Here is a 144179-nt window from a genome sequence, read left to right as displayed (position 1 = left end):
GGGGTGGATATGACTCGCAGCAGTGCCCAGATATGACAGGGGTGGGTGCAGAGGACTCCCAGCAGTGCCCATACATAGGAGGGGGGTGTGGATATGACTCCCAGCAGTGCCCAGACATAGGAGGGGGTGTGGATATGACTCCCAGGAGTGCCCAGACATAGGAGGGGGATGTGAATATGACTCCCAGCAGGGCCCAGACATAGGAGGGGGGGTGAATATGACTCCCAGCAGTGCCCAGACATGACAGGGGTGGGTGGATATGACTCCCAGCAGGGTCCAGACATAGGAGGGGGTGTGAATATGACTCCCAGCAGTGTCCAGACATGACAGGGGTGGGTGCAGAGGACTCCCAGCAGTGCCCAGACATAGGAGGGGGGTGTGGATATGACTCTCAGCAGTGCCCAGACATAGGAGGGGGGTGTGGATATGACTCCCAGCAGTGCCCAGACATAGGAGGGGGTGTGAATATGACTCCCAGCAGTGCCCAGACATGACAGGAGTGGGTGGATCTGACTCCCGGCATGCCCAGACATGACAGGGGTGGGTGAATATGACTCCCAGCAGTGCCCGGACATGACAGGGGTGGGTGCAGAGGACTCCCAGCAGTGCCCAGACATAGTAGGGGGGTGTGGATATAACTCCCAGCAGTGCCCAGACATGACAGGGGTGGGTGGATATGACTCCCAGCAGTGCCAAGACAGGACAGGGGTGGGTGGATCTGACTCCCAGCAGTGCCCAGACATGACAGGGGTGGGTGAATATGACTCCCAGCAGTGCCCGGACATGACAGGTGTGGGTGCAGAGGACTCCCAGCAGTGCCCAGACATAGGAGGTGGGTGTGGATATGACTCCCAGCAGTGCCCAGACATAGGAGGGGGTGCGGATATGACTCCCAGCAGTGCCCAGACATAGGAGGGGGTATGAATATGACTCCCAGCTGTGCCCAGACATGACAGGGGTGGGTGGATATGACTCCCAGCAGTGCCCAGACATAGGAGGGAGGTGTGAATATGACTCCCAGCAGTGCCCAGACATGACAGGGGTGGGTGGATATGACTCCCAGCAGTGCCCAGACATAGGAGGGGGGTGGACATGACTCGCAGCAGTGCCCAGACATAGGAGGGGGTGATTATGACTCCCAGCAGTGCCCAGACATGACAGGGGTGGGTGGATATGACTCCCAGCAGTGCCCAGACATAGGAGGGGGTGTGAATATGACTCCCAGCAGTGCCCAGACATGACAGGGGTGGGTGGATATGACTCCCAGCAGTGCCCAGACATAGGAGGGGGTGGATATGACTCGCAGCAGTGCCCAGACATGACAGGGGTTGGTGCAGAGGACTCCCAGCAGTGCCCAGACATAGGAGGGGGGTGTGTATATGACTCCCAGCAGTGCCCAGACATAGGAGGGGGGTGTGGATATGACTCCCAGGAGTACCTAGACATAGGAGGGGGTGTGAATATGACTCCCAGCAGTGCCCAGACATAGGAGGGGGGTGTGAATATGACTCCCAGCAGTGCCCAGACATGACAGGGGTGGGTGGATATGACTCCCAGCAGGGTCCAGACATAGGAGGGGGTGTGAATATGACTCCCAGCAGTGTCCAGACATGACCGGGGTGGGTGCAGAGGACTCCCAGCAGTGTCCAGAAATAGTAGGGGGGTGTGGATATGACTCTCAGCAGTGACCAGACATAGGAGGGGGTGTGGATATGACTCCCAGCAGTGCCCAGACATAGGAGGGGGTGTGAATATGACTCCCAGCAGTGCCCAGACATGACAGGAGTGGGTGGATCTGACTCCCAGCAGTGCCCAGACATGACAGGGGTGGGTGAATATGACTCCCAGCAGTGCCCAGACATGACAGGGGTGGGTGCAGAGGACTCCCAGCAGTGCCCAGACATAGTAGGGGGGTGTGGATATAACTCCCAGCAGTGCCCAGACATGACAGGGGTGGGTGGATATGACTCCCAGCAGTGCCAAGATATGACAGGGGTGGGTGGATATGACTCCCATCAGTGCCCAGACATAGTAGGGGGTGTGGAGATTTCTCCCAGCAGTGCCCAGACACAGGAGGGGGGTGTGAATATGACTCCCAGCAGTGCCCAGACATGACAGGGGTGGGTGGATATGACTCCCAGCAGTGCCCAGATATAGGAGGGGGGTGGACATGACTCGCAGCAGTGCCCAGACATAGGAGGGGGTGGATATGACTCCCTGCAGTGCCCAGACATGGGAGGGGGGTGTGAATATACTCCCAGCAGTGCCCAGACATGACAGGGGTGGGTGGATATGACTCCCAGCAGTTCCCAGATATAGGAGGGGGGTGTGACTATGACTCCCAGCAGTGCCCAGACATGACAGGGGTGGGTGGATATGACTCCCAGCGGTGCCCAGACATAGGAGGGGGGTGGATATGACTCGCAGCAGTGCCCAGATATGACAGGGGTGGGTGCAGAGGACTCCCAGCAGTGCCCAGACATAGGAGGGGGTGTGGATATGACTCCCAGCAGTGCCCAGACATAGGAGGGGGTGTGGATATGACTCCCAGGAGTGCCCAGACATAGGAGGGGGATGTGAATATGACTCCCAGCAGGGCCCAGACATAGGAGGGGGGTGAATATGACTCCCAGCAGTGCCCAGACACGACAGGGGTGTGTGAATATGACTCCCAGCAGTGCCCAGACATGACAGGGGTGGGTGGATATGACTCCCAGCAGGGTCCAGACATAGGAGGGGGTGTGAATATGACTCCCAGCAGTGTCCAGACATGACAGGGGTGGGTGCAGAGGACTCCCAGCAGTGCCAAGACATAGGAGGGGGGTGTGGATATGACTCTCAGCAGTGCCCAGACATAGGAGGGGGTGTGGATATGACTCCCAGCAGTGCCCAGACATAGGAGGGGGTGTGAATATGACTCCCAGAAGTGCCCAGACATGACAGGAGTGGGTGGATCTGACTCCCGGCATGCCCAGACATGACAGGGGTGGGTGAATATGACTCCCAGCAGTGCCCGGACATGACAGGGGTGGGTGCAGAGGACTCCCAGCAGTGCCCAGACATAGTAGGGGGGTGTGGATATAACTCCCAGCAGTGCCCAGACATGACAGGGGTGGGTGGATATGACTCCCAGCAGTGCCAAGACAGGACAGGGGTGGGTGGATCTGACTCCCAGCAGTGCCCAGACATGACAGGGGTGGGTGAATATGACTCCCAGCAGTGCCCGGACATGACAGGTGTGGGTGCAGAGGACTCCCAGCAGTGCCCAGACATAGGAGGTGGGTGTGGATATGACTCCCAGCAGTGCCCAGACATAGGAGGGGGGTGCGGATATGACTCCCAGCAGTGCCCAGACATAGGAGGGGGTATGAATATGACTCCCAGCTGTGCCCAGACATGACAGGGGTGGGTGGATATGACTCCCAGCAGTGCCCAGACATAGGAGGGAGGTGTGAATATGACTCCCAGCAGTGCCCAGACATGACAGGGGTGGGTGGATATGACTCCCAGCAGTGCCCAGACATAGGAGGGGGGTGGACATGACTCGCAGCAGTGCCCAGACATAGGAGGGGGTGATTATGACTCCCAGCAGTGCCCAGATATGACAGGGGTGGGTGCAGAGGACTCCCAGCAGTGCCCATACATAGGAGGGGGGTGTGGATATGACTCCCAGCAGTGCCCAGACATTGGAGGGGGTGTGGATATGACTCCCAGGAGTGCCCAGACATAGGAGGGGGATGTGAATATGACTCCCAGCAGGGCCCAGACATAGGAGGGGGGGGGTGAATATGACTCCCAGCAGTGCCCAGACATGACAGGGGTGTGTGAATATGACTCCCAGCAGTGCCCAGACATGACAGGGGTGGGTGGATATGACTCCCAGCAGGGTCCAGACATAGGAGGGGGTGTGAATATGACTCCCAGCAGTGTCCAAACATGACAGGGGTGGGTGCAGAGGACTCCCAGCAGTGCCCAGACATAGGAGGGGTGTGTGGATATGACTCTCAGCAGTGCCCAGACATAGGAGGGGGGTGTGGATATGACTCCCAGCAGTGCCCAGACATAGGAGGGTGTGTGAATATGACTCCCAGCAGTGCCCAGACATGACAGGAGTGGGTGGATCTGACTCCCGGCATGCCCAGACATGACAGGGGTGGGTGAATATGACTCCCAGCAGTGCCCGGACATGACAGGGGTGGGTGCAGAGGACTCCCAGCAGTGCCCAGACAGGACAGGGGTGGGTTGATCTGACTCCCAGCAGTGCCCAGACATGACAGGGGTGGGTGAATATGACTCCCAGCAGTGCCCGGACATGACAGGTGTGGGTGCAGAGGACTCCCAGCAGTGCCCAGACATAGGAGATGGGTGTGGATATGACTCCCAGCAGTGTCCAGACATAGGAGGGGGGTGCGGATATGACTCCCAGCAGTGCCCAGACATAGGAGGGGGTATGAATATGACTCCCAGCTGTGCCCAGACATGACAGGGGTGGGTGGATATGACTCCCAGCAGTGCCCAGACATAGGATGGAGGTGTGAATATGACTTCCAGCAGTGCCCAGACATGACAGGGGTGGGTGGATATGACTCCCAGCAGTGCCCAGACATAGGAGGGGGGTGGACATGACTCGCAGCAGTGCCCAGACATAGGAGGGGGGTGGATATGACCCCCAGCAGGGCCCAGACATGACAGGGGTGGGTGGATATGACTCCCAGCAGTGCCAAGACATGACAGGGGTGGGTGGATCTGACTCCCAGCAGTGCCCAGACATGACAGGGGTGGGTGCAGAGGACTCCCAGCAGTGCCCAGACATAGGAGGTGGGTGTGGATATGACTCCCCGCAGTGCCCAGTAATAGGAGGGGGGTGTGGATATGACTGCCAGCAGTGCCAAGACATGACAGGGGTGGGTGGATATGACTCCCAGCAGTGCCCAGACATAGGAGGGGGTGTGAATATGACTCCCAGCAGTTCCCAGACATGACAGGGGTGGGTGGATATGACTCCCAGCAGTGCCCAGACATAGGAGGGGGGTGGACATGACTCGCAGCAGTGCCCAGACATAGGAGGGGGTGGATATGACTCCCTGCAGTGCCCAGACATGGGAGGGGGGTGTGAATACACTCCCAGCAGTGCCCAGACATGACAGGGGTGGGTGGATATGACTCCCAGCAGTGCCCAGACATAGGAGGGGGTGGACATGACTCGCAGCAGTGCCCAGACATAGGAGGGGGTGGATATGACTCCCTGCAGTGCCCAGACATGGGAGGGGGTGTGAATATACTCCCAGCAGTGCCCAGACATGACATGGGTGGGTGGATATGACTCCCAGCAGTTCCCAGATATAGGAGGGGGGTGTGACTATGACTCCCAGCAGTGCCCAGACATGACAGGGGTGGGTGGATATGACTCCCAGCAGTGCCCAGACATAGGAGGGGGGTGGATATGACTCGCAGCAGTGCCCAGATATGACAGGGGTGGGTGCAGAGGACTCCCAGCAGTGCCCAGACATAGGAGGGGGGTGTGGATCTGACTCACAGGAGTGCCCAGACATATGAGGGGGGTGTGAATATGACTCCCAGCAGTGCCCAGACATGACAGGGGTGGGTGGATATGACTCCAAGCAGTGCCCAGACATAGGAGGGGGGTGGATATGACTCGCAGCAGTGCCCAGATATGACAGGGGTGGGTGCAGAGGACTCCCAGCAGTGCCCATACATAGGAGGGGGGTGTGGATATGACTCCCAGCAGTGCCCAGACATAGGAGGGGGTGTGGATATGACTCCCAGGAGTGCCCAGACATAGGAGGGGGATGTGAATATGACTCCCAGCAGGGCCCAGACATAGGAGGGGGGGTGAATATGACTCCCAGCAGTGCCCAGACATGACAGGGGTGGGTGGATATGACTCCCAGCAGGGTCCAGACATAGGAGGGGGTGTGAATATGACTCCCAGCAGTGTCCAGACATGACAGGGGTGGGTGCAGAGGACTCCCAGCAGTGCCCAGACATAGGAGGGGGGTGTGGATATGACTCTCAGCAGTGCCCAGACATAGGAGGGGGGTGTGGATATGACTCCCAGCAGTGCCCAGACATAGGAGGGGGTGTGAATATGACTCCCAGCAGTGCCCAGACATGACAGGAGTGGGTGGATCTGACTCCCGGCATGCCCTGACATGACAGGGGTGGGTGAATATGACTCCCAGCAGTGCCCGGACATGACAGGGGTGGGTGCAGAGGACTCCCAGCAGTGCCCAGACATAGTAGGGGGGTGTGGATATAACTCCCAGCAGTGCCCAGACATGACAGGGGTGGGTGGATATGACTCCCAGCAGTGCCCAGACAGGACAGGGGTGGGTGGATCTGACTCCCAGCAGTGCCCAGACATGACAGGGGTGGGTGAATATGACTCCCAGCAGTGCCCGGACATGACAGGTGTGGGTGCAGAGGACTCCCAGCAGTGCCCAGACATAGGAGGTGGGTGTGGATATGACTCCCAGCAGTGTCCAGACATAGGAGGGGGGTGCGGATATGACTCCCAGCAGTGCCCAGACATAGGAGGGGGTATGAATATGACTCCCAGCTGTGCCCAGACATGACAGGGGTGGGTGGATATGACTCCCAGCAGTGCCCAGACATAGGATGGAGGTGTGAATATGACTCCCAGCAGTGCCCAGACATGACAGGGGTGGGTGGATATGACTCCCAGCAGTGCCCAGACATAGGAGGGGGGTGGACATGACTCGCAGCAGTGCCCAGACATAGGAGGGGGGTGGATATGACCCCCAGCAGGGCCCAGACATGACAGGGGTGGGTGGATATGACTCCCAGCAGTGCCAAGACATGACAGGGGTGGGTGGATCTGACTCCCAGCAGTGCCCAGACATGACAGGGGTGGGTGCAGAGGACTCCCAGCAGTGCCCAGACATAGGAGGTGGGTGTGGATATGACTCCCAGCAGTGCCCAGTAATAGGAGGGGGGTGTGGATATGACTGCCAGCAGTGCCAAGACATGACAGGGGTGGGTGGATATGACTCCCAGCAGTGCCCAGACATAGGAGGGGGTGTGAATATGACTCCCAGCAGTTCCCAGACATGACAGGGGTGGGTGGATATGACTCCCAGCAGTGCCCAGACATAGGAGGGGGGTGGACATGACTCGCAGCAGTGCCCAGACATAGGAGGGGGTGGATATGACTCCCTGCAGTGCCCAGACATGGGAGGGGGGTGTGAATACACTCCCAGCAGTGCCCAGACATGACAGGGGTGGGTGGATATGACTCCCAGCAGTGCCCAGACATAGGAGGGGGTGGACATGACTCGCAGCAGTGCCCAGACATAGGAGGGGGTGGATATGACTCCCTGCAGTGCCCAGACATGGGAGGGGGTGTGAATATACTCCCAGCAGTGCCCAGACATGACAGGGGTGGGTGGATATGACTCCCGGCAGTTCCCAGATATAGGAGGGGGGTGTGACTATGACTCCCAGCAGTGCCCAGACATGACAGGGGTGGGTGGATATGACTCCCAGCAGTGCCCAGACATAGGAGGGGGGTGGATATGACTCGCAGCAGTGCCCAGATATGACAGGGGTGGGTGCAGAGGACTCCCAGCAGTGCCCAGACATAGGAGGGGGGTGTGGATCTGACTCACAGGAGTGCCCAGACATATGAGGGGGGTGTGAATATGACTCCCAGCAGTGCCCAGACATGACAGGGGTGGGTGGATATGACTCCAAGCAGTGCCCAGACATAGGAGGGGGGTGGATATGACTCGCAGCAGTGCCCAGATATGACAGGGGTGGGTGCAGAGGACTCCCAGCAGTGCCCATACATAGGAGGGGGGTGTGGATATGACTCCCAGCAGTGCCCAGACATAGGAGGGGGTGTGGATATGACTCCCAGGAGTGCCCAGACATAGGAGGGGGATGTGAATATGACTCCCAGCAGGGCCCAGACATAGGAGGGGGGGTGAATATGACTCCCAGCAGTGCCCAGACATGACAGGGGTGGGTGGATATGACTCCCAGCAGGGTCCAGACATAGGAGGGGGTGTGAATATGACTCCCAGCAGTGTCCAGACATGACAGGGGTGGGTGCAGAGGACTCCCAGCAGTGCCCAGACATAGGAGGGGGGTGTGGATATGACTCTCAGCAGTGCCCAGACATAGGAGGGGGGTGTGGATATGACTCCCAGCAGTGCCCAGACATAGGAGGGGGTGTGAATATGACTCCCAGCAGTGCCCAGACATGACAGGAGTGGGTGGATCTGACTCCCGGCATGCCCAGACATGACAGGGGTGGGTGAATATGACTCCCAGCAGTGCCCGGACATGACAGGGGTGGGTGCAGAGGACTCCCAGCAGTGCCCAGACATAGTAGGGGGGTGTGGATATAACTCCCAGCAGTGCCCAGACATGACAGGGGTGGGTGGATATGACTCCCAGCAGTGCCAAGACAGGACAGGGGTGGGTGGATCTGACTCCCAGCAGTGCCCAGACATGACAGGGGTGGGTGAATATGACTCCCAGCAGTGCCCGGACATGACAGGTGTGGGTGCAGAGGACTCCCAGCAGTGCCCAGACATAGGAGGTGGGTGTGGATATGACTCCCAGCAGTGCCCAGACATAGGAGGGGGTGCGGATATGACTCCCAGCAGTGCCCAGACATAGGAGGGGGTATGAATATGACTCCCAGCTGTGCCCAGACATGACAGGGGTGGGTGGATATGACTCCCAGCAGTGCCCAGACATAGGAGGGAGGTGTGAATATGACTCCCAGCAGTGCCCAGACATGACAGGGGTGGGTGGATATGACTCCCAGCAGTGCCCAGACATAGGAGGGGGGTGGACATGACTCGCAGCAGTGCCCAGACATAGGAGGGGGTGATTATGACTCCCAGCAGTGCCCAGACATGACAGGGGTGGGTGGATATGACTCCCAGCAGTGCCCAGACATAGGAGGGGGTGTGAATATGACTCCCAGCAGTGCCCAGACATGACAGGGGTGGGTGGATATGACTCCCAGCAGTGCCCAGACATAGGAGGGGGTGGATATGACTCGCAGCAGTGCCCAGACATGACAGGGGTTGGTGCAGAGGACTCCCAGCAGTGCCCAGACATAGGAGGGGGGTGTGTATATGACTCCCAGCAGTGCCCAGACATAGGAGGGGGGTGTGGATATGACTCCCAGGAGTACCTAGACATAGGAGGGGGTGTGAATATGACTCCCAGAAGTGCCCAGACATAGGAGGGGGGTGTGAATATGACTCCCAGCAGTGCCCAGACATGACAGGGGTGGGTGGATATGACTCCCAGCAGGGTCCAGACATAGGAGGGGGTGTGAATATGACTCCCAGCAGTGTCCAGACATGACCGGGGTGGGTGCAGAGGACTCCCAGCAGTGTCCAGAAATAGTAGGGGGGTGTGGATATGACTCTCAGCAGTGACCAGACATAGGAGGGGGTGTGGATATGACTCCCAGCAGTGCCCAGACATAGGAGGGGGTGTGAATATGACTCCCAGCAGTGCCCAGACATGACAGGAGTGGGTGGATCTGACTCCCAGCAGTGCCCAGACATGACAGGGGTGGGTGAATATGACTCCCAGCAGTGCCCAGACATGACAGGGGTGGGTGCAGAGGACTCCCAGCAGTGCCCAGACATAGTAGGGGGGTGTGGATATAACTCCCAGCAGTGCCCAGACATGACAGGGGTGGGTGGATATGACTCCCAGCAGTGCCAAGATATGACAGGGGTGGGTGGATATGACTCCCATCAGTGCCCAGACATAGTAGGGGGTGTGGAGATTTCTCCCAGCAGTGCCCAGACACAGGAGGGGGGTGTGAATATGACTCCCAGCAGTGCCCAGACATGACAGGGGTGGGTGGATATGACTCCCAGCAATGCCCAGACATAGGAGGGGGGTGTGAATATGACTCCCAGCAGTGCCCAGACATGACAGGGGTGTGTGGATATGACTCCCAGCAGTGCCCAGACATAGGAGGGGGTGTGAATGTGACTCCCAGCAGTTCCCAGACATGACAGGGGTGGGTGGATATGACTCCCAGCAGTGCCCAGACATGACAGGGGTGGGTGCACAGGAACCCCAGCATTGCTCAGTGAAAGGGGGGTGCATTATCATTATCATACAACAACTGCTTGTGTGTATGTTTACAGCCTAAACTGTGACAGTCCTGATAGTGCCATAGCAACACATCACTTACAGCAGTGTCCCTCTCCATGGAGGTCTAATACCTGTCACACACTGCGTGACACACCACATGTGGGTGTGATGTCAGATCACACATGCTGATCCACCCATGGAGGTTGCAGGCAACTTACACACCCTACCATCATGACTCAATAGTGTATAGTCATATAACAGCCCACCAAAAAAATATAGTAAAAAGTATAAACACACCGTCATGTATATCCCGGCCCTGATATGAATGTACAGGTGGTGAAACATGTAACGTTTCATGGAAGTAACAGGGTTGAAACACCTTAGCTACAAATCAATAAATTGGGATTTGTGTGCACAAATTCCCTGCATCATAAATCCAAACATAAGGGTACGTCTGTGATCACATATATCTGCATAGTGTGAACAAGGCAGATGATGTCCATGATGGCATTTATACATACTACTAACACAACTACAGTGAGTAGCATGGATGGCACAGACCAATGAGCACAACTCATCTGTGAGCAGGCATGGCCATTGCCAAAGGGAATGTAAAAAAAAAGGAACTCTGCACAAAAGTAACCACAACAATTGTGCAAATGTCTGTAGTGAAGATCTCATGTGTCACCGAGGAAGGGACATTCTTTCGGACAATGTCTGTATGCAAACTGCACACACACTAATCAATATAATTTCCTGCAACATTGGGATGGCACATAGATACCATGGTCGACCTCATTTCCATGAGAAAAGAGACATCTTTCACAATTCCAAAACATTTACATGACACCAACTCCTAGGCACGCAGCACGTAAAGCAAGTACCTGAAATGCAATAGTTCAGAATGAAAAATAAAATGCTTTATTCAGCTCAAAAATTAAAATGAGTAAATAAATGAGTCCAGGCTCAAAGAAGGCCAATGGCCAGTCCAAAATACTGTGGTGACGTTGTGGAGATTTTCACCCCCAAAGTTGCCTGCAAATCGAGGATTTAGAGGTCTGTGGACCCATGGGGGGCATCATCTGGGTCAGTGACCGGCACCGCAGGGACAGGAAAGAGAAGGGTAGGTGTAGTGGGTGCAGGTGGGGAGGATTCATCCACAGTGTCTGGTGCAGCGCAAAAGGTTGAAAGATACTCTGCGCTGCACACTGCTGCCAGTTCGGACAGGCTGCCACCTGACCCCAGGGACACAATGGGAGTGGAGGTAGCGTGGTGTGAGTCAGGTGTAGTGTGTCTGTGGCTGCGTGACTGCCTTCTGGCCCCAGTCTCTGTGGGTGTGCCTACATCCCCATGAGATTGTGTGCCTGGAGAACTGTGCCTATACTTCCGTGGTGGTGTGCTGGGTGTCCCTGTTGATGTGCGTGCCCTTGTGTGTCTGCATGTTCTTTGGACAGGTATGGGAGAGGGGACGATAGACTCCGACGTTGGTCAGACATGTTAACTGACATGCCCTCCATGAATGACAACAACTGTGTCAGTATTGTAGTGTGGCCATGGAGGACAGTTAGCTTTGATGTCTGACCAACAAGAATCTGCCAGAGTAGGTCCACAGACTCGGCATTGAGGGCATCAGGGGAGTTAGGGGCAGGGGCTGCCATGCCGGGGACGAAGGAGACATGTGGGGCAGCACGGACAGAAGGAGCACTAGCAACTGGGAGGTTGGAGATGGGTCTGGAGGAGGTGGGGACAGACACAGAGATGGAAGAAGGTGTCGCCGCGTATTCCCCCTCCACCAGGGAGTCACATGACGATCCGTCCGCATTATATGAAGTGTCGCCTTCAAAAGGTACTGACGGTTGACTCCCCTCACCCTCCATGCCACTAGCTTCCTCCAACTCCTCAGCGCTGGTGGCACTGCAGCTGGGTCCCTCCTCCTGGTCCGTGCTCATGTCTCCTCCTTCTGGCTCGGTTGATGATGCTGTGGGCAAGGAGAAGAAACAAAAATTCATCAGTCACCTGTACACATATGACACATGAGCACAAAATCAGTTGGTCACACAGCAAATCATGGCATGCATCATGAATAACAGCCAGATAGCTCTGCACATATTTGAGACTAGTACTGACCAGTTGGTATTGACACAATGCTAGTTGGACACAGGGATACCATGAACACACCAGGCCCCAACTTAAATGAGAGTTACACATAGAAGATTATGTTGGTTTTCATGATAGCAGACCCATACAATGAAGTTATGGCACTTAAAGTTCACTAATAAAAAACATTTCTGGTGGCCGTCAGGGTCAACTAACCCACCTCACTCCCCAAGGTGACACCACACTCAGAGCCCTGTAAGTACATTTGGGAGAACAAAAATGTAAGAAATAGTGTACATCTTGTGACTCACAATACTTCACACATTCAACATGTATTGAATATGTACATTCTCAAACTTGTGAAGAGATCACGTATATGCCTGCATGAAAGGACACTCATAAGGAAATGCACCCAATAAACATAGACACATTCACTGAAACAGCTGGCACCTGGTCTGATGAAACACTGGAAGGAATAAATGGCGTTGCAGATTTGCCATATACATGGCCCAAAGGAGGTCTTGATGGCTTGACACACATTAGTCTGTACAATTGAGAACAAAGGAGTTGCAAGACCCCATAAGCACTGTGTGGACATGTATATTGAGATCAACGCACAACCTTAATCACTAACACTGGGCTCATTCAAAAGCTGCCAGCTTGAAACACAAAATGTGCTAATATTGTTTTGTGTGCACTACCTTGTGAGACAACTATCATGCAGGCACATAAGTGTAACTTACACAAATCGTCATATGTACATATTAAAAATATAAAGAAATAAGGAGTAGATTTTGGGAGTGCCAGGGTAAAATCATTAATGTGAGTCTACTTGAAATATGTCAGTCCTCACAGGGGCATCTGGTACCTGATCATGCAGTTGCTTGCACATAAGACCTACTGACTGTCATGTGAAGTTGCCCACAAGTCCTAAATATGGACAATGCTCAAGCTAATGGGCCTGCAAATGTGAAACAACAAAATCATACCTGCATCGTGGACACACCCTCATCCCCAGGCTAAATTACAACACTAGTGTGCACACGAACACAAAACAGCGTTCCACCACAACTACATACATGTGGGAAAAAAGAATGAGGCACAATCACGTTTAGAAAAAAATTACATAGGCTGTCAAGCATAAAATGGAAACACTGCCCACCATCACAGGGGAAGTGCATGGTGAAACATCAGCCATCCAATGCCCACACACAGGTCACACCTGGCAAGGCAAAATCAGGCAGGCACATTAGACATCCCCTGCACAACACCCCCATCCCTTAGTCAATGTGATTGATACAGATCAAGAAGTGAAAAATCGGAACTAGGGTACACAAAACTGTGCATCAACTAGTCTAAAAGTAACACAAGCTCCCCTTGTGGGTATGGCAATACATATTAGTCACAAACAAACAACCACAGATTGTTGTAAATAGGCACACAGGCACTGGCCAGTGTAACCATTCACAAGCCAAATCTTGTATCCATGTTCAGTGGGCACATGTAGCAGACACTGGATTCATACAAACTATGATACTAACTTCGATACGCCGGGTCCAGCACCGGAAGTCCTGCCACCTTTTCCTTAAGTTAGGAATCCGCCGGCGAGGGCCCCCCACAGACCTGACAGCCCTGGCAACGTCCAACCACATCTCCCCCTTCTCGTAGGCAGTTACCTGTCAGGAAGACAAACTGAAACAAAATCACTACACCTGCCCCATGACCCAGAGACACACATGCACTACATTGATGATGAGAACAGGCCATAGGATGCTGACAGGACTTGCATAATTGCACATGTGAATTTGGCCTGTGGGCAAACCCCAATGCACTACATACCTATGAAAGACAACAGATGGCATTAGGGGGGCAACACACTCACTGATCATGGCACACACTGTACAACACATGCAACTACAGGGTGTGGGGTAGTACGTGGCAAGCATTCACATTTCCTAATCCACCTAACAACCCTCAGCATACCAGACAGATTCACCCTGGCACAGATTATTTGCCTGTCAATGACCACAGTCACTTTGCACATGTGCCACTTCACATAGAGGTGTCACAGCTGTCATGCTAACTTTGCTAGTCAGGCACACAGCACTGCTCACTTGTCACATAAGATGGGCAGAGCTGATGAATAAGCCATGCAGTTGCGGAGGAACACATCACATACACACTCACCCAGATGACAAGGAACATTCACATACTTCAATGTCCATGAGGTCAGAAACATCATTTCTTGAATATCACCACAGGTCCCCACAAGTCATAAACTTCTGTGAGTACATTCAGCTCTCAGCCTTGGGCAAACACTGTTTACATCTCAGGACATTTGTGAATAAAGCCACCAAGGTATTGCACGCCTAAATGTGTCTTTCACAATGCATTGAATGTCACAGTAAGCACAATGCAAGTGAGGACTGAACACACATGAACTACATCATGTTCTGCGTGAGAGACACCACAATGTACACCCCCTGTGACTCTCTCTAAACCACATAGCATGTCTGTCCCAACAATACACAATGCCTGTTGTGACACACACACAACAGGTGCACAGTCAAAGCTACTGCATTCAGCACTCACCTGCTCCCCTGGTCTCCCATACAGCATGCTGTACTGTGGTAGTAAGGCATCCAGCAGGGCCTGGTTCTTCTCATCAGAGAATGTAGGGGCCCTCTCCACCGTACGAGACATAATGGTCCAGGGAATGCAGAGACAGCAGCAGTGTGGTCCACTCCAATGTTGTGCAGGCAAGTGCTTGCTCACAGCCACATGCAGCCTTAAATCTGTGCTGCTGAGGGGCTTTCAGTCTCAGGAGTACAGTGTGATAGGCCAGTTCACTTTGCATCCTACCTCTCATCCAATCCCTTTAAACTTAAGGCCCTGACACACATTTGCATGGTTTAAAATGTGAGCACCAGCTCCTCAATCAATTTGCAACATTGTAGTTTTTGACCAACTGACTTTTGCAGGACACCTGTAGCACACATCCAAATCTCAGTATCCATGACAACCAGGCTGCATTCAGGGCCTACTACTTGTCATCTAGGTGTACCTAAAGTATTTTTTGTGATCCCCTCATGTGTACAGTGTGTTTCACGTCGCGTATGGCACCATTACAATGGTGAAACGTCCCACACACAGACACGTACTGTCGGGGTACGGTCCGCTCACGTATGGCACCATTACAATGGTGAAACGTCCCGCAGACACACACGGACTGTCGGGGTACGGTCCGCTCGCGTATGGCACCATTACAACGGTGAAACGTCCCGCACACACGCACGTGTGACCACCAGGGCTTGCCCCGAAGCGGTCGCTCACCCACGCTCCCTTCCTTGCTGCCTTGATCGTGTGCCTCATTGCTGCCTGCTTCCCTGCTGCCTGGACCCGTCCTGGTATCGTAGCCTGCACAGTGCGATTCGGGACCATTTGCACAGCTTTGCCGAATTAAACGCAACGTAGCCAGCGCATTTAAAAATAGAAATTTTATCTGCTCATTTGCATAGTGCACGTTAGCGCTGCTTTGTTGGGAAATAAAATTGCTGCAGACTGTTAATTAATTCATTGCCGGTCCTCGGCTGTGCCCCGCTTCGCTTTCAGTATTAATCAGCCATTTTGTTGTTGTTGTTGTGTCCACTCCTGACCCGTGTCCGCCTCCCAGCTGACCCTCCCTCGCCCCCGCCCCCTCCACCATCCACATATGACAGATGCATTTCCGTGCAGCGTTCACGCGCAGCGGTTGCGCCCAATGCACGCCGAAGGCGCGCCAAAGGTAAGCCCGTCTATGCCCGTCCGCGCCTGGACCGCGCCCAGCGCCAGACCCCCTGTCCCCCGCAACCCGCCCTCCTCCCGCATTACGTATGACGCTGCCACCCTCTTAGCCCTTAACCCGGACGCACACCACAATGCTACGAAGCTGTCCCAGGACGTGCCCACGGTCCATTCGCCTGTCACTCCTGCAAGTTCGCCTGCAGCAAGACCCACACCAAATCCACGACCTCCAAACACAGCTCCGACGCTAACGACCTGAAATGCATCCTACTAAACACCCGCTCGATCCACAAACACGCCACAGAACTCTGGGACCTACTCGACACTGCGTCACCGGACATCGCCTTCCTTACCGAAACCTGGATGAACGCATCATCAGCACCCGACATCGCCATAGCCATCCCGGACGCGTACAAGATCATCCGAAAAGACCGCACCAACCAAACAGGAGGAGGCATCGCCATCGTCCATAAGAACACCATCAGAATCACGACCAGCCTTGATGATAACCTTGCAACCGCCGAACACCTCCACTTTCAGATCCACACCGACCCCAGGACCACACTTAGAGGCACCCTCATCTACAGACCACCAGGAACCCGTAAACAATTCAGCGAAGACATCACTGACTTCATCAGCCCACATGCCCTCCCCTCCGAGAACTACATTCTACTGGGAGACTTCAACTTCCACCTGGAAAAGAAAAACGACTACAACACCACCACCCTTCTGGACAACCTGGCCAATCTCGGACTCAAACAACTTGTTGACACCCCCACCCACTTAGCCGGACACACGCTCGACCCTATCTTCACCTCCAGCAAACACATCTCCTTCAATCATACCACAGCTCTCCATTGGACGGACCACAGCTGTGTTCACTTCAGCTACAAAACTACCACGACTCACAACCCCCCACAGCCCATTCCTCGAAGAAACTGGAACAAAATCACCACCGACCAACTCATCACATCGCTCAACCAAAAGCCTCCGGCACTCTCATCAGACCCAAATGAAGCTGTCACCAAACTCAAACTATGGATCACTCACGGCGCTGATGAATTAGCACCCCTAAAAAACCACCAGATCAAACAAGGTAGCAAAAAGGCCCCCTGGTTCAACGATGACCTTAAGAATTCCAAGAAACTATGCCGTACTCTCGAAAAAACATGGAGACAAAACCAAACCACTGACAACCTGACCACTTTCAAGGCAGCCACCCGCAAACACCACCAATTGATCCGAGCCACCAAGAAATCAGCATTCAAGGATCGACTAAACAACAATGCACACAAGGAACTATTCAACATTGTCAAAGAATTTACCAACCCCACCGCAGCCTCAAACGACATTACTCCCTCCCAAGACCTCTGCGTCTCGTTATCCTCTTTCTTCTACAACAAAATCGCCGACATACATAACAGCTTTAAGAACATTCCGAAAGATCAGCCCACCCCACCCACTTCCAAAATCAAACCGCTCTCTAACAACCTTAACGCCTGGAACCCAATCACCACTGAAGACACCATCCGCCTAATGAACTCCATCCATTCAGGTTCGCCAACCGACCGCTGTCCCCACCACATCTTCAACAAAGCAGACTCCATCATCGCACCACATCTCCGTGATGTAATCAACTGCTCCTTCAACTCCGCTACCTTCCCAGAAAGCTGAAAACACGCCGAACTCACTGCCCTCCTGAAGAAGCCCACAGCTGACCCCTCTGAACTTAAGAACTACCGCCCCATTTCCCTCCTCCCTTTCCCTGCCAAAGTCATTGAGAAAGCCGTCAATAGCCAGCTCGCCACCTTCCTTGAATCCAACAACTCCCTCGACCCCTTACAGTCCGGCTTTCGAGCCAAACACAGCACCGAAACCGCCCTCATTGCAGCGACAGATGACATCCGAACACTATTGGACAACGGAGAAACAGCTGCCCTCATCCTACTCGACTGCTCCGCCACCTTCGACACAGTCTGTCATAGCACCCTCATACAACGCCTCAGCAACGTCGGAATACAAGGAAAAGCCTTGGACTGGATCATCTCGTTCCTCGCCGGGAGAACACAGAGAGTCCGACTCCCCCCTTTCAAATCAGAGGCCACCGAAGTCATCTGCGGAATCCCACAAGGATCATCACTCAGTCCCACCCTCTTCAACGTTTACATGAGCCCCCTCGCATCCATCGCGCGACAACACAACCTCAACATCATCTCCTACGCTGACGACACCCAGCTGATCCTTTCCCTCACCAAAGACCCTAACACCGCCAAAACCAATCTTCATGAAGGCATGAAAGAAGTAGCCGAATGGATGAAAAACAGCCGCCTAAAACTTAACTCAGACAAAACGGAAGTTCTCATCCTAGTATCTTCACCCTCTGCCTGGGACGACTCTTGGTGGCCATCGGCCCTGGGCACAGCTTTATACCCACAGACCACGCACGCAACCTGGGCTACATCCTAGACTCCTCCCTCTCGATGACCAGACAAGTTAACGCCGTCTCATCCTCTTGCTTCAACGTACTCCGTATGCTCAAAAAAATCTTCCGTTGGATCCCCACCGAAACAAGAAAGACGGTCACCCACGCACTGGTCACTAGCCGACTGGACTATGGAAACACCCTCTACGCCGGAACCACAGCCAAATTACAGAAAAAACTCCAACGCATCCAAAATACATCAGCCAGACTCATATTGGACATCCCTCGCCAAGCCCACATTACCGGCCACCTGAAAGACCTCCACTGGCTTCCCATCAACATGAGAATAACGTTCCGTCTCCTCACCCACGCTCACAAGGCCCTCTACAAACTAGGACTCGAATGCCTCAACACACGACTGTCCTTCTACACACCCACCCGCCAACTAAGATCCTCCAACCAAGCGTTCGCCGCAGTTCCGCGCATTCACAGATCCACCATGGGAGGAAGATCCTTCTCCTACCTGGCGGCCAAAACCTGGAACTCTCTCCCCACTCACCTCCGCCTCACACAGAACCACATTTCCTTCAGAAAGGAACTTAAAACCTGGCTATTCGATAAATAATGCACCCCCTCCTACAAGCGCCTTGAAACCCTATGGGTGAGTAGTGCGCTATACAAATTTCTGAACTTGAACTTGAACTTGAACGTACTGTAGGGGTATGGTCCGCTCGCGTATGGCACTATTACAATGCTGAAACATCCCACACACACGCACGCAAGCCCGAGGTACGTTCCGCTCGCATATGGCACAATTACAATGGTGAAACGTCCCGCACACATGCACGTACTTTCGAGGAACGGTCCACTCGCGTATGGCACCATTACAATGGTGAAATGTCCCGCACACACAAACGTACTGTCGGGGTACGGTCCGCTTGTGTATGGCACCATTACAATGGTGAAACGTCCCGCACACATGCACGTACTGTCGGGGTACGGTCCGCTCGCGTATGGCACCATTACAATGGTCAAACGTCCTGCACACACGCAGGCAAGCCCGAGGTATGTTCCGCTCGCGTATGGCACCATTACAATGGTCAAATGTCCCGCACACACGCACGTACTGTCGAGGTACGGTCCATTCGCGTATGGCACCATTACAATGGTGAAACGTCCCACACTCATGGCAGTGATGTCGCTGTATGGTTAACACAAGGATGTCTATCTAGTCATTGCATACTTACATGAGCATGCCCTAGGTGTGCCCGGCACTGATATTGCACAGGATATCAGATCACGTGCACAATTGATGTGTGATGACCTGTTGACACATGTGATGTGTGATGGTGCATTATGTGTTACACATCAACTTTCCACTAATCCCATTGGTATCATCATGCACATGTTGTCATGCACATCAACACTGGGATGGCACAGTCAGCCCTACGGGCACCTGTCTCATGATGCCAGGGACCGTGGCACTTTTGCACTGGACTATTTGAGGCTCATCAGGTCCCGTATGTAACAATGTAAAGTGTGTGTCATGGTAAAGATTAAATTTGCTGTTTGTGGTCCGTTAAATGCATCTGCTGTCGGTGCATCTATTATGGGTCTGTGTTGTGACTGAAATGGTTTCACATGTACGCACACTATGCCACATGTGCTTTGCCAATGGCTTTTGTGTCTGATGGCATCATACATCATTGATCACCATGGATACATGACTGCATTGTGACAATTGCTGTGGTGTTGCGTTGTCAAATACAACCGGTTATTAGCAAGTTCTAGGACATGCCCAATAGATATTCCCTGTAACCTGGCTCTGTGCCTTGCATTCGGCTGTCTGTATGGGATGACAACCTTCTAATGCAGGTCTGGCGACGTGTGTCACTCCTCTGACATCTTGCTCCGCTCACTCAGAGCAGCCCAGCAGCTCTTTGGTGTGCATGTAATTTTTTGTTCTAAAACAACAGATGTGTCTGGGATTTGTTTGGAGTGTCCGGAAGCTGGCATATGTGTCCAGGATTTATTGCATACGCCAAACCCCATAGTAACTTGATGTGTAGTAGCAGTGTTGAATGTGCCATGTACATTGGAATAGTTGTTATCTGACAGTTGTAATCCATTCTTCAAAAATATGTCCTGCAGGGCACCCCCTCTACCAAGGCCTTTTCCCGACTTGGAGACCATGAGGGAACGTGATTGCATCAGACGGTACAGATTCACTCGCGTTTTGATTCAGAACTTGACGGACTTGCTGGAACCACATATCCAACCGCGACACAGGTATACAACTGTGCTGACACGAAAGCTAAAGGTGATGGCAGCCCTACATTTTTTGCCACAGGTACGTTTCAATTTACCATTGCAGATGTGGGGGGTATGTCCCAAACCATGTTCAGCCGTGTCCTACGTGATGTGTTAGCTACCATGTTAGAGCACATTGATGAATTCATCACATTTCCTAAACCTGACGAGTTAGATCTAAAGGGTGAATTCTATGCCCTGGGTTGGATGCCACATGTCATTGGGGCCATTGATGGTACACATGTGGCTTTGGTGCCACTACAGGCTCAGGAGCAGGCCTACCGCAATAGTAAGCATTACCACTCAATAAATGCCATGGTGGTATGTCTTGCTAACATGCTGATTTCCCATGTTTGTGCACGTTTTCCAGGATCATGCCATGATGCTTTCATTATGAGGCGTAACAGGGTACCACAGATGATGCTGCAGCTGCACAACGATCAGGCATGCCTTGTAGGAGGGTATTCATTTATTTATTTATTTATTGGGCTTTTAAAGCGCGACAGCTACCCAAGTATACTCTGTCCTGTATGTTTCATTTCTTGTTTGCTCTGACAGAACGGCATTACCCAAATTATAACACGGTGTATATTTGTAGGAGACGCGGGATATCCCTATATGCCGTGGCTCATGACACCGCTCCGCAACCCAAGAACAGCTGCAGACCAGCGGTACAACAATGCACACGGACAGCCCAGGCGAGTGATAGAGCATACGTTTGGACTCCTGAAGAGCCGATACCGGTGCCTTGATAAGATCGGCAGATCCTTCCCCTAGGCCCCGGTCAAGGTGTGTAACATCTTCATCGTGAGCTGCATGCTGCACAACATGGCAGTTGAGAAGGCCGTGCCACTCTACCTGGATACTTACGAGCTGGAACATCCACCTGTTGAGGATGCCGGCCTTGGCCACGATGAAAGTGATGAGGAGGAGGAGGAGGATGATATCCGGAGTCGGCTCATATGCAACTTCTTCTCTTAATGGTGAGTCACTGAGCATTTGTGTGCGAGCTAGTGGCATTGAGTGGCATATGTGTGTCCAGCTGACAGTGTGCAAAGTCACTTTGATGTTTATGGTGTGATGTATCACACAAGTTATGATGTCATGACACATGCATATGTGCAATGAGTGAATTCAGAATGTACATGTGTATTACATTGTGATTTGTTTTACATGACCATGTCTGTATGGAAATATTATTAATGTGTACCCTTGTGTGCCTGTCATTTCCCAGGTTGCTCTGCCTGTTACACCTATCCATTTCCCTCAAGGCAGATGGATGGATTACGACAAGTCCCCTCAAGTGGGACTGAAATTACTGACTGACTATCATGCTTGCTGATTGCTGACAGAGTTACTTCTGATATTGACAGGAGAGGCTGCAGAGGGCCCTCACTTTCCGAAGAAGATGCGGACAAAAAGTAGAACAGGTAATGAATAATTGAGAAGATGGCATGCAGTGGACAGCAATGGCTGTCTGGCTCTGATGAAACCAATTGCTGTTTGTTTTTTGTGCATGAAATGATGATTCATATGTCTTGTCTTAGTTATTATTTAATCTTTCACACAGTAATTGTACCTCATGTCAACAACTCTGTTTTTTTTACCTTGTTTGATTAAAATTGTACTTCAAATTCAGGGGCCACTATATTGCATTTCACAACATATGTAAATTGACCTTGGAGCGGACTCACTTGCCAATATACCATGATGATTGATTAAATAATATATCTTTTTTCTTTACAGTCACTCACTGGGATGGATTGATCATCAGCGTCGATTTACGGAAGAACAATGGCCAATTCTTGAGTGGCAAACAGGTAAACCAGTCTACAACAACTACTACAGCAGGACTACATGTCTGTCTATTCATGGTATGTATTGGTCGGGGGCGAGGCAGTGTACTGTTGTTGTTATGCCAGGCAGAGTCCACTCCAGTTCATGTAAAATTGGGCTATGTGGCTTGCTGCATACAATTAGATATGGTTTGTCTGTCTAACAAAGAGCCTAGGTATGCTACATCAGGTTGCTTCACTCAGTGGTGGCTGCCTTGACCCTCTGCATGGCACTACCTCAAGATTGGGCCAAACATCCGTTATGTTTGCAAAACTTGCTGTTTTTCGGTATTTCGCAAATCTCGCGAAAGTATCAAAAAATCGCAAATTCTTGAGCGGAACTGATTTTTGGGACATGCTTGCGGCAGGGCCATGCAGACGGTCAAGGCAGGCACCACTGAGTGAAGCATCCTCCTGATGTAGCATACCTAGGCTCTTTGACACAGACAGACAAAGCATATCTACGGTTTAGGGTTCAGTCAGTGCGATTTACTAGGGTTTTTGGGATTAAGTTGGTATGGTACACGCTGATTCTAGGGCTCGGGCCCGATGCAGGCTCGTTCATAATGATGTTGGCAATGTTTTAGGGGGTTTTGGTGTTCTTTGGTCCAGAATTGGCAGAGTTATGGCCTCTTTGGGTGTTTTGCGGGCGCGTGTGTTTGGGTGAAAACTAAGTGTAAACTAGTCGTAGACCTTCTTCTTCCTCTTCTTCTTCAAAGAGTGCAGTGGTTCGATTTTGTTCTGCCTTGCTGAGATTCTTGTGAATCGCTGGAACAAGTGACTGTCCAGGTGAGTTTTAAGAGGATCGAAGTAGTGGAAGTGCTGAAAACAGCAATGGTTTGTGAACAGCGCAATTTGCAATGTTTTGAATATACCAGTATTGCATGTTTTTGGGGGGCTGTTTGGGGGGCTTCTAGGTCTCTGTGGGTGGGTTTTGGGGTCTGGGAGCACTGCTGGCACAGTCTTATGTTGATTGCACTTGTTTTTCAGGAAATCCATGGTGGAAAAGGGGAGTTAGGGCCTAGATGCAGAGCGTATTTGGACTGAATTTAAGGTTGGCCAATTTTTGCTTTTTGCCTGTTTGGGGGTGTTCTGCTTTTTGGCGGGTGGCTGCAGGGGTCTGGGGTCATTGCTGGGAAGGTCTAATACCGGATAAAAGTGTTTTGGAGAAAATGGGAGGTGAAAAAGTTTTTGCTTTTTTGCTCACTTGCTTGTCTTTGGGGTGCTGTTTGGGGGGGTTCCTGGTGTTTGGGGTGGGTTTTGGGGTCTTGGAGCAATGCTGGGTATGGATACTTTGATTGCAAGAGGTTTAAAGCAAATCCATGGTGGCAAAGGGGAGTTAGGGTATAGCTGCAGAGCGCGCACGGAGTGATTTTGGAAATATGCCTAAAAATGTCTAAGTCCCCATTTTGTATTTTTTTTTTTGGCTGTTTGGGGGTCTTCTACTTGTTTTCGCCTGAGTTGACGGGTCTGGGGGCATTGCTGGGAAGGTCTAATACCGGATAAAAGTGGTTTGGAGACAATCGGAGGTGAAAAAGTTTTTCAGTTTTTGCTCATGTGCTTGTCTTTGGGGTGCTGTTGGGGGGGTTCCTGGTGTTTGGGGGTGGGTTTGGGGTCTGGGAACACTGATGGCACAGTCTAATTTTGATTGCATTTGTTTTTCAGGAAATCCATGGTGGAAAAGTGGAGTTATGACCTAGCTGCACAGCGCGTTGTTTGGAGAAAATCCATGCTGAATAGCGTTTGGGCACTTTTTTAACTTAAGGCTCGTTAGGGTTAGCAGCAGTATTGCATGTGTTTGGGGGTGTTCTAGATTTTTGCAACTGGGTTCTGGGGTCTTAGAGCACTCGTGGGAATGTGCAATTTTGGTTGCAAGTGGTTTGAAGAAAATCCATGGTGGGAAAGGGGGGATTTGGCCTAGTTAAAGAAAGCGTTTGCCACTATTCTTAACTTAGGGCTCGTTAGGGTTAGCAGTATTGTATTGCATGTGTTTGGGCGGGGGTTCTAGATTTGTACGACTGGGTGGGGTCTTGGAACACTTGTTGGAATGTCTAATTTTGATTGCAAGTGGTTTGAAGAAAATCCATGGTGGGAAAGGGGGGTTTTGGGTATACTTTCTGAGTGCGTTTTGGCACGATTTGAAATTAGGCCTCTGCGAGGTAGCAGCAGTATTCTGCACGTTTTGGGAGGGTAATGTGGGGTGTTCTAGATTTTGGGGATTGTCATCTCTGAAAGTGACAGTATAATTTTTGCACTACACAGCGTGCCTTATATATTTTTTTCTCCGAGGTGTCTTTAACACTTACTGTTGTGTTTTTCCATCATCAATTACAGGCAGGCTTTTACCCTGTGCCATCGATGTACTAATCAGGCTTACAATTAGCGATCTGCAAATCCACATCAGGCAGGCAGTGGACAGTGTGTCTGGTCACCAAGATTGATCGATGGAGCATCTGATGGAATGAAGGAGTACCGCGAATAAGAGGAATGGCTGGATGCATCAACTTCACAAATTCAACGGGACAACTACAAAAAACAGTAACAGTATCCAAAATTCTCCTTATCTTTTAAATGATATTCTTGTGAACTTGAACTTACTTCTAAGAGTGTGACTCTGTGCGTTTGTTTGATCTCTGCTTCAAATTCATCCCTCAAGCTATTTGATACGTCTTTGCTATGTTTAACACTAATTTAATGTTCTAAGTGTTTATTCTCTTTGAGGGCAGAGAGGCAAGTGAAATTGCGTAATGACTGCAGCCCTGTACTGTCAACTTGTTTCTTCGTAGTTACTAGTAAGTTGCAGTAAGTAGTAGTACTACTTTTCAGTAACCTAACCATCCATTTAGTAAACAACTTCTGGCATGCAGTAGTGCACTTCCTTTATGTCCCTTTAAAGATTTATCAATATCTTCTAATCCAAAGATTTGTTTCTCTTCATTTGTTGTTTGACTGTCCATGCTGTGTTTTTATTCCTCTCTACCAAACATTCCCAAAAACCCCCATTCCCATCCAATTTTCAAACACTAACCCTCTTCCCCCGGGCTGTGTGGTATTTCATTGAGGTGTGACTGACAACAACAATAAATTCCACACACTTGCTGGGGAGGATAAGGTCAAAGTAACCAGAAGTTCATGTGCGCCATCGTGGATTGATAAGAACATCCTCCTCCTACATGACGTGAAAATCAAATGCTTAATTCTTACCTTATGTTGGCACTGCTTAGGCTACAATTTAGGGCACTGCTCTGTACCGTACTATCTATTGTACTGTTTCTAATGCTACGCTCAGGCCACTCAATGTTTAATTTCCTCTTTTTTTCATATTGTGATACTGCCAGTGTGTACCACTACTGCTACCAGCACAACAATGATATTGCATACGTCGAGGATTCAAGTCAACAACCAACCTTAATCACCATTTGCAATGCAGCCAGCCCGGGACTACCCCGATTCTCAAACACAAATCACAGGTAAGATAAGCATATTGGAGAGGTAGTAGAATAATGGGCTAGGAGGACCCTGGCGGTGGAGACCCTACGCCAGGGGGTGGATGAAGGGCAGACCATGGCCCTCATCCTACTGGACCTAAGTGCGGCATTCGACACTGTAGCACATACCACCTTGCTACAGTGTCTGAACAATGGAGGAATATCGGGTACTGCACTTAGATGGTTCCAGTCCTTCCTGACAGGGAGAGGCTTCCAGGTCCGCCAGGGTGAATGCTATTCCGGGGAGATCTGTTTGGGACAGGGCGTGCCCCAAGGCTCATCCCTGAGCCCCACCCTATTTAACTTATATGTCTCCCCAGTGGCCTCTATTGTGGAGGGCTATGGCCTGCACATAGTATCCTTCGCCGATGATACGCAGCTGGTCATCTCCCTATCGCGCGCGCCCGGTCTTGCGGTGGACCGATTCAGAACCTGTATGCAGGAGTTGCCAACCTGGATGTCCACCAATTGCCTCAAATTAAATGGCAATAAGACCGAGGTGCTTGTGGTGGGGGGGAGCCCATCTGTGTGGTCGTCGGCGTGGTGGCCCTCTTGCCTAGGCGAGGCTCCAACCCCCTGTCGGGAAGCCAAGAATCTTGGAGTTTGGCTTGATGCTGATTTGTCCTTTGGACCTCAGATAGGCCGTGTGGTGGGTGTCTGCTTCAGTGTCCTAAAAAGACTGCGGAAGGTCTTAGATCTACTTCCCATGTCTGCCCATAGGACGCTGGTACATGCCCTCGTCACATCGGGCCTGGGCTACGGCAACCAACTGTACCTAGGACTAGGAGCAACCAGTAAGGTATTAAATCGTCTCCAGGTACTGCAGAATGCGGCAGCTCACCTCATTCTGAAGCTTCCTAAAAGATCGGTCTCCAAAGTAGCCCTTCAGACTCTTCACTCGCTACCAGTGAAGAGCAGGGTTGAGTTTAAGGCCCTCTGCACCTGCCATCGAATCCTTAATGGGAGGGCACCAGCACCACTCCAGAGTCTGGTCTCCAGATACGAACCTATGCGAGCTCTGCGCTCCTCCCATGGTGGCCTATTAAAGGTCCCTAGGACAAGAAAGGCTCGCATGGGAGGCAGATCCTTTCACTACTTGGTGGGGAAAGGCTGGAACGCCTTACCTCTGGACCTTCACCTAGAATCGTCTGAAGACGGCTTCAGGAAGAAGCTAAAAACACATCTCTACACACGGTAACTCGAGCTGACTCTGCGGCCTGCTTGCATGAGTTTTTTTCTGTCTTAGCGCAGGGACACGCTAGATGAGCGTAACCGGGCGCTTTATAAAACTCCCTTATTATTATTATTATTATTATTATTATTATTATTAAGTTGGGAGGAGAGCAGAGACTGACAGTACTACTAGTAAAGTGCAGTAGTAGGGCTACTAAATTTACTAACTCGGTTACTTGCATTTTGGTACATTTCAGGACTAGATGTTTCATTCATGCTGGTAAGAAAACAAATGTCCAGTAACCACAGCCAACCCCCACACAAAATAATATATGAACGCGTATACTGTGTTTTTGTAAGAAAAATAATTATTAAGAAATATATATTCGTGTTGTTTTCAGCACAACAATAAAATAAATTACCCGAACTCACCCCCCCTCCCTAACCCAACTGTAGTATTCTGTTGAGTTAACTTTCTAGTCTTTTTGGAATCTTTCATACCCTGTGTTCTCTCTCCTTGAACAAAAGATTCCGTTTAGAATTTTGTTTTCAGCACGACCTAAAGTGCCCATCTTGTTGTCAACAACCTTCACAGAACTAACTACTGTCTCATCCTTAGTGATGGACGAAGAAGATCTAACATCTAATTCCTTGACAGAAAGCTTTGAAAATTCAATACTTTTTGCTACTCGCACAGTCTCTTCAAGAGAGGGATTATCAAGTGATAGCAACTTTTGTTGAATATTTTTATCCCAACATTTGCAAATGTACTGGTCTCTTATCATTTGGTCTCTAAAATTATCGAACTCGCACTCTTCACTTAATACCCTAAGTGTAGAAATAAAGTCTTCCACTTTTTCTCCATGTTTCTGTTCAGATTTGAAAAATTTGTGCCTGACAACAACTAGACTAGGTTTGACATCAAAACGTAGTTCAAGAAGTTTTACAGTTTGGTTGTAATCATCTAAATCTTCCTCTTCAGGAGCAGGTACCAAGGGGGGTAAATGTTTAAAAATTGAACGTCCTTCAAACCCCAGACTGTTCAATAAAAGGTATTTCTTCCTTTCTGCTCTGTACCTGGACGCACCAATAGCTCCTAAGTAAGTGGTGAAAGCGTCAAACCACTTTTTCCAGACAATGGGAGGTTCACCTGGAAGATCAAGGAATGGTGGAGGAGGAGAAACAGCCTGTAGACTCATGTTTATATATATTTAAAGATTAGCTCAAAACAAAGGAGGAACAACTGGGCTATTGATGGCAATTGTAAGTATGAGAAAATAAAACAATCTCCTGCTTTGTGAGAGCAAGTGACTTAGAGTGTTAATGTTAATAGGATGAATCAAAATTGCTTCCTCGCTTTGTAATAGTGACAGCTTCCAGACAAAGTGACTCTTTTTTTTTTTAGAGTATAACTGTCTCCTCGCTTCGTATTTGAACTGTCTCCTCGCTTTGTGAACACCAAAAACGGATGGTAGTCACTCACCTCGTGGTGGTTTGTTCGTAAAAAGTTTTGTTTTGTACAGCTGTGAAGGTGCGTCTTTGTTTGTGCGTCGAAAGCTCGTTTGTGGTGTGATAATAAAACCTTCGTGAAAAAAAACGAAAATGATCTATAAAATGGCCTCCAACGTTGCGTTCCAATACCAGAACGTTGCGTTTCAGTGACGTTACAGGGTGCAACTTACGTCAATTGCGCAATGAAATTAGTAATCATTCCGATGACTGGACGTTGCACAATGCGCCAAGAGTACAGATTAGTTGCACCAGTAGCGTAGCTGACGTACACAAGCAGGCCGATGCCCGCGCTGAATGGAGACTGCTGCTGCTTCCCGTGAGAAGACACAAAGACAAGTACAGTACCTTTTTTTTTTTAAGTTCAGCGGGGTTGAGGAGGTTAACGCGGGTATGCTGGTTCTTCCACTTGCTCGACGTATTCTCAAAGGGGGAAACCGGTGCTTCTTAGACCTCCGCGTCTTCTGGTGTCAAAGTGCATGCGACACTTCAGGTTTGCTGAACATCACTCCTTGGGTACACGCGTGGTGAGCAGACACTTGTTCACGGATCGTAGCCAAATAGCAGCTCACTCAGCCAGTAGATCATCAATACAGTTGGCAATTTTCAACAACATTCTAAACGGAATCTTTTGTTCAAGGAGAGAGAACACAGGGTATGAAAGATTCCAAAAAGACTAGAAAGTTAACTCAACAGAATACTACACCAACCAATGTCAAAAAGTCCAAAAGTCCCCTTTCCCAAAAACCCAATTCCCACCCCCCCAACAGTCTTTAAAAAAGGGGCAAGGGACAGTCACTTCATCCAGTGGCGTAGTTTGGTAAGCTGTTGCTGCATGTCCCGCTGCTCTTTGCGGAGGTCCTGGAGCTGGCGCTGATGTTTTTCGGCCAACCGCTCCAGGTAGTCCACTCTTCTACGTAGCCGGCGCACACGAACCATCCAGGATCTGGGTGGGGGGGGGCGCTGATTTTGTTGCTGCTGTGCGGCGGCGGCGGGAGGCTGTCGGGCCACGGCTCCGTTTGGCTGGAGGCTTCTGGCTGGTGGACCCGGGGGCAGTGGAGGAGGATGTAGATGTTGAAGCCTCTTCATGCTCCCGAGCCCACAACCGCCGATACTCGGCACAAATAGTCTCCAGCTTACGGGCCCTGGCCCAGACACCCATCTCCTTACGGGTGAGCTTTTTGGGAGTAGCATCTATGAAGAAAGAAAGAAAAATACTGTAGCCAATAGTCTTTAACATAAAGTCAAAATAATTCAACGGAAGGTTGACACTCAGTAACACCAGCAAGTAGCCAACACAGTATAACATTTTGGCATGTATCTTTCCGCCGTCTTTGTAAGCCTGTGACACTGTGAGTTTCAGCAATTTTACTAGCAGCACTATAGGTGGACTCACTACTACATACATAGTCAGAGAGTACTAAAAAAAGGCCTTTTTTACTTTTTTTCTCTTTTTTTGCAAAAGAAATTACTGGTATGTGAACTTGTGGTAACCGCCATAATGGCAACTCACTCAGCTTTCACCCACGAAATACAGACACAGGCCATGATGATGCAGACTCGCGGTACTTTAAGCAGTACATGCAGGTGGGGATAGGAATGTCTTACTTTTCTATAGGAGTGGCACTGCCAATGGCCATACTTCATCCACTCAGCGTCTGCTCTACTACATCATACACCTCTGCTATCGACGAGGAGGATAAAGAAGATAACATCCAGGCTTCCAAAGTACGTCTATGATTCTTCTTACCAAAATTTCTTTGTCAACAACCAACTAACACCCTTTTCATTATATTTTGGAAACCACCGTCTTCTTATGTTGAATTGCATTCAACAAAACCATTCTTTACAGTCATAAATATTAAGACTCGCTCGTCCTTCGTTTCACCCTTCTTTAAGTTTTCGTTCTTCACATCCCTAAACTACATCTGATGTGACTTGGCTTCACAATAAAAATTTGCCAGCTGAGTTGAAGTGAAATAGAGGGGGCCATTGGTTACCAGAGAAGTACCGCCGCTAATGCTATTAAAAGTCAAGGTTGACTGTCTTCTCCGTGATAGCCCCAAAAAGTAGTTCTAGATTAGTAAATGTTCTTGACAGTACAGTGTACTTATACTAGTGTTTCCTATGTACTACTGTACAGTACATCATACACTCCTTTGCGAGCCTACTGAAAAAAAATTCAATAAGTAAGGAGTATAATAACTTACCACCGTCCGCCGCCGCTGAGTCTTCCCCCCAGCTCCTCCTGTTGGCGCCGCCGCATCCAGAGTGGACCTCTCCGTACTGCTGGCCCGACACCGGTGGTCATCTGTGCCGCATCAGATGTTGTGACGTCTAGGGAAAAATTTCATATTTTCAGATGCCATACACAACCCACTATTTTGTCTCGTAATGGAAGAAAATGTTATATAACACATTTTTTATTACTGGGATTGAAACAAAGTAACGGTTTTGGGGAGGGTGTTAACCTTTTATATGCTTATTCTATTAAATGCTACACTTCTTCTTATGACAACTGATGAATGCTTGCTTAATGTGCACAATTTTTATCATTACCGAAAGAAGATTCCATTGCCCTTCTGCCAGACGATTCACCAACTACTACTAAGTCATCACCAGCAGTACTTTAAGTACTTTAAAGAAGGTGGGGGCTCCCGCACAGTTATTCTAATAATTTCATGTGTCTGTTAACTATTATTAAGTTTGAGTCATACTAATTTCATTCATGGGAATGTTGTTTAAACTTTAACGTCATCTTCATCCATCAGAATACTACGCTATTAAAAATAAAGAAATAATGTTTTCATTTCTTAATTGAAAATAAAACTTTAAAACTAACAAACACTTTGTGGTTTTTATTTACGAGTGAGTGAACGGAAAGGTTTGAGCTACTGCACTTGGCAGTCATGTTTCAGTGACTCAGATAGGCCGGGACTCGGAGGTAGTCTTCTTCTGTTCTTCTGGGTCGTAAAATCATTGGTCAGACATTCTAGATAGTCGGTCAGGGGATTGGGGGTTCAACTTCTGTTCGGACTGAGGTATTTCGAAAGTCGAACTGCACCTATCATCACCAATGTCCTATTTATCTTGTCCATACTTCTTTGTGTGCAGAATAGTCCCTGAAACACTAGAGGTATGGGATGTGCTCCTCTCAGATCTAAAAGGTAACTGCTACCTTTTACTTGGTGTAAATAATGACATTTTGTTGTTGGAAATTGTCAAAGCACTTACATTAAGAAGACTGAAATAGACAGCAAGGGCAACCCAGAGGACTGCACTCAGTGCCTAGAGCTATTGCTGTATCAGAGTTTTGTTTCACACCGTTTGCCGAATGGGCAAGCTTAGCTACCTACACAGACCGACTCATAATTGTAAATAGTAATAGCACAGAGAGTGATGGTAGAGGCAGGATAAGAATGTAGAAAGTAGTCTACATTAGAAGAAGATCAAAGACTATTTTGTAAAACGTAGAATTATTAGGAAGCAGTTTGTAATGAATAGGAGCTGTAAAAGTTAGGGAAGTATAAGTATTAATGTAACAATAGAACAACTTACTGGGGCCAGCAGAAGAGCCTGCAATGGACTGCTCCTGTCCACCTTCTGCCACCGGAGTCTCTGTCGCCGCCGGCGCCTTCCCCTGGGAGGTGCTGGTGATCATGAAATAAAGAAACACATCATGGATGATTGTTTTTTTGGAAATATTTGATTTCTTTGTACTCAATCTAAAATTATATCGGGGAAACAAATTAACATCAATTGCATCTGATCTGGTCAACTAGGAGGATAGTAGTACAGTATTGCAGGATTCGCAGACCGTCTAATAGGAAAGTTATGTAATTCACTGACTACATAAACAACAAAGACGTCGCGTGACAGACACAGTCTGTCATCATGATTGCAGACCACTAACAAATGTCCTATGACAAGTAATAAATATTATACTCAACGTATCAATCCACCACCATCTCTTCAAAGTGGCAGCAGCAGGAGTACAAAGAAGGACTAGACTTGAGTCTACTGTCTCTAGCATTACGCAGTAATGCTCTCAAATGACTAAAAAGTTGCCAACAAGTAAGCAAAGTAGCAACGCCAATAACCAGGCGAGCACCTGCAATGACAGAAGCTATTTAAACATTAATTTACCTGCAATGTAATCGAATCAGCAGCATTTGTACTCTTCAGGAAAAAACTAGATAAGCAATATAACAGAGCAGAAGGAAAAAAAGTAGTTATTAAATAGCTACTTACCAAGGCCAGAGATCTCCAATCCTAGCAGGTTGAGCATATCATGCTCCCAGGCCAGAATGTCACTCCACTGGTGCGTCACTTGCTGGTAGGTACTGATGAAACGTAATTTTCGTTCTCAGGGAATACTTACTAATATAACAAGAACTTGGCACAGAATCTGAAAATATGAAAAGACATCTTTATTAAACTTAACATAGTGAGGCCACGTCACCCAGAAGCCGTAGCAAGTGAATGAGGTAGTCTGAGGAACACAGAGGACAGAGGCCTTTTATATGTTTTTAGCGTTACATGACTCAGTACAAAAAAGAAAGGGGCAGTTCTAGCTTTTGCAAACATGCAAAAACCCAACATTCCTTCTTACATAAGCATATTTACAACAAGGGGTGGTGAGGGACAGAGTCTCTGAATTAAGCAGATTACTCTCACCCTGTCAAGAGATCAGGGCTAGATCCAACACCGTTTTTTAGCTCACTGCACCATCCCAGTTTCAGAACCTGGCTGTATGCAAATTAGTCTGTTCCTGTCCCAGTGCATGATGGGAACAGGGCAAACCAAACTACAAAAGCCAATTCTTACACTGGGAAGGAAACAAGCTTCCGGGGACCGGTTTCTGGCATTACAGCCGTCTTCGGCCCGGCTTGCTTGAATCCTGATGGTGAAATGAGCAAGGGACTCATGTCTGAGTATACCCTTCCACGCTTAGGGTGGACAAAAATATTTACAACAAGAGGTGGTGAGGGACAGAGTCTCTGAATTAAGCAGAATACTCTCACCCTGTCAAGAGATCAGGGCTAGATCCAACACCGTTGTTTAGCTCACTGCACCATCCCAGTTTCAGAACCTGGCTGTATGCAAATTAGTCTGTTCCTGTCCCAGTGCATGATGGGAACAGGGCAAACCAAACTACAAAAGCCAATTCTTACACTGGGAAGGAAACAAGCTTCCGGGGACCGGTTTCTGGCATTACAGCCGTCTTCGGCCCGGCTTGCTTGAATCCTGATGGTGCAATGAGCAAGGGACTCATGTCTGAGTATACCCTTCCACGCTTAGGGTGGACAAAAATATTTACAACAAGGGGTGGTGAGGAACAGAGTCTCTGAATTAAGCAGAATACTCTCACCCTGTCAAGAGATCAGGGCTAGATCCAACACCGTTTTTTAGCTCACTGCACCATCCCAGTTTCAGAACCTGGCTGTATGCAAATTAGTCTGTTCCTGTCCCAGTGCATGATGGGAACAGGGCAAACCAAACTACAAAAGCCAATTCTTACACTGGGAAGGAAACAAGCTTCCGGGGACCGGTTTCTGGCATTACAGGCGTCTTCGGCCCGGCTTGCTTGAATCCTGATGGTGCAATGAGCAAGGGACTCATGTCTGAGTATACCCTTCCACGCTTAGGGTGGACAAAAATATTTACAACAAGGGGTGGTGAGGGACAGAGTCTCTGAATTAAGCAGAATACTCTCACCCTGTCAAGAGATCAGGGCTAGATCCAACACCGTTTTTTAGCTCACTGCACCATCCCAGTTTCAGAACCTGGCTGTATGCAAATTAGTCTATTCCTGTCCCAGTGCATGATGGGAACAGGGCAAACCAAACTACAAAAGTCAATTCTTACAGATTATTTTGTCCACCCTAAGCGTGGAAGGGTATACTCAGATGTGAGTCCCTTGCTCATTGCACCATCAGGATTCAAGCAAGCCGGGCCGAAGACGCCTGAAATGGCAGAAACCGGTCCCCGGAAGCTTGTTTCCTTCCCAGTGTAAGAATTGGCTTTTGTAGTCTGGTCTGCCCTGTTCCCATGATGCACTGGGCCAGGGACAGACTAATTTGCATACAGCCAGGTTCTGAAACTGGGATGGTGCAATGAGCTTAAAAACGGTGTTGGATCTAGCCCTGATCTCTTGACTGGGTGAGAGTACTCTGCTTAATTCAGAGACTCTGTCCATCACCACCCCTTGTTGTAAATTATTTTGTCCACCCTAAGCGTGGAAGGGTATACTCAGATTTGAGTCCCTTGCTCATTGCACCATCAGGATTCAAGCAAGCCGGGCCGAAGACGCATGAAATGGCAGAAACCGGTCCCCGGAAGCTTGTTTCCTTCCCAGTGTAAGAATTGGCTTTTGTAGTCTGGTCTGCCCTGTTCCCATGATGCACTGGGCCAGGGACAGACTAATTTGCATACAGCCAGGTTCTGAAACTGGGATGGTGCAATGAGCTAAAAAACGGTGTTGGATCTAGCCCTGATCTCTTGACTGGGTGAGAGTACTCTGCTTAATTCAGAGACTCTGTCCATCACCACCCCTTGTTGTAAATTATTTTGTCCACCCTAAGCGTGGAAGGGTATACTCAGATGTGAGTCCCTTGCTCATTGCACCATCAGGATTCAAGCAAGCCGGGCCGAAGACGCCTGAAATGGCAGAAACCGGTCCCCGGAAGCTTGTTTCCTTCCCAGTGTAAGAATTGGCTTTTGTAGTCTGGTCTGCCCTGGTCCCATGATGCACTGGGCCAGGGACAGACTAATTTGCATACAGCCAGGTTCTGAAACTGGGATGGTGCAATGAGCTAAAAAACGGTGTTGGATCTAGCCCTGATCTCTTGACTGGGTGAGAGTACTCTGCTTAATTCAGAGACTCTGTCCATCACCACCCCTTGTTGTAAATTATTTTGTCCACCCTAAGCGTGGAAGGGTATACTCAGATGTGAGTCCCTTGCTCATTGCACCATCAGGATTCAAGCAAGCCGGGCCGAAGACGCCTGAAATGGCAGAAACCGGTCCCCGGAAGCTTGTTTCCTTCCCAGTGTAAGAATTGGCTTTTGTAGTCTGGTCTGCCCTGTTCCCATGATGCACTGGGCCAGGGACAGACTAATTTGCATACATCCAGGTTCTGAAACTGGGATGGTGCAATGAGCTAAAAAACGGTGTTGGATCTAGCCCTGATCTCTTGACTGGGTGAGAGTACTCTGCTTAATTCAGAGACTCTGTCCATCACCACCCCTTGTTGTAAATTATTTTGTCCACCCTAAGCGTGGAAGGGTATACTCAGATGTGAGTCCCTTGCTCATTGCACCATCAGGATTCAAGCAAGCCGGGCCGAAGACGCCTGAAATGGCAGAAACCGGTCCCCGGAAGCTTGTTTCCTTCCCAGTGTAAGAATTGGCTTTTGTAGTCTGGTCTGCCCTGTTCCCATGATGCACTGGGCCAGGGACAGACTAATTTGCATACAGCCAGGTTCTGAAACTGGGATGGTGCAATGAGCTAAAAAACGGTGTTGGATCTAGCCCTGATCTCTTGACTGGGTGAGAGTACTCTGCTTAATTCAGAGACTCTGTCCATCACCACCCCTTGTTGTAAATTATTTTGTCCACCCTAAGCGTGGAAGGGTATACTCAGATGTGAGTCCCTTGCTCATTGCACCATCAGGATTCAAGCAAGCCAGGCCGAAGACGCCTGAAATGGCAGAAACCGGTCCCCGGAAGCTTGTTTCCTTCCCAGTGTAAGAATTGGCTTTTGTAGTCTGGTCTGCCCTGTTCCCATGATGCACTGGGCCAGGGACAGACTAATTTGCATACAGCCAGGTTCTGAAACTGGGATGGTGCAATGAGCTAAAAAACGGTGTTGGATCTAGCCCTGATCTCTTGACTGGGTGAGAGTACTCTGCTTAATTCAGAGACTCTGTCCATCACCACCCCTTGTTGTAAATTATTTTGTCCACCCTAAGCGTGGAAGGGTATACTCAGATGTGAGTCCCTTGCTCATTGCACCATCAGGATTCAAGCAAGCCGGGCCGAAGACGCCTGAAATGGCAGAAACCGGTCCCCGGAAGCTTGTTTCCTTCCCAGTGTAAGAATTGGCTTTTGTAGTCTGGTCTGCCCTGTTCCCATGATGCACTGGGCCAGGGACAGACTAATTTGCATACAGCCAGGTTCTGAAACTGGGATGGTGCAATGAGCTAAAAAACGGTGTTGGATCTAGCCCTGATCTCTTGACTGGGTGAGAGTACTCTGCTTAATTCAGAGACTCTGTCCATCACCACCCCTTGTTGTAAATTATTTTGTCCACCCTAAGCGTGGAAGGGTATACTCAGATGTGAGTCCCTTGCTCATGGCACCATCAGGATTCAAGCAAGCCGGGCCGAAGACGCCTGAAATGGCAGAAACCGGTCCCCGGAAGCTTGTTTCCTTCCCAGTGTAAGAATTGGCTTTTGTAGTCTGGTCTGCCCTGTTCCCATGATGCACTGGGCCAGGGACAGACTAATTTGCATACAGCCAGGTTCTGAAACTGGGATGGTGCAATGAGCTAAAAAACGGTGTTGGATCTAGCCCTGATCTCTTGACTGGGTGAGAGTACTCTGCTTAATTCAGAGACTCTGTCCATCACCACCCCTTGTTGTAAATTATTTTGTCCACCCTAAGCGTGGAAGGGTATACTCAGATGTGAGTCCCTTGCTCATTGCACAATCAGGATTCAAGCAAGCCGGGCCGAAGACGCCTGAAATGGCAGAAACCGGTCCCCGGAAGCTTGTTTCCTTCCCAGTGTAAGAATTGGCTTTTGTAGTCTGGTCTGCCCTGTTCCCATGCTGCACTGGGCCAGGGACAGACTAATTTGCATACAGCCAGGTTCTGAAACTGGGATGGTGCAATGAGCTAAAAAACGGTGTTGGATCTAGCCCTGATCTCTTGACTGGGTGAGAGTACTCTGCTTAATTCAGAGACTCTGTCCATCACCACCCCTTGTTGTAAATTATTTTCTTACACAAGCTGCAGAAACTCATAATAAAAACCCGGCACATCCCCATCGTAAACAGGCCATAAAGAAGGTAGCAGAGACAGGTGTGAGTAAGATAAGACATAGTTGTGTGCAAATAAAGGTTTATGTCATGTTGTGCCTTGATACTATCTCGTTCGGCCACTGGGAGAGGAACTGACCGAACAGGTTTGGCCTTGGGCAGTGGAGTCAGCATGCCCAGGTCGCAGAGAAGTCAGCAAAGGTGTACGTGTCCTTCAGAATCGCTTGGCCTAGGTCATCTGCCTATGTGAGGGCAATCACAAAATGGCTGCCGTTCACAAAATGGAACCCGAGGGTTCAGGACTAAAACTCTGATTTCAGGGTGATTCTGTCATTTGAATATGACGAAAATGCTTGTGCATAGTGTACTAGCCATTCTCGGTCTGTTGATACCAAAATCGTCATGATACGACGATGTTTATGACACAGGTCCAACATTTTCAGTACCACAGTACGCCGGACCCCAGACTCCTTATACATGCACCGGCACACCTTCTCCCACAGCTGGCGACGCTCCCGGAGGCCGTAACCGGCAGCAATCTGCCCACCTGCTGCCACGGTCTTAGGGAGGTGGACTTGGACAAAAACCATCAAGGCGGCCACCTCCACCGCAGAGAAGATCTCCCTGGCCTGGACTTCCTCCCCCCTCAAACGCCCGCAAGGGAGCCGGGTACAGGGTGCTGGGCCCTTCCCCTTTCCCTTGTCGCCTCCCTTAGCCATGGTCCTGGGCACAAGAAGGAAAGAAGAATAGGTGTGAAAAAAATAAGAGAGAGAGCGAAAGAAATAAAGTAGGTAATAAAGTAACAAAAAGTTTTAAAAAAAACAAAATATAGATGTAGGAAATTGAAGAGAGATAATAAGCTAAAAAAAAAAAAAGTTCAGAAAAACATAGGATTACAAAGATGTAAGATGGATAGAAAGGTAGCATTCCCAAAACCATAGCAGTGAATGAAAAACAAGATGGCCACGCCAATCGAGGACCGCGTGGGTCAGAGAATAGTTACAAGTATGGCTCAATGCTCCTGTAAAAAACAATAACTGCAATAGGAAGCACTTACAGCTAAGGAAGCAGGTGCCAGACTTGAAGCACCAATTCAGTGACACATTAACCAGCCCCAAATTAATTCATCTCAATTGAGGCTGGGCAGGTGTGCTTTCCCCCCATAATCTACAGTGGTGAACAAGAGGGTGGTAGTGGTGAACCAGAGGGTGACAGTGGTGAACCAGAGGGTGGCAGTGGTGAGTGCTGAACCCGAGGGTGGCAGGGGTGAACCAGAGGGTGTCAGTGGTGAACCAGAGGGTGCTGTGATGAACCAGAGGGTGGCAGTGATGAACCAGAGGGTGGCAGTGGTGAACCAGAGGGTGGCAGTGGTGGACCAGAGGGTGGCAGTGATGAACCAGAGGGTGGCACTGGTGAACCAGAGGGTTATGTGATGAACCAGAGGGTGGCAGTGGTGAGTGCTGAACCCGAGGGTGGCAGGGGTGAACCAGAGGGTGTCAGTGGTGATCCAGAGGGTGCTGTGATGAACCAGAGGGTGGCAGTGATGAACCAGAGGGTGGCAGTGGTGAACCAGAGGGTGGCAGTGGTGAACCAGAGGGTGGCACTGGTGAACCAGAGGGTGGCACTGGTGAACCAGAGGGTGATGTGATGAACCAGAGGGTGGCAGTGATGAACCAGAGGGTAGCAGTGATGATCCTGAGGGTGGCAGTGGTGAACCAGAGGGTGGCAGTAATGAACCAGAGGGTGGCAGTGATGAACCAGAGGTTGGCAGTGGTGAACAAGAGGGTGGTAGTGGTGAACCAGAGGGTGACAGTGGTGCACCACAGGGGGCTGTGATGAACCAGAGGGTGGCAGTGGTGAGTGCTGAACCAGAGGGTGGCAGCAGGGGTGAACCAGAGGGTGCTGTGATGAACCAGACGGTGGCAGTGGTGAGTGGTGAACCTGAGGGTGGCAGGGGTGAACCAGAGGGTGCTGTGATGAACCAGAGGGTGGCAGTGGTGAACCAGAGGGTGGCAGTGGTGAACCAGAGGGTGGCAGTGGTGAACCAGAGGGTGGCAGTGATGAACCAGAGGGTGGCAGTGGTGAATCAGAGGGTGTCAGTGGTGAACCAGAGGGTGGCAGTGGTGAACCAGAGGGTGCTGTGATGAACCAGAGGGTGGCAGTGATGAACCAGAGGGTGACAGTGATGAACCAGAGGGTGCTGTGCCCATACACGACCGCATGGGTAACTTCGCCGTGCAAGCCGCCCGCGAACACGCAAAAAGCCCCGCAAACACGCAAAAAGCCCAGCGAACAAGCAAAAATTCACAATTTCGCACGAATTCCGAATTATGCGGATCGCGAATTCGCTTTCGCACGATTTCGCAGACCGCGATTTCGCAAATTTTGCCCATGCTTACATGCGGTATAATGTGATGCAGTGCCAAGATTTGTTGTATTGTTATGCTTGTTTACCTTTGTTTCAGATCTCCCTCCCTGCTGTTCCCATCCTCTCCTTCCCTCGCCTGATCACCCTATTGAGTATGTTAATCATACTCAGACCAATGGGCTATCTGGAGATGGACCCCTTTCAACATCACACAAATCTGAGGGTCAAAGATACCAACAGTCCCGGACAGTCGTGTGGAGATAGTTTTATTAGCATTACAGGTACCCTCATTGCATGACATTCATTTCCTGCAGAGCTATGCCACTGGCCATGTACATTGGCTACAGCAGCATGACCTCAGAATGAACTGGAACCATTTTGGTTGTAAAAGTATTTCCAAGTGTACATTGTGCCCCATTACTGTTACCGCAGATGTCTTGTCAGTATGCATGCGTCATCTATGGCATACTTTACAATGTTAGTGCATTTGTGGTTATGTGTCCTGTGTCAACATGCATGGTGTTTGTGATAGGTTATGGTCCATTATGTGATTGGTATACATGGTTCTGTATGTATTTTTTTGGGCTTGCTACTCACAACGGTTATGCAACACATGCTGACACTGTTTGGCCTGTGACCCGCTTGGCCTTTTTGTGCATGACCCTGTGCCCGTCATATTTGGTGATTGTTCACCCATTTTCTAGCAGTGACCCATGAGTAACCAGACACTCCTTCCTTTCCATACACATGTCACATGTTGCTTAGCAAATATCCTTGTCTTTGTGTGATACTTTTCCATGGTGTCTCACACCTTCTGCCATCATGTGTTCACACATTCCTGATGCAGATTCCCCAGTGACACTGCAACACCCAGTGCCCGCATTGTGCCACACACACGCCTCCAATATGCACCTCCATCCATCCATCCATTGTTAATGGTGGCCACAGCTTGTCTGTGCCCCAGTTGCAACATCTCCATGGCAAAGGCAGGTCTATCTGCGCCCGGACCACGCACCGCGCAAGAACCCCTGGACCACAAAGTGCCCACTACATCAGACTGCACTACGAATCCAGCACCCTCCACGCACTCAACCCCTGGCGCAATCCCTCCTGCTACTGGGCTACCCCGAAGCACACCCAAGGGCCCTTCACCTGCCGCAACTGCAGCTTATACAGCATCCGGACCGCAAAAACATCGAAGAGGGACCCCACCACCTCCGATGCATCCTCCTCAACACCCGCTCCACTTGCAAACACGCCATCAAACTCTGGGACCTCTACACTCAACCACCCCTGACTTTGCCTTCCTGACAGAGACCTGGCTGAACGTCACATCCGCAACAGACATCACCATTGACATCCAGGAGGGGGACAAAATCTCCCGCAGATACCGCACATAGTGGGAGGGGGAATCGCCATCATCCACAAGAACTCCCTCGGAGTCACGACCAACACCGATGACACCCTCACCACCGCTGAGTATATGCACTTCTAGTGAACACCAACCCCAACACCACCCTCTGAGTAACTGTCATCTACAGACCACCCGGACCCCGAGCACAGTTCAGCGAAACCATCACCCACCTCATCAGCACCCAGGGCCTCACCTCCACAGACTACATCCTCCTCGGGGACATGAACTTCAAACAACGACACCAACTCCACTGCCCTGATTGACAACCTCGCAAAACTCTGACTCAAACAGCTTGTGACGGCACCCACCCACGCTGTTGGACACACACTGGACCCCATGTTCTCCGCAAGTCACCACGTCTCATTCAACAACACCAAACATTACTAGACTGACCACAGATGCGTCCACTTCACAATAAGGAAGCCAAACAAACAACACCGCACAGAACAGTTGCCATGCCTCTGCTGGGTCAAGCTCACCAAGGACCAACAGACCACCAGCCTCGCCCTGGGACCAACCAAGCTCAACGCCGCCGCCATCAAACTCAAACAGTGGATCAACAACTGCACCAACACCCTTGCCCCACTCAAGACCTCCGCAACCAATCAGACCAACAAGAAAGCCACTTGGTTGACCAAAGACCACCAGGCCTCAAAACACACCTTTGGGAAAGTGTATGAGAACTGGCCCCACAACGGAACAGCAGACAGCTGCACAGCCCACAAGCACAACACCCACAAACACCACCAACTCTTCAAGACTAACAAGAGGACCGCCTTGAGGGACCGCTTACTCAACAACACACACAACACAAAAGGGCTATTCTACATCGTGAAAGACCTCTCCAACCCCAGCTCCAACACCAACGACATTCCACCATCACAAGACCTGTGCGATTCACTGGCCAGCTCCTTTGAGCGCAAGATCGCCGACATCCACAACAGCTTCAACACCGACACCCCCTCATCATCCGCTGAGACCACCATCCCTGCGACCACCACCCACACCATTCACCTGACCGCCTGGTCCAACATCAGCAAAGTAAACATCATCAAGACCATGAACTCCATCCACTCCGGATCCCCATCTGACCCATGCCCTCACCATGTTTTCAACAAAGCAAGCACAGCCATCGCACACCATCTCCAATAGACAATAAACTTCTCCTTCAAGACTGCAACCTTTCCGGAGAGCTGGAAGCACACTGAGATCAACGCCCTACTGAAGAACCCCAACGTGGACCCCAATGACCTCAAAAGCGTCCAGCACATCTCCTTGCTCACTTTCCCGGCGAAAGTCACGGAGAAAATTGTCAACAGACAGCTAACCCACTACCTCGAAGGAAAAAACATCCTGGAACCATCCCAGACGGGCGTTTGCAGCAACCACAGCACCGAGATTGCCCTCATGGCCACCAACATTTGGATCCTGAGGGACAAAGGAGCCTTCGACACAGTGTGCCACTGCACCCTAACAGCACGCCACCACGATGCTAGGATCCAAGAGAAGGCCCTGGCCTGGACCACGTCCTTCCTCTCCGGCAGAACACAGAGCGTCCGCCTCCCATCCTTCCGCTCAAATACCACTGAGATCATCTGCGGCGTCCCACAGGGATCATCCCTCAGCCCGACGCTGTTCAATATCTACATGGCACCACTCGCCCACGTCGCTCGACAACACAGCCTCTACATCATCTCCTATGCCAACAACACACAACTGATCATATCCCTCACCAATGCCCCCCACACCACCAAAGCCAACCTCCACAGGGGAATGAAGGCCAGTGCAGAATGGATGAAGGTCAGCAGGCTGAAGCTAAATTAAGAGAAGACGGAGGTACTTATCCTCAGCACCACCCCATCATCCTTGGCCGACTCCTGGTGGCCAACATCACTAGGAACAGCCCCAGCACCCATCAACCACGCACACAACCTGGGTGTCATCTTCAAATCCACCCTCTCCATGACCAAGCAAGTGTACCCTGTCTCCGCGTCATGCTTCAACACCCTCCAAATACTCTGCAGGATCTTCAAATGGATCCCCTCCGACACAGGAATAAGCATCACCCAGGCACTCGTCACCAGCACACTGGACTGCGGGTACACCCTCTATGCGTGAACAACAAAAAAGCTCCTGAGACGACTGCAACGCATCCAGGATGCCTCGGCACTACTGATCACGGACACCCCCCGACGCAGTCATATCACACCCCACCTGAGAGGCCTGCATTGGCTCACCGTCAACAAGAGGATCACCTTCAGACTCCTCATGACCTGTACACCTCCATGAGACTCTTCCGTAACTGTCTGTCAGAGCAGTATGTCAAGCCAGCCCCCCCAACAGATATTGACCATCACGTGTGAGTATTTCCCTCCATGTATGTAGTTGATCATACATTGTGACCTATGTGTATCCACAACTAGACTCAGATCCCACTATATGGATGGCTTAAGTTTGTTCAGCACTCTGGCATACCTTGAGATATCCCTACACGTATGTCGTTGACTCACGTCAAAAATTAATCAACATCAATACGTATTGTGTTAGTTATTTTTAATTCTCTATGTTGTGAGTGAATTGTGAATAGGGGTTAGGTGCTGTACAAACATGTGGGGAATCCAAAGCTCACAGAGGGAGATGTGATGCCTTGCAGTTTTAGTCAACAGAGTCAAGACCACAGTGTTTGGCATCATTGGTGACACTGCGACCAGCAAGTTCACGTGGGAGAGTCAGACAGTCAATAAGGTGATGCTGTTGCACACAATGGCAAGATGCCAGACCAGGTCACCAGGGAGATGTGCATGGCCCTGTGCCTCTCAACGTCTTCTCCGTGGACGGCCCACCTTCCTTGGGGGACCCTCATGTGCAGGCCTTGACGATGCCTGGGACTCTCCGTTGGAAGATTCCAACTCCTCCTTCCTCCCTGTGCCTCTTTGGAATCTTTGCCTCGTTGTGCCTGGCCTGGTGACACAGGGAGGGTGCTGAATGTTGTCAGCAGTCCGACGGAGTGAGTGGCTAATGTCCCTATGCACCGCCAACAGCTCAGCCAGTGGTGCCTCCATCTGTCCAAGTTGTCGTCGTTGACTGGTGTGTTGCTGGGCCTGCTGGTCTTTTAAAGCGATGAGGGCCTCCACTCCCTGGCTGAACTCCCTGGTGTCCCGCCGGTAGTCCTCCATGATGTTTCTGAGTTAGGACATACCGGCCCTGCATCTTGCTGGTCAGGTTCTCGCCTCCGCCTTGAGCCACTCCCACCACCCCTGCCCACACGAGCCAGGCCTGCTGTTGTGAGCACATCAGGGTGCCGGGACCCCTGAGGGTTGACAGTGGTGGTGTTATCTGCCACCTCCTGGGTGCCCGGCGAACCGTGTCCCTCATTGTCAGACTGGCTCAGTTGTGAATTGTAGGCAGGGTTCCGAGCTGTCTGCTGGGATGTGGCAGGAATGGGTATGGTGGCTGGCGCAGAGGCCCCTGATCCAGCTGCTGCACGGGTTTGAGATCCAGAGGTGCCAGGTTGGTCGGGGTCATCAATGGAGTGGTGAGAGGCGTCACTGTTGGTGGGGTCAGGGTCCTGTGGAGCCTGGGACTGTGATCCATCTTCCCCCTGGTCGGGGTTAGATTGCGCATGTTGCCCTGTGGGTGTGAGAGACAGACAATGTTAATGGCATTTAATGGAATATGTACTTTTTATGAACATTGTCCTTATCATTGTAACACCTGCTTATGATTTTGCTCACTGTTCACTTGTGATGTCACATTGATCTGTGTTCATGACTCATTTCAATGTGAGCGTCTATTTACAATGAATGGCACAGCCAGACATGTTACGTTATATCAAACAGGGTTGAACCCAAAGGAGTCTAGGGACCTGGGTAGATATTGGTATGGGCATAGGGGTCCCAGACAGAGAGAAAGAAAAAATTCTTTAACTTTAGAGCCAATTATAAACAACTCATTTTGGACAGAGAACAAATCAAGGTGCCATGTTTTATTCACAGGGTACTCAAAGGCTTATTATTAGTTATACCAATTTATACATCACAAAAATCAAAAAGATCGGTGCCCACATAGATGATGGGGGGATGTGCAGTGAGGGGATGGTGATATTTGAGAAAAACAAATCATCATTTAGTAATAAACCAAATTTGTACAATGTCACAGTGGTTCCCCTCATAGGGGCCACATATTTATGGTAAACAAAAACCAACAATCCTTGATATCCAGACTTCTATGTACAGCTGTATTAGTCTGGCTAGAGTTAGAAGCTGGTGTCGTGGGGGTAGGTAGTCTACGCTTCGACCCTAATCAGGGTAGGGACAGTTTCCCTTACAGAGCGGGTCTTCTTCAGGGCAGAGAGGGTGAAGTGGGCACACTTCCTAGGGAAAAATGAAAGAAAAATCTATAAGGGTCTGTACGATCCCTACTAAACCATAGCGGGTTTAAAGTGTTAAAAACATACACATATTAAAAGGACTACAGGAGGAACAGGGTACCCAACTTGACTACCAGGGAAGGTTACCATGAAAAATGGGGGCAAGGGGGGTTGAGGCAGGGGTGGGAGTAATACGTAAGGGGAGCGGTTTGGTAGTGTTGTTCCGTCTACTTAAACGTAGGCTGAATTAACATAAGGCCCATAAATGTGAAAAACATCACATGATCATTAGTTACCTGCTATCGTGAAGTAGTCAGTAGGTAAGAGTGGTCAGAGGTCCTGGCTACACAATTAATCTATAGGGACCAAAAACAAAGAGAACATAGCATGCTTGTTCAGAAAAAACAAATTAATTAATTAGGGAAACACCAGTCCAGAAACAACGTAGTAGATACCTGGTTATTCCAAAAGGTGGACAAAATATTCCATTGTAAGGAAAGCTGTCATGGGGAAATCAAAAACTAACTTAATATGCCATGCCTGATTAGCATAACTATTCTAGTAATCTGGAAAAAGGAAAACGTGCAAGTGTACCTGTCAGAGGATTTGAATCACAATCCGCTCCGATTTGAACAAGGCAAAATATTGGCGGGCTCTCTGCTAAAACAATAGAAAAATGCACATAAGCAGGGAGCTCGAGCGAGTGCATTACTTTAACCGCTGCGCTCGGATTTAACAGACCACATCGTAAAGGGAAGGGATTACATTTTTTGTTTCCATCCAAAGTGGCCTGAATGAGTCTGAGAGCAGTTTTGCGCAATTAGCCAATCTGTGATTCTATCGCTTTAACTCTGTCTCTCAAACTGTGTCTTTTTTCTCACGATGTCTTCCATGCTGTCACATGCGCCTATACCACCGTGTGTGGCAGGTACGCGCTTTATGATATAGCAATTGTGGCTATTTGATTGATATAGCGATGACACAATCACTGTTATTTTGCATGGCATGAGCACGTCACGGTCCACTATGACATGTCTCACAGTAATTTACTGGTTAATCGTGTTTCTTTCCCTCTTTATGGATTTGACTCGCTCCCTTCTATCATCCATTTGGAAATAACAGGGGATGTTTAACCCAGCCGGTCTGTGGCATTTTCACTGCCCTGTGTGGTTTGTGCAACGCACGACTGAGGATTTTTCATTCATTTACAATCATGTGCCTTCAAATGATATCTCCCTTACGAATATTCCACCTCCTGAAAAATCTGTTTTTCGAGTCATTTTAGATATGTTTGGTCACCTAGCAACCTGACTCTTTTGAGTCTTTTCACCCTTTCTAAATGCGACTGCAGACACGCCCCTCCCTGCAATCTTTTCCTAGTCACTCGAACTCTGGAGCTAACCCATACGCGAATTTGATATAACACGTCCATGGCCCCGCTCCGTCTGATGTTTTTTCACGGCAGACAGGTAAGCAGGTCAGCTATATCGGCGTAAACGCCATTCCCCGACTAGGTCCGTTTTTTAACAACGAGGCTCCATCCACATGATGATCCCTTCCCTTTACGATGTGGTCTGTTAAATCCGAGCGCAGCGGTTAAAGTAATGCACTCGCTCAAGCTCCCTGCTTATGTGTATTTTTCTATTGTTTTAGCAGAGAGCCCGCCAATATTTTGCCTTGTTCAAATCGGAGCGGAATGTGGTTCAAATCCTCTGAAAAGGTACACTTGCACATTTTCCTTTTTCCAGATTACTAGAATAGTTATGCTAATCAGGCATGGCATATTAAGTTAGTTTTGATTTCCCCATGACAGCTTTCCTTACGATGGAATATTTTGTCCACCTTTTGGAATATGAAGCACAAAGGGTACAAAGTTCTTCGAGGGTGTCTAGAGAAGGTAAACAAGGGGAGGGAGAGATGGGAATGAGTGTGCAACCCAAACGGGTGGAGTCAGGGAGCGAAAGGCACCCTTGTTAGAACTCAGAGGCCTCACACACCCAGCGAGCTAGATGTCAGGCTTCATCATTGGCCTCTTGCTCCTCTTCAGGCTGGCGCTGCAATGCCTGATGGGCGCCTCAAGGGCGCTCTTTGTCGGAGATCTTTAGTTCAAGCCAACGGTTGTGTGCGTGTGAGGGGGAATTATGGGGTGTAGTCATGTGGGGAAAGTGATATTAAAAAAGGTGAACCAATTCACAAGGATTTTTATTGGCGTGACTGATTCCCTTGGTTAAAAAGGTGGGAGGGGAGATAGAGACTGTAAGGGGCACAGTGGAACTACCTCAGACCCTCTGATCAGGTCGACATGTTTCTTGCTTAGTATCGCAATTCCTCAGGACCTAAAATACAAAGTACTACACAGTGAAAAAACAACAAAAGTGGAAAAAAGTGGAAGAAGATCAATACAACCTCTCTGGGTCTGTAAGGGTGCAGGCCAAGTGGTTCTGCATTGAGAGGTTGACCTAGAAGAAACATGAGAGAACCAGCCACAGAGTTTATAATGGCACCATCACCTCATCTAATCAAAGGTCACCCTTAAATCTATTCAAGGAAGGAGCACACTCCAAATTCAGTTAAAAACAACAACAAAAACAAAAGGCTCAACACAATACAAAGCCTTAGTGCGTTAAATAACAAATCATGACGTTGGAGACAACACACACGTATGAATGCATAGGCTGATGCTTACCCTAAAGGAAGTCCCTAAAGGGCCTCGCAGTCTGTTCCCGTGGGGCAGCACACCAAGGTAGAATACCCTGGGGGTGAAAACAATAATACGGCCACACATTGATTCAAGGTAGCGGTTAAAAGAAAGAAAGAACTGAGAAGGCCAGTGTAATGGCTAATTGGAGTGCCACTGTATCGAGAGGTCAGGCGGAGCAACCGCCAGCAACGTAGCCCGACAAACGGAGCACCCCAAGGCAGATCCGAAAACACTGGACCCCCTGGCGTGAGGGTGGCGTGCAAAGCGGCCCCAAGATGAAGGCATATAGGCACCCAGAGCAATCCGTCATGGTAAGAGTGTCCACAAAGATCAACGTACCAATGCCTCCACCGATTCAATAGGTGGTTGTAAGGGGCGGAAGCCAGGGACATTCGTTCCGTAACCAGAACTGGACACACCTCAGGCGGTCGCGGTGTACAGCCCCATTGTGGCCGCACGCAGCCCCACCCAGCCCAGCGGGGGCCAGCGCGGCCGGAGTGTAGGCTCTGGAGGCAGGCCGGAAGTCGTAGACCCCGTACTGGCGTTGAGGGCGACCAGAGTCGCGACACAGGTGGGCCCCCAAGGGGTAAAGGACAAGCCAAGACTCTTACCTGTTGTCAGTGCAGCCCAAGAGTGGATCACTAAAAAGGAGGCAGAGTTTCTATTGACAACTGACCCGGTCATCCCGTACTTCTACACCCTACCCAAAATCCATAAGGGAATAACACCTGTCCCGGGTAGGCCCATTGTCTCTGGCATTGGCTCACTCCTTGAACCTCTTTCAAAATTTTGTGACGTATTCTTCCAACCACTGGTGAAGAAAATCCCATCCTATCTACAGGATACCAGGGATGTACTACGTCTGGTTGATTCCATCAAGGGGGGAGAGAGCGTCGACCTACTCCTCACATTGGATGTCGAAGCTTTCTACACCAACATTCCCCAACAGGCTACCTTGGATGCTGTGGAGGACACTCTTAGTTCGGTAGAGTGGTCTTCACCGACACCTATCCCCTTCATCATGGCCTGTGCCAGCATAGCCCTCACTGAGAACTTCTTCCAGTATGGGTCCCAACTATACCACCAGATCCGTGGGACTTCTATGGGTTCCACCTTTGCCCCCAGCTTAGCTTGCATCTACATGGCCACTTTTGAGAACAATATCATTAAACCAGACCACAACCCTTTTTCTGAGAATATTATTCTCTGGCGTAGGTATATCGATGATATACTAGTCCTGTGGCGAGGGGATCGGGTGAGGTGTGACGCCTTTTGCACCTGGATTAATCAACAGAACACCTTCCTGAAATTCACAGGAACCATCTCAGACACAACGATACCTTTCCTAGACCTAACTATTAGTCTGGACCAGGAGGGACTGAGTACCACCCTGTTTCGTAAAGAGACAGATAAAAACAGTCTACTTCTTTACAGCAGTCATCATCCAAAGGCCCTGAGAGATAACCTTCCCTTTGGACAGTTCCTTAGGATACGTAGAAACTGCACCACTAGCGCCAACTACAATAAGGAATCTGTCCTACTTCAACATAAATTGCAGGATAGAGGTTACCCCACTAAGCTTATCCGTGACTCACGTAAAAGGGCTCTCAACAATCCCAGAGAGGCACTGCTGGAAACATACCCAAAAGAACGTGATAATTTGATCAGCTGTGTGACCTGCTTCACAAAAAATTCGGCCTTCTTTAAAAAGACTGTCAATAGACACTGGGGTTTGTTGAACACAGGGGAGTTAGACATTCCACACCCCCGTTTTGCCTATAAGCGCACATCCAACCTCAAAGATACCCTCATCCACACACGTCCCAAGAAACAAACCTCCACCAATCAAAACACCCTATGGAATTTACCACCGGTGGTGGGCCACTACCAATGTGGTGGCTGCGTTGTGTGTCCCCAAACAATCCAGTGTAAAGAGATTAAACTGTCCGACACATTCACCTGGCACCTGAACAGACATACAAACTGTAACAGCCACCGTTGCATCTACATGCTCGTCTGCCCCTGTGGCAAACAGTATATCGGCATTACAATGAGGCAGGTCAAGCAAAGAATAATGGAACACAAGAGCAATATCCGGTGTTCCAAAACACACACACGCCTCTATGAGCATTACCTACAACACGACCACCGTGCCGATAGTATCAAATGGGTGGTACTTGAATCACACCCCTCGATCACACAACAAGCCCTCTTCAGGATTGAGCAACGTTGGGTTCACCGCTTGCAGTTAGACACCCTTGGTCTTAATGACTCGGTCCCATGGGCATGTCTGATGGGGTAGATATATGTCTGCCACTAGTTCTGGGTGAACAGATTGACAGTGGTTGCCCGCTTTCGACCTGGCTCTTTAGCCGAGCACCACTATCCCCCAGCTTTCCACCTGATTTACCTCCCCCGGTATCCACTTATTGAACCTGCTGTGACCTTATTCGCGCAGTGTGAATTCCACTTATGCTTTAAACGGCGCCTTAGAGCACCACGCTAAGATGGCCGCCACCTTCACTCTCAATCCCGGTTCTTGCCAGCAACTCTTCCCACGCTTGCGCAGTCGGTCTAGCCTTGCGACCACGCCCTCCCCGCCCGGCTGCCGAGGCGGAGTGGCGGACAGCTTATAATCCTGACACTACGGTAGTCCCTTGACCAGCTGTTCCGCGCTACCGAGTGAGCGCCTCGCGTGCGGGTAGGTTCGCAAGCCTTGGGCTGCACTGACAACAGGTAAGAGTCTTGGCTTGTCCTTTACCCCTTGGGGGCCCACCTGTGTCGCGACTCTGGTCGCCCTCAACGCCAGTACGGGGTCTACGACTTCCGGCCTGCCTCCAGAGCCTACACTCCAGCTGCGCTGGCCCCCGCTGGGCTGGGTGCTGCTGCGTGCGGCCACAATGGGGCTGTACACCGCGACAGCCTGAGGTGTGTCCAGTTCTGGTTACGGAACGAATGTCCCTGGCTTCCGCCCCTTACAACCACCTATTGAATCGGTGGAGGCATTGGTACGTTGATCTTTGTGGACACTCTTACCATGACGGATTGCTCTGGGTACCTATATGCCTTCATCTTGGGGCCGCTTTGCACGCCACCCTCACGCCAGGGGGGTCCAGTGTTTTCGGATCTGCCTTGCGGTGCTCCGTTTGTCGGGCTACGTTGCTGGCGGTTGCTCCGCCTGACCTCTCGATACAGGGGCACTCCAATTAGCCATTAGCCATTACACTGGCCTTCTCAGTTCTTTCTTTCTTTTAACCGCTACCTTGAATCAATGTGTGGCCGTATTATTGTTTTCACCCCCAGGGTATTCTACCTTGGTGTGCTGCCCCACGGGAACAGACTGCGAGGCCCTTTAGGGACTTCCTTTAGGGTAAGCATCAGCCTATGCATTCATACGTGTGTGTTGTCTCCAACGTCATGATTTGTTATTTAACGCACTAAGGCTTTGTATTGTGTTGAGCCTTTTGTTTTTGTTGTTGTTTTTAACTGAATTTGGAGTGTGCTCCTTCCTTGAATAGATTTAAGGGTGACCTTTGATTAGATGAGGTGATGGTGCCATTATAAACTCTGTGGCTGGTTCTCTCATGTTTCTTCTAGGTCAACCTCTCAATGCAGAACCACTTGGCCTGCACCCTTACAGACCCAGAGAGGTTGTATTGATCTTCTTCCTCTTTTTTCCACTTTTGTTGTTTTTTCACTGTGTAGTACTTTGTATTTTAGGTCCTGAGGAATTGCGATACTAAGCAAGAAACATGTCGACCTGATCAGAGGGTCTGAGGTAGTTCCACTGTGCCCCTTACAGTCTCTATCTCCCCTCCCACCTTTTTAACCAAGGGAATCAGTCACGCCAATAAAAATCCTTGTGAATTGGTTCACCTTTTTTAATATCACCTTCCCCACATGACTACACCCCATAATTCCCCCTCACACGCACACAACCGTTGGCTTGAACTAAAGATCTCCGACAAAGAGCGCCCTTGAGGCGCCCATCAGGCATTGCAGCGCCAGCCTGACGAGGAGCAAGAGGCCAATGATGAAGCCTGACATCTAGCTCGCTGGGTGTGTGAGGCCTCTGAGTTCTAACAAGGGTGCCTTTCGCTCCCTGACTCCACCCGTTTGGGTTGCACACTCATTCCCATCTCTCCCTCCCCTTGTTTCCCTTCTCTGGACTGGTGTTTCCCTAATTAATTAATTCCTTTTTTCTGAGCAAGCATGCTATGTTCTCTTTGTTTTTGGTCCCTATAGATTAATTGTGTAGCCAGGACCTCTGACCACTCTTACCTATTGACTACTTCACGATAGCAGGTAACTAATGATCATGTGATGTTTTTCACATTTATGGGCCTTATGTTAATTCAGCCTACGTTTAAGTAGACGGAACAACACTACCAAACCGCTCCCCTTACGTATTACTCCCACCCCCGCCCCCACCCCCCATCCCCCCATTTTTCATGGTAACCTTCCCTGGTAGTCAAGTTGGGTACCCTGTTCCTCCTGTAGTCCTTTTAATATGTGTATGTTTTTAACACTTTTTGATCCTTAGTATAAGCGGGCGACAGTCCAACCCGCTATGTTTAGTAGGGATCGTACAGACCCTTATAGATTTTTCTTTAATTTTTCCCTAGGAAGTTTGCCCACTTCACCCTCTCTGTCCTGAAGAAGACCCGCTCTGTAAGGGAAACTGTCCCTACCCTGATTAGAGTCGAAACGTAGACTACCTACCCCCGCGACACCAGCTTCTAACTCTAGACAGACTAATACAGCTGTACATAGAAGTCTGGATATCAAGGATTGTTTGTTTTTGTTTACCATAAATATATGGCCCCTATGAGGGGAACCACTGTGACATTGTACAAATTTGGTTTGTTACAGCCAGGCATATCAGCAGGGATTTGGCTGTCATTGTGCACCACAGCTATGCCAGCATGGATGCAAGATATTAACACTGCAGATCACCATGGTGGATATACCAAAGAACTACATTACGCATCTGTGCCATAGAAGTGGCACATTGCTGAAGTTGTGTAGCTGGTACTACGCAGATCCAGCAATGCTCTGTGTGGGCCTATCTGCACAATGCTCTGTCAATCCTTACGTCTGCTTCAGGCATGCACAGGGTTTTGAGGCAGCATGCGCATACAAGTGGCAGAGTGAAATGTTTAAGATTTCATTCACCACTTTTGGGAGGTGTTGCTGTGCCGTAACGGAAAGCCACTGCCCACCACACCACAACCACACCACAACCAGTACACCTACTTCTGGCTCAGTGCATTAGAATGTTGTACATCTCCCAGGTGCATCACCTTGTCAATACCCAGCACCATTGCACTAATATTTGTGGGTCCGCTGCGTCAGTAAGGAGTAGCTACAGCATCGTGATATGAGTGCAAGGGACTTGTGAATCAGCCCTGTATATTTCTTGCTGGAATGCTTCATCTGATCGTGATTTGTTGTGTTACATGACGTTTGTGACAGTGGGGCACGACATTGACTGGCCAAGCTTGGTATGTTTAGGTAAGGTGTGTGTGTGTGACAGGCTGTGCTGGTATTTGGAGTGTGAGCTGCAACTGTGCCTCACTCATGGTATGGCTGTCCCCCCCCATGGAGCATGCTGCCATGACTGTGGTTGTGAGTTACTGTGCAAGATATCTGACCTTGTTGTCCTAATGTTAGTGTTTGCACTGGTCACATGAGGGCATTTTGCTGCATACACCAGGGCCCAGTGTCAGCTATGTTGACAGTACTTTCTCACTCCCTGTACAATGAGCATGGTCCATGTGTGTGTACCTGGACCATATGGGATGAGTGGAACACTGCTGTAAGTGATGTGTTGCTATGGCACTATCAGGACTGTCACAGGGTAGTGCTGTAAACATAAAAACAAGTAGTTGTTGTATGATAATGATTATGCCCCCCCTTTTACTGAGCACTGCTGGGGGTCCTGTGCACCCACCCCTGGCAGGTCTGGGCACTGATGGGAGTCATATTCACACGCCCCTCCTATGTCTGGGCACTGCTGGGAGTTGTATCCACACCCCCTCCTATGTCTGGGCACTGCTGGGAGTCATATCCACACCCACCTCTTATGTCTGGGCACTGCTGGGAGTCATAACCACACCCCCTCCTATGTCTGGACACTGCTGGGAGTCCTATCCAACCACCCCTCCTATGTCTGGATACTGCTGGGAGTACTCTGCACCCACCCCTGTCATGTCTGGGCACTGCTGGGAGTCATATCCACACCCCCTCCTATGTCTGGGCACTGCTGGGAGTTATATCCACACACCCCTCCTACGTCTGGGCACTGCTGGGAGTCCTATCCAACCACCCCTGTCATGTCTGGGCACTGCTGGGAGTCCTATCCACTCACCCCTCCTATGTCTGGGCAATGCTGTGAGTCATATCCAACCACCCCTCCTATGTCTGGGCACTGCTGGGAGTCCTCTGCACCCACCCCTCCTATGTCTGGGCACTGCTGGGAGTCATATCCACACCCGCCTCTTATGTCTGGGCACTGCTGGGAGTTATATCCACACCCCCCTCCAATATCTGGGCACTGCTGGGAGTCCTATCCACCCACCCCTCTTATGTCTGGGCACTGCTGGGAGTCATATCCAACCACCCCTCCTATGGCTGGGCACTGCTGGGAGTACTCTGCACCCACCCCTGTCATGTCTGGGCACTGCTGGGAGCCATATCCACACCCCCCTCCTATGTCTGGGCACTGCTGAGAGTCCTATCCACTCACTCCTGTCATGTCTGGGCACTGCTGGGAGTCATATCCACACCCCCCTCCTATGTCTGGGCACTGCTGGGAGTCATATCCACCCCCTCCTATGTCTGGGCACTGCTGGGAGTCCTATCCACACCCCTCCTATGTCTGGGCACTGCATGGAGTCCTATCCACCCACCCCTCCTATGTCTGGGCACTGCTTGGAGTCATATCCAACCATCCCTCCTATGTCTGGGCACTGCTGGGAGTCCTCTGCACCCACCCTGTTATGTCTAGGCACTGCTGGGAGTCATATCCACACCCCCTCCTATGTCTGGGCACTGCTGGGAGTCATATCCAACCACCCCTCCTATGTCTGGGCACTGCTGGGAGCCCTCTGCACACACCTCTGTCATGTCTGGACACAGCTGGGAGTCATATTCACACCCCCTCCTATGTCTGGGCACTGCTGGGAGTCCTATCCACCCACCCCTCATAATTGTGGCCTATGCTGGGAATCCACCCATGTAACATGAGTTGTTTGTATACTCACCAGGCTCCACGACTCCTTCAATTCCATGTCTTCCCACCGGTGGCAGCAGGGCCATGACCTTCTCCTCCCAGGGCTGGTACTGTACTGGTCTGCAGAGACCACAACCTCCAGTGTCCTGGCTCTTGGCGTAGTCCTCGTCCATCTTCAGCTTGACCATCATGTGGTAAATAAATAATTAATTACCGGTACTATTTTTCTATACATTAACTAAAACAGATAGCTCAATAAATAAGAGGCAGGATCCGGGGTATCTGAGTTGAACAGGCTTTAATCAGGCACAAGGGAAGGGACAGGATCGGAACAGCCTGTAATAGAATGGAATGGAATGGCAGCTGCGACGTCTCATTAACATTACATGATATATATAGTAAAACAGTACAATTACATTGCATACAGTAGGCGTAACAAGTGACAAACGAAAGATAAGAACACATGGGCGTAAAAAGAAGGCGTGCACAGGGCGTGCACGAAGACATGTGATGTAGACGTCACAGAAGTGTCACAAATGGGTGGATACATGGAGGGGGCTACCTGGGCAGCTGGAACCTTTAACCTAGTGGTGCGCGCAAACGGACAATGACGTGTAACTGGGGAGAGCTGGGGGCTCTGACTTCTAGCACTAGAAGAGGAGACTAAAGTCTGGGATGTCAGGACGACATGTACCTATAGCATATCTGGTATCTTGTGTTTGGAGTACATGTTGATAGAATCTAAAAGTCATCAGAGCAAAGGCTACTTGACACTAAGGCTGGTGCATGCATATATTCTTCATGTATTGCGTGTGCTATGAATCTTCTATGGATATTAATACAGTAATTCACTTGCATGGAGACAGGAAGACTAGACTATAGCTGAAGATGTTTATGCGGTTCGTTAGCTTAGGAATGTGAAGACGGAGAGCTGAACTGATAACTGTAGGCATAACATATTCTTGGCAGACAGGCAGAGCCAGGCCGGGCACCGCGCTGCGCGGCAGGAAGTAAGCGAAGGGTCAGGGATGCGGGAGGGGCTGCATCGCTCCTCGGAGTGGGTTCAGGAGACTGGAGCTTGAATCTGGTGTTCAGGCCCTTTGAGGCCTAGAAACGGGGACAATTCGATGAATTAACGTGCACAATGTAAAACGTTGGCAACATAGGCCTAGAAGCCTAATTCACGTTGCTTTCACGGGGACTGGATAACTGACATACTAACGTTGGACACAACTATAATTGCGTCTTTATTCGTGCAAGGGGGAACACATGCATATTAATCATGCACATATTACATAGGATGGGGAACACGTAGGCACACATGACAAGGCAAAATTCAATTTTCCTCATTCCCTCCTTGTGCCCTACGTTTCCATCAAGAAACATCAATATTCATGATACCATCTATCTGTTCATAGAGCATCATTTGCTCGTCTCGAATCTTCTTGGAACGGGACTTTGGACTTGGAATACAAGATGTAGCGCACAAGCCGCAAATCGCAGGGCCACATTGTAAACAGAGACAGCAACTGAATATAATCATTACTGCTATACCCAGGAATGACAATACTTTCCATCCCCCGGCAGATATTATACTCCAGAGCCAACCGGACCATGTCCAGGTGCCTGGATTCTGGTGTAACTGATGGGCAATTTTATGAAGTCTGGTTATAGCTGAATAAACAGACGGTGCGTTATTAGGAATGAAAATGCAGCAACTAGATCCGATGACTCTACAAGCTCCGCCCCAATCGGCCAGTATGACGTCAAGGACGAGGCAATTTTGAAGGACAACAAATCTCATAGCAGATTGTTCTTCGGTTAAGTTACCTAGAGCGGAAGTAGTCTCATTCACTACTGCTTCAAGGGTTCTGGTTAACCTACGTATTAGCTTACTATTCTGGACAGGACCTATGAAGATAAAGAAACCTTTATGGAAGTCTGTATACTGTTCTAAGGCAGTTTCAGTTTGATCGACAATTGGGGACTCGATCTCCCTTCTATGTCTGACGTGTACTAGATGTGTGTTTCTGTGATAATCGGATGGGGCTAGGAAAACTGGTGGCAGTAGGAAGGCAATGTAACATGTTCCATCCCAATCTAGGGGCAGACGTACATATGCGGTCTGACCACATACAAAATACGAATGACGTGAGGCTTTGAAAGTAGATTTCCCACTGTCACTATACTCGACCACAGTAGTATAATCACTATGTCCTAGATGTACTGAACCATTCTTTCGGACACATAATTCACCTTTCACTGGAAGAACTGTAATAGCAGGCAAATCTGGAGTAGTCTCGGACTGAACATTCAAAACCATGAAATTCGAGGAATAATTACCTAGATCATATACTTAATTTTCTAGATCTAACCCTGTTCTATGGGAAAGACCTTCCTTGTCTGGGAAACATGTTCTATTCAGAAGGGACATATCGTTTGAGGATGACGTTAACGTGGACCATGCTCCACACGAACCATTGTGTGAAAACGGATAGGGAAAGAGTGGCAGAACTCCCTTCGGTGTCTGGAAAGGGGGGAGTCGACCACACACCCAACAATTAGTGGCATTGCTAGTCTGGTGTGAATAGTGTAACATACGGATAAAAGTATTATTGCGCATGGCAAGACGATAGGATAACTCGTGAGGAGGCAGTTCACTAAATGTGTGCTCTACTGTAACATTAGAGGAAAAATGTACATGTGAAACGATAGGAGGAAAATATATATGTAAAACATAACTTATGCCTGTAATCGTAAGACTCAGAAATAACATAATTAATAGAGTAACAATGCATCGACTTCGAAGATTTTTCCGATAACGTATTCTCTTAGAGTTTCGACTAACTCTCTCACTATGTGGGTCTATCTCATACATGTCAGGAACCTGTCTAACCGTTTCACCCAAGAGGGACTTAGACAATTAAACTGGCTGACTTACTAGACCTTAATTTTTCTTTATATTCCTGCTGTGGAGTTTTCTCTAACAGGGGAAGTTTAGAGTCAGTATCTGGGCAGTCCTTGAGAACGGGGCAGTCCTTGAAAAAAGTCTTTGGACGGAGTCCATGGAATCGTTTAACGTGGCTGGAGTGCAACCACCCCTTACGGCCCTCCACCTTAATCGCAGTCCTTGTTGTCATCAGAACGAGCTTTGGTTCTTTCCAGCGGGGCTCCAGCGGACTTGAACGATCAAAGTTCCTAATCAAAACGAGGTCGCCTGGTATGACCTCGTGCGGTTTCACTTGAGTGTTGTCTGGAAAGGCAGCGGCGACCTGTGAACGACAAGAGAGTAGTACAGACATCAAGGAAGCCAGGTAATCTGTCAGCATATTACTGTCAACATCGGTAATTGTACGTGGCCTAGGTGTACCCCACATGTTTGGGGGACGACCGAAAACTACCTCGAAAGGGGACAGACCTGAACGGGAGTGAGCGACCATTCTCATGTAAAAAAGGGCGACTGGCAGTGCTACCATCCAATCTACGCCTTTCTCTGCGCATACCTTTGCAATGCGGATTTTCAGGGTCTGATTATGTCTCTCGACGAGACCAGCTGCTTCGGGATGTCGTACACAGTGGAACTTCCACTGGTACCCTAACAGAAGGGATACTTGTTTCATGAGTTCGGAGGAGAATGGCTGGCCGTTGTCTGAATACACGACCCTCGGTAATCCATAGCGGGGGAAATACTCACGAACCAACTGCCTGGCAGTGGTCGCGGCAGTGTAATCTGGGACTGGATATGCTTCTGTCCATCTGGACAAAGCGCATACAACTACGAGGACATACTTGAAACCTCGACATCGATCCATCTGAATATAATCCATCTGGAGGACTTCAAAAGGGTGGTCAGGAGGATGGAATCCACCTTGTTCCACCGGGACACCTTTACCTGGATTGAACTGACAACAGATCATGCAGGTACGCACTTTCTGCTTGGCTGCTGCTCGTAAATGCTTGTTAAACCAGAGATTCTGAATACTGTCTAACATGGCTTTTTCTCCTAAGTGTGCTGGACTATGTGCGGTGTTAATAATGACTTGAACCATAGAGTCGGGGAGAAACCATGTGGCTTTTCCCTTCGTCAACCATCCCTGATCTGTCTGGACCCCTCCTTGTTCAGACCATTTCTTGATTTCGTCTGGGGTAGCATGTGACTGTATATCTAGTACGTCTTGTGTAGGGTCCTTAATTGTCATACAAGTCGTCTGAACTGGGACGTCTGTGTCGTGTTAACTGCAATGTCTGGAGTCTGAGCTGTAAGGTTGGCTGTTCGATCTGCCAGGTCGTTACCCTGGGAAATGATGTCAGTGACTTTCGTATGCGCCTTGCACTTCATGATAGCGATAGCTGTCGGTAAATGTATTGCATCTAACAGAGCTTGAATGAGGGGGCCATGCTGAATCTTGGTTCCATGAGAAGTCATGAAACCTCTCTCTTGCCAGAGCACTCCAAAGTCGTGTACGACTCCGAATGCATAACGTGAATCTGTGTATATGTTTACTTTCAGGTTCTTGGCTCGTATGCAGGCTTGGGTCAGAGCGACGAGCTCTGCTGCTTGAGCAGACAGGGTGTCAATACGATGTGTTTCTATAACTTCAGTTTCAGTAGTCACTGCATACGCGGCTACTAACTCTCCTGTACTTGTCCTCTTACATGAACCATCCACATAAAGTGTCAGGTCGGGATCAGGTAAGGCAATGTCTGTCAAGTCTTGTCTTGGCTTTGTCATGGTGTTAACAACTTCCACACAGTCATGTGTGGCAGGATTTGAAGTAACTGAGGGTAACAGTGTAGCGGGATTTAAAATGTTGCAGCGTCTGATTTCTATGTGTGGCTGAAACAATGTCAGTTCGTATCCTGTCAAACGTGCAATTGTCAAGTGCTGAGTCTGTGTTCGGTTCAAGAGAACTTCTACGGAGTGTGGAATTTGTACTGTCAGGGAGTGTCCTAACACTATGGAATCACTTTGTCTGATAGCTAAGGCTGTGGCTGCAACTGACTTGAGGCACGCAGGCAAAGCCTGGGCCACCGGATCTAATGTGCTAGAGAAATAAGCACAGGGCTTGTATTGTCCCGCTTGATCTTGTGTGAGAACAGATAATGCAGTACCATCACGTTCAGTGACAAAAAGTGTAAAAGGCTTACTGTAGTTTGGTGTCGCTAGAACAGGTGCTTGGCATAAAGCTTTCTTTAACTCATTGAAAACAAGTGTATGTTCTTGGGTCCAAGGGAGGACAGTCGATGTGGCTGCCTCCTGTGTCGTTAACTGTATCAGTGGTTTGGCTAGATATGCGTACTGAGGGATCCATTGTCTGCAGTAAGAAGTGAGGCCGATAAAAGCTCGTACCTCCTTCTGAGTCTTGGGCTGTGGAAGATGTGCTATTAACTGGATACGGTCTGGTGTCAACTGCCTACCCCTCTTGGACAGTAAGTGTCCAAGGTACACCACTTGCTGGACACAAAATTGCAGTTTCGAAGGGGACACCTTGTGCCCCATCTCGGCCATGAAATACAAGACAGTAAGTGACGCAAGTTCGCAGTCACGTTCAGAACGGGCTGTGATCAATAGATCATCGACATACTGGAACAGGGCAGTGTCAGTTGGCATATGAATATTGTCTAGTTGTCTTTTAAGTGCTTGACTGTAAATGCTAGGACTTTCTGTGAAACCTTGAGGAGCTCGTGTGAATTTATAGCTTCTTCCATTTAAACAGAATCCGAAAAGGAATTGGCTGTCTGGATGAATGGGGACACTAAAGAATGCGTTCTTGAGATCAATAACAGTAAAGAACGTAGCTTCGGAATCAATGGCAGTCAATAGGGAAGAGATATCTGGAACCACTGGGTACTGGGGTATGATACATTTATTAAGTTCTCGAAGGTCAATCACTAATCGATAAACTGGAGGTGCATTGGGATCAGTACGTTTAAGAATCGGAATGATAGGAGAATTACATACATTGGAGTCAGTTTCTACAACTACTCCTTGAGCAATGAGCTCGAAAATAATTTTTGATAAGGCTGCTACAGTCTCAGGTGGCAATTTGTACTGTCGGATTCGTGGTAATACAACACCTTGCTTCAGAGTGACACGATATGGTGTAATGTGCATACAACCTACATCAGTTGGACCTTGCGCCCATAAATGCTGAGGTACATTCAATAATCTTGGATCAAAATCACGTAATACATAATGACCTTTAAAATCACGTAAAAACAATCTCACTCCTTCCGGGGAGCAACATATGACTGCTCCTAATTCTTTCAGTGTCTTAATACCTAGTAAGTTTTCTGGACATGATTTCGTAAGTAACAAGTCTGTAGTTCGGGACAATGGACCAACTTCTAGGGAAACTGGTTTCGATATTTCATTAACAATAGGCTTTCCTGAAAATCCAAGGGAAACATTTCTAGAGCCTGAGAGCGGAGCCCCTGGAACCTCGTCATGACTGATGGTAGTCCTACTTGCCCCTGTATCAATCAGAAACTTTCTGTCTTTCCCTAATACTTGACTGTGTACATAGGGACCCTCTTGATCTACAGGAATCTCGATGAGAGGCAAGCCAACCTCCCTCTCTAGGCTGTTTCATGAATACTGCTGATATTCTGGATATTCCGACTGTGCATACTGGTACATCTGCTGTGTAACGTGTTGTGTGGCAGCTATAGGCTGCGGTACTGTAACTGTCTGTTGTGCATTCTGCGGTGGCTGGGCATTCTGCGGAACTTGTTCTTGTCTAGGAGGACGTGCTCTCTCTTTCGTTTTACCAGTAGCTATGTTGTGTTTCAGAACTGCACATTCGTTTATATAATGACCTGGCTGTTTACAGTAATTGCATGTCCCCTTAACGGGAGCTGTAGAATGACTAGTTTGATTCGGACCCCTCTTCTGACTGTCTGGTTGAACAGACTGTGCAACTAGTACTTTCATTTTCGTATCTTTCATACGTCTCCTTTCATGTTCCTGCTCCTCCCTGATTCTGTTCTGGTGATACTGTAGCATCTGGAGCATTTGTGACGGAGTATTAGCTTGCCAGGTACTTTCGACTTTCAGTACTCGATTTTTAACTTGTGGTAAAGAATTCTCAACTAGTTTGGTAACGAAAAGATGTGGATACGATTCACTACTTGTTTTCAGGCCGCTATTAATAATGAAACATTTCTCAAATCTAGAATAAAAATCACTAGTGTCTTCGTCTTGTTTCTGTTTACAGGCTGAGATGGCATCCCAGTCTTCCTTTTTCGTGGCTAGTAATCTTGGCAAGACTTGTATTAACAACTCGGGCAATGCTTTAGCTTTTTCCCCAAGACCGGTACCTGGAACTCGTGTGTTATCTTCAGTCTCTAATGCGGTCCAATCTATCTTTTTCTCTCCCACCTCCCATTCTTTTTCTTTGAGTTTTTCATATATGCCCGCAGGCAACAGGACCTTTAACATTTTAATGATATCAGGATACGTGTATTCTCCCATACGGAGCATGTCTTTTAATTCACGGTGGAACCCTGCTGGATCTTTATCGTGACAGGGTATTAACTTTTTCATTTCTAGTAGTTCTATTTTCGTGATAGGGGTGTAAACAAATACTCGTTCGAGCTCACCCCCCTCTCCCTTAACTGGATGTACTTCTCGCAACGGATTCTGTCTGTCTATGTAGAATGATTTTCTTACTGGGGGTGGAACAGGAACAAAATGTGGATTCAGGAACGTTCTGTATTTGTGGCGCTGTTCTAATATGACACTAATTAAATCGGTACCTAGACCTTTCCATCTGTTTAGGAGTAACTCGTTCAGTACATCATACAGAGGACCTGGATCAGACTGCTGATCCTTATACAGTGTAATGAGGTGTTGGATCATGTACGTACCCACCAGACGCTGCTCGGCTGGGGGCAGCTTCAGAAACGTTTGGGCCACTATTTCATCTGAAAACGTGGTAGAATCACTAGTCCATCGGACTGCTGATCGGGCTAGTTCTTGTTCATGCATGGTACTAAGCTCACTATAACCTATTCGTAGTTTCAGAATTTTATCGGTGGCCTGGAATACTTGTTCAAGAGAACACTGTTCTGGTACGGGAGGAGGAAAAACTTTCTTGTAATCTAGACGTGAATGTCTGTCGGAAAATCTAGTTCTACCTACATACGCTATTCTGGCGGGATTCTCGCTGTCTATGTCTTCACTTGAAGAGTCATCCTCTTTCTCGGTTGCTCTTATTGCTTTCTCCTTCTCGTGTATACTTAGAATTTCTTTACGAATTTTCCTGTACATACTTTCTATACTATTTTGTGTCTTATGTTTTCCCTCGGCTATATTGTCACTCCACCTTGTCAGGGCTTTCATCTCGTCTTTGTCTTTATCAGGATAATCCTGCTCTCTTATTAAACAGTTAATCAAGAACTGTAAAATCATACTTTGAATCTCGACCTTTCTGTGTGTCATAGCTTCGTGAATACTGTCTGGATTCTCCCCTGTTCGGATAAAATGATATATTCTGTCTAGATGTTCCTTCATCTCGGGCAGGGTGGCCAAAAAGTTGGCAACTCGTCTTAAACGTACGGAATATAATATCATGTGATCTTCGCCTGGCACTGAATCATATATGCAGTCTGTAAGGTATTGCTTGAGGGCTGCGTGTGTAGACACCTTTGGCGTGCGCTGTAACGCTGCGTCTCTCAGCGTCAGTCGTTTTACTTGAGGCGGGGTGGTAGGAGCACCTCCCCCCGCTCCTCCTGAACTGGAATCGTCAGTTAATACTGAACGTGCTGGTAAAGTGACTGGCAAAACGGGCACACATAGTGTGGGCTGGTCCGGGGGTACTGGCACATTAACGGGGTTCCCGGGACCAGTGGCTGGAGGAACAGGAATTACATTATTAACAGGGTGCTGAGGTTGAGCAGGCGGAATAGGATTTGCATATTCTGGGACAGCATCGTCCAAACAGGACGAAAGGAAAATTTCAGCTGCAGTCGGTTTATGACGTAGCTTAGTCGGGACCAATGGTGGCGGTAAATTACAGGGTACTTCCGGGGTTGCCTTCGGCAAGCCCTCGGCAAGAAGAGGATACATACCTTTAATAAGGGCATTTCTCTGTCTGTCTGACTGTTCTGCTCTAACTCGTTCACCTTCTTCTAGAAGTTCCCTTTCTTGGGCTTTTTCTGAGGATTCCCTACTTAATTCTGCTTTTCTGAAATCTTTTTCGGATCTTTTATGGGATTCTTTACGCCATAATTCTATGGCATCTTTCTGGGATTGTCTGGCTTTCTTTTTCCATAATGCTTCTTCTACTCGCATGATGCACTCGGCATCCCATGTACCTGATACAGGCCATCTATATTTCTCTTCAAGATTCTTTGTATAATCCACCCACAAGTCTAGATATAATATGGCATCTAAGCCATGCTTGTGATACATAAAGTGTCCAGGACTGTCCCTAGGAGGGACAGGAACTGCTTCTTCGAGTAACCCTTTTCTGGTTTTTATCTGACGTAACTTTGAAAACAGAGGCATATTTGAGTCGTACTTGAATTAAACACAATACACAATAATCACAGTAATGAAATGGCAAACAAATCACTCATACCACGACATAAAAATACATTAATAACAGTTCGAACAGAATACTACCTGATACACTGAAAACATAACGCTTGAATTTCTCGAGAACGGACTTACTAGAATTACTGGATGCACTGCTAAAACAGTACAGAACATACCGGTCTCATAAAGAGACACGTCATACCGTATCCACCTAGATGGACACGTCGGACTGGATCTGCGTACCCAAACCCATCGGACCGGATAAACTAATGACCCCGTCTAGATACTCCCCCAGCAACGGTACTCACCGGGAAGCAGAACTGAAGGCCTCGGACTGGACTGGACTGCTACGACGTCTGGTTACTACGCATGCGCTTCGAACTTCGGGCTTCGGAAACAGGTGGGCCTCTGGATACCTCGGACCTTGCTCTCTCGGCTTGGGCTCTGGTCGGGATGAACCGCATTCCTCACCGCCTCGTCTGGATGCCGGACCGCAGTCTCCGTCTCCTCTGTGGGCCTGAGGGAGACTTGAAGCAGAAATATCTGCACGTGCACGGTAGAGGTTCCGTCACGGCTGTAGAAGGGTCAGGGGGCCTGCGTTACATCGCCGGCGAGTGGGGAAGGGGCTCGTCCCTATTCGGGCGCCATTATGTGGTAAATAAATAATTAATTACCGGTACTATTTTTCTATACATTAACTAAAACAGATAGCTCAATAAATAAGAGGCAGGATCCGGGGTATCTGAGTTGAACAGGCTTTAATCAGGCACAAGGGAAGGGACAGGATCGGAACAGCCTGTAATAGAATGGAATGGAATGGCAGCTGCGACGTCTCATTAACATTACATGATATATATAGTAAAACAGTACAATTACATTGCATACAGTAGGCGTAACAAGTGACAAACCAAAGATAAGAACACATGGGCGTAAAAAGAAGGCGTGCACAGGGCGTGCACGAAGACATGTGATGTAGACGTCACAGAAGTGTCACAAATGGGTGGATACATGGAGGGGGCTACCTGGGCAGCTGGAACCTTTAACCTAGTGGTGCGCGCAAACGGACCATGACGTGTAACTGGGGAGAGCTGGGGGCTCTGACTTCTAGCACTAGAAGAGGAGACTAAAGTCTGGGATGTCAGGACGACATGTACCTATAGCATATCTGGTATCTTGTGTTTGGAGTACATGTTGATAGAATCTAAAAGTCATCAGAGCAAAGGCTACTTGACACTAAGGCTGGTGCATGCATATATTCTTCATGTATTGCGTGTGCTATGAATCTTCTATGGATATTAATACAGTAATTCACTTGCATGGAGACAGGAAGACTAGACTATAGCTGAAGATGTTTATGCGGTTCGTTAGCTTAGGAATGTGAAGACGGAGAGCTGAACTGATAACTGTAGGCATAACATATTCTTGGCAGACAGGCAGAGCCAGGCCGGGCACCGCGCTGCGCGGCAGGAAGTAAGCGAAGGGTCAGGGATGCGGGAGGGGCTGCATCACTCCTCGGAGTGGGTTCAGGAGACTGGAGCTTGAATCTGGTGTTCAGGCCCTTTGAGGCCTAGAAACGCGGCCAATTCGATGAATTAACGTGCACAATGTAAAACGTTGGCAACATAGGCCTAGAAGCCTAATTCACGTTGCTTTCACGGGGACTGGATAACTGACATACTAACGTTGGACACAACTATAATTGCGTCTTTATTCGTGCAAGGGGGAACATATGCATATTAATCATGCACATATTACATAGGATGGGGAACACGTAGGCACACATGACAAGGCAAAATTCAATTTTCCTCAATCCTCCGCAGATCGTACCACCTGGTCGGGCAAACCGTCCTGGTGCGCCTGATGGGTGCAACAGCATTGATCTTATTGACGATCCTCTCCCACAGCCGTGTTTTATCTTGTATGCTAGTCTGTCTGACCAATGTGCCAAACAGCTGTGGCTCGACTCTGATGACCTCATCTACAAGGATCTCCATCTCCTGGTTTGTGAACTTTGGATTCTTTGGTCCTGACATGTTGTGCGGTGAATGTGTTTGGGGGGGTGATGATGTGTATGGATGGGGGGTGTGGGTCTGAATGTAAAGAGGGTGTGTGGGTCTGAATGTGAATTTTGGTATGTGTGAATGTGGATGCGTGCAGTTGTTGGTGTGTTGTCAGTCTCTAGGTAAATGAGTATGTTGCAAAGGATGCTGGTTTGTGTGTGTGGTCCCTTTTTATTGGTCCATTTGTGGTTGTGGCTTAGTTTGAATTTTTGGTGGATGTGTTATGAGGGGTGGGTCTGAGTTTGGCCCTCTGTTTGTCAGTTTGGTTGTGGCCAGGACATTGTTTAGCTATGGTTTGTAGGCAGGGGATATGCTTTGTGGTGTTGTGCGACTCGTTTGCACACTCCTTGTGCTGTTTTAGGTGTAAGCGTGAGTTTTTTTGTGGGGGGATTCGTTGCGTACTGTAGAGTGTTTTTCACTTATATGCGACGTATTTCGGGGGTACGCATGGGGTTCGTTGAGGTGGGGTTCGTTTTCGTACTTTATTATGTGGCTATGTCATATGCTACGTATTTACGGGGTATGCGTGCGCTTCATTGAGGTGTTTTTTTTCGTACTTTATTGTGTGGCTCTCTCATATGCGACGTTTTAGCGGGGTACGGGTGCGCTTCGTTGATGGGGGTTAGTTTCGTACTTTATTGTGTGGCTCTCTCATATGCGACGTTTTAGCGGGGTATGCGTGCGCTTAGTTGAGGAGGGGTTAGTTTCGTACTTTATTGTGTGGCTCTCTCATCCGTGACATTTTAGCGGGGTATGCTTGCGCTTCCTTGAGGGGGGGTTCCCTTATTATTTGATTGTGCGGTTCGCTTATACGCTATGTTTTCTGTACGAATCGCACTACATAGAAGACAGCGTTTTACTGTACGAATGGCGTTCACTGTCTCCGGTCCGGATCGCACTTGGCGGGTTGTACGGCATGTTTACAAATCGTACGATTCACTAGCCAATTCCGTGTCGTACGGTTCTTCGCTTGTTTTTCGTACGGTTCGTAAACATTCGTACAGAATCTTTGAAAACTGATCGTACTACACAATTCGGACGTTTTTTTACGAATCGTACGGAAACGGCTACAAAGACGAATCGTAGGGCGGTTTTCCTTCACGAATCGGAATCGACCCCTTTATGTTAGACACCCTACTTTTATTTAATTCTTCCTTAATATGTGCTTTAATTGCATAGATTGTTTCAGATTTTTCTTATTCCATCATTTTTAAATTGGTCATTCATTCCATGTATTGTATTTATTCTCTTTACATTTTACTCGGGTACCTTTTTGGACTAGTATATGGTTCTTAGATTGATAGTTAATGATTATTATAAGCTGCTTTATTTATTTATTTATTTATTTATGAAATGTTATCTATTTTCTAATTTTTTTCTCAAATATTCAATTTTAATATTTTTTTATTTTGGTATTAAAATGTAGCAATATAATTAATCCACCAAGAATATTATGCCTATTTGCCGCTCTGCAGCTTGTTTATCCTTGAGATGTCCATACCAAGGCTGATTGCCTCCATTGTTGCTCCTCTACGTTGTTCCCCTCCATGCATTTTATCTCCAACAGACATCCCCTGGTGGGGTTGCATTTGATTGATACTCTGTTTTTCTTTGGAGTACTTTTGTACTTTCTTTTCTTCCTTCTATTCCTCACTCCCCTCCATGCTCGTTATCCTAGTTTTGGGGCATCTCCTTCATTTTGTTTTAGGATACATGCTTTATTTTCATGAATTTTTTACTTATCTTGGTTACCCTTTTTTCCTTTTTATCAGATTCATTTATTTATGTTGCTTTCTGTTTATCTATGTCTGGCTTAAATGTAGTTTCACTTAATTTACGGGGGTTGAATCTCCATTCTAAGAGGGTCAACATTTTTGATTATTGTAAACGTTTATCTGGTGATGTTGTTCTAGACTAGACTAAGATTGCCTTTAAAGAATCTCTTCTTATGCGGAAGGATTGGGTTCTTGATGTTACTAGTTCCTAAGCCTCTGGTAAGAAGAATAGGGTTGTTATTTTTATTTCCAAAAACTATTGTTTGTTGATTGTTGCAGCTGAGCATGATACCAATGGCAGATGACTACTTACTCATTTGTCCAATGTTTCAGACACTATGGGGTCGATTCCGATTCCTGAAAAAATGCACCGAAAAGCCGTTCGGAGTGTTTTTCCCGTACGAATCGTACCCTGCAGCGTCCCCCGTACGTACCACGAAGTACGATTCGTACCAGGAGCCATACTCCGTACGAGTCATACAAGACACCTTACGACTTTAATCTCCGTACGATTCTCCCTCGGAACCCGCTGTACGCGACATCTGTACGGTTCGCAGCTAGTTTTTACGACCCAGCAAGTACGATACGTTTCGGGTATACACCGTACAACCCTTTTTCTATGGGAGCTGAAAACAGCCGTAAAAGCAGAGTTCGCGCCGAAACAGGTACGGAACGGCCCCCGGGTACGGTGCATACCCCCCATGATCGCAGGGGTACGCACCGTACCTCTGCGATCATGGGGTGTGCGAGCCATACCCCCATTGTACGATCGGTGTACGAGCCGTACCCCCATTGTACGATCGGTGTACGAGCCGTACCCCCATTGTACAATCAGTGTACGAGCCGTACCCCATGTTCTATCGGTGTACGAGCCATACCCCCATTGTACGATCGGTGTACGAGCCGTACCCCATGTACGATGGGGGTACGGCTCGTACACCGATCGTACAATGGGGGTACAGCTCGTACACCCCATGATCGCAGGGGTACGGTGCGTACCTCTGCGATCATGGGGTGTACGGACCGTACGGTGTGTATGCGTTTGTGTGCTTTTCCGTACGACTCGCCCTTACCTGACGTGGACCGTACGAATTGCGTCCTCATACCCCGGTCCGGATCGTACTCGTCGGGTCGTACGGCATGTGTACGAGTCGTACGGTATGTGTACGAGTCGTACGGTTCACGGTTTCAGCCTTGCAATACGTACAGATTGCGACGATTCAGACGGATTCACGAAATACGGATCGTACTTCGCGACTCGGACGGACGCGTAAGATTCGTACGGAAAGGGCTCCGGATACAAATCGTACGGACGTTTTTTTTCCCAAATCGGAATCGACCCCTATATGTATTCTGAATTTATATGCGCCAAACATTGATGACCCTCTTTTTTTGTGTACCATAAATAAAACAAATTCTGATATTCCTCAGAATTCAAGAACAATTGTTGGCTGTGATTTTAATCTTCCCTTTGATCCTATTTTACATGGACATTCTGCTTTTAAATTTCAACACCCTAGTGCACATCATTCTCATCATCTTGTTGATGCATGGAGATTGCATAATCTTACGGGGAGTGATTTCACGTTTTTCTCCTCCACATTTTAGCTTCTCTCGTATTGATTACATTTTGGTAGATGCCTCTCTTTTAAAACATAATATAAATGTTATGATTCAGCCAATAGTCATTTCTGACGATGTGGCGATTTCTTTGTCTATCCTGAATCTTACAGATACAAAAGGCTCTTGTACTTGGCGTCTTAATACAGACATTTTGGAAGATAAGGATGAAGTTCAAGAACTTAATGAGGAGAGTGATACCTTCTTCAAAGATAATGAGTCTTCTGTTAACTCCCCAATAGTTTTGTGGGATGCATTTAAATGTACTATACGGGGTCACATTATCAAAAAAATGTCAAAAAGAAACAGCAACATTAGAAGATCTCTACAGTCTTTGGGGGATGATATCAAACGCAAAGAGGAGCTATATAGACACTCCAATGACAAGTCTCTCCTACAGGATATCATGCATTTGAAATATTCTTTTAACTCTATATTCACTAAAAGAGCCTATATTGGCGTACATGCTCAAAAATCCCAGCATGTATTACTACAAAATAGAGCTGGTAAGTTGCTGGCTGCCACACTAAAATATAAAAATATAAAATATTAAAGCTACTCATATTCCTCATATTATTGACAAAAAAAAAATACTTGGAGTCTTCGGAGACTTTTATGAAATGTTCAATCAATCAATAAAACTTTATTTCGGTTTTGATTTTACAAACCATAAAAGTACACAAACGAATACAACGGGATAAAAATTCATTATTAGAAAAAAAAAACATCATAAAGAAACATCAGTACTAGGTTAGCAGCAATTTTAACAGTGCATTCTTTGTTGAAGTTTGTTAAATATATTTTAAAGTGAAGTTTGAACAAAATTCATTATAAATCCAGACATTTTCTATATTTAAGAGCTGATTTTAAAAACTCTAATACAAAAATGATACAATCACTATATAATAGTTGTAAATACATCATGGCTGGTCTGATCGGATAAAAATTAAGTTTCTTTAAAAGGGGGACCAGATAACGTTTACGGGGAAAATCATACAATTTACATAAAAACATACAATGCAGAATTTCCTGCGGAAACTTTCCGTCGTAGCCGCAGGGAGCTGCTTCCCTTCTAAAAACAGAATTTTGTGGCCTAACAAGCAAATAATAAAATTGATTCAACCGGAATCTTATTAATAAAAATTTCTTGTATGAGGACAAGGAACCCAATAAATAATGCTCAGTGTGCGGTGTTGTTTTTAACATAATATATGTCCTAACACTTGGTTTCTGTACCTCTTTAGCTTCCCTCATCAATTTCCTTTCCATGAGAAAGGCCGTTTGTATTGCCTCCACATCCCCCTTATTGATGCATTCGGGGGTATCAAATAATTCACCCCACCCTAAGCTTAAAAAGCCTTTCCTAATGTATTTCAGCCAGGGTACAGTGGAAGAATTATCCATAGGCAGACAGTCTTTTAAAATCATATGTGTAAGGGGTATATCAGGGTTTAACCACAATTTTAACCAGCAGGTCAGTGGGTGCAGGGAAAAAATATCACTGATGTACTGGACTCCCAGTTCGTCATGTGCAGCTAGGTTAGGTGTACCTTGAGGGAGACACAATAAACGTTTCAGGAAGGTATTCTCCACAATTTGTAAACTTTCGCCCGAGATATACCCCCACATTTTGCTTCCATATGTTGCAGTAGCCACTGATTTGGCATTATATAGTTGCAACATTGCGCCAATGGGCTTTTTTCCCAATTTGGATGCAAAATTAAATATTGCTGCATTCACCTAGCAACGTCCCCTTTCTTTTTCAAGACATGAGATCCCCAATTCAATTTATTATCAAAGAGGACTCCAAGATACGAGAACGTGCTGGTAAGGGGAATTTTTGCATCTCCCACATTAAAGTTAAAATTCTTTTTCGGTGGTTGGACTACCTGCATAATATATGATTTAGAATTGTTTATTGTTAAGTCCCTGTCTGTCATGAAAGAATTGAAGGCAATTAAAAGGGCTTGGAGACCTCTTTCAGTCCTAGATATGAGGACCTCATCGTCCGCATATAGTAGGACCGGGATACCCCGGCGGCCCACTCTGGGACAGTCGACCCCCACCTCCTGTAAAACGCTATCTAAGTCATTGATATAAAAGTTAAACAAAAAGGGAGCCAAAATACATCCTTGTCGGACTCCCCTTTTAATATTAAAATCCTTTGTCAAGCTCAGATCCTGAGAAAACCTAACATTTGCTCTAGTAAACCTGTGCAGATCATCTAGAAAATCTACGATGCCACAGTCGACCCCCTTTGCCCTCATGAACTGCCAAAGCTTCTTCCTGTTTACACAGTCAAAATCTGAGGACAAGTCCATGAAGGCAAGGTGGATAGTCCCCTTCTGTGCCACTGTGTACTTGCTTAAAATCAAAAAAAAGATTTAGACATTGAGTGGTCGTGGATCGTCCCCTACAGAACCCATACTGGGAGTCAGACATGATGTTATTGTCCTCTACCCATGACTGTGGGCAACCGCATTGAACCGCGGCATTAAAAACAGATTCCAAAATTGGTGCCCAAAAAGAGGGATTGGACTTAAATAGGTCTGGGGGATCCCATCGGGACCAGGGGCTTTACCGGCTGTTAGACCTGCAATTCCTTCCAATATTTCGCCCCTCCCAAACTTAATCTTATTAACATTAAGATTAAGTGCCCGCCTGTCATTCTCTTCATGGGGGCAAGCATACATCTGCTCAAAATGAGCCTCCCATTCCTCCTTTGATATGTAACATTCAAAGCCACCTACTGCCTCCTGGACAAGAAATTTTTTTTAGTATACCCCAGAACTTATGAAATGTTATATTTATTTATTTATTTATTTTTTGCGATTTTTAAAGCGCACAAATACCCATGCGGGTGTCTCGGCGCTCCTACACGCTTATACACACCTAAAGATCAATGCTCCAAGTTTACTTGTCAACAGTTTCTTAACTCGATCCCCACTAATACTATTTTGCATTGGGGAAACCGATTGATACTGACGAGAGAATCCAGGCTATTAAGAATACTTGTGCGGGAAAAGCTCTGGGACCAGATGGCTTTCCTATTATCTTTTATTTCGCTTTCACTTTTACAAAACTACCTTAAAGAAATTAAATCTGGCTCTCCCCTGGACCCCATGCCTCCACAAATACTGCGTACTATGGCTCCAACCACACTCCAAATTATTCTGAACCTTCTAAATGCTTCTTTGATTGAAGCTACGGTCCCCAACGAATGGAAGCATGCGATGGTGGTCCCACTGATAAAAAAGGCCAACGCGGACCCTAATAACCCTGCCAACTTTCGTCCCATTTCTCTTCTTCCCTGTTACTCTAAGATTCTGGAGAAACACGTTAATTCTCTTCTCACCTCCTATGTTGAATCTTCTAATCTTTTACACTTCTCTCAATCTGGGTTCAGGGCTGGCTTCTCTACCGAGACCGCTTTACTTGGTGTGTCTGAGACTATCAGAAGACAAGTGGACTGCGGGGAGACTGTGGCACTCATTCTGCTAGATTTGAGTGCCGCGTTTGACACCGCCTCCCATTCCATCCTGCTGTCCACCTTGAAATCTGTGGGTATTGATGGTGCCGCCCTGGCCTGGATTGCTAGTTTTCTTTCTAATCGTACTTTTCAAGTCTTTTCTTCCTTGTCTGTCTCCTCCATCTTTTCCTCCCCTCACGGTGTGCCCCAGGGGTCTATTCTCAGCCCTCTTTTTTTCAATCTCTATGTGAGACCTCTTGCTTTTCTGGCAGAACAAGCAGGCCTCACAATCTATTCTTACGCAGACGATACACAAATCGTCTATTCGCTATCCACCAATAAACATCTCCCTACGTCCTCCTTACAGTCCGGGCTGGAGCAAATTGCCAACTGGATGCACAGCCATAAATTAAAATTGAATGGCGATAAAACTGATTTACTTCTATTCGGCCCTCTCACTTCGCTTTGGGGCCCTCAACATTGGCCTCATCAGATGGGTCCCACTCCTACCCCTTCAGCTTCAGTTCGCAACCTCGGGGTCATTTTTGACAACCAGCTGTCTTTTAAGCAACACGTGCTAAAAGTCTCTGCCACCTGCACTACCATCTTAAGGTGGCTGAGAAAAATCAGGTGGATGCTTCCAGCTGATACCCTGAGGATAGTAGTCCAGGCCCTTGTCACCTCACGCTTGGACTACGGGAACATTCTGCTTCTGGGTGCTTGTAAAGAGGTAACAAAGAAACTTCAGGTGGTCCAGAATTTGGCAGTCCGCCTTCTTTGTAACTTGCCTGCCAGGTCATCGGCCTCTATCCATCTGCGCGAGCTGCATTGGTTACGCATTGAGAGCCGAGTAAAGTTTAAAGCGCTCTGCATAATGCACCATATTAAAATGGGTAAAGCTCCTAAATATTTATCTTCCTTAGTCCAGCAGTATGTTCCGTCCCGTACACTGAGATCCTCTACACAAAACAAGTTTACGACCCCGCGGGTCAACAGAGCTAAAATGGGCGGCCGCTCGTTTGCTCTATTGGCACCCTCTCTATGGAACTCTATGCCCCAGTCCCTGCGATCTGAAACATGTTACCTGATATTCCGCAAGGGAATAAAGACCTGGCTTTTTAACACTTAATTCTGTATCCCACTCCCCCTCAACTCACTCATTCTCTGTTTATCTTTAGCGCCGGGAAACCTTCGGGTAGCTGTGCGCTCAATAAATGTATTTATAATAATAATAATAATAATATAAAACATTTACTCAATAATCAAATATTTTAAGTGTATTTTTAATAATTTTGTTCTTTCTGGCAGAGTTTCTGGGTCAGCTGCTGTGGCTACTGTAGTAGTGATTCAGAAAGATGGTAAAGATCATTCTTATCCCAAAAACTTTCGCCCAATTTCATTATTAAATATGGAGGCTAAAATCTTTGCCACAATCTTGGCTAGGCCCTTCAAGAATCATATCCCCGATCTCATCCATTATTCCCAAACAGGTTTCATTAAAGGGGGACTCTCTAGAGATAATATTAGGTCCTTTAGCCATATTTTATCGGCGACAATCGCTCTTGACGCCGAAAGGCGTTTGACAAAGTCTCTTGGCCTTTTACAATCCCATAACCTTGGCGACTCTTTTATTAAAATGGTAATGTCTCTCTATGCACAACCTAAACCTAATATCAGAATTAATGGTGCTGCATCTTCCTTTATAAATCTTCATTAGGGCACTAGAAAAAGGTTGCCCTCTCTCACTCCTTCTTTTTCTCTAGTCCTTAGACCCACTCCTTCGTCTAATCAATTTCAACCAGAGTATTAAAGGTTTTCAATTTGGATCGCATACGCTTAAAACAGCTGCTAAGGCTGATGAGGTCCTTATTTTCTCAGAGGATTTTGCAACTGCGATTCCTGTTATTTCGAACATCATTAGGGATTAATAAAGATAAAACAGAAATGTTCCTCCTCAATTTGTTGTGCTTCCCTTCCCACATGGGTGACTCAGGTTTTAAATTGCAATCAACTCATATTAAATACTTAGGGATCTGGGTTTGTAAGGACCTTTCAGATACTATTACTTATAACGAATCCCATATAATAGCTAAAGTTAAAGATGTTTTATCTTTATTTATTTATTTATTTTTATTTAATTTCTTATATAGCGCAAGAATAAACTCCTTACGGGGTATCTCCGCGCTTTGCTCGTTTAGATGTATAAGAAGAGGAGGTATGATGGATGAGCTGTGATCAGGTGAGTAGAACGGTCCAATTATTCTTCTAGGAATAGTAAGGTTTTTAACTTTTTCCTGAAGGCGAGGTGGTTAGAGATTTGCCTTATGCTGAAGGGCAGGTTGTTCCAGTAGGTGGGTCCTACCAAGGAGAAGGCACGTCCACCTTGTCTGGTCTTTTTTACAAGAGGGATTTTCACCAGCAATTGGTTACTTGAGCGCAAGGATCTTTCAGGTTTGTAAGGGTGAAGTGTTTGACTCAGATATTTGGGGCCATTTCCGAACAAGCATTTATGGACGGTGCAACAGGTTTTAAATTTGACACGTTGCCGTATTGGCAGCCAGTGGAGTTCTCTTAGTAAAGGCTTGGAGGGGGTTCGCGGAGGGGCATTCAGAATCAGTCTTGCCGCCGTATTCTGTACCACCTGTAGACGATTTATGGCATCCTCGTTAGCTTGTATCAGGAGCCCGTTACAGTAGTCGAGGCGACTTATTACCATAGTTTGTACAAGGGTCTTTCTGTAGTTGTCCGGGAGATAAGGAAAGACTCGCCTCAACAGTCCGATGGTGTGGAAACATGCCCCCGCGATTGCGTTCGCATGCTCTTTTAAAGTTAGATTTTGATCTAGCTTAACTCCCAAGTTTTTTACTGTTAATTTCGGGGAGGGTACAGGACCTAGGTCCAGGGGCCACCAGTCAGGAGACCACAGTATGGAGGCTTTTCCAAAAAGCATTACTTCCGTCTTACCGACGTTACATTGGAGACGGTTAGACGCCATCCAATTAGAGATGGCCCTCATTCCTTCGGCGAAATTTTCCCTCACATTAGCACTGAGAGAATGGAAAGGTCTCCTAAATATATTTCCTGGTGGGGAAGATTACAAACTCTTCAAACGATGGTAATCCCAATTAATAATTTTTTATCCTCCATGTTACCTATAAAGCTTTCTTCTTCCTTCTTTCATGAGATTGATTCAATCTCTTCAACATTTCTATGGATTGATTAAAGAGCTAGAATCACTTATGAATATCTTTGACAGCCCTCTATCCTGGGTGGCTGTAATCTTCCGGATTGGAACTTGTATCAAATCACCTTTTCAGCGTCTGAAGGTCCTTTTTGATTCTTACTGGATTCCCAACGTATACCCCCTTGGATTTATATTGAACGTGAGTTGTGTACTCCTCTTTCCACCTCTTCCTTTCTCACGGCTTCTAAGCTTGTCCTTGATCATTCTCATTGTATTACATTAGACACGATTAAGGTTCTAAAATATTTTGATAAAAAAGTATCCAAACCTATTCATAAATCAAGATGGCCCTCATTATGGTACAATCCTAAAATTGTTACTGCCATCTATCCTGGTACTGCCTCTTCATGGGCTGCTAGTGGTATTAGATTGGTGAAAGATCTTTATGAATCTAATCATGGCCCTCTTCCCTTCTCTTTCTTAGCTAGAAAATATAATATTAACAACATGGACTTTTACTTTTTTTTAAACCAAAGGTTATTCTTTCTAAAATATCCCTCTCTACAGATTTGGTTACTGTTTCACTTCTTTCTATGTGGTCACGCTCAGGCCATACTATAAATTTTTATCTGCTCCACTCCATTCACAGTCTACAATGACATATGATGTTTTTTGAATGTACGTTATTGCAATCCTTCTGGGGTCTGATATGGAAACATTTATCATCAATCTTTAATATATCTATAGAGCTTTCTTTACCCATGATTCTATTGGGCCCATGGGCTACAACTATTCCTTTACAACTTGACAATATGGATCTGGTGATTTTAGATTTACTTTTATCCATTGCTGTTAAAATTATACTAACAGAATGGAAATCTTTTCATCTTTTATCTTATCATACCTGGTGGGCATGGGTCTCATACCTTCGTGGAGCTCATACTTTTGTTGAGGAGAAACATTACTTGCCTTCCATTTCTAGTAATGTTTGGTTGGTAGCTCAGTATAATTTTGAGTCAATTTCTTAATGTATTTCCTTCGTTAGAGCAGATGTCCCCTCCCTTATCTTGATTCCTCTCTTTTCTTTTTTTCTGTCTTTTCCCCAGTATTCCCTTTTCTTTTTCTTCCCCCTGTTTTCTTTTGCTGTTCAATCTTAGTTATCAAGCAATACAACTGACATATGTTTTTATCATGATATAGGTTGTTGCTTTGTCTGGTCATTATATCTGGGATTTGCATTATTACTTAATGAATTTTATAACATATATAATGTGTCATATATATATTTGCTCAATTGTTCAAATAACAATATGATTACAAGTATTTTCATCCCAGTCCATTAACTCTTGTCATGAACTCTTTTTTACGGTGAAATTCTTCGATATTTATTTAGATTATATTTGATTCTGATGTGTTGTATGTATTTTCTCTTTTAAATAAACAATAAAAATATTTGAAGCAAATAAAACGAAAAAAAAGAATTCTCTTTTGCATCAACCCCACTTTTGTATGCTTTACTTGTGTAAGAGCTGTATTGTGGGCTTTATTCATTTTAACGGTGACAAATGTGAAGACAAAAGTTTGGATGCATTATGCTATTGTCAAGTTAAAATTGCTGAAGAGCGCTATTAAACTCTCAACAAAATGTCAGAGCGCAGTGTTACATCAAAAAGAGTAAAGCCGCTCTCTAACATTTTTTTAAACGCAGGAATGCGCTGTATGGAAAGAAATGTAGCGCACCCTCTGGATTCCCAGGAGCGCTGGTACTAATAAAGCTGCCTAGCACCAGTGCAGGCACCCTTGCACCATGTTGCAAGGGTGCCTGCTCTGAAGGGGCGATTGCTTACGTGCAGGAAGGAACGCCTTCCTGCACATAAATAATCTTGAAAGGCAATTTACTCTTTCTATGTGTGCTGCAGGAAAGAGAAAAAAAGGAGGTGAAATGTATTAATTTCTCCTTGTATCGCCAGTCTAAGATCAGATATTCGCTGATCTTAGTTTTTGGTGCTGCTACAGCCTTCTCAATATGGGGCAGCGTAAAAAAGCAATGAGTGTTGTTACAGAACGTCCACTGTACCACCCTTTGCACGTCCCTTTCATTCTAGGTGAAGAGGGGGGGTTATTTTCAAGGTGGCGTTAAGGCACGTTAAGTGGCTTAACACCGCTTTGTAAATACGGATACGGAAATATCACCACCAAAAGTGACACTCTGGTGGGGATATCCTCTTGTAAATATGCCCCTTTGTTGGGTAGGCTCTGCATTATATGAGACATCACCGAAATACACTGCAGCTGTCTATGATGTGAGAAATACATGTCCTCTATGCGCTACCACCTCTGTGTAGTGGAGTGTTCCCAAACTATGGGTCGTCCTGAATTTTGATGAATCGTGAAAGTCCAAGTAATAAATAAAGATGCCTTTAAATTCTTTTAAAAGTGAAGGGACTCAACATAGATGTAAGAAAAGGATTTATTGAAGATACAATGCAGCAACCCTCAACAGCTGCCATCCACAGCTCTCAGTTCTCTTCTCTCCCCACCAACTGAATTCTAGTAGCCACAACAGCAGTTGCTAGGATACAGTAGTTAGGGCACTGCAGAATCAATAATTTAGCATACACAGGAACCTGTATTAAGGTTATTACCACATATAAAGGAAGAATACAACAAAATATTTATTTATCTTGTCAAATTTCCTATGCTTCAAAGAGAGAGGTCAAATATCAGACTATGTTTTCTGACAAATTGCTGCTGATGTTTTTTTTTTTTTTTTTTTTTTTTTTTTTCAAAAACCTTTATTGTACCTTCCAAGTTACACAGCGGAATGCCTACAACCCCACGGGCTGGCCCCTATAATAGTTCAACAAGCAGTGTGTAGCATGTAACTTGCCGTGTAGACACAATTGGCATTGGAGGATAAAGATGGCGATGCCACAATGAAAGGTACAGCGTTATGCAGGTTAAATCAAAAAATTATACAGGTTTTTGGGTTTTTTCTTCTCACGAAGACAACAATTAAACAGACAAAACCAAAACATCGGAATCACAATGCGATCATATGGTGAGTAGTGTTGATCGTTAACAGCTGCCCCCTGGAATGTAGTCCCTTGGTACCTCCCCCCACGCCCGCTGTCCCATCTGGTGCGAGCGGCCCTAAGAATGTGTTCTCATCTGGCCCATGACCTCACACCACCCCCCCGTCATTTCCCCGTGGCAGTACGCTGTCCAGTGAGTCCCTGGCGACTAATATGCACCCCTTAATGTTGTTTCGCGGGAGTACTAGCTATCATCCTCCTCCCCTTCAGAGTCCTCCAGTTCCTCCTCTGCTAAGGGCTCACAAATATCCCCTCTGTAGGCATTCCACTTAGTCCAGATTTTGTTCCACTTCCCCGGGCAGGCCCTACTGGAGTAAACCGCCCTCTCCGTTATCATCACCCTGTCCATATTTAAGCACCAATGGTTCTTGGTCGGTACCTCAGCAGCCCCCCATCGCTGAGCAATATCTCGCTTGGCCACCATTAGACCCACCGTTGCCCAGATTTGGCCGTGTCTGGATAGATCGCTAGGTTCCCACACATTAAGTAAACACCGCCGTGGTTCGGGCAACAACGATGTCTCCAGTGTCTGTGAAATGGTGCGGAGGATCCGTGTCCAATATTCCCTGATCCGGGGGCAGTCCCATAAGGTGTGAAAAAATGTGCCCTCCTCCCCACAACCGCGAAGACAATAAGGGTGTTGTGATCTGTGTATGCGATGTAGCATAGTTCTGGTGTAGTAGACCCTGTGCAATATCTTCAGCTGTACAAGTCGCATCCGAGCCGAGATTCCCACCTCTTTAGGCGACGCTATGGCTGCATTCCACTCATGTTCGTCCATTTCACTAGTGTCTCCCTCCCATTTCTCCTTCAGAGATATCAGTGGGTCTGGTAGGTTGTTAAGTAATTTGCGATATGTGAGGGACGTCGCCCGTTCGGGCATGAATTCTGTGAGCAAGCGGTCTTCCAGCGGGGAAGATTCCGGTAGGTCTGCGTGAGGGGGTAGGACAGTGAGCAGTGCATGCTTTATCTGAATGTACCTATAGAGCTCCCGTTCGTTCAGGGTGTACAGTTCTCTCAATCTTGTGAAAGGTATCACCTCCCCTCTCTCCCAAAGGTCCCCCACCGTGGAAATCCCTATAGCATCCCATTGGGAAAAGCCCCGGCTATTTCTCATATTGCCCAAAGCTCGGGAATCCCATAACGGAGTGAGTTTCGTTATTTTCCCCTTCCAGCCCAAAGCCGCTGTCGAGGCATGCCAGAGCGTCACTGTTAGTTTGGTGGGGCCCACTAATTTACGGACTCGGCGTTGGTCATACAACGGGGCCAGCATGGTATCAATACCCAGTTGTTCCCTGTCGGCCTGAAAGGCTGGTTCCGTTTGGGGGGCGTGGAGCCAGTGGTTGATGGGTTTAAGGTGCGCTGCCCAATAGTACAGTTTCAGGTTGGGCAAAGCGATGCCCCCATCGTACCATCCCCTGTGCAACTTGGGCTGAGCAATACGAGCCGGCAAATTACCCCACAAGAGATTGGAGACCAGTGCCGCCACTCTTTGAAAGAATCTGGGAGGCACTTGGTAGGGCGTGTTATCAAGAACATACAAAAATCTGGGCAAGGCCATCATTTTATATAACGCGGCCCTGCCCAAAAGCGTTAGTGGGAGTCCCGCCCAGAATTTGACATCCTGTTTGAATCTATCCAAATGGGGATACAAGTTTTTGTCCAAAAATTCAGTGGGGTCTCTAGTCACGTGAATACCCAGGTATTTAAAGGAGGAGCCTGCCACCTTCAAAGGGCAGTCCGCCGCTAACACGGGGAGTTGTCCCTTCACGACATACAGTTCCGACTTGCTCCAGTTGATCGTGTACCCGGAGACCCTCCCATGATCATCACAGAGGTGTAGCAGGGCCGGCACCCCAGTATCCGGATCCATGAGATATACCAACATATCGTCGGCATAAAGTGACAAACGATCCTCCTGACCCTCCTTCCAACTTATTCCCTTCAGTAAGGGTGAGGTCCTAATGAGAGTGGCAAGTGGTTCCAAGGATAACGCAAACAGCAATGGCGAGAGGGGGCACCCTTGTCTCGTACCTCTCCCCAAGGAAAATGTTCTCGACGTGTGCCCGTTCGCCACCACCTGAGCAACTGGTTCCGTGTACAGCAGTCTAACCCACGCTATGAAGCGGGGACCAAACCCCAACCGCGACAGTACCTCAAACAAGTAGTTCCATTCCACGAGGTCAAAAGCCATCCTGGCATCGAGAGCCAGCACCACTGCCGGGGACGGAATGGAATCTGCCCTGGCCAGTACCCCATGCAGCCGACGTAAGTTCAACGCCGTGTTCCTGTGTGGCATGAATCCGGACTGGTCCGGGTGGACAAGGGACGCAAGATGCGGTAAGAGCCTAGTCGCTAGGAGTTTGGCGAGGATTTTAGCCTCTGCGTTAAGCAGTGATATGGGACGATAGGATGAACAGTCCTCAGGCGGTTTCCCTGGCTTGGGGATGGCCACAATCGTTGCCATCCTCTGATCTGGAGGAAGTGCGCCCTTATCTAGACAGTCCTTATACATTCCTAGCAAATGCACGCTAAGAGTTTCCGGTGCCGCTTGATACCATTCTATAGGTATGCCGTTGGGACCCAGTGCCTTGCCTGATTTCAGGGCCACGATCGCCATTTGAATTTCGTCAGCGGTAATGTCCGCCTCCAACTCGTCGGACATTTCCGGCGATAAAGTTCGGATCACAATTGGCGCCAATGCTTCCCTAGCCGTCTCAGGGGCTATCACTGCTGTTGGTGTGTAGACCCCCTCAAAGTAACTTGCGAGCTGATCCACTATGTGCCGTGGGTTCGTGTACACCTGTCCCTGACCATCCTTTAATCGTGGGATTCCCTTGGAGTTCCCTTCCCTTTTGTCTAGCCAAGCTAGCATTCTCCCTGCCTTGTCCCCTACCTCATAAACCCGATCCTGAGTGTCGGTAATCTGTTTCCGTACCTGAATGCGCAAATGATCGTTGTATAGCCGCTGCTGTATGTCAAGTGCATGTAAGGAGGTTGGGGATGGGTGACGTTCGTGTGCTGTCTGCAAGGTGTGCAGTGTCAGTTCCAATTTATCCAACTCTTGTGCCTGTTCCCGTTTATGTCTCGTGATGGAGCTTATGGCTTGACCCCTCAAGACCGCCTTGTAGGCTTCCCAAAGTACCCCTGGTGAGCGCACTGAACCCTCATTCTCAGTAAAGTAATGTGTTGTCGCTCTCTTAAGGGCCTTGCGGACCTGGGGAATCTTTAGGTAGGTGGCGTGTATGGGGTAAATGCGTTTACGGGACCTTTCCTGGGAGGAGAGTGTGAGAGAGATTGGCGAGTGGTCTGAAATACCTCGGGGGTGGATCTCTATTGCGTCCACAAGTCGGAGCGCATCTCCCAGGGTTAAAAAGTGATCTATTCTCGTCATACTGCCGTGAACGGCGGAGTGAAACGTGTACTGCTGTAGAGAAGGGTGAAGGAGTCTCCACACGTCTGTTAGGCCCATAGCCGTAATGAAACGCTGTAGGCGGGGGGTCCATGTCGTGGGAGATGATGCCGGGAACCTGTCTAATTGTGCGTCCACTATGGCATTAAAGTCCCCCCCTAGGATAACCTCACCCTCGGGCAGAGATAGCAGAAAATCACCCAGCTTTGGAAGCTGCACCGAGTGTAGTGCCGGTGGGACATAGACGGATACTATATTAAGAAGCCTACCCTCCCACTGTCCCTGCAGCGCGGCAAAGCAGCCCTGATCGTCTTTCCTGGTTTGTAAAGGGATGAATTGCGAGGCCCTCCGTATCATAATGCCAGTACCCCTCGACCCAGACGTAAAACTCGAATGCACCATCATTTTGTATCCCTTCCTATCCATCGCTTTGGTAGCCCCCCCTGTCAGGTGTGTTTCCTGCAGCAGCGCTATGGTGGGTCTCTGTCGTTTAAGTGCGGTTAACACCAGACCCCGCTTCACTTTGTCCCCCAGCCCCCTCACGTTCCAAGACAATAACCTCAGGGATGAGCGCTGAGACTCCGAGGCTACGCCATCTGCCTCAGGGATCTGGCTCCCAGCCATTTGGCGGCGTGAGTTCTAAGGCATGACAAAGGGAGTGGGAGTCCTGAGCGTGTGGTACGTGTACCTGTGGTAGGACGTATGAGGGGTTCGGCCAAGGGGGCCAGTCTTCGTTCACCCCACCAAGCATCTGAGAATTAAGGTGAAAGCAACGTGTTTGTGTTGACCATACATGTGAATTCCTAACTTGAACAAAACTTCCCTTCCCCTGTTCCCCCCTCCCTGCACCCCTGCCTAACGGACTTTCAACTGCCCGCCCCCCCAACTGAGCAGAGTGCTTAAACCTCCCCTTAACCAGTGTACTTGCGTGTGGGGGGAGAGTGTCTCCCCGATCAGGCGGCATCCCCACGTGCTTCCGGGGTCCACCCGTGTCAGAGTCTGCTCGCGGCTATTGCATATATCAACCATTGTTCAGCAGGTAATGCAATTCCAGGACCATGAGAGCAAGTCATTCTATTCCGCCTTTGCCGGTACGGCCGCGGGGTGGGGAGCCTCCCGCACCCCCCCGGCCCGACGTTTGGGAACCAGTTCCATTGTCGTCTCCTTGGCTGTGGTTGGACCGCTGGTGTCTCTTCGAGCGGTCGTCCGTGCGCCAACCCTCAAGCCAGTCGCGAGCCGCCTCCGGGGAATCAAAAAACCACACTTTCTTGTCCGCCACTACTCGCAGTCGGGCCGGGAAGAGCATCGAGTAGGGCAGCTCCTTTTCCCTCAGCGTCTTTTTAATCTCAAGGAACGTTCTTCGCTTTCTGGACACCTCGGCCGTGTAGTCTGGAAAGAAGGCAATCCGTGAGTTCTGGATCTGAATAGCAGGTGCCACTCTCGCCGCTTGTAGGATGGCGTCGCGGTCTCGGAAGTTGAACAGCCTTGCAAGGATCGGCCTTGGCGGTCCTCCAGGTTTAGGCTTTCCTCCCGGGACCCTATGTGCCCTTTCCACCGAAAAGAAGTTGGAGAGACCCTTCGGTTGGAGTCTGGTGTTGATCAGGTCCTCCACATAGAGGTCAAGAGCGCCCGTGTCCTCCGATTCCGGCACGCCTAGGATTCGGACGTTGTTGCGTCGTGAGCGCCCTTCTTGATCATCCAGTTTGTCCCTGAGAAATTTGTTGTCTGTTTGTAGCCTTTCTACCGCTGTTTGCAGTTCAGACACGTCTTCCACCAAGGATTTAGCGACTACCTCCACTTGCTTGACCCTTTCGTTGATTTTCTGAAGGTCCGCTCTTATCAATGTGACGTCCGTGGCCGTGGCCCCCACCGTGACCTGAACCTGTGCCAGCGCTGCCATTACATCTTCAAGCGTGACTTTTTTGGCGCTCTCCGAGTCCATCGTCTTCCCTGTGGATTTGCGCTGTTCCTGGGGAGGTGTCTGTTGTTCGTATGCGAATCTGTTCAATTTAGCTTGCGCTACCGTGAGCTTGGGCCCTCTGTTTGACATGGCCTTTCCTCCGTGGGCGGTGTGTTCCCCCACCTATACGGCAAGTCAGGGCCAGTAAAGAGATGAGTCCTGCAGCGATGGGTCCGCGACTAACACTCGGTCCCAAAGTCCCTCGTCCGGGTCTCAACAACTGTGGCCGTCCCAGGTGGCAATCGGAGGGCACGCAGTGTAGCTCGTTAATGGAAGGCCAACCTGGGTGCAAGCAGCCGTGCGGTCCACCACGTTTGCGCCCGATGAGATGGCTGCCGGGAAGGCCAGGTGAGCCCCCTCCGCTATCGTGTCAGCAATACCAGGCCGAATGAGGGGCTACTCTTCCCACCGCCACGTGCGGTAGCAAATGCTGCTGTCTGGCGCTCTTCTCCGCTGTACCCCCGACTCCCCAGGTGCGCCCGTGGTCAGTTGTGCGCTGTGGAGCGTTGGGGGAGGGGGAGGGCTGCGCAGGACTCACCGATGGCTTCTCTGCCGGTCGCCGCTCACAGGGACGGGGGCACCCCTCTTCCCTCGTTCGCCGGTGCGGTGCCTCCGACCGCTGTGTGGATGGTGGGGGCGCAGTATCAAGAGGGCCCGACCCTCAATATGGCGGCTGCCGTCCCCCGGGCGCCCGCCCCGTCGCTCCGGACCTGCCACGCCGGGGCTGTGGGCGAGTGTACCTCCGCCGGGCTCTGCAAGATGCCTCACCAAGTCCTGGGGATTGAATTGTAGGTCCGGTCGCCGACAGGCAGAACGACCGCGGGTCCGGCACTTCCGCCCCGTCCCAGCCGCCGACGGCCGACTTCCGCTCGGGCTCCAGCCGCACTCCACACCGCAGCTTTCTGGAGGACAGCAGGCCCCTCCTCCCCTTCGCTCCGCGAGCCGGCTCAAGGCGATCGCCTGTCCTTTCGGTCTCTGGAACGCTCCGATGAGCGCCGCAAGGGCTCTAGACACGGTCCGCCCCTTCAGACATTAATATTAGTCGGATGAAGATAGCGGATTAATGCGGGATGCCTCCTTCCCACGGGAGCCTCTCTAAGCTGCGGCCGCCATCGTTGGCTGCTAGCCACGCCCCCTGCTGATGTTTTTTTAACATGTGAACTGTTGTGTAATAGCTCCTCTCAGTCAGAGAAAGAAAATTAAGGTGAATTATGTGACAATCTTGCTGGGGTAAAGACTGTGTGAATGGAAAGGCTGGTGGCTGTCTTATTTTGTAAAACACAACAAAATGATGAACTGTACATATTCAGAATTTAATAAGTAAAAATTAAGTATTTTTTCTTGTAAATCTGAAGTGTGATGGAAGCAAAAATTTCAATAGGATCAAAAGAAGCCAAAGCACTTTACTTTGTGGTGCGCAGGTCAGAAATATTTACTAAGGCCCGATTTAGTAATTTTCAAAAGAAAACGTGCTGCCTGTAAATGTCAATACACAACTATACATTGCATTAGTTACATTAGAAAATAGCTTGACTCATACCGCTTACAACTAGGTGGGTCACAAAAGTTGGTCCTTCTAAAAATGGGTCGTGGTTCTAAAATGTTTGGGTAGCACTGGGGTATTGTATTGTAAGTGAGATTGGATGGATGGATGCAAGAAGGAATGAATGGACTTTTATAGCATAGAACTGAGTACCGGACGGATTGTTTCAACTAAACCCACTGTCTGTTGATCGCTTCGGTTTCTTTTTACCTGTTTATTTTTCTGTCTGCTTTTCTCTATCTCTCTGCATCTTCAACTCTCTCTATGGAATACCTGGTAGGTATATGTGGTCTGGAGAGGCTCTCTTGCATTACATCAAAACTATTAAATCTGGAAGTTTCATAATATAAGTCCTTTTAAAAGGCTATGAAATAATCTGCATCACATACAGCCAGATTCATCAAGCCAAAATCGGCTCGCAAAGGGCCAGATTCTGAGAATCTGTCTCTTTGCGAGCGCTATTTTTGCATTTGGGATTCATCATCTCAAATGCAAAAATCACAATTCTAGAAATTGCTAAATTGCGAATAATTGCATTTAAAGAATCTCAATTTGAGATTCCTTAAATGCAATTCATGAACCATTTTAAAATTGCGAATTCGCAATCTGGGGCTGCTATTTACTGTGAAGTCTAACTACCTGGTAAATAGCAAAAACTTAGAAAAATGCACTTTAATATTGCGATTTCTACATACATCCCATTTTGCGAGTCTTTATTAGCGATTCCTTAAAAATCGCTATTAGGGACTCGCAAAACAGGACTTTGATAAATCTGGGGGATAGTAGCTTCTGTCAGATATTGGGATGTTAAGAAAGTCATAATAATGTACATACATGAGTCACCGAGCAGGAAACATGACACTTCACATAGTCTTACAAGCAGAGATCCGCTAAGTCCCTATATCAATGATTGGCTCTCAGAGTCACCGCACATCTTGAAGAGCACTAACATGAAGAGCAGTGAAAAAAGCAGTGAAAAAAGAAGGTAGTCACTTGAGATGATAAGAGACACAATGGCACCTCTGGTGTGATTGGCAGAAGTGTCTGCCGGGCAGCTGCAGGCATTGTGAAGTGCAATCCATGTTGGGAGCTCTAGAGATTTCAAAGGAAAGAAATTGACTCCTTCGTCACAATAAAATCCCTGCTGCTCTAATCTGCCCAAGTGCAGCACATGTTTTACCTGGTTCTATTTCGTTAATAAATTGCATTCATTTTGCTAATAACATTGTAGAAAAAAGTTGAAAGACAATAGGAATGTAGAGGCAGATTTTATTAGTATATATTCAACCAAGTGTAGCAAGGCAAGTTGCTGTGCTGCGGTGCATGAATGGAAGAGAGCATGCTAAGATTTGACACTCTTCAGCTCTCTCCCTGCGCTGGCGCACTTGAGGCTACCTAACACTGACGCAGGGCACCCTTTCACTACAGTGCAAGGGTGCCCTGCAGCATGGACAGTACTGTGTTGTGCATTAAGGCATCCCTTCCTTCACAAAAACAATCCTTAAAGCATATTCCTCTTTATATGTGTGCTTCAGAATGCAGCACACATGGACAGAGGAAATAACAATGAGAAATTAATATTCTTCTCCACATTACACCTCTGTCAGGTAGATTTACCTTTTGGCACAAATCCAGATTTTACAAGTCTTTGTGAATCTAGGTTTAAAACAAACTACATGGGTGGATGTAAGGGAACGACCATGCTCCACCCGTGTAATGCTTACGGAACTTAAAGTAACGCAAAGCAGCGCTATACACTGGGTTGCTTTACTTTCAATTTACTAAACCACGCAAAGCCACAGAAAGTGGCAAACGGATTTTGCATCGGGCTGCACCACAAAACTGACCCAACCCTGGTGCCAATTCATAGCAATTCTGCCTCACAGTTCTTTAGACTGAATATAAGTACACTTTTTATCATTAGTATCAATCATTAATTGCAAAATGCATAAGTTGTACATTGTATTACCTTCACCAGGACACATCTCCACTTAATCTGGGCCTAATTATATAAAACCTGGACGGAAGATCTTAAAATATTGTAGGGAGATTAGACAACAGTGGGTGACAAGGAAGACTTCGGATAATGCTTGTGTTGTCCATCTTGAGGTCTGGGGAGCTCTCCTTCCAATCACGGCTTCACCTCTTTACCATAAATCATGTTTCTGGGCAAATCACCTGCAGAGCAGCTAAGTCAGTTAGATTCAGAGATTGTAATTCTCAAATTTTCCAACTAAAAAAGCAGTTGGGGCAACATTGACCAAAGGCATTTTCATTGGATCATTCTATGGGTGATGTAGAGCGATGAGGGGCGGCGGGAATAGGGTTGGTCTGAAATCTCTATGCTGATGAAAATAAGGCATTTTACAGTGCTCACGGATGTTTTATATGCAACTTTATTGCAGATAAAAAGATTTGTGAGAAAAAAAGCAGTGGTCCAAAGGGTGAATCTGTGAGGTGACCAAGGTTTGAATTGGACTGTTCCCATGATGAGGAGGATCAGCACTGATTTGCCTTAGGTGGGCCTTCAGGGCTGATTTAAAATATGGCAGACAGTTACTCTGTTGCAACTCCAATGAAAAACCCTCTTAGCCAAACTAAAGGTCCATCTGCCGGATTTTGAGTTGGGCAGACAGCAGATTTGACACCGCCAGTGTAAAATTTACTCTCAGTGTAAAACTTCCTTTGAACGCCCGACAGAGTAAGTACCATCATAAGCAAGTCATCTGAATATGGTGGGAACCCTGTTTTTAGTGGACAGTCAGATGTTTTTTTTTAATTTTTCACCATCAGGTATTTCCTGGTTGTTAGGGACAGGAAAAAAGGAAAAATGACACCCCTACCGGTAGAAAACTAGTGTAGGGACATAAGTTGTTTTAAAAAAATATATTTTTCATAAAACAAAATCCTGCTTTTGGAGGTTTTGTTTACACATAAAAGAACTTTGGAAAAGTTTGATGACCAGTAATCATATTTAACAGAGCCGTCCATTAAACGTTTGCTGCATTTACAAGAATCGCCATCATGGCGATTCCTACCAATGTATAAAGATGCTTTTCCGATTGTTGGACAGCTCTAAATTGGGTACGCATAGTAAAGGCAGTGTTATCCTCTGCCTCTCACCTGCCTTAACTCCATCTACTAAATTCTAATTCATGCTCTTTGTCTTGAGTGGTACATTGGCAAACAGAATGGCTTGGAATTCCACTCTAGGTGATTGCCAGTGGGTAAACTATTTGCAAGCATTCATCCAGTCACATTTTGGATGTTTGATTGCCAGTGATATGCCTGGAAACCTGAGATTGATGTAGCTTAGTACTGCAATGTTTGTGTATTTTAAAAGTAGTGATTTGATATGCATTCAAGTAGTAGTGAAAACATGCTACTTTTATGGTAAGCCAGTCACTAGGGGTCATATCTATAAAGAAGTTGTGCGGTGCATTGAATCAAGCAACGTTGCATTTGCTGTGCTGTATTGCCTGAAGAATGCAAAATTGATAGACAGAATGCAGAACAATATCATACATTCACCCCAGTACAGAGGTTTTTGCTCACCATGCCATTCCAGTTTGGAACAAGCCATATACAAATCAGTCTTGACCCTGTACACAATGGGAACAGTCCAGCCCGAACTGCCAGGCCAGGTCCTCCTTGGACAGGAAATAAGCATCCTAGGACTGGTTTCAGGCTTTCAGCCCAGATCAGCCAGAATAATTTGACTACAGTGGCACGGAGAGCAGGAGACCCACGTCTGGGCATACAGGTCCCACTCGGGGTGACAAATGCAAAAACAACAGTTTGATGGACAGAATGCAGAACAATGTCATACATTTACCCCAGTACAGAGATCTGGCCCTAAATCCAGTGTGTTTTTGCTCATCATGCAATTCCAGTTTGAACCCAGCCATATGCAAATCAGTCTTGAACCTGCACCCAATGGGAACAGTCCAGCCCGAACTGCCAGGTCCTCCCTGGAATGGAAACATGCATCCGAGGACCGGTTTCGGGCTTTCAGCCCTCATCTGCCAGGATAGCTTGAAGCCAGTGGCATGGAGAGCACGGGACCACGTCTGGGCATACCTGTCTCACTCTGGGAGACAATGCAAAAAGAACAATTGATGGACAGAATGCAGAACAATGTCATACATTCACCACAGTACAAAGATCTGGGCCTAAATCCATTGTTTTTTTGCTCACCATGCAATTCCAGTTTGGAACCAGCTATATGCAAATCAGTCTTGACTGATTGGCATACGGCCAGGTCTAAACTGGGGTGGCATGGTGACAAAAAGAATGATGGATTTAACCCAGATCTTCTGACTGGGGGTGAGTGTTTTGATTTGTTCTGCATTCCGTCCATCAATTGTGTGTTTTTCCGTATTACCTGAAGAGGTAGAACTGTGACATCTCCTCAAATAAATGGAGCAGTTGGGCTCTCTACACTTTGAGCTGCCTAGTGCCAAACCAGGAACCATTGTGCCATTGTGCAAGAGTGCCTGAGTTAATATCAGGAAGGGCTACCTTTCTGAACAGAAAATATCCTTAGAGGCTCTTTCCTCTTTGTATGTGTATTGCAAGATGCAGCATCTGACACATCACCCTGGGCATCAGTACTGAAGTCCCCCTCATGGGTAAAGGTAATGATCCTCTGCAAGGCAATGTGGTGCAGCAGAAAACATAATACCACTATTTGACATAACTTTTCAGAGGATTAGTGGACGACTTCTCCAGAGTAGATGACTATTAGGAGCTCCTCATTGAACCAGACCTCCTCTTGTGCTGTTGTGCTCTCCAGTTATCGTATGACTTACTTGGGTGTGCTGAATGACCTGACTGTTTTCTCCAAATATAAAAAATAAAAATCTTGTCAGCATAATCATCATTCTAACACATTCAATCCATGTTTAGAATGTATGAGGACAACACTTACCATCAAGTCAGGCAAGGTGTGACATCTGTCACTGAAGGCTGCATAGCACTAGCAAGTCATGGGCAGACCCGGGGAATCTTTCACATACACTGGTGATGTACAGACATGGAATACAGACCATGTGTACGTTGATGTAGTGGAAGATTTTTTTCTATTGCGGTACACTTGCTCAGGGTGGCACCAAAGCAATGAATTCCATTTATGGCACCCACTTAACTGCCTTGATATTGTTAAGGGTGCCTTCATCAGTAGGGAATTGAAAATACTATTTTGTGTATCTAAGTAACTATGATATATGCTGAAGTGCACAGGAATGTGTTGTTTGAAACATCCCATTAGCATCTCAAGTGGTTTATTGGATACAGCCCGTAGCACATAAATGGAGCACTGCCATGATCTTCACAATAGGGGGGATAGCTGCTGGGTCAGGGATTTTTTGCAAAGATCTGCATAACATTGTTGTTAGATCCAATATGCTTTGCCTGTTCAAATCTTTATTTTCTATAATGCCTCTTTCTTGCATGGTAGCCAGATCTGTAAATATACATTATACTCTTGTCTGACGTGGGCATTGTCTTTCATGTGCCCTCATTGGTGACTGTACATTCATTTGCCTTTAATAGAAAATATAGTAGCATTTACATTCATATTTATTAAACATGAAACTAAAATAGGTCATAGTTGGATCAAGCGAGCTAATGCAATTTACATAAATAACGTTAGGTTCCACATTTGTAGATATTTATGTTAGATTTTTTTGAAGAATGTTGTCCTAAAGAAAATGTAATTTTTTGTCAGAGCTCTATTAATGGAGGTATAAATTCCATCACTTCTATTATCAAAAGTACATTTCTGAGTTCTGTACATCACTGAAAAACGATATGTCATGAATGGAATGAGTTTCAGTCTTCATCAAAAAGACAATTCACAGGGGCGTGGTCTGCAGCCAAAGAAGATGGCTGCACATTAGTCGCGCTGCTGTAGCAGAGTCACACATAACACCCACCATCCGCAATTATCCGTTTACCTGAAGGGCATCCACTGTCTGTGGACACTGCGTAGAGGTGATAGACGGCTTCCCCAACCTGTAGCTGCTCCGCTTCAGCTGTTCTCTCGGGCGGCTGATAAGAAGCCCGGGCTACGCAACTGTTTGCTGGAAAATGGTGGCCACCGCTGCCAAGTCCTGTCACTGACACCAGGTGCTGGCGGTGGACCTGGTGAGACTGCTGCAGGGCCAGGACCCTGTGGAACTGCAGGGCCCCATAGGGCCAGGACCGGGGCTGTTGATATCCTGTGAGGCGGAGGTCCCCCGACGTGACTGCGGTGAGCATGCGCCCGCGGGCGGACGCTGTGAGGCCCACCATGCTTTAAGGGGCCTGTGACTGTGTATGGCCATTTCTGGGAGTGCCACGGCCGGGCCCGCTTGAGGAGCGGTGTGGCGACTACCGGCGGTGGCTGGAGGCGAGGGTTAAAATCCTGAATGGTGGCTGCAAACGATCGGGGTGGCCGGCCGGTGGAACCCTGGTGGACGGAGCTCAGAGGGCCTGGTTGCTTGTGAGCAAGGTGCGGGCGAGGCATGACAGCAAGACCCAGGGTGAGCAGCTCGCAGCCTGCTATATGCCCCATGTAGTACTTTGACGGACGGTGTGTGGACCGGAGTAACTGTGAGGGGCGTGGAGACATCGCACTCAGTGGGACTTGCATCATATTGCAGGATCTGAGCTACATAGCGGCCAGGATCTTGGAACTGGCCAGGGGGGTGTAAGAAGGGGGACGCCTGCTGTTAGGGCGCCCAGAGTAATGGGCCGCAACAGAACACAGGCACAGGGCCAGACCAACTATATTGACAAATACACCTTCAACTTGGGATGAGAGGACGACCGCCAGGAGGGAGCCAGCAGAGTGAGGTGACGACCAGTGGGCCCGACTCGTCACTGAAGAACATCATGCTCGCCATCATGGAGCTGCATGGCACCATAAAGGATATGCGAGGCACCATGGAGCCCAAGCTAGATTCAGTGACGGAGGAAGTCAACCTGCTCCGAGATGACCTGGGAAAGATGTCTCCGGATCTCCAACCGACCCATGCCATCACCACGTCTTCAACAAGGCTGACTCCATCATCGCACCCCATCTCCGGGACATCATCAACACCTCCTTCAGCACCGCCACCTTCCCAGAGAGTTGGAAGCACGCCGAACTCAGCGCCCTACTGAAGAAACCATCAGCGGACCCCACCGACCTCAAGAACTACCGCCCCATCTCGCTCCTTCCTTTTCCTGCCAAAGTCATCGAGAAGACAGTCAACAGACAGCTGGCCGCCTTCCTCGAGACGAATGGATCCCTCGACCACTCACAGTCCGGCTTCCGGGCCAACCACAGCACCGAGACCGCCCTGATCGCAGCCACCGAAGACATCTGAGCCCTGCTCGACAACGGGGAAACGGCGGCCCTCATCCTCCTGGACCTCTCCGCGGCGTTCGACACAGTCTGCCACCGCACCCTAGTACAGCGCCTGCACAACATCGGAATCCAGGAGAAGGCACTGGAGTGGATCATCTCCTTCCTCGCCGGAAGAACCCAGAGAGTCCACCTCCCCCAGTTCAGATCAGAGGCCACCGAAGTCATCTGCGGCATACCACAAGGATCATCACTCAGCCCCACCCTCTTCAACGTCTACATGAGCCCCCTCGCGGCCATCGCACGCCAACACAACCTCAACATCATCTCCTACACCGATGACACCCAGCTGATCCTCTCCCTCACCAACGACCCCAACACCGCCAGAACCAACCTACACAAAGGGATGAAAGACGTAGCCAAGTGGATGATGAACAGCCGCCTGAAACTGAACTCAGATAAGACGGAAGTCCTCATCCTGGGATCATCACCCGCCGCCTGGGACGACTCCTGGTTCCCCCCTGCCCTCGGCAGTGCACCCAAACCAACGGACCACGCACGAAACCTGGGCTTCATCCTGGACTCCTCCCTCTCGATGACCAGACAAGTCGACGCCGTCTCCTCGTCATGCTTCAACATCCTACGCATGCTCCGGAAGATCTTCCGGTGGATCCCCACCGAAACCAGGAAGACGGTCACCCAGGCCCTCGTCACCAGCCGACTGGACTACGGGAACACCCTTTACGCCGGAACCACAGCCAAACTCCAGAAAAGACTCCAGCGAATTCAGAATGCCTCAGCACGACTCATCATGGGCATCCCCCGACACAGCCACATCTCCGGACACCTGAGAGACCTGCACTGGCTCCCCGTCAGCAAGAGAATCACGTTCCGACTCCTCACCCACACACACAAAGCTCTCCACAACCAAGGCCCCAGATACCTCAACGACCGCCTGACCTTCTACACTCCCACCCGCCAACTCCGATCGACCATCCACGTCCTCGCCGCCGTTCCTTGCTTCCGAAGAACCACCATGGGAGGAAGATCCTACTCCTTCCTGGCTGCCAAGACGTGGAACTCCCTCCCCATCCACCTCCGACTGACCAAAGACCACCTCTCCTTCAGAAAGCAACTCAAGACCTGGTTATTCGAGCAGTAGAGGACCACCCAAGCGCCTTAAGACCCTCTGGGTGAGTAGCGCGCTATATAAATGCTTAGATTGATTGATTGATTGATTGACAAGGTTGCGGAGGCTGAAAGCGGCATCGGTGGCTTGCAATCCAAGACGAAGAGGTTGGAGGGGCAGGTGGCCGAACTTACCAAAAACCAGGCAGATATGGCCACCCGCCTGGAGGATCAGGAAGGCCGGGCGCGCCGAAACAATGTCCGCATCGTGGGAGTTCCGGAAGGCATGCAGGGGCCATCCACAGAATGGTTTGTGGAGGATATGAGATCCTCCACAAACCATTCTGTGGATGGCCCCTCCATGCCTTCCGGAGCTCTCAACCACCTAAAGCCAAAGCGCCTATCACATTTTTTCTCGGTGGAGAGAGGCCAACGGGCACTGGGGGGGAGGCCCAAGCCAGGGGCCCCACCACGCACCATCATAGCCCGTATCCTGAATTACAGGGACCAGGATACCATCTTGCAGGCATCAAGGGTGTCCGGGGATCTGCTCCTGGACAACGTCACGATTCACTTTTTTTCCGGATTTTACCCTCAACGTACAGCGCCAGCGGAGGTCGTTTGAAAGTGTCAAAAGAACCCTCAGGGATCAAGGCATAAAGTACATTATGTTATACCCGGGTCCCTCAAGATCCCGGACGGCGAGAAGGCGTACTTCTTTGATTCGCCGGCCGAGGTGAGCGACTGGATGGCGGACCGTGGGTCGTCAGAATGGTACACGACGCTCGACCATGGACCGGGCCAGTCAGGGGTCCCAGAACAACGGCAGTCAACCACGAGAGCCCCAGCAGATCGAGCAGACATCCCTCAAGTGATTTTGGTGGTAAAGAGGACTTGGGGCACTGCGGGTGAGGGAGGTGGGGGCGGTATGCCTCAAGGCTCCTTGTTCTTTGGAGGTGGTCGGATGGGAAGCTCTTGGGTGGCGGAATCTTCTGCTAATGCTAGTGTGGGACTTCTATGGGGTTCGTGACTGATCAATGAGGGTCCCAGCCACCGTTTGGTTGCATTGGGGGAGGGGTGGGAGTGGGTGGGGCAGGGTCTAGGCAGAGAGAACCATTCTTGGGGTGTGCACTCCGTCATTTATGTATGCATTCTTCTGCGATTGCAGGCTTATGTTCCCTCTTATTGTTGGTATGGGGTTGACAGGGCAATAGGCACTCTGCATGTTTAAGAGGTGGGTGGTTGGGGGCCCACTTAGCAGGGAGGCAGGGAGGGGGGTACGAGTTGGGGGGGGTAGGGTCATGTGGGACAGTTCAAGTTTGGCTCATGGCGACTCCTATGTAAATGTTTGTTCAGTATCTTGTTATGGCAGGCACTGGCGGGGAGGGGATCAATGACAGTCCAAGTGGTGGTACCTTAATGGGTGACCAGACATCTTTCAGAATTTGATCCTGGAACGTTAACGGGTTGGTAAATAAAATAAAACGGTCTCTACTCCTGCAGTATTTGAAATGCCACGTGCCGGATGTAGTGCTCTTTCAAGAGACTCACCTTAGGGGCAATACGTGCAGGGCTGTGGATCGATTCGGCTTTAAGATGGTGGCTCATTTAGGGTTCACGTCTGGCTCCAGGGGGGTTGGGATCCTAGTGCGTAAAGCCCTTCCGATGGTAGTTACGGGTACGTGGGCTGAAGACTCGGGTTGTATGGTAGCTGTGACGGTCAGATGGGAGGGGCGCACGCTGGTGTTCAGTTCCTGTTACATCGCACCAGGGTTGCATGCACAGAACTATGTGGCTGACCTCCCCCAAGGCACATTGATACTGGGAGGTGACACTAATGAGGTTATGGATGCGGACCTTGACCATTCTGGGGAGAGACAGGGAATAAGGCCTGCACTGTTTTACCGCAGCATTGGGCCTCAGCGATATATGGCACGTACACCACCCTTCACAAAGACACTACACTTTCTATTCCGCACTGCACGGTTCCTTCTCCAGAATAGACCGTCTCTTTACCCGGGGAGACCAACTGGGTGACTTTGTGGACTCCTGCATTATGACCTGGGGAATCTCGGATTACTCCCCAGTGGGGGTCACTCTTAGAGGGGGGGTGACGACCAGGGCGGTCTTTCCTAGGATTGATGCTTGGCGCCTCAAAGACGATGCTATAGCGGACTAGCTACGTGATGGCTCCCAACTGTACTTCACCGAGAACCAGGGTTCGGTAGATTCCCAATTAATCCTGTGGGAGGCTTTGAAAGCAGTCTTGAGGGAACAGGCCCAGGTGCTAATTGGTGCCCAGAAAAAGGAAGAGACACTTCAAGTGGCGCAGCTAGAAGGGGAAATTGAGGCGCTCGAACGAGTGACAGGTGGGGCCCCTCAGTAGAGCATAGTCACGAGCTGGCTCTCAAGCACAGGGAACTCCACCCGTTGGTGGAGGGTGAGGCGCGGGCCTATTCCCTCGCCCTGCAACACGGGGTGTTTGACGCCGGAGATCTTAGCCTGGCTCGAGCGCAGGGACCGGGAGCGCTCCTGGGTGACGGAGGTGAGGGGCGAGTCTGGATCTTTGGTATCTTCCGGGGCGGCTATTGCAGAGGCCTTTGCGTCCTATTACGTAGGGGTCTACACCCCGGTATGCACCAGATTGGAATCGGACTGCGAGGAGTTCCTACGGGACTTCGCCTTACCAACACTGTCTCAGGAGCAGACCGATAGCCTAGACGCTGACTTCACGGCGCTGGAACTGGGGCAGGCCCTCAATGCACTCCAAGCGGGGAAGGCGCAGGGGCCCAACGGCCTCCCAGTTGAAATATACAAGAGGCAAGCCAGTTTTGTGATTGAACCCCTCAGACGAATGTTCCTTGAGGCGAGGGAAGTGGGGATGCTCCTGCCTGACCAGCGCGAGGCCACGATCGTGGTTAAACACAAGGCCGGGAAACCGGCAGACCAATGCTCGTCTTATCACCCGATATCGCTCCTTAATGTGGAGGCCAAGGTGTTGGCTAAAGCCTTAGCGATTAGACTGCTCTTGGTTCTGCCGGATCTGATCCATGTGGATCAGTCAGGATTCATGCTCCACAGGAGTACTATGCACAATGTACGTCAGCTCTATGGATTCTTATATATGACGGAGGACATCGGCGACACACAAGTGGCATTAATGGCGCTGGACGCCTCCATGGCCTTTGACAGCATCGAATGGCCGTACTTATTTATGGTCCTGCAGCGGTTGGAATTTGGTCCTGTCTTCTGCAGTTGGGTGCGGTTACTATACGAACAACCGGTGACCAGGGTGAGGATTAATGGGGCGATGTCTCGGACGTTTCCCCTGAGGCGGGGTACCAGGCAGAGTTGTCCTCTCTCTCCGCTCCTCTTTGCCTTGGCCCTGGAGCCATTGGCGTACTGGATCCGGAGAGAGAGGTCGTTTTGGGGCTTGGCTCTGACTGATGAGTGGGAGGAGCATATATCCCTCCACGTCGATGACATTGTCCTCTATATGGCCAGACCTTACCATTTAATGGCGCAGGTGCTCCATCTCTTTGAGCTCTTTGGTAGCTACTCCGGCTACACAATTAACTGAGCCAAATCCCTGATTTACCCATTATCGGGTCCTCCCCCACGAGTTCCGATGGGGTGTCCCGCTTCGATTGTCACCGAAGGGTTTAAGTATTTGGGGGTGTACGTCACTAGGGACAGAACGGAGTTCTTCACGAAGAATCTTGGGCCGCACCTGGCACGGTTAGCATCGGACGTTGCCCACTGGAGGTCCTTGCCTCTTTTCCTGATGGGACGTGTCTCACTATTTAAAATGTTGGCACTACCGCGTCTCCTTTATATCCTGCAGAACACACCATATCCGGTCCCTGGGGGGGTATTCAAGCGTATATTCCAGGCCTTGAGAACGCTGCTTTGGGATAGAGGGAACCCTAGAATATCATTACGGAAGCTCACACGAGGGGTGTACGATGGGGGGCTGGCCCTCCCGGATGTGCAGTTGTACTACTGGGCATCCCAGTTGCTGGTCATTAACGACTGGACGTTTGGGGCACGGTCGAAACCGGCCTATAGGGTTGATAGATTTGCCATGCTGGAGGGCAACTGCGAACCTCTGCTGTATTCGCGGAAACAACGCAGGGATCTGCCCTCGCACATGTTTATATACATTTGTTTGTGGGACATTTTCAACTCTTATTTCATTTTCATTGTTACATTTTTTTTTAACCTTTCTTAACATTTAATATATATTAATGTTAATATGTCTTTTATTAGTATATATTAAATCATTATATATTTTATACTATTTTATGTTATTACTTAATTTATATATTTCAATGATTTCATAATTTTGTATATCATTGTTTGATATGTCTAATTTGTTTAATAATTATTTATAATTTGTAAACATTTATTCAACATTTTAGTTTTATTTAGCAGCCATTTTTATTTCCGCTACCTTCAGTTTTGTAATCTATTTGTATTATTTGTAGTCTATTTCCCCAGAACCGGGTCGTGGTGAATTGCCACTGTTCACTGAACTGGTAGGTCATTTTTTTAAGGATTTTTTGTTTTTAGGGTGAGAGGGATTTAGGGTGGCGGTTTCCAACTTAGTTATAGTGATGTTTGTGGATTACTTGAATATTTAGGGCATGATTACGATGTTGAGACACCATTTTTGTCTTGGGACAGACCAACCTCAAGTCATATTGGGGTTGCATACTTCCATTTCTCTATAGGAGCTTGTGCTGCAGCTGTAAACCGTCTGCAGCAAAAACTCCCATAAAGAAATGGGAGCCTGTGTAATCCTTGCACCATGTGTCATGCACCTCTCTATGCCTTCCACATAGTGCAAGTCTTTACAGGGGGCACTCCCCACAAGCGGAAGACCAGGGGGGAAAGTGGCCCTGCTAGGAGCCCCCAAAGGCACTTTACGACAGCAAATCCATGCGGAAAGGCCGACATAGATTTGCTCTCGGAAGGGGCCATCATAATCCTGAAAGTGAAAATGCCTTGTTCACGGGATTATGCGGCCCTTCCAAAGTACTCCTTGACCGGTAATTGTAATACAATCGTCAGAAGTCAAACTAGGGATGTTGGTCTGAAAGCCTACAACCAGCAGTCAGAGACTTTCCGAACTTCATCCTAATTAGCCCCCAAGATGTGTTGCTGTTAGTGTTTTTCACTACTTTGTCTTTTCACATTTTTCTACACTGTTATCCCTATGCTATGTTAAACTGTGTGAGGTTAGTTATAATTTAATGATTACCTGCTATATATGTATTTTTAGGAGTGTAAAGTGTTTTGCAGGTGAGCTTTTTTAATTTACAGATTTTGTCTACAAACATATTCAATGAGCATTTTGGAGCTAATGTTTTTTTGAAGAAACAAAAATTGTTTTGGTTTATATTAAGCAAATGGTTTTTACTTTGATTTCCTTTTTGGGGGGGTTTCCTCGAGTGGTTCTTGTTTAAAACACGTTTTCTGTTTTTTTAGATACTTTCCATTGCTTTGCGAAAGTTGCTTTGTGATTGTTATATTTTTACACATTGGGGGCATTTTTGAATTCATTTATCTCATTTTTGGTGGATTACTAATATTTGTTACGTAAAGACAAAAAAGGATCTGCAGCTACAGAACAATAATTTTTATTGCTTTCATTTATTTTCGGTGGGAAATCGGATATATTATTTATGTCAAATGTATGTGATTGTTATGTGGAATTGTTTGGATTCTGTTTTGTATTATGTTATGAGATGGATTGAGTTTGCTTTTATCTAAATTGGTTGATGATGGTTACATTTTTTGAAATAATGTATATATATTTTTTATAATATCAGTCTATATTAACGTTGCGATTTTAAATAATTGTTTGATTTATATAATACAATATTATACTTCTTAAAAAAATGCATTTGATAGTTTAGAGTTTGTCATAGTTTTGTAGGTGTTTGGCAGGTTAACATTTATGTTCTTCTCATTATCTAAGTCATCTACTTCTTTGTTATTTATAAAGAGTTTGACTTTCAATTATAACAGGCCATTCTTTTGATTTGTTTGCTAAGTTTAGGTGCTATTTGACCATCATATTGCTCAATATGTAGTTATTCATAGTTTTGTTCTTTTTGAAATGTTTGTGTAAATTTGTATAGTGTACGTTGAGTTCTGCCTAGTGTTGTTTGTTTTGGTTTTCTGTGCGAGTGCTGTAATGTTCATTCCAACATGACATTTGGAATTTGACTTGGCCTCTTTGTCCTGAGCGATGCAGTCTGGCAACCTAAGTGTCTTCGAAAAAGTCCATTAGGGGACTATGTTTGTCTTAAATTTTTGTGGGTAGAAAGTGATTTCCATTGGTAAGTTGTAGTGGCTGGCTACCTCTGTTACAGAGATGTAGGCTAGTGCTATCATTTGTTTTATTTTAAAGGCATATTGGAGGTTTGTGAAATATTCTACACTTAGGCCTCGTGACGAGGATGGCTTCAGAGGAACGCCAGGCTCTTGGTGGTGCGGCAGTGGCAGTGGCAGATCCAGCCAACGCCGCATTGGCGGTCCAATGGCCCCAATAGGAGTTGGGCATTTGGACTGCAATATGAGGCCGCAATTTGCTTGGCTGGGCTGCTGTGGTCCTGCCAAGCATATTACAAGTTTCCTCTCCACCAGGGTTTAGATGGAGGTTCTTCCTCCAGGTGAACCTTGGTGGAGAGAAAATAAAGGGCACCCTACAGGGCCCTCCTGAGCCTTAACCACGTTTGGATGCACACAGAGGGGCATAACGTACCACCCTGAGTGCATGCACATAGGTTCCCACATGGCATGGACTTTCGACTCCATACAGTGCAGGAACCTTGATTGGCAGTCCCATTGTGGTGCCTTTTTCAATGCACCGCAACCTTTAAAGAGACACTGCAATGGGACCACCATGCCACCCACCTGCTAGACTACTAAAAAGTACTAATCTGGCAGGCGGGTGGCAGTGACATTCGGTGGAGCGGTTTGCACCGCCGCACCACCGGCCCGCCGAAAGTCTAAGGGGTCAATTCAGATGTCAGTCAGAAGGGCTCCAAATTGGATTCGGGTTTGCCGAATCCGATCTGGAGCCCTTGTTTCCGACCGACGTGTTCCCAGTTCCGAACGACCAGGTACGATGCCTGGAAACCGTTAGGGCTGACCAAATCAGTTTGGAAAGGCATTCGGTAAGGTTGAGCCTTCCTGGAGCCGATTCGTACAGCTCTAGGGACATGTTTCCGAAAGAGTGAGTACGATGACCAATTTGGGCAGCCTTTCCTTGCTTTGATTGAAATTATATGAACAGCCTTATATGGTTGTGTGGGGGTATGTTTTTAGAATGGGTGGAATCATGGCTTGCTCAAATTCTATAATAATAATTGTTTTGGGATAGTAGTTTTTTGTTTTATGTTTTATATGGTTTAATAGCTCGTAGTAAGAACTGTTTCGTTTATTTGACAGTAGGGCATGTATACAAGGGATATTTGTGTTTTGACATTCACAATGTATGGTGTATATCTAAGTGAATGGTTTGGGACACATTTTTAAGAACCCATCCTTCTTCCAGGTTTGACATTGGCTAAGTTTCATTAAAATATTTACTGCAGCGAATATTAGTATTAATTTCTTAATATTTAGGTTGCCATGTAAAAGGAAAGACTCCTCATTATGTGTGATTATTAAATGTACAGATATGCTTATGTCTTGGTATCTTCTAGAGGCAGATGGGATACCGCTGGTGGCTTTATTAGTTTGTGAAATTAAGGGCCTTATAACGATGTCAGTCAGAGTTGCCTCCCACCGACACCGGTTCGGTGTGTGAACTGACCGACCATAGGTCTGCGGTTCCACACACCTCATTACAATGCATCTGCACATGGTGCAGTCGTAAACTCCCATTTGTCTATGGGAGCTTGTGGGGCAGGCAAAAACCACTTACAGTACAAGCTCCCATTGAGAATTGGGAGTTTGTGTAAATCCCTGCACCTTGTGGCAGGCACCTGATAGTGCCTGCCACATGGTGCAGCGATTTTCAGGACCACAACCGTAGGATGCAGAAAAGATAGGAGCCCTGCTAGGGCCCCACAAAGTCGTTTTCCAACAGCCTTTCCATGTTGAAAAGTCCGACAAGGAAAGGCTGTCTTCAAGGGAGAATGAGTGAGCGGTTTCTGACTGGCACAAGGAGCCTGCGGGCCAGTCAGTAACCACTAATACTGAGTCGGATTGACCAGCCAGTTTACAGTCCGGGAGGCTTACACACCGACATAGTAATTAGGTCCTTCATGTTTTAAAGAGTGGATAGATGGTTGCTGCCCTGTTATGTATTCAGGGACAGGGAAGTAGGATATCTTTTATGATTTTGCATGTGGGTTCCTGCGAGCTAGTGTTTGCCTCTCTTATATCTTGCAATATTTCTCTTACTTCTATTTCTGTCACATTTGTGGTGTGGTTGTGCTCTCTTACATGTATTGCAACATCATGTTTTGTAGTTGCACTTCCATAGAATGCATTAGAATAATAATTAGTATATTTATAGCTTATATTTTCTGGTGATACACTTTCTTGGCTGTAGGTGATGCGCATGTGATTTTATAACTTCTTTCCTTTCTGTGAAGGGATACATGCCTGTCTGTAAGTAATGTAATAGGACAAAAAGAAATAATATTTTAACTTTTGCACGTTTGTTATTAACCTGTTAGAAAAATGGAATTACTTGTATTTTGTAAGAGGCCCATAAGAATGAATAGGATTTGTGCCCACAATTTGCGAGTAACCAAGAGGCACTCACAAATTCCGGGCGCAATTTCAAGGGTGCAAGGGTTCCAAATGGAAACCCTGTTGCACCCCTGAAATGTGCATGTGTGCACACGTGGCGCACATACATGCACTTTCTTTTGTGCTACTTACATTGCATTTAAGGAATCGCAATTTGCGATTCCTTAAATGCAATTGCAAAATAAGGATTCGCAATTTTTGCAATTCCTTATTTTGCGAGTAGGTTTAATCTTACCCACATTGCTCAAAACCAAATTGCGATCGCAAAGGCTGAAATTCCTACATCTGGGCCTAAGTTGTTTAAAATAGCAGGCACCTGAACTGTTGTTGGACTACTGGCTTTTTTTCAAGCCCTGAACAGAAGACGATTTATTTCTGTCCCTATTATAAACAAGTGGATCTCTATCACATCCATTAGGAGCAGCAGATCATAACACTCATAGTCGGAACAATGAGCTGGTGGACTAATTACAGGAAGGCTGGTCTACTGTGTGTGTCTGTAGGCATACAAAAATCAAGTATTTTTTGTTCAAATCTGAAAATATTTCAAAATTAGATCAATGACAATAAACATGCAGCTGTGGCATTGTGAAGCAAGTTATACATCTTTGTATTCTTTGTAAGTGTATCCAAGCAGGTCTCCATCGCCTTTAGACAAAACATATTCTAGAGCTTATAGTAAAACATACACTTCATAATATTTAGTTTATCGAAGACAATGTGTCTTTTTTGGGGAAAATATATGTCTGATATTAGTAATACTGATGAAAATAATAAATTATATATTTAAAAAAATAACAATGGACAAGCATTTTACAAAAAGAATTTAAAATGTTACATACTGCATTTTCACAGAAAGGGCTTTAAAAAGAGCTCAATACAGGGACATAGTATGGTGCTTTCAACTAAAAATAAATTAAGCATAACACGTGCATTTGGAAAGGAGAATCCATCTCATGAGCAAAACATCTGTTTTTTTTTACCTACGATTCCATCATGGTTGGGGTGGCTCATTGACCATCCATATTTAGCAACAGAAAACTGAATCCTTGTAGTGTCAGGTTTATCTTGATCGAATGATTGAATGAGGTAGGATGGCTGTTTTTGAGCCTTTTAATACTTTCAAGACTGCCAGCTTAGGTGTGGTTGGTAAACCACCATGAAGATGCCATTGTAAAGCTGAGTCAAAATTGGCTGTACTATGTAATGGCTGCAACACCTCTATCAACTGCTTTTACAAAAATACTCCATCAATGCATTAGAGTGGGAGCAAGGGAGATGGAGGGGTTTTGATGGAGTTTGTCCAGCACACCCTGAAATCTAAAAAAGACCTGCTGATAGTCATGGTTGGGTACAGGTACACCTACAATTTTGTCACTCCATACACATCCACCACAGTGTAAATCAAGCCCTTAGACTCTATTCTAGAAGTCAGATTTCCTCATTGCGGCAAAGTCGCAGCCTATAGACAGCAGGTGGGTATCAGACCCACTAAAACAGATGTTCTACTGCAGACAGAATACAACAGGTTTCTTAATTAAAAAGAGACTTGAATAACATCACATCTGGCCTTAATTCCTTATGCGGAAATAGTCTGAACTGTATACATTATTTAATCACCCATAATACTTGAGGCTAGCCGAAACTAGAAAACACAGTCTTAATTCAAATTATCGAACAAAATACACATTTCATCTAAAGTTAGTGTGCTGCGAGTATGAAATGCATTGTGCTAACTATTTATTTATTTATTTAGATTTATATAGCGCCTTATCACCCAGAGGTCTCTAAGCGCTTGGACTATCACACAAGTTTACTTCTTACATAGCAGTCTGATAAGTCCCTTGTCTAAAAGTATATTAAGTGTGCAAAGTGGGCAGGATAAACTTACACTCCCTTATTAGTCTTAGATGTTCCTAAATTGCATGCAATTGCTTTGCATGTAAAGTGCATTATGCCCACAATATTTTTATTGTTTGGTTAATTAAAACCATTACAGATTTTTTAAAACCATTATATGTATTTACGGAGATTTCCGAGTATGTTACCAGTGGCAGCAATGCCCAATATACGACGATTAATATTTGACTGTGTTAAAATAATAAAAAGCAGTGCAATTGTAGAATGACCGCTCCTTTTTGCTTTACGTTCAATGAGACCTTTAGCTCTATAGTATGGGCCAGATGTAGGTAGCCAAATACCAGTCGGTAACGGACAAAAATACCGAATTTCGGCCGTTACCGACCGGAATTTACTTCGTGAGATGTAGGAGTCAAAAATAGACCGATTCGGTAAATACGAGTTGGTATTTTACCGAATTCTAATTTACCGAATTCTTAATTACCGAATTCTAATTTACCGAATCAGTAAATAAGAAATGGTAAAAAATGACCATTGAGATGTAGGAAACCTAAAAAATACCAAATTTCACAAAATTCGGTATTTAAGAGTCGTTATTTACCATGGAGTGAAAGCAGGTGGTAACCAGGTGCAGGCTATAAAAAAGCCCCCAAAATGCAACACTGTGACCAGAATGGCGGCATTCTACGTCATTGCAAGGCGGCTACGGCTACAGGCAGCAGGAGAGATGGTCTGGAGAAGGGAGGAGCAAGTCTACAGGCAGAGGATTACGTTTTTCCAACTCACAGAGCCCGAGATATTGCAAAGGTACAGGCTTGATCCCCAAACCATCCTGGACTTGATCAAGGGACCTGCACCCACTCCTGGAGCACCCAACACCAAGGGCGTACGCCAACCCACCCCATGTGCAGGTGCTGTGTAGCCTACACCTGTTTGCATGTGGGAGTTACCAGAGTGTGACTGCTGCCATAGGTGGGGTGTCCCAGAGCTGCCTGTCCCGTTTCTTCAGGAAGTTCCTAGATGCCATGATGCAGAGAACGCATCATTACATTAGCTTCCATGACACATATGCGGAACTTCTGAACACCAAAACTGAGTTCTATCAACTGGCACACTTCCCACACGTCATCGGCTGTATAGATGGCACCCACATACCAATCTGCCCACCTGCAGCCACAGAATACATATACAGGAACTGGAAGTCAACACACTCAATCAATGTGCAGGTGATATGGAATGCTGGCAACATCATAACAGACATTGTGGCCAAATTCCCTGGGAACACCCACGACTCCTACATATTTCAGAACAGTGGGATCTTCACACGCCTTGCTGCTGGAGATTTTGGGGAAGGATACCTGTTAGGTAAATAACTGTGACACAACCTGATAGTTACAGCTGATGAATATATTTTGAGTATGTAAGTAATGGCACTCTCTTTTCCACCTAGGTGATAGCGCTTATGCTGTGCGGTCCTTTGTGCTCACCCCCTAGCTTAATCCATCTACCAGGAGTGAGAGGCGTTACAATGTGGCACACAGTGCAACACCCAGCGTCGAAGAACGCACATTTGGAATAATAAAAAGCATGTTCCGCTGCCTCCACAAGAGCGGAGGTGCACGGCTGTACACTACTATCATCTGCTGTAAGATCATTGCGACCTGTGCCATGCTGCACAACCTTGCCACCAAGAAAGGCGCAGAAGTGGAAATTACATATCATGAGGACATTGATGATGGGACTGAACAGCCAGAGCACTATGCAGCAGGAGCAGCGCCAGCCACAGATGGAAGACTGAGATGGGCAGAGATCACACACAGCTATTTCTAAGTAAGTAAGGAGACACAGCGTGGCTTTGTATGTAAATGACGTAGTTTAATGTGCACTACGGCAATGTATTGATAGCACACCATGCTACTTCAATGTCTGAATACCTCACTGGGCGGTCACAGGTTACTTCACCCTGACATGTCCTGTGGAGTGTGGGTAGCATTATTGTTTGCGCCCATGCATAACAATGTGGGATGCCCGAGGCTGGGTGGCAACGGTGGCAGTGGAGCCAGGCTCAGCAGATTGGCGCCTGCTGCTTCTACGAATGTCTGGTATGGGAGTGCAACAGCTGCTCCTGCTGGTGGTGTCTTCTGTGTCCCCCACACCTGTGTCCCCAGCGTTGGCTGACTGGTTTGTCAGTAGTAGTTCATGGCAGAAGTTACTCTCCCCATCCCCCTAGACAAATCCGTGCAGCAGTGCACAATGCCATCTTGCATGGCGACTGAGCGCCGACATAGCAGGGAGGTGGCTGTAGCAAGCCGGTTCATGGCCTTGGTGTGTTGCTGCATACACTGCCTATCCCAGCGCCTCTCAGTGTGGTCAGAATCTAGTTTCTCACAGAGAGCCATCATGCACTGCGACATGTCCCTCATTCCCTCTGCCATGTCTTTCATTCTCTCTGCCATGGAGCCAATCCCCCGGTCAATGTTGCCCATCTTGGTATTTAAGTGGCGCACCTGTCTCTGCACTGCTAATATTCCCTTTGCTTGCAGGCGCTGCACTTTGACCATAGTGGCCTCCAGCCCACAGAAGAACCCCTCACCATCCTGAGCATCGCTTCTCTCCCGTACCCTTCGGCGTCTGGCACCGGTACTCACACCTTCAGATGCGGACTGCTGCCCCGCGTTGTCTGCCTCCAGTGGATCCGTTTGTGTGTCCCCCTCCCCATCATCCTCATCAGACGTCTCCAAGATTCTGAGAGGGGGCACATCATGCCTCCTTGGCTTTACCAGTTCTGATGAAACTATAGTTGGTGTGGGGGAGAGTGCTGGTGGGTCCTGCTGTGGTGAGTCGTACAGCAGATGCGACGAAGGCTGTGCTGTGGTGGGTCGCTCTGGTGTTGTTGCTGCCTGTGCTGTGGGTGCGGGTGACGGCTCAGTGCTTTGCCCTGCACTTGTGCCTGCGTCATCACTCCTCTTCGTTTGCGGTGCCCTCTCCTCCCTTTCCTGTGCTGTCCTGCGCGATGACTCTCATGTGGACAGATATGGACATTGGGTCAGTGGTGATGTACACCTGTGTGTCATTATAAAGTCACATTGCTGTCACACAATTGCATAGTCCTCAACTGCTTCTGGGTGTAGTGTGTGGCATGCCTTGCTGTTTTCTGTGATGAATGTAGTGGTGTATGTTTCTTTGACTACGTCTACCATGATGCATTGCAGGTAAATCCTAAAACCTGTACTGGAGTGTGATACACACAACTACATTGAAGAAGGGGGACAGGGAAGGGGGTGAGGATTGATGTCATGCAGCTTACCTTGTTTTTTTGCAGCTCTGGCTGAGCTGACAGCATCCCCTATCCCATGGACACTCTCTGGCTCCAGGGAGGACTCCACCAGCTGCTCCAGGTCTCTTAGTGCAGGTGCCTGGTTCCTTCCTCCCCCTGTGGCACTGGCTTCTTTTTTCTGTGCTCATAGGGTTGAATGGGTATTACCGAATCGGTATTTTCCGATTCGGTATTTACCGAATCGGTAAATACCGAATCGGAGAATCCAAATTTTGCCAAATCAGTCATTTTTACTAAGTGTGGGTCAAAAATCCGTTCCGCTCGTGGAATTTGCAGATTTTCGACAATTTAGCGATCCGCGAATCGCGCGAAATGCCTGGTTCCTTCCTCCCCCTGTGGCACTGGCTTCTTTTTTCTGTGCTGCCAGCTTTTTCTTGGTTATGATCCTAATATCATACCACCGTTTTTTCAGGTCATCAATTTCCCTTGTTGTGACCCCGATGGCATTCACCTTGGACTGGATCCCCAGCCAGGTGTTTCTCTTCACAGAGTCTGCAACATGCAGAGACTGATTTCCAAATAGCTGGGTGTGGTATCTCACAACCTCCTCCACCAGCACCTGCAGTTCAGCTGTGCTGAATTTCAGTTTCTTTTTGCGCTCAAATCCATCCCTCTGTGATTCCTGGGACTCCATTGTGAAGCTCAGCTCAGCTCAGGGCAGCCAGCTCCTCAGTGTCTCACAGCTCTCCTGAATGTCCAGTTACTCTGCACCTGCATGGATGTGGCCACTTCCTGGTAGTGGGGTGGGGTAGATGCATTTGATTGGTTGGTTCCTCTGTTGCTTTGTTGTGGGGTGTGGTGGATGATCTTGATTGGTTGACAGGCTCAATTGGGTGTATTTTGTATTTCTGATTCGGTATTTACCGATATCGATACTGATTCGGTAATTCCCATTCATTCCTATGGGCCTGAAGGCCCATAGGGTTGAATGGGTATTTACCGAATCGGTAAATACCGAATTGGAGAATCCGAATTTTGCCGAATCAGTAATTTTTACTAAGTGTGGGCCAAAAATCAGTTCCGCCCGTGGAATTTGCAGATTTTCAGCAATTTCGCGATCCGCGAATTGCGCGAAATTGCCGAAAAATATGCGAATCCGCTTGCGGGCGGATTTTTTTTGGGGCCCACAGGAAGAACAGTTAAGGCAGGTGCTCGAGTTGAAGCTAACTTTGTAAGCATTTTAGAATGGCGCCGGCAAGCTGCCAGAGTTTAAATTGCTTACTTGTAAGTTGCAACTTCAATTCTGGCAGCTTGCCGGTACCATTCTAAAATGGTTACAAAGTTAGCTTCAACTCGGGCACCTGTCTTAACTCTGTAAGTGCTTCCTGTGGGCCAAAAAATAAACGTCAACAGGTAGCACTTACAGATATAAATAAAGCAGGTGCCCGAGTTGAAGCTCAAATTCAGTAACGTTTTAATCAGCCCAAAACATTAGTGAGTACGGTCGAGGCTGGGCAAGTGTACTTTAACCCCATATCTGTCATCGAAAAATAGCAGCAATACTCGAGGGAGGTCTTTGAATTCCTGAGTTTCTCTAGCGCAACCCCCGTGTAGTTCCTGTGACCTGGAGGCTGCTTTCTCCAAACCTGCTGCCCTGCTCGCTCTCTGACCCTTTACACAAGAGTCATGTGAACACGCATAGAAGCCCCGGGTTTTTGCATCCATGAGTTTCTCGAGTGCAACCCCCGTGTAGTTCCTGTGACCAGGAGGCTGCTTTCTCTTCACCTGCTATCCTGCTCGCTCTCTGACCGTATACACAAGAGGCATGTTGATAAGCATAGAAGCCCCGCACCACACACTAGTGGTATCAAACGTCTTCCCGCCCTTTCCCAATCCCAACTATGATGGACAGCCCACTCAAGGGACCTCGGCGCCTTTTGGCGTGGTGGCAAGTTACAGGCACACATGGTCAGTGGAGACACATCTTCTGGCCCTTTACGCAGCTGCAGTGTAAGAAAAGCACTATTATTTACCCAACGAGGTACCACTTACTGATTAGCCAGTTGAAAGTACTCCAGTTGAGTAGAGGTATTGCACAAAACGGTGGCATCTTCGTGGATAACTATGCAGGGCAGGATTCATTCTGGCACGAGGCCGCTGTCACAAAAATTAAACCTCAACATGAAGCACTTACAGATATAAATAAAGCAGGTGCCCGAGTTGAAGCTCAAATTCACTAACGTTTTAATCAGCCCAAAGCATTAGTGAGCACCGTCGAGGCTGGGCAAGTGTGCTTTAACCCCATATCTGCCATCGAAAAATTAGCAGTAATACTCGAGGGAGGTCTTTGAATCCCTGAGTTTCTCGAGCGCAACCCCGTGTAGTTCCTGTGACCAGGAGGCTGCTTTCTCCTCACCTGCTGCCCTGCTCGCTCTCTGACCTTATACACAAGAGGCATGGTGACACGCATGGAAGCCCCGCACCACACACTAGCAGTATTAAACGTCTTCCCGCCCTTTCCCAATCCCAACTATGATGGACAGCTCACTCAAGGGACCTCGGCGCATTTAGGCGTGGTGGCAAGTTACAGGCACACATGGTCAGTGGAGACAAATCTTCTGGCCCTTTACGCAGCTGCAGTGTAGGAACAGCACTATACATTTACACAACGAGGTAGCATTTACTGATTAGCCAGTAGAAAGTACTCCAGTTGAGTAGAGTGCAAGTTGCAAAAACATTCCGCGAGTTCGCGGGAAAATCCGCAAATTTCGGATTTTTTTGTGATTTCGCGGACCGCAGATCCGCAAAATTCAACCATACTTAATTTTTACCAAAATTTTACCAACATCCCATTTTTTTAATCTAAAATACCGAATCGGTAAAATTCGGTACTTTAGAGTCAGTAAAATAGGATTACCTACACCTGGCCCTATATCTTTTAAAACATGAAGCGCGTTATAGTTAGAAAGTATTTAAGCAATCCCCTCTACCCCTGCTGCGTTTGTAACTTTTTGTTTACTTGTTAAAGAAACTTTATTGTCCTGCGCGAAAGCTACAGCAACTAGCTAGTCAGAAGTGCCATCATAGCAGGAAGGCAAGATCTTATCTTGAGTGACCGAAGGGCTGGAACTATAAATTGTTGTCTCAGTTGACTGACCGCGGGACAAATGCAGAGAAATTGTTGAACTGTCTCTTCCACGCTCCCCCACAGTCAACAAAGTTTATTCAGCTAGGTTTGTCTCCACGATGGAACTTGATCTTTTGAGGAAAAAGCTCAAACTCGAATGAGAAGGAGGAGTGCTATGTTGTTGGAAATATGTGATTTACTAGGTATGGCTGCAGCCCCCAGTTCCCATACGATGAGAAGACCATCCATCCATGTTTTTTCCTTGATATCTCGGCTATATCAAGTGCTCAAGATTGCTGTTTGGCTGCTTTTTTTGGCAATTTCTTGTTGCAGGGATTCTGCACATGCGCAGAACTATGCGGAGGAAAACAGGACCTCAGTGTATAGGGGTTGCACCTTCCTACCACCTTAGTACCCAACATCCCAAAACTGACTAGCTATAGTGTCTCATTCGTTATCCTATATAATCACAAACACAACACTCCCGACTCTCTAAAGAATCGCAGTAGCTAGACATATCCTTTCGCTCACTCACTCGTACTTGTCCACAATAAGGATTGTCAGGGTCACTTTATTGTTCAAAATGTTTATTTTTACTATTGTGCTCTATAATGCAGTATACGAGCCACTACCAGCAGCAAAATGCATAAAGCTAGAACTGTTAGCATTGTTACAATACCATAGACTATGAAGGGGAATGTCATCATACACGGACAGTGGAAAGAAGACTATAAGGCCTAACCACCCTCCCCTTGGTAAGTTGAGGTTTAACATATAAAGGAAGATCTCTAGGCTTAGTCAGCAGACCCCATACCTTAGAGCCTAGATGGTAACTTTGCATCATAGGAACAGCATAGCTCTTCGCCAAGGAAAGGTTTCCCTCCAAGTGTGTGAACAAAATTCAACCCCGTAATATCACAGCATGAGCTTTCTAACAGCACAACTGTGTGTAGCATGTGCTGTCTTGGTGCTAGAGACTGACCAGAACAGAATAAAAAGGGGTATGTTTATCGACCTTGCACATTGTGTTCAGACTAAACTCAAGGAAAAGCAGAGAACACAGAAAGCAGACAGTTCTCATGTGAAAGGCACAGAGTCTTGCAAAATAAAATCATGTAGTAACGTGCGAAAAAGCAGCATCATGCTAGCAGAGCTCATGCTAACATAAGCAATGTCGAGAATGACCCTAAAAGCCATATAACATTCTTTCCATGCGGGGCAGCTGATCTTTAGACCCTAATCATCAGTCAGATTGAGGGTGGTTAGCGCTTGCTGGAGCACCGTTGGCCAGTCATTCTTGGTTTTGGGCTGATTCTTTATTTCTGACCAGCAAAGTGCTGCCAGGGATTCTGGGTGTGCCGCTCTCAATCTCCAGCACATTTTGATAATTGCTGCTGACCGACAGTTGATGAAATAGCCAAATTCTAGTCAAACCTGCATTTGAGGGATAAATTACCGGATTTGAAAGATGCGTTTAAAAAGAGTGGACTGCTGTAGGTTAATAAAATTGCATTTTTACCCGTTTAAAAGGCCGGAGCCAAAGGTGAGTGTTGGAAGGAACTTAGCTGCAATTAATTGTAAAAGGTGGGAATTATACGGTAACCCTAACTTTATTCATAGTGTATTACATGCAAAACTCAGTTTGTTCGCCTGGGCTCGTCTTTTTGTTAGATGGTCTTTAAATTTTAATTTGGAACCCACAACCACCCCTAAGTATTTGTATGATCCGACCAACTCTATTTTGTTTGCCGCTGTGGTCCATTTAAGTTTAATGTAATGGCAAGTTGTGTTTGCAGAAAAGCAGATGACCTTTGTTTTTTTTACAATTTAATTTCAGTCCAAGTGCATCTGTGTATTCCAGCAACTTGGTTATCAGACGCTGGGCGCCAATTGGAGTCTGGCTGCAATAGACTATATTGTCTGCATATTGTAAATTTCTAACTGGGTGATTTGCTATCTTGTGTGGATCACTTTGGACTTTTGACAAGCTTACATCTAAATCTGCTGTAAAGATGTTGAATAGGCTGGGAGCTAGTACACATCCTTGCTGTAGGCCTATGTATGTGGGTATCCTCCCTGTTGTTTTCTCGCCTTTGCCTAACTTAACTTGGACCCATGATTGTGAATACAAATTTACTATGGGTCCAAGTAACTTTAACGGGATGCCCCATTTTGCCATCTTTGACCATAAGCGCCCCCTCGGAACCATATCGAAACCTGCTTTTAGATTAACAAAATAGGTGTACAATTTGGTGGACTTTTGTAAGGCTTTTTTTACAAGGAGGCTCAGAGCCAAGAGGATACTTGTAGTGCTTGTGCCTGGTCTAAAGCCTGTTTGTGTGATTGGAAGGTTCTTGCTGGTGGTGACTCAAGCCTCGAGGTCTAAAAGAAGGTTCGAGGCATGCCGTTTAGCTTCAATATTTATAAGCGCAATTAATCTGCAATTTGCCTGATCTGATCTACTACCTGCATTAAAAACTGGGTGAAGGATACTGCCTCTCCTTGATGCGGGGATGCTGTTTGTTAGAAATGCAAGATTAAACAGTGGGGTGAGGTACCTGGCCCAGAAGGATTGATCAAGCTTAAATAATGTGTTCATATGGCCATTATGGCCGGGGGCCCCACCTGCTCTGATTTTGTTTAGGACTTTCCCGACTTAAGTTTCGTTTATCCATTGTCCCTCAAGTGGATTTTCGGGAGGTCTATGTATAAATGAAATCAGAACTTGATGGTGTTTGGCCATTGGGGCTTGTTCATCAGTCGCATTCAGGTATGCTATCCAGTCTTTCTCGGAAAAGTTATGGTGGCGGAAGGAGCCGTTGTTTATTTCCACCCAGAACAACTTATTATTGTTTATTTTGCTTGTATGCAAGAGCTTTATCCAAATGTATAATTGGTTTGATTTCTTTGCTGATGATTTGTTGGTTTATACTTAAACCGTTCATTGGCGCATTTTTCTGGAGTGTTCTGACCTCCTTGTGTAATTTCCTTTTTTTTATTAGAGCAAATTTGAAAACCAAGATACTTTTTTCTTTTTTACTGTTTGGGTGTTGGGAGCAATTTTGTGAAATGTTGGAAATGAGTCATTATCATGGATTCCCTGTTTTTCCCACGGTATCCATAAATGATTGTCAAACTTGATTGCGATTATCGTTTTTATGAAATTCATTATTGTGGATGCATCTTCTCTAACACGTGAGCCTTTTCAGATTGTATGCACTTGAAAATGCCGCAAGATCATTACTTGGGCTGGGCTTTTGGAGGGTAGATGAAGAGCTCAATGAGCTGAGGGGAATGGTCACTATCCAATCTTGATGTGATTTGATAGCTGGCAATCATTTGAAACAGCTCTTTGTCTACTAGGGTGTAGTCTAAAATGGTGTTAGTATGTTTTGAGGCTCTAGTGATTGCCGCTGGTTGATCTTAGCGGAAACATTTAGTGGGAGCATCCCTATATTTGATAGAGCTGTGATGCAGGTTTTTCTTAGATGATCTGTTCTGCAACCTTTGGTGATTGCTAAAGGAAAGTTATTTGCAGCTAGTGTGGGGCTTTTTCCCTGAGTTGTACCAGTTTGCAATAAGAACATGTTAAAATCACCTGACAACCAAATATTAGGTTGCAGAAAGGCGATTGTAATGATTTTAATAGTGCTGTTAATAACTCTATGTTTTCTGCTTTATGTTTCTGTCTTGGATGAATGTACACACTACAGATTAAGAATATATCTTTATAAATTTTATTTGATATTTCTTTTTTGGATGCATTGAACCCACGATTGACCATAGGTGAGATGTGATAAAGATGGATAGTCCACCGGAAGCTCAACCTGATTTCGTTGTCTTGCTTGCTTGTTGATGATACTCCTTAAAGCCTGTGATTGGCATTGCAGACAAGGGTTCAGGTTTCCTGAAGTAATAGTATGTTGAAATCTTGAAGAAAGGTGATAGAATTAATCTCCCCCATCTTACTGCTAAGGTTGTCAATGTTCCAAGAGCAACGTTTTTTCACTATTTTCTTGGATGGTATATTGCCGTACTCATGCATCTCTCTTGATGATTGTGGCACCCCAAGCTGATGGTGTAGGGGCCTGTCTTGTGTGGCTGGCGTATCCGGGTGCTGCGGAATGGAGAATGCATAGATTTGGCAAACTATCCAAGGCATGAACCCTAAAGTTTCACTACCCATGTACCTTAATTGAATTGTGTTAAAATATTTTGGAATCAAGGGCCAGATGTAGGTAGCCAAATACCGCTCGGTAATGGCCGATTTCGGCCGTTACCGACCGGTATTTGGCTTTTGACATGTAGGTGGCTCGGAATTTACAGAATCGGTATATTTACCGATTCGGTAAATGTACCACTTAGGTATTTTTCCGAATCGGTAAATATACCGATTCTGTAAATCCATATGTAGGTGGCACAGTTTGCAGTGCCACAGGCCCTTAGGAGTTCTTATTTTACCACCCAATTCTATTGGGTGGTAAAATACCGAATTCAGGTGTACATGCACATCTGTGCATGTACACCTATGCCATGTGGCACACAAGCATGCAATTGGGGTGCTACAGGGTGTGAAAGTGACACCCCGTTCCCCCTGTCAGGATTCGGTATTTACCGAATCGGTAAATACCGAATCGGTATTTCCCATTGATTCCTATGGGCTTCAAGGCCCATAGGAATCAATGGGAAATACCGATTCGGTATTTACCGATTCGGTAAATACCGAATCTTACCGATTCGGTAATTGCAAAATCAAGATTACCTACATCTGCCTGCTTCCTATTTACCTAATCTTAAATACCGATTTGGTATGATTCGGTATTTAAGAGTAGGTAAATCGGAATTACCTACATCTGGCCCTATGTATCTAATTCTCAGTCATTTCCATGAAAGCCTTGATCAGGGTCCTGCTCAAATGGCATGCAAAGGATATTCTTGGAATGATAATCACAGATTAGTACTATGTGCCTGGCTTGCATATCAGGAGAACATGTTCTTCACCTCAAGCCCATTGGGCATCAGTCTCCTTCCTGCACTGATCTATTTCTACTGCCATTGCTACACATGAGGTCAAGAAGATTAAAGTAGCTTTTGGTAATGTGGGATTTTGACTTAGGATCTTTGCTTGTAGCGGCCCACTTTAAATTCCTGCCCTCTGCTCCTCAAATGTTTATCACTCTATTAGTGTATAAATCAAGAAATCACTTTTCTATCATTTGGTAGCCAGCAGGATGTGCTTGAGAGATGTTTTATTCCAAGATGTTTGTGCTATTCTATAACATCTTTCCTGTGAAAGGGATGACTACTGTTGGATCACAAGATTTAGCTAAAATTTGGGTAGCTTTTACTTTTTCTGCAAAATGTATACTTTGTGAAAATTTCAAAATTCATCAATTGCTACCCATCTGATAGACAGCCAATACTCAAATCTGTCTGCCCATTGGAAGGTAGGATTGTTAACAGTGAGAACGGTGCAGGGTGTTGACCAACACAGTATGTTTGACATGCTATGGAGCCATTCGCCAGAACATCTACAAGGGTAATCCTGTGTGGATACAACATTTTTCTATAGACACAGGCTTTGGTGGTAAAAAAGCACCTTCCTTATAGTGGTGGCATGTGTATCATTATTGAGAAGTTGGTAATGTATTAAGATAATGGGTCTAATAATTCAGTCAACGTATAGAGAACCATAATAATTTAATCATTTTTCCAAAAGATCATCTGTGATGAAAGTGATGTAACGCTTGGTAGGGTGCTCTTGGCAAATGTTTACTTATGCTAGCTGGTATGGTGCAATTGTGTTCAGAGAGGGTTCTTAATGAGGTTTTTTCAAGTATTTTTCCAGCATTCCTTCGGTTTTCCTTTACATGCTGAATGCCTCTCAGCGATGTCGTAGCACAAACTGCTGCAATGCGTGATCCAGCTGTGTTTGATATAATTTCCAAAAGCCCCCAAATCCCTTGCCCAGATGCTAGCAGTAAGAGTGGATTATTACTTGGGTGGGTATTTGCCCACCTTAGTGATTAACAACACTTATTTGTCAGGGTGAGCTCAAGCTCCTTGGAATCAAGGACACAGAACAGACAGGCTTTACTTAGTGCAATATGTAAAGTATTTATGCAGTACAAAGACAGTAATAAAGTCAAAGAACCAAACAATAAAAATACAAAATTGAATTTAAAAACATAGAATAATTTTGATAAACAATATGACACAAAAACAAATAAAAGCCAATAGGGGAATCTGAGATTTTTAATGTTTAAAAAACAATAGCTCCAAAAAGCAGTAAGTGATAGTAGTAGTCTAAGAAAGAGGTAGATTTGAACCTGGGCACAATTTCAGTCCATCTGCAACATAGCATGGTTGGAATCACCAAATGTGTTTGTCCCGGTCAAAACATTTACCATTTGACTTAAGGCCTGATTACGAGTTCAGTAGTCGGACTCCCCGAACGCTGCCTTCACAGCCTTCAGTATACCACAGCACTGGTGGTTTACAGACCGCTTTATTACGAGTTTACCACTGTGCCAGCAGAGCGGCTGCAGAGGTCTTGCTGTGGTAGTGATTGTTTTTCCATCTCTATTGGAGCCTGTGTAAACAGTGAACATTTCGACTGCATAAGTATCAAATACACACATATACATGATATCTGTGGAAAAATACCATCTACCATTTGCAGTAGTTTAGCCCATATGTGGGCAGTCTAGGCAATGGATACATGGCACAAAAAGGACTCACCTTTATATTGCCGCAAATAGGGTCGTAATCCTCGAGGTGAAGATGCTGCGGTGAAGCAGTAACCTGAAGAAAGAGATCCACATCAAACTCTGATAGGAAGAACAGGGACGTGGTTATTAAGCAACTCGTAATATGTATGGTGGTGAAACTCCTCTGTACTGCCTATGGCAGCCTCGTTTCCCTGACCGCGACACTAAGGGTCTGTGGTGTGCTGGCAGTGTTGGCAGTTCAGCCGTGGTCTTTGCAATAGCACGTCACTCAACTCGTTAATATGGCAGTCGGACAGCCGCATTCGTGGCAGTCCGACTATGGGTGAGGCGGTTCACGGACCGCCAAACTTGTGAAAAGGTCCTTAGTTTTTGTATGAACTTCAAAAACCTCCAATGTAGTAAGTTTGAAGCTGTATCTAATGAATTTGCATCAAAATCAGATACCTTTGTCATGAGTTTCCCCCCATGTTTTGTAAATATTTATCAAAAATTACACTTCACTCATGAATTAGCCATTTAATAAATATAAAAAGTCATTACATGACTATTTTAGTTGTTCCCATCAAAAGTTATACATTACAGATCATAATCTTTACTTTTACATTTCTAGGATCCAGCTACAGACCTGCCATTGTAATTATGGGTGTCTAGTCACTGAAGAAATATCTCAAATTTAATTTCATGTGTGTTCCACTTTTACATATCAGACAATTTTGTGAATTATAAGGTGGGCTGCAGGGTAACTTATTTCTATTTAAAAGCATGGTTTCCCACCAGTCAAAATAGGATTATTTTGACACGTTTCACAGCAGGCCTTTAGGCTGCTGCTGTAAAGCTAGACATGATAGGCCTGAAGCCATGTTTTAAAAGCCCACTCTGTGAATAGACTAGAGGTGCTGCAGTCCACAGCTGACATTTAGCCTTCAGACCCTGGGCACATTTTCTGTACCATATACTAGGAACTTAGGGCCAGATGTATGAAGCTCAAATGGGTTCGCAAACGCCGAAATTTGGCGTTTGCGAACTCATTTGAGCAAAATGGTATGTATGTAGCAAATTTCAGTGCAAAATAAGGAATCCCAAATTTGCGATTCCTTATTTTGCGATTGCATTTAAGGAATCTCAAAATTTGCGATTCCTTAAATGCAATGTATGAAGCAAAAAACAATTGCTAATTGTCCCTAAGTAATCGCAAATTACCACCAACTTCAAGTTGGTGGTAATTTGCGAATTTCTTCAAAAATGCCTATTTTTGCATTTTTCAAAGTCCCATGTGATGCACATACATGCCCTTAGTCTAATAGTCTAATCGCAATTAAGGAATTTTAAGAAATCGCTAAGAAATAGCGAATTTCTACATACATACCATTTTGCAATTCTCAAATACCGATTCCTTAAAAATCGCTATTTGAGAATAGCAAAAGTGTATCTTGATACATCTGGCCCTTATAGACTACTTAAATAAGTCAGTTAAGGGTGAGCCATGTTAGATGTGCAGCCCAGGGACGTTACACATTTGTTTTGCAGGGGTAACAGTGCAGAGAGGTTTAATTCCAATAAAAATGAGGTCCAAAAAAGTTGACAAATCTGGGGTGACCATGCAGAAAAGGCACTCCTGCTCTTCCAAAATGTCATCCAGATCTCACAATCTGACGATGAGTTACACAGTGAGTAACCATAGCCTCAAGGGCCCTCTGATACCAGGGACACAATGTCAGTAATAATTCACCTTAACCCAGCATGAATGTTCACTCAAGTTAGCCTTCAATATATTTTGGAAAATGAATAAATATTTCTCAAGAGATCAGCATGCCATTTATTATAATATGTTTTTCTATCAAATTTAAGTTGTTCAGCTTTGATAAATATCCTCAATGGCCGCTAACATAATCTTGATATTTTATTGAAAAAACACAAACTGCTGTTCAAAAATACTTCTGGTTCATCTTCAATAAATACTTGTTTGCTTGTCAAACATCTTTCTCATCAAGCACTCACATGTGCCACTGCCACCCATGAACAAGTTCTGCTTTGCATACCTATGTATTACCAACACTAGCTAGGGATGATCATCAACTGCCAGGAGTTCTACAACAATGGCAAAGATTGGCACACATATTTCAAGAATGGCAACAAAGCATTAAGGATTGACACAATTTTCCAGGACCACCCTTCTATTTGGGGTTGGGTCCCCAATGTCAAAGATGCCTACAATATGTCACTATTATGCCAGGATTGGACACCATCATGACAATAATACTCACACTATGGCAGAAGTGGGTATCATTATCTAAGACCATGTAGTGTGTTGTGGCAGGCAAGGCTGGAACAAGTCTGTAATATCCAAGAGCATCCGCCATTTATCCATGCCACTAATATTCCAATGGCCTATACTATCATATTAGGGACTGGATGTCTAGTATATTTCAATAATGAACAGCATTTAATTGCAAGAATGGTTTACACAATGTGTATGGTCCCTTCAAGATACCAAGGACCTCCAGAATACTTATAAGAATCCTCACAGTATGCCAAGAAGGCCACCACTAAATTAGGCTCAGAATTATGCATGGGATTGGCTTGATGCTTCATGCCAAGGATTAACATCATATGCAAATGTTTACTTCAATTATTTCACGGCGAGTATTATACCTTGGTTAGATACCACCAGACTAGTCTATGAATTATATCCTTCCTGAGGTCAGCAAAGGTTGATGTTAGATCATTTCCCACTTTGTGGTTTTCTGCATTTGAAGGCAATGGATTAGTATGTTCTTTAAGGAAGTGGTTGCCTTGCGACCCAATGCTGTTTTACAATATGGTGCAAAGACCATTCTCCATCAAGTGGCGCTTTGTAAAGATGCAAAATAAATGGTTAGCATGAGGAAATAATACAGACCCATGTGATAGGAACGGAATGGTCACTGGGTTGTTACAATCCCCATATGTTCTCATTCCTGTTAGTATGAGCACATCCCCCAGCCACTGGCTGGGTACTTTGTGGGGTGCTGTGGCCGGGGTGAGGTGGGGTGGAGTTCGACGGCACCCTGCCAGAGAGCTCAGTGACACGATTTCAAGCCCCTGCTACTTGTGTGGCTCAGAACCACCACTTCCTTGTCAAAGCTACAACCAAATAACACATAATTTTGCCACTGAACCTTATCTTCAAGATGTCATTGTTTGTTTTAAAACAACTTGGGGCATGTTACTAGTTCTACGTTAAATTCACGGGGAGAACCTGGAGCCGGAATTAACCATTCTACAATATTTTCCCATAAATGAACAAGGGTCAGGAGATAAAATGCACAAAATGGGGAATAACCTGCAGGACTCAGAATTACTGGGTGCTTTTGTGTAAGTTTTACTTGATTCTGGATTTAACGCTTCTCGGAGCAGATAGGAAATTGCAGCTGGGTCACATATGCGCTCTAGAATGGGGTTGATGGCAAGGTTTTCCTGCCTACAGTCCCTGCAGCTGTGTGTTCAAAGGGTTACGGGCCCACACCCTTTAAAACCAGATCTGGAAACACTGGGTCACCTATAGTTGCCCGCAGCATCCCACCCATCAAGCGAGTATCCTGAAAAATATATACACCCACTTTGACCCATATTTAGCAATACATGTGCGGGTAGAGTGAGCTATCTCAACCCTTCCTATGGAGTATCATGGCAATTATACTTCTTGGGAAAATGTGCGGAACATTATGAATATTATAGAATGATTTTAAAGGAATTTGCCCAAAAAGTACACTTTACCTCTATTGACCCATTTCTCTTATTAATTTTATCTTTTGATGCCTCTTTTTTCCTTCTTTCCATCATATTTGTTTGTGTGTTGCGTATTTCATTCTTTCTTTCAATCTTTCTTTCCTTCTGTCTATTCATCTCTTATTCCATCATCCCTTTTCCTAGCTTTCTAGCCTTCTTCATATCAGTTTATTCTTTACAGCTTTTCTTTTTGTATTCCTTCTATCTGTTTATTTTTCTTTCTCTTCTTTCCTTCAATCATCCATCCTTTCATCTTACATTTTTTTATTATATTTTTCAGCTTTCCTTCTTGCTTTCCTTTTACTGTTTTCTTTGATTTTTCCTTTTGGTCTTTCCAATCTTCTTTCTTTTTTTTCTTCATATCTTTTTTCTTATTTCCTCTGTTCATTTGTACTCTTGTTCATTCATGTTTCCTTTTCCCTCCTTCATTATTTGCATTGCTTTCCTTTTTCTGTTTTTTATTATCTTTCCTTTTCTTCTTTTCACTCTTCATTCTTTCTTTTCTGTCTTTATATCATTTCTCCTCATTTCCTGTGTACATTTGAACCCTTGTTCCTTCATGTTTCCTTTTCCCTCTTTTCAATATTTGCATTTTACTTACTTTCCTTTGCACTGTCTCACTTCATTGTCTTCTAACTTTTATTTGTTAGTTATTTTAATACTTTGTCTTTCTCTCTGTTTCTGTTTTAGGCTGCCTTTAAAAAGGTTTTCTTTCGATCTCCACCACACAGCTGTGTAGGAAACATCATTTACTACGAAGGCATTACTACGTGTAACGTTTACAACGGGGCACTTACCACGTAAACGTCTTTTCCACGCGTTTGCCTTCCACGATCGTCTTTACCACGCAAGTTACATTCTGGTCAACCTTCATACGTTCTGCGTGTACGTAAAAAAAAGAAGTCCTTTTTTTATTTTGTTAGACGTGTTTTCATGCATTCCCGTAAGAACGTGATATGTAGAAAAGGCATGGGTGGTAATGGGAAAAATTAGAAAAGGGGGGTTGGGGGGTCTCCCCCCCCAAAAAACAACGAAGAAAAAAATTTTAAAATATGTTTTGGAATCAAACATTAAAAACGATGACAAATGCTGACTGAATGTGTAATTTAAAATGTGTATTACAAATTAACAAGTGACCTTCTTTGACGAATTATTCAGCTATCTTGCTTGGGGACACGTTTTTAGAGGGTCAGTGAAAGTGACAAAAGACAAACAATGTTACTTCTGAAGACATATTTTTTTTGGCTATCCGTTACATTATGTTTATTTTAGTATATTTTTGGGCATAATGAACGTTGGATGCTTAGCAACGTTTTTATGCGTGGTAAAATTCTGCGTTCTTTTATTCTGCGTGGTAAAGACATTTGCGATGTAAAATTTGCGTGGTAAAGCCATGCGTTGTATTTGAAATCGTGGTAACATCATATATTCAGCTGTGTTATTATAGTTTATTTCTTTCAGAGTTTATTCGTTTTAATGTGTGACTTCCAATGACCTGCAAGCCACAGCTAAATGTCGGAAAAAGCCATAAAAAGCTTTAATCGCCTCAATTACTGGTAGTAGTTGAGGTGGTATAGAAGGCGGTTCACTACGCCCTTGCCACACATAGTGCTCTGGGTGACTAACTCGTAATAGGGCCTCTTGTCTGTATTGACAAAATACATAAATTTCAACTTGCGCCCTCCAGTGCATGAAATATCATCAAGTGTTTTTGATTAGAAGAAATGGCTTTAAATAATGGGTACTCGCAAACATTATCCCAGGGGCCAAAAGGTTTGGGCTGTGATGTGACCGAGGGCCGCATTGATGCCAGTATGCTGGCGGTCAGGAGAGAAGGGGTGGGAGTAGGAGATGGCAGTGAAGGTAAAGTGGGATATATGGGAAGCAAAGCACATATAGCTAGTGGCTGCATTGCACAATATGAGACTAGAAAACCTAGGATTATCCCGGCTTAAATTCATGTTTGAAAACTATCACTTTTGAAAAAATACTTGCCAATGCACCGATAAAATCTGTTGTACTAAGGTGAAACAGTTCTACATGTTCATAGAATACACTTTTTGAATTTCGAAAAGACTATCATATTTTTACACTTTTACTGCAAGATGTCTTTAAAACTGAAGTATTCCTAAAGTTAAACGGTGGAGGACAACCTGGTTACTTCCTTTCTTTAACATCAATTAACCTTTAAATAAAGGCTTTCATGTTTATTCAATATCTTTTTACTGCAGATGCTGAGTGGAGTAAATACCAGCCCAGTGCTGCTGTTGTGTGGGGGGAGGGGCCCGCAGGTAAGGGTCGGGAGGACCTCCTGCGGTCCTGGGCCGTATATTAAGTATCACTGCCTTAAATGATATAAGAACTCAGCCGCGTCTCATTCGGTCAATCCGGAGGTCGCAGCAATCGGGGCAAACTAGCGAAGAACATCTACCAAGAAACCCTGAACTTTAAAATGTTCTAATGAGTTTTAGTTTGACACTCAACATGGATTTTGCAAACCCTTTGATAAATAATGTACCTGCAATCGATTATTTTCTTCTTCCTGTTGGGGTGTACTTTACATGGTTCCTAATCTTGTGCTCCTCGGGGGAAAATTATTTGATCTGATTTTGGTATGAAAGAAGGGCCTGGCAGGCAGCACAGCATGGTTTCATTCCCAAATAAGAAGAAACAGCCGTGCAGCCCGAAATATCAATGTCAGTCATGGTGAAGGAGCTAAGTTAAAAATTTAGAGCAAAAAGCACCGGCGTCATTCTTTCTACAGAGAATTATAGTTTCCTGTGCTGGTCTCTCATGGTGGCTGCACGTGCAATATGACATGTGCGTGTTTGTTTTGTGCTATTTGGGTGCATTCATGCTTCCAACACCTATATTTTCTTCTGAGAAAACCCACGCTAATTGCAGGTTATAATTCGTATGAAGGCTACAGGTCTTCACTATTAAGAAAAGGACTGTTGTATGTGTAATCAACATGCCGCATAAAATTACCCATCATTATAAATACACAGGGCCTCATTTATGAAAAGTGATGCATCGCTGCGTGAAAACAGCGATGCGTCACTTTTCATTGCGCCCTCCTTGCGACACCAATGACACCAATTTATAGTATGACGCATCATTGCGCAAGGAGTTACAGATACGTCAGTATTTCTGACATATCTGTATGGCACAAAAGTGATGCATTGCTGGAGTGTGTCACAAAGTGACGCAACTCCAGCAATGTGTCCTTTCACATGTGGCGAGCCCCATGTGAAAGGGCCTGCGTCAGTCTGACGCCTGCTGTGAGGCAGGCATAAGAAATTGACGCATTTGCGTCCTAGAAGTGGCGCAGTGAAATCTTATAGATTTCACTGCGCCACTTCTACCACCCTTTTTTTGCCCCGGAACGCCCTCCCTGCATACATTATACCTGGTGCAGGTATAATGTGGCGCAGGGGTTTACAAAGTGATGCATCTAACTAGATGCGTCACTTTGTAAATATGGTGCAACAAGGCACATTTTTTACGCTTCTGGTGCGACACAAAAAGTGACGCACCGGCGGCGTAAAAGTGACGCACCGCCTCATAAATGAGGCCCACAGTGTTTAAGAAAACTGAAAATCATAATCGAATGCGAGTCACTTATCAAGAGTAAAGATATGACTCATTTACTCACTCCTCTCACTCTGGTACATCAACTTTTTTTCCCCAGATTCTTGAAAGTGCTAGGAGTTATGTTTGTAAATCATTGAGTGTTAAAAATGTACAGGTCTGTGCCCCTTTCCTCTAATTCTATTCAAACCTAGCCATAAGGCAGCGGAGCTCTGTTCATGGTCGAAGACAAGCTTAAAGTCAATTAGTATTCGCAGAGGAAGCTGCGTTGTCGATGGTTAATGCATTGTGATGGAGTGTTCTTTAAAGAGGTGAGTCTGCAATTCTTTCCTAAATTGGAGAAAAGTCGAGGCGGTACTCATGGACACAGGAATATTGTTCCATATCCTGGGTGCATAGATGGAAAAGGCCTGCAGTCTTTTTTTTATCTAGTTTTACACTTCTTAGTCTGCAGTCTGCTTGTGTCCTGGCTGTGGCAGTGCCAAGAGCCAGCATAGATGGTGAGCTTGTCTGCAACATGATATGAGGTGTGAATTATGATGGCTTTGTACATGATTCAGGTGGTTTTGATTATGATACTTGTTGGCAAGGGGAGCCAATGGAGATCCATGAGAATGGGGGTGATGTGATCATATTTCTGTAGGCCCTGGATGAGATGTGCAGTGGCGTGTAGGGTGTCCTAGATGTATGCCATAGTGGATCCTGGGAGGACATGGACTAAGGCATTGCCAACATCTAGGTGTAAGAGAATGAGTGCTTTAACAGGAGTTTTTCTGGTAGAAACGGTTTGACTTTCCTTAGAAGAGAGATCTGGTACCAGGTCGTCTTTATTTTTTTTGACAATGTGTTCTTTGATGGTGAGATTGGTGTCTATGGTGAATCCAAGTGACTTGGTATTCATTGAAAGTTGATGTTTGAAACTCAAGATTAAAATCATTGAGCCAGGTTTGTACTGTAACTTGTTTGTTGTACTTAGCAAATAACAGGAATTCTGTTTTGGTTGTGCAGTGCAAACAGTTTCGACCACAAGTTCACAAATAAAGAACTTGAGACTACATGCTTCCCAAGCCAATGGACAGGGAAGTTCAGGATGCACCCCAAAAAGTTATATTTGTATTATTCACCCCTCTGTGTTGTCACAGGTTATTTTTCATGCACTCTCAAATTCCATATCAATTTACCTGGCAGGACCCTCGCTCTAAAAGAAATGAATGGAGGATGGTTAACTATCCATAAAGAACCCAAGTCAAGTCAAGTCCCACCATATTAGCTCCACGCATCTTAGTTTTCAGTCAATTCCTTGATAGTGGTGATAAAGCCTTTGCTTGACCACCTTTTCTTTTAGTGACTTAGAGTGTCTGTCTGTTGTAATTCAGAACAGTGAGTCATCTGCCGATCAACATGGAAAGGAACTTAAGACAGCCCTGTAACATGTCTCTTGCCATGATCAGCCACATGTGGTCTTGCATATCTCTTAAAGAAGGTGTATCCAGCATGTTGCAGTACCCAATGACTTACATCTACATATCTGCTTTCATGTGTCGCCCCCCCATCAGGGTCTTTGTATGCAATCATCAACTATGATCTCATCTTTCATTCACTGGAGGAAGGGCAGGGTTATCAGTGTTCTATAGTTTGGGTAAATGTCACTATATTGTATTTGCTGTTTGACAACTTTTTCATATCTCTTAGTGGAACCTAATCTTTACATCTATTCCTTCACATTTGTCAGACCACAAGAGAAGTGTCCAGGGTGGCAACTTCATGGCATGATCGGTGGAAGGGTTGAACCTGGCTTCTCTGCATCGTTATCCCAAAGCCTTTTGCCTTCCTCCTCCTATTTTTCAGACCCTCTTCTTGTTGGTTTTAGGGTTCTGGGCACCGTGCCACTGCTAACCAGTGATAAAGCGCCTATGTTCTGTTCTCTCAACATGGTAACATAGGCTTATCCACGATTGGCATAAAAAATGTACTTGGAAGTCCCCAGTAAAGGGCATCGTAGGTGTCCCTGGGCAGAAATTAAATGCTCCTAGTGGGTATGCAGAACTGATTGTGCCACCCACTCAGTGGCCCATTAAAGTGGCTCATGCCTGTCAACGCTGGGTCTGTTTGTGTATATTTAAACTTCCATAGTAACTTGGCAAGTTAAACTACTTTCCAAGCCCAAACATTCCCTTTTATTACATATGCATTACCCCTAAAGTAGGCACTCAGCAGCCCCAAGAGCAGGGTGCAGTGTATTTAAAATGTGGGACACATACTTTTGAGTTTACATATCCTGGTAGCGAAAAACTGCTACATTCGTTTTTTACTACTGCAAGGCCTATCTACCCAATAGGATAACCTTTGGATTGCCTTAAACCCTCTTTTAAGTCTAATTTGTCATTGGGAGCAGATAAAAATTTGGAGTTTGGCGTCTCTGGACTCACAATTTAAAAACACATCTTTTGGTAAAGTTAGTTTTCAAATTGCAGGTCTGAAAATGGCACTTATAGAAAGTTTACATTTTTTCATTTTAAACACTTTGTGCCTCTGCCTGTCTCTGAATACACATCTGGGTCATAATGATAGCTGGGTTTTGTGCCTTCCTTCCAGACAGTCATACAAAGGAAGCTGGGGTGTGACATTTGCATCCTGATGGGCCATCACCAGGCTTGATTTGATTTGATTTGCAATTTGTAGAGTGCAACATTTACCCTAAGCCTTAGGGTAATTGTTGCGCTCTCCAAATTGCAAATCAAATCAAAGTGCTAGAGACCGACCGTCCAGAAGAGGGATGGAAAGAAGAAAAAAATCCAGATAAATGCTAGGCCAAGAAAAGCCAGGTCTTAAGATCCTTTCTGAACAGAGGCAGAAGAACTAAGGGCAAGGGGAAGGGAGTTCCAAAGTTTACTCGCTGCCACCGAGAAAGCTCTGTTCCCCAATTCCTCTTTTTGGTTCTTGGTACCACCTGTTGCATTTGAAGCAAAGATCACAGAGGTCTACTGGGGGAGCGCCATCTGAACATTGTTTTTAATCTTGACAGGTAGGGAAGATGCAGTGATTTGTGTACCATGCAGAGGGATTTGAAGCGAATGCGTTTTTCGATAGGGAGCCCGTGCACAGATTCTAGTCACTTTCTGGCAGATTGGTTCCTGGAAATGTCCAGCACAAGTCTTCCTAGTGCATTGTGTAGCAGTAGAGTTTAAACTGCATACTCTTATTGGTGACTATGATAAAGTGAGTTGCAGTTATCGAGTCTGGACATTACCAAGGCCAGTGCTACCTGTATTCGTGCTGGTCGCTGGATAGGAGAGAAGATTTTTGTTAACATCCTTATGTGCCAGGAGTACGTAGAGATTGTTTGGTTCATTTGGATATTAAAGTTGAGTTCAATATCCATCAGAACTCCAAGGGTCTTAGACTTCTTGCTTGGGACAGGACAACATCCTAAGGATTGAGGCCAGCACTTGATGTTCCACTTTGATCTCCCTGATCCACATATCATCAACCTTTCTGTTTTCTCCCCTTTGAGTTTCAGCAAGTTAGCAGACATCCATTCTGCCACTTTGGTCATGCATCCGTAAATATTTTCTGCCATTGAGCATGAACCTTTAGGGAAGGTAGCCATAATTTGTGTGTCATCTGCATATGACACTATCTCCAGTCCAAATGAGTGAATCACAGTTGCATGGGGTGCCACATGAATATTAAAAAGAGTGGGGCTCAGAGACGATCCCTGTGGCACTCCAAAGTTTAGTACAAAGGAGTCTGAGTGAAAAGTTTTTAGTTTCACCCTTTGGGATCTCCCTGTTAAGAATGAGGACAGGAGGGCTAGTGCTTAATGAGAAACACCAACACTCTGGAGTCTGTCCTGCAGCAAAATAGGTGAGATGGTGTCGAATGCTGCTGACAGATCCCAGAGAATCAGCCCTACCCCCTGTCCTTCATCCACAATACGCCGAATGTAATCTGTAGCCGATATTAACGCTGTTTTTGTCCCATGATGTTTCCTGAATCCAAACTGAGAATTATGAAACCATGATTGTTTTTCTGCCATTTCCATGAGCTGCTTATTGTGGTGCAGCTCCAATTTTTAGCTGGAACTAGAAGCAAAGATATGGGATGGTAGTTTTTGCAGTCCCCTGGATCTAGGTTAGGTTTTTTTAGGAGTGGCCTAATGATGGCTTGTTTCCAACTATGAGGATAAATTCCAGATAGAATAACATTATTCATGAGTTTACAGAGGGGTTCTGCTATAGTGTTTGCCGGCATATGGAGAACTGCTGGTGGACCAGCCTCCATTGGTGAACCAGCGTGCGTTCTCAAAAGATATTGTGCAGCAAGTAGGGGCGAGAGATCAAAGAATTTTGAAAGACCTCTGTTCTCGCTACAGGTCTCCAAAGGCGCCCCCTCAGTGAGCCTGCTGGATACCGGTGTTTTAGTGAAGATCCAAAGTATAGCTCAAAACCTGTATACAAAGCAATGATTTTGGATTGAAAGAAAATGGCCAGTTGATCACAGAATGCTTGCTAGATCTCTGGTTCTGCTCTGAGTTGGGTGGATGAGAGCTGTGATACTAGCTTAAATAACTCTTTTGTGGACGATGAGTTTTTAATTTTGTATGCGCAGTATTTGGATTTTTCTTCCACTAGTGCACGTTTGTAGTCCTTAATGCTTGATTTGTATAACATTTTTTCATGTTCCTCCAGGGTTAATCTCTAGGCTCGCTCAGAGCGATGGCATGCTTGTTTTAATAGTCTGAGTCTGTCATTATATTAGGGGGCCGAAGGACGAATGTTTTATGGGCATATACCTTCAAAGGGGCCAATATATTAGCTGCAGATTCTAGCCATGTGGCAAAGGCCTCTGCCCCAAGATAAGAATCCTCTTGAATTATACAAGGAATTTTATTTAGAGTGTTGGTTAAGGACTCGGACGAAATACCTTTCCAGTTCCTAGTTCTGTTTGGGGGCTAAGGGGTTCTATGATCAACAGCTATAGCTGGGGGCAATAAATCTGCACTGTGGTCATCCAACAGATAGGTACGGTGTTTTGATAGGTGATTCGTAGATCATTGGAGAAGATTCCACCCAGTGTGTCCCGCTTTGTGTGTTGGAGCCGTTACTAGTTGAAGTAGACTGATGCTAGAAATCATCTCTAACAGAGCCCTAGAGTCTTGGTTGTCCCTCTCCTCTAGATGAAAGTTAAAGTGCCCCATGATTGTCAGTGATTTCTCTTCTATAACTGGTTATAAAAGCTGTTTTAGTTCTTGAAGGAACGATGGTCTAGGTCCTTGGGGTCTGTAGATCAATAGCCTCTTAAAAGTGCATGTGGCTGAGAGAATGAGTTTGAAGTTAGTGGCTTCACAAGTGTGGGCATTCAGTCCTGACTCAATGATGCATTAAATTGAGATTTAAAAACAATCCCCAACCTCAACCATGCGTCCCACCCTATCAACCTTTGGATAGAGTAATCATCTGGGATAGCATCAATTAGGTGGGGTCCTGAGGCTGCAATAGACCAGGTTTCAGTAATAAAGACCCAATCAGGTTTCAGGTCCTCTATTAGTTTAGCAAATTCCACTCTGTGTTTAATGAGGGAGCTAGCATTAAGCAGTAACCCCTTGTATCCCTCTGTTTCTCCTCTGGTGGTGGTGACCAATAGGTTTTTAGATTTTGCCTTTCTGTAAGCAATAGATGTACTTGCGCAGAGGGGCATGTGCAAAGTGTCACTGAACTTCGCCATAGAATCACAAATGACCGGTTCGCTCTGGTAACTTTCCGGTAGACCGACCCTGACCGAAGTCGAGTCAGTGCGATGAACAAGGTAAAATCATACCTTGTATATTGTGCTGTGACTGATTATTAGGATTACCACAACATACCTTGAACTAGTCATGCAGTAGTGTAGGTTAGCTATCTCTGGTCCATATGACTTTCTGACAGACCCATCCGGGTTATAATAGGCAAGAAACATGTCGACCTCACATTTTTAAAGGCTTATCATCACTGCTCCTAAGACCATTGTATCCCATACAAACACCACCATACATTTTTAATTAAGGTAGTGGGCTTCATCAGTAAAGTTTACCCAAACCAAGCATCATTATACCTATTTTAAGCCACTCTCACCACACTACATACAACTCACACCCCACATACTCACACTTCATCAAACAGCTATATTAAAAGATCTCCGGCAAAGAGCTTCTTCGTGGGTGCTCGTCGGGCATTGCAGCGCCGGCCCGATGAGGAGCATGCCCAGATGATAAAGCATGACACTTCTCAGGGTGTGTAAGGGCACTTGCTCCTATTGGAGCGTATTCCACATACTTTACGCCAGAATAAAATGTTGTTTGTTTAAAAGGAATGGCACACTTCTATATTTCTAAGTTACTGTGATAAGAAGCATGTGTGCTGGACCTATCACAAATCTTCTTGTTCCTCACATTTGAAGTACAGGCATTTAAAGTGGTCATCAGAGGGCATATTATGGGTCTCATATGGAATATATGCAAACAGCTGACTCTGGAGATACGGAGAGTAGAGCAAGGGTTGTTACCATGTGAAACTCAGGTGGATTCAGGCGCAAGAGATCTGCAGCAACTAAGCAACATGCGTACCCCGGGCCCTCTTCAGCGACTCCATCGCCGACCTTGCTAGCACCCACGCACTCGCCTCCACAGACTACATCCTCCTCGGAGACCTGAACTTCCACCTCGAGAACAACAACGACACCAACTCCACCTCCCTGATCGCCAACCTCGGCCTCCGACAACTCGTCACCGAACCCACCCACGCCACCGGCCACACGCTCGACCCCGTGTTCTCCACAAGCACCCACGTCGCCTTCAACCACACCACCAAACTCCACTGGAATGACCACCGATGCATCCACTTCACCTTCAAGAAACCAACCACGCACAACCGCACCCATCAGCTGCCCCGCCGCTGCTGGAGCAAAGTTTCAAAGGACCAGCTGACCTCCACCCTCACCCAGAACCCACCCACTGACCCCACTGACACAGACGCTGCCGCCCGAAATTTCAGACAGTGGATAGACGATTGCGCCAACACCCTCGCCCCGATCAAGAAACCCTCCAGCAACCACCCCAGCAAGAAAGCCGCCTGGAACACCGAAGAACTCCAGATCTCCAAACGAATATGCCGGAAGCTGGAGAAGAATTGGCTCCACGTCCGCACACCAGACAGCCACGCAGCCCAGAAGGACGCCACTCACAGACATCACCACCTCATCAAGACAGCCAAAAGATCATCCTTCAAAACCAGACTGGACAACAACGCACATGACAGCAAAGAACTCTTCAACATAGTGAAGGAACTCTCCAACCCCAGCGCCAACACCAATGACATCCAGCCCTCGCAAGATCTGTGCGATTCACTGGCCACCTTCTTCCATCGCAAGATCGGCGAAATTCACAACAGCTTCAACTCCTCTTCCACCACGACCACAACCAACTAAACACCGAACGCCACCTGCACCAACAAGTTGACTTCCTGGTCCCACATCAACGAAGAAGAGACACACAAGGTCATGAACTCCATCCACTCAGGATCACCTTCAGACCCCTGCCCACACCATGTTTTCAACAAAGCCGACGCAACCATCGCACCCCAATTGCGGAGGATCATCAACATCTCCTTCGACACAGCGACTTTCTCGGAAAGCTGGAAGCACGCCGAAATCAACGCCCTCCTCGAAAAATCCAAGGCTGACCCCAAAGACCTCAAGAACTTCCTGCCCATCTCCCTGCTCCCCTTCCCAGCGAAAGTCATCGAGAAAATAGCCAACATGCAGCTGACCCGCCACCTCGAGTACAACAACATCCTAGACCCATCCCAGTCCGGATTCAGGCGCAACCACAGCACCGAAACTGCCTTCATCGCTGCCACAGACGACATCAGGCGCCAGCTAGACAACGGCGAATCTTCAGCCCTCATCCTCCTGGACCTGTCAGCTGCTTTCAACACAGTCTGCCACCGCACACTAAGAACAAGCCTCCAAGAAGCCGGCATCCAGAAGAAGGCCCTGGACTGGACTACGTCCTTCCTCTGCCGGCAGAACCCAGAGAGTCCGCCTCCCGCCCTTCTGATCCGAAGCCACCGACATCATCTGCGGCGTTCCCCAGGGCTTATCCCTCTGCCCGACATTGTTCAATGTCTACATGGCCCCCCTCGCACTAGTGGCCCGCCAGCACGACCTGAACATCATCTCCTGCGCTGACGACACCCAGCTCATCCTCTCCCTCACCAAAGACCCGCACACCGCCAAAACCAACCTCCATGAAGGAATGAAGGCCGTCTCCGAGTGGATGAGGAGCAGCCGTCTGAAACTGAACTCGGACAAGACGGAGGTCCTCATCCTCGGCCCCACCCCTTCGGCCTGGAAAAACTCCTGGTGGCCGACAACACTGGGAGCAGCTCCAACACCCACGGACCATGCACGCAACCTAGGATTCATCCTGGACTTCTCCCTCTCCATGTCAAAGCAGGTCAACGCCATCTCCTCCTCCTGCTACAACACCCTCTGCATGCTTCGCAGGATCTACAAGTGGATCCTGACCGAAACAAGAAGAACAGTGACCGAAGCCCTCGTCAGCAGCAGGCTGGACTACGGCAATGCACTCTACGCAGGAATCCCAGCCATACACCTGCGACGATTACAACGCATCCAGAATGCCTCAGCCCGACTGATCCTCAACGTCCCCCGCCACAGCCACATCACCCCCCACCTAAGAGACCAGCACTGGCTCCCCATCAACAAGAGGATCACCTTCAAACTCCTCACCCACGCACACAAAGTTCTCCACAACACCGGACCAGCCTACCTGAACAACAGACACAACTGCTACGACCTCCTGCGGCATATCATTCTCCTTCCTCGCCGCCAAGACTTGGAACACCCTCCCCACCCATCTACGAAAGACCCAGGACCTGCTCACCTTCAGGAGGCTCCTTAAGACCTGGCTCTAAGACCTGGCTCTTCGAGCAGTAGCAGCACCTCCCCTCGCCTCCCCCCCCCCCACAGTGCCTTGAGACCTCGCGGGTAAGTAGCGCCCTTTACAAATTTTCTGATTGATTGGAAATTATGGACTAAGGTGCAGAAAGTTATGCCAATCCGCAAAATGTATTACTACACCCCAATGTGGCGATTGCATGCGTTTCCGCATTCCTTTTATGATATTATGGGTAGGCATTGGGACCCACTCATCTTAACAAAGATAGGGAATATATATATACTGAATCAGCTACGCCCCTTTGGGGACTTACAACAGGAGTATGGGATCCCTACTAGACAATATTTTAAATATGCTCAAATTCGAGAATATCTTGCTAGTCGTAGACCAGCGGTATCCCGGGGGTTAGAATCCCACTAATAGAGCTAATAGCAGGCAGCCGGTCCTAGGCCTTCTGAGGCCCCGGGCGAAACGGAAGATGTGAGGCCCCTCTAAGTGCCTTACTGTCTGCGCGAGTGCGCGCAGCGCTTTTCCTGCGTTTCATATCGGGCCCCCTGCTCTGTGGTCTACTCTGCGGGGCCGGCGGCGGGGCCCCCTGAGCGCGAGGCCCTGGGCAGCTGCCCATACCGCCCATGCCTAGGACCGGCCCTGATAGCAGGGAATGGTAACATATCTATAGCATGTTGCTGCAAAGTATCCAGGAAGATATGGAGATAACAGAAACCCAGTGGACTGGGAAACTATGCAATCCGAGCGTAGATGTGTACGTGGCCTTGCTACTAGCGGGAAAAACTTTCCGCTCAACAAGCCATGAATCACAACACTATAAAGACAGTTTTTTATCTGCACTTCACCCCCGCCAAACTTTTTAGCTGGGGCAAAAGAGAAGATGATAGCTGCCCAAGATGCGGGGAAAGGCCGGCAACGCTGATTCACATGTTTTATGATTGTGTTAGGCTACTACCTGTAATGAATGAGGTGGGAAGTTTTTGGGAGGGGCTGCTAGGAAGAAGAGTTGACCTATCCCCTACCCTGATACTTTTAGGCCATGATAGCTGCATCGGCTTGGATACCACAGAGAAATATTTTGTATTCATATGCACAGCTGTCTATAAGATACTGATAGCAGCAAGATGGAAGGATGTGGATCCCCCCAACTTTCAAATGTGGTTAGCATGCCTCATGGGGGTTTATAACCAAGAGATGGCACTATATTTATGCAGGGGCAGAGAGGTAAAGAAACTTGGGCGTGCAATCTGGTCACCAATTGCAAGGTGGAGAAAGAACCTGAGATGCCCTGATAGAAACAGAAGTGGTGGAACTGGGGATTTGACGTAAATCATTATGTATGAAACAAGTATATATATTTAGTAACTGTTGCTTTTTAGCCCTATTTACTTATAGGCACTGCTTCTCTTTTCTACTGAATGCCTTTTATGCTCTATATTTATTATGCAATAATCAAAAATAGAATGGACACTGGTTTCTACAAAACCATTGGTTTGTACTTCGAAAACCCTCATAGACAATCTGATTTACAACGGTGCGGTATATCTTTTTATCCGCCTCACCAGGTGTCGTGGCGTATTCATAGGGTAATCGATTAACGTGCTGGGTGCCAGCCTCACCCGAGGCTACCTCCGGTACAGGAACATATATCAGCAAATACTACACAAATTGTGGTAGTTGTTTACTTATTTGTTTTTTCGTATATGTTCCTGTCCTGACGAAAGCTCCATAGACCCGGCTGGGCCAAGAGAGCTGAAACATGTAGACATATTTTTCAAAGACATGCGGTAATCCAGTTACTTGATTACCTCCATATCGATCTAATTTTACCTATAGTGCCTAGAACCCACCTCTTAATAAATTAATACATTTTTGAACTAGCCACTATTTTTACCCATTTTCTTTCCTCCTTTGTCACTATTTCTGGACACTTCTACCTGTACCGGAGGTAGCCTCGGGTGAGGCTGGCACCCAGCACGTTAATCGATTACCCTATGAATACGCCACGACACCTGGTGAGGCGGATAAAAAGATATACCGCACCGTTGTAAATCAGGTTGTCTATGAGGGTTTTCGAAGTACAAACCAATGGTTTTGTAGAAACCAGTGTCCATTCTATTTTTGATTATTGCGTATCTGTCCAGGGGAACTGAATGGACCTAGAATCCTCTTCTCTCCACTTTGATATCACACTATATTTATTATGCTCAGTATGGCTATGATATTCATAGTAAGATCAATAGCTAATATGCTTTTAATGCCCTTTTGTATGTATTATTGCTGTAAACATCTACTACAGAGCTATTGAACTGAAACAATGAATTGTTTTACTCTAGCTGGTTTTATGGGTATATATAAAATAAAAATACAAATAAAAAAATAAAAATAAACATATAGATAATAGTTGTTTCGATGAACTTTCAGTTTTTGTAACTCGTTTGTGGCTCTGTGCTTTAGAGTCCTACGTTGCCCCGTGGTTCTTGTCAACTTCTCATATAAGTGCTCCTTCTAGAAGTTGCACATACTGATTTGTCTTGCCAGAAAACTCCTTATGCACTAATCCCTTTTTTAAAAAGAAAAATGTATTCTCTCTCTACTGTGTGAGGTGGGCCCAGAATATTAGAACTATAGCTTACACAGACCATTTGGACAGTCAAGGGATGTTGATTGGAAACACAGGCCACAGCACATAGATCTCATTACTATACTGGTCTACCCTGCCAGTAGCCGCACTTGCATAATCCCACCTTTTCCTTTTTCCCTACCACAAAACACTTCTATGGGTGCATAAAGTGCCCTGTACATATATAATTCATGCTCATTATAAGGTGCTGGCCCATAAAAGTAGATTTTAAACATCTTTAACTCACCCCTTGCTTTCCTCCACTTGTTCAATGTGCATTTCTTAGCCAAGTTTAGAAAAAGAAAATCTAGAACGCAAAAAGACGATTTGAATTTATTTTTGGGGAACATGTAACACAGACCTTTTAAAATCTAACTAATTAACGTTTACAAAAATCACTTAAATTGTTTCAGGCATACATTCTTATTAAAAGCACCAAAACACATTACCCTATGAATAGTACAGTCAGGCCAAACGCATTGCACATGTTGCAAAAGTGAAGCACCCAAGCCAGCTCAACTTTTTTGTTTACTTTCCAGGGCAAACCTTGTTTAGTGCTGTAAAGTTGCCTGAAAGTAATGCACAGCAGCACAAAATGCTTTCAAGTGCAGGGCCGGACAGGCTACCGGGCATTTTGGCATGCTGCCGAGCTGGGGGCTAATGTCACAGCAGGTCAAGTGGCCTTCCATGGATTATACATGGGCATTTCCATGCAACCACCCAATGTTTTTGACGCAAAACCATATCTACTAACAATAGTAGACATGGTTTTGCACCAAAAAATAACAGGCGTTAAAAGGAGAAATGCTTTTATTTCTTTTCCCACTTTGCATGTTTGCTGCACTGCACAGCACAGATATGAAGTGGAAAAAGTTTTTAAGGCATATTTATTTCTTTATTTATTTATTAAAAGTTTTCTATAGCGCAAACAAGACCCTTAGGTATCAGAGCGCGAAACACACCAAGAAATACATAAATTACATACAAGTCTTTCCATAAAGAACAGTACGATAGTATACAGTGATCTGAGGTAGGTTGTGGAGTATGTATAGAGTACAGTATCAGTATAGGGTTGGTGAGTTCCTATAAATTTCACAAAGTTAAATAATGAAGTATCATTTTAAGTCAAGAGATGGATTGCCTTGTCTATGGTAGGAACTTACTCATGAGAAAGATCTTAGATTCTCTCTTGAATGTTGCAGTGTTAGTAATTTTTCTAATGTTCGGCGGGAGAGAGTTCCAGATTCTGGGGGCCGCTCCTGAGAACGCTCTATCGTATGTTTTTTTCTTCTTGAAGATTGGTGGTCTCAGCGGCAGATCCTTGGCCCTCCTGGAAGGTCTATTTCCTCCCGAAATTTCAATTTTCTGGGCAAGGTATCTAGGTGTGTTGTGATGAATGGCTTTGTGGGTAATACATGCCATTTTTAGTTGTATTCTAGCTTCATAAGGTAGCCAATTTAACGCTTTCAGGTGGGGGGAGATACGGTCATATTTCTTCGTTCCGGTGATAAGTCTTGCTGCTGCATTAAGGCATACTTTCAATGGTGCTATTGAGATTTTTGGCAGACCTGCTAACGTTGTACACCTGTATTCGATCCTAGAAATGACCAGTGATTGTACTGCTAGTTTTAGATCTGACTCAGTCAAAAATGATTTCATTTTTCTTAAGTAGCTCAGATGAAACCGGGCTTTTTTTGCCATTGCTTTGTTGTTGGCTTTCATGTTTAGGTTCTCGTCGAGTGTGATTTCAAGTGATTTCGCCGAGTCCACAAGTGTGGGAGTGCAGTTTAACGCTGTGATCATTTTAGACCATTCCTTCACTTCTGCTTGGTTCTTTTGAGGCGATATAAGTAAGAATTCAGTTTTAAGTGCGTTTAGCTTCAGATGATTGATAGATAGCCATTTTAGCGTCATTTTGAGGGCCTCATTCAGAAGTAATTTATATTGCAAGGGCACCCTTCCGGTACAAAACCTGTGCTAGAGTCACGCAGAAAACCTTTGCCTATGATGCAAAGGCATGTGCGTCGCACTAGGCAGCCTGATTGTTTGCCAGTGCTAGGGAGAGAGCGGTATATTGCACTGTCTTCTGTGACATCTTTATTAAATCTGGGCCTCAATATTTTCCGGCTTTAAAACTTATACTAGTGGAGAAGTGTGGCTCACTGGTTAGAAGCGGCAGACCCTGAAACAGATGTCGGCCCGGGACCAGGGTTCAATTCCTGTTGCGGCAGGGTCTTGGGTCAATGTCCGCGGACTCGATAATTCTCGCCTAGGTGCCTAAGCTAATCATGGGTCCCACTCTGCAACTCTGGGCAATAGCTTGCTTAATCTCCACAACGGCCCTATCAGCGCCGGGGATGCCTGGCTGCACCTTGGGGGTGCCCAGGAGGGACCATCTCACAGGGAAAGCCAGGACGGGTTCCCCAGCGGTATACAGCGCCAGGACACTCCGAGATGGAGTAACAGTGCGCTTTGCAAGTATACATTTACATTTACATTTACATTTACTAGCACATAAGTGCCATCTCATACAATATTTCATTAATAGTTCTCAGGTCGATGAGGACATGCTCAACGAGGTATCTAATAAATAGGACTTGCTCTTTCATTGGAGCGGTGGAACGTCGCCCCACTTAAGTGCCCGCGAACCTCCAGAGATGAAAAATAAAATGGAAGTTGTTCACCATTTTATTATTCATCATCCTGTCCTGAACCAAGTGTCAGGACGGGGCTGGCTGATTGGCTGCAGGGAGGAGTGGTGGGTAGAAGGCTGCATGTGCGCTGTTTAAAGAGTGCATGTCCCTTGCGATGGCCAGCCAGACATGTGCACTTTAAACTTCTCAACCCAACTGTCTTAAGACAGCTAGGTTGAGAGCAAGTGCAGGACTCCAATGCACTGGGGAGTTCTGCGAGATGCCTTTCCCACCAACCAGGGTGCTTCTTTCATGCTAGTTAACAGCATGTGAGCAGCGCCAGGATTGGTAGAGTTTGCTGGGGTCCACATTGCAGTCTCAGTAGAAGAGGTTGGAGCGAGGAGGACGTTGTGCCGTCTGGATCTGGTAAGTGTTTTCATTTTGATTAATTTGTTTATTTTATTTGGGGGGAGCGCCGCGGCCTCCCCCCGATATTACCTGCGGCCGTCATGGGGCTGCCAATGCAGGAACCACCAGCACCCCCCTCTCTTACATGCAGGCTGCGGTCGCCATGGGGCACCAAACGCAGGGGCCCCCAAAAGGCGTCGAAAGGTCTAGCTATGCCACTGTTGGGCATACCCACCCATTTAACACCCCCCTCAGTAGATGCCAGCCGCCACTGGTCATAACAAAGTTCCGAAGGAAACCCTAGTTGGCTGTGCAACCCAGAGGCTACCAGAAGTACTTGTCCATGTCTTGCAGGCATTCTTCCTTGTCCACTAGTTGTCTGGAACATTTGTAAGGATTCCCATACCCTTGTGCTTGGGCCAGTCAGTGGTCTGGACTGACTCTCGTTCTTCACATTAGCTAAGAAAGCCATTCATAAAATATATTTATATATCTTGTAACACAAAAAATTACACAAATGGGAAACATAGTTTATTTTCAGAATCCTCTTCTTTATTTGTGTATGAAATCAAAAATGCCAGCCAATTATTATGACTATAGAAAGTCCCACCGTGCTCCTTATTCTTTGGAAAGTTATACCCCGTGCCGGTAAACTGTTACCTGAGTTGGATAATCTGAAGCTCTTTATTGTATTATTTTAATCCAAATAGGAGATCCCTCTCCCCATCACTCTCCTTGCTGAAGCCTTGGACAATTACCACGGCTGGAACTGTATGCGCTGAAATTGCAAATCGGCAAAAACCATTTCCTAGGATCTAATTAAAGGAACATATTAAGTCTGTATATACACTACTTGGATGCAAATATGAGGTACAACTGCAAGTCAGCGTGCCTATATATATTTAATGATAACAGCATTGGCACAGCCATTGAATAATTAAAGACTCGAACATTAATATTCTTATAATAGTTCCCTTCTACTGCAAGGTTTGACAGCAACTTTAAACAATCAGGAGTTGGAGTTGAGTGGTGAGGAGAACTGATATGCTTAAGGGGACTATGGGCAGTCTCCTTGCACAAGGCCAGTGTTGCTCAGAGAAAGCTAGATTGTTCAGATGGCGTAGGTGAAGTCATGATTACGTGCAGAAGAAGAGGACAGAGAGGATTTTGCGCAGCTGTCTCAGCTCGACCTCCCTGTTCATAGAAATGAAAAAGTAAAACAGCTGGGTAGCTCTCTGTATATAAAACACTCTAGTTTATTCGGAAGCGTACCTTATATCTACAACACCCACTAGTACATTTTGTAAGATATGTGATTCATGAAAATACGTGAATATCTTTTTGAAAGTGGGTCCCTGTCTCGAACAACCTCCGGTTTATTTTTCAGTTGCCCATATACTTCCTGGGAGGCATGGTACCCGTAGATGAACCTGATGATGTCATCACGCTGTGACTCACAGGACAGGACTCCGCCATGATACAACAACACTACTTACTCCTCTTCCCCGGCTTCATCATGATGTGGAGAGGTATCCGGCTATTTGTACATGTGGAAGCCAAGAGATTGTAGCAACGACAGGCAGACCCCAATTCTGAACAAGCATTGGCATTGCCAATAGGTCTCGCCTTTGGGACCTTATACATGTTTAGTTATCCAGCACAATATCCTTGGTGCAACAACATCAACTATTGCATGGCTAAACACTTATAGGGTCCCAAAGGCGAGACCTATTGGCTATGGCAAGGCTTGTTCTACTGTGCAACACACATTTGGAATACAAATGATGTACTGTTACAAACTCATAGTTAAGCGTTATCATAGACGGAAAGCCCTAAACCGCGGGTACATGCGATGTGTGCTTCCAGTAAACTTTGCAGGGAGAAAGGAGACCGTCCCAGAAAATGCTACTGAGAAAACTGGTGGCACCTATTGTATTGTATTGTATTGTAATTAAACTTATAATGCGCACAGCTACCCGCATGGGGTCTCCCGGCACAACAAGGGGTAGCATGAGTCTAGCAGGTTTCATTGAGGGAAAAGCAAGGTTTTAAGAGGGGAGAGGGGTTGGCCTAACGGCTAAGGCGCTCAACCTCGGACCTGGGGATCTGGGTTCGAGTCTCGGTAACGACGCCAAAAACTCCTGTGATTCTGGGCAAATCACTTAATCTCCCCGTGCCTAAAAAATGAAAGTGTGTCCTCATGTAACGTAACTGGTGCTATGTAAAGCGCTCTGATACCTGATTCGGTTCGGGTCTAGTTCGCGCTATATAAAACTCTGCAAAAAAAAAAAAAGATCTTTACGAAATTTCGTCAGGGAAGGTTCAAGTTTCAATGCCGCTAGAAGAGAGTTCCACAGTTTGGGGGCAAGGCAGGAGAAGGAGCGTCCGCCCATTCTTGTCAATTTAAAACGTGGAATCAGAGAATTCCCTTGAGAGGAA

The 144179-nt window shown here is 46.8% G+C and overlaps 1 long non-coding RNA gene across 1 annotated transcript; it reads left to right on the top strand.

Moving 5' to 3' along the window:
- The first annotated feature begins 47318 nt into the window (after positions 1-47318).
- On the top strand, positions 47319-124455 carry LOC144752032 (uncharacterized). The gene is made up of 4 exons (XR_013594009.1): positions 47319-47396; positions 47581-47647; positions 108065-108444; positions 124208-124455. It is a non-coding gene; the product is annotated as an uncharacterized LOC144752032 (long non-coding RNA).
- The last annotated feature ends 19724 nt before the right edge of the window (positions 124456-144179 follow it).

This window comes from Lissotriton helveticus, chromosome 4_2 (genome assembly GCF_964261635.1).
Source record: "Lissotriton helveticus chromosome 4_2, aLisHel1.1, whole genome shotgun sequence".
NCBI classification, from domain to species: domain Eukaryota; kingdom Metazoa; phylum Chordata; class Amphibia; order Caudata; family Salamandridae; genus Lissotriton; species Lissotriton helveticus.
Note: the sequence above shows the minus strand (reverse complement) of the source record. Positions and strands in the feature narration are given on the sequence as shown.